We start from the raw sequence: 144,179 nt of genomic DNA on the forward strand, positions 1-144,179 counted from the left end.
GGCTTCTGCAAATAAACATTCCAAAGCTGGTGGAGTAATTGAAGAGCATTGAGCATGGTTTTTTTTTGTTTTGTTTAAATGACCTTCTACTGGAAGCAGACTGCCTTTATAGAGAGCCATAGGATGCGTGAAATTTGCTCTAAAAGACATTTATTTGTAAGGTATATGATATTCATTGGAAAAAAAAAAAGTATTACGTTGGATAGAATTTTTGGAAATAAAATCTTGTATTTATCCAGAAAAGAACTTTTTGCACTTAACAGGTTTTGGAACTTAGCTTTTCAGTTGCTCAAAAGTACAGAAAGCCGAGTTTGCACAACACCCCCTCCCCTCCCCCTCCCCCAATTCCGTAGCGATGCTCTTTGCCAGCTCTGTAGACGAGCTGCACGGCAGCGATGTTTCCTGATGCGTGTGCTGTCCATTCGCTGAGAAGCCTGGAATGTTTTGATTCCCAATTTAGAATAGTTATCTTACGGCACTTTAAAGTTTCAAGTAGGCAGATTTACCCAGGTCCTTTTCATGTGGGAGAACATGTCATCATTCACTTTTAAAGATATGGCCTTGGTTTGCCCAGCTGCGTTGGCAGAATTCTGCCTTTGGTTTAGTAAAACTTGTATTCTAGGGAGGTTCTTCTCAGTCTTCAGTCCGGATCCCATTGCAAGCACCAACACTGGCATTTAAATTAATCTGCATGCTGCCATCACTAAAAATTGACACCTTGATAATCTCGGTGCCCATATTTTCAGTCATCTAGTCTGCGTAATGTTTAGAATACTACTATGAATTATTTCTTTAGCGCTACCAGACGTAAGACAGTCCCTGCTCAAAGAGCTTACTAGCACTTAAAAAAATATGTGTGCACATACCCACAAAAGTGACAGCCATATCCCACCCATATATATAGGCAAATCAAGGCCAGAATACAGAAAAAATGCAGCATGGGCTTTCAAGCTTGAGCCAATCAGTCTTTTATTGATGGACCTAACATGGGCCGTGTTTCGATGCAACCACTTGCATCAGGGGTCAGTGAACCAAATTCTTAAGGCTTAAATTGTGGCTGTTGATCAGAAGTTTGAATCTATCCAATCGGGTTCATTTAATGAACGACACATCTTGTTTGAAATTAAAACATTAAGAATTTGTTTCATTGACCCCTGACACAGGCAGGTCTGTGTTGGATCCGTCAATAAAAGGAAGACTGATTGCCTCAACCTTGAAGGTCCTTGGAGGGAAATTCTGTAAGGGTCGCCAAAAGTTAACTTAATTGGTTTAATCAGTTTTAAATGGTTTGATAATAAGGCACAGCTAGGCACCTCCTAGGACTGGCAGCTAACACCCGGGCTTAGTGATGCTGCATGCTGAAGCAGGTGTGTTTAGGGGCAGAGTTGGTCTTGGGTAGGATTACCATATTTTGAAAAAGAAAGCATCGGACACATAATCCTGCCCCATTTCACCTCCACGCCCCGTCCCATTCTGCCTCTGGCCCCACCCTCAGTCCCGCTCTGCCAAGTCTCCTCTCTTCTACAACCAGCTCCAGCCGCATCTGGAGGGCCTGGAGCATGCGCAGATGTGTGTGATGTCATCCACTCTAGATGCAGCCAGAACTGGTAAGGGCTTTCCAAAACCCAGACAAATGCTGGGTTTTGGAAAGTCTATCCAGGAGCCCGGACAGTCCTGGACATCTGGTAACTGGTAATTGTGATAGGCCATGCCTCAAATTTCAAGAAATCAGGGTGGTTTACAAAAGTAATGACACAATCCCCCCATAATTACAATATTATAAGGAAAAAACCTAGACGCATACGTGTTACATTTTAACTGGGGTCTCACTTTAACTCTTCACCCCTGACTCCAGTCCATAAATTAATGGAAAAAAACAGTTTTCCGTAGCCTTTTGGAATCTATGAAAACAAGACTCCTGATAAATATTTAGTGGGAAAGAGTTCCACATCTGAGGATCTAGGTCTTCCAAAGCAGTCAGTAACAAGTGTTAAGAATCCCTTGCCCCCAAAAGAGTGTGTTCTGAGTTCTGACTTCCAGCCTAGTCTGGACTGTACCATGTCCTCAGCAGGGGGGGAGGGGGGGTCTAGCTGTCCAAACACAGTATTTCCCTGTAGGTGGTAACAACCTTCTTTCACATTTATCAATGTTCAACACGGATAGCGTAGCTGGTTTTGAGAAAGATTTGGACAATTTCCTGGAGGAAAAGTCCATAGTCTGTTATTGAGAAAGACATGGTGGAAACCACTGCTTGCCCTGGATCGGTAGCATGGAATTAGAGAATGACATGGGGACCGTTTACCGCGGTAAACCATGGTCACCGCAGTAAATCGGCAGGAATGGAGGCATTTGCAACTGGTTTACCCCAGAAATGAGGACAAGACCATTCACTACCCCGCGAGAATGGGGGACAAGACCTTTGACCGCCCCATGGGAGCAGTGGAAAGTCTTGCTCCTGTGGTAAAAAAAAATTGCGCCCGTATCAGACTCGGCATCTCCTCCCCAGCTCCTCTTGCGCCTATTTTACCTTCAGGAGCCAGCCATGCCACGATGAAGACAGAAGAAACCCAAAACCAAAGCCTGAGCCCAATGTGATTTGAAGAATAAAATTACCAAACAGCAAAAAGAAAAGAAATAAATTTATTTTATATTTCAGATTTGAAATATATATCCTGCTAGAGCTGGTATTAGACATAACTGGGAACCGCAAAGCCCAGGCTGTGCTTCTTTAACTTCCAGCTGATGTAGGTCTCTCTCTCTGACCAGGGGGCAGTTGCCCTAGTTGCTCTCCCCTAACACTATTCCTGCCGTGTGTGACTAAAGTATTCTGTTAGCTTGATATTTCTATGTAGCATTCTGTAGTTTGTCCCCGTGTCATCCTCTACTTATCATCCTGCTACTGTCCTTTTTTCCTTGGGAAGCCGTGCAGAATTCCTTCATTTATCTTCTGCCTGGCAGTGCAGAAGTGCGTGATGATTCCCTGAGAGTGCTGTGGCATCTTTTTTTGGCGTTAGGCCGTTTTCTTGGTATATCGTGAAAGAGTTTGGGCCATGGCGAAATATCACGTGCTTTCCTATCTCAGCAATGAGCTGACCTGAGCATCAATACAGGGGGGCAAGAAAAAGGAAATATTTGTGCTAAACATACCGTACTCACAAATGAGCTATAATGCGGGTTATTATTTTTGGGTAATAAGTTTAAGTTTAAGTTTATTAGGATTTTATATACCGCCTATCAAGGTTTTCTAAGCGGTTTTACAATCAGGTACTCAAGCATTTTCCCTATCTGTCCCGGTGGGCTCACAATCTATCTAACGTACCTGGGACTATGGAGGATTAAGTGACTTGCCCAGGGTCACAAGGAGCAGCGCAGGGTTTGAACCCACAACCCCAGGGTGCTAAGGCTGTAGCTTCAACCACCGCGCCACACACCCGCAATTTTTTTTTTTTTTTTTTTTACACCACTTGCTTTACTTCAGACGACGGCTGCTCGAGTTCTGCAAAAGTCTTCTCATTCCGATGACACCTTAACACATCACATTCCCCTGATGCCAATTTCCATTAGATTGAAGAGGAAGCCATTATGAAAGCGCAGAACTTGAAGCCGTGACGGCAGAGTGGCATTATGGAGTGGATTTGATACATTTCATTCTGTCCTTTTGAAGGACACGATGCAATGAGAGAGAAACTTCAAGAATAATGAAGACAAATAGACCGAGGCCCTGCTGAAAAGAAATATGGTGTTATTTTAAAAAATGTCGTCTCTTTCGCTCTCCTGTTCACTCCTCATCCCAGAGCTTCATTCTGGAAGATCTAAAAGGCCTTGAGAAGCCAGCCGACCCCTTTTAGATCTGGGATGTGTGATAGAGCCGGCTTGCTGTAGGGCAGTCACGGACACGTTGACCTGTTCCCTTGGATCTGGAGGAATTTTGGAGATGTTCTGCTCTCCTCCTTAAGAACTGCCAAACAGGGACAGTAGCCAAACCAAGCTCCTAGCTAGATCCCAAGTAGTAAAACAGACTTTATGCTGCTTCTCCTAGGAATAAGCAGTGGATTTCTCCAAGCCATCTCAATAATGGCCTATGGACTTCTCTTCTACGAAATTATCCAAACCTTTTTTTTTTTTTTTTTTTAAACCCTGCTAATCTAACTGATTTTACCACATAGAGGAGTGTGGCGCAATGGTTGGATCTACAGCCTCGGCACCCTGGGGTTGTGGGTTCAAACTCCACGCTGCTCCTTTTGACCCTGGGCAAGTCACTTAACCCTCCATAGCCCCAGGTACGTTAGATAGATTGTAAGCCCACCAGGACAGGGAGGGAAAATGCTTGAGTACTTGATTGTAAAAACCGCTTAGATAATCTTGATAGGCGGTATATATAAAATCCTAATAAACTTGAAACGTTCTCCAGCAATGAATTCCAGAGTTTAATTATACACTGTGTGAACAAATACTTGCTCCGGTCTGTTCTAAATCTAGCTTCATCACATGCCCCTCCCTTTTCTACAGCACTAAATCTGTGACCAATCCAGGTTACTAGTGCCTGGCTAAAACCCAAGGTGTAGCAATATTCCATGCTACCGATACAGGGCAAGCAGTGTCTTCCTCAATAACAGCCTATGGACTTTTCCTCCAGGAATTTGTCTAAACCTTTTTTAGAACCAGCTACGCTATCCGCTCTTTCCACAACCTCTGGCAATGCGTTCCAGAGCTTAACTATTCCCTGAGTGAAAAAAATTTCCTCCTATTGGTTTTAAAATTTTTCCCTGTAACTTCATCGAGTGTCCTCTAGTCTGTAATTTTTGATGGAGTGAAAAATCGATCCACTTGTACCCGTTCTACTCCACTCAGGAATTTGTAGACTTCAATCCTATCTCCCCTCAGCCTTCTCTTTTCCAAGCTGAAGAGCCCTAACCGTTTTTTGTTGTTTTTTTTAAATTATCTTTATCTTTCCTCATGCAATACAGCTATTCTTATGCTCTTATGATGGGACCATTGGTCTGACCCAGTAAAGCTATTCTTATGCATTCGGTGTGTAGCATAACTTCTTCATCTTCCCCCTACTGAAAAGCCTTGAGCTATCGATATCGCTTAGGAGAAGAAACTTTAGCACTGGCAAAGGATAACATTGAAGAGGAGAAACATCCTCACGGGAATTCTCAAAGTCATCTTGAGCCTTGTTATCAAGCCGCAGGAGTGCACCAAAGACGGCTGCTGGGTAAGGGTGGGGAGGCGGAAGAGAGAGCGTGGAGGAGAGGAGCTGCGGTAGAACTAATCCATATTACTTTCTCCAGTAAGAAAATAATCTGATTATAGGCCCATTTTTGAGAAGAGCAATACCCTGCCTCTAATCCATTTCTGACAAAGCTATTTACTGTAATTACAAGCTACCGGTTCTGCGTGGAATAAAGCATTGCGGCTGGGGCAGAAGCAGAGGTCGCTGGTGTCCTTGTGTGTTCGGGCAGCATTGTTTATTGTTTATTCAAATTTTTGATTAAACGCTTTATCGATACTACAAAGCGTTGTACAAGGTTTAAAACAACATTTAAACAAATTTAACAATTAAGACATATCTTTATACAAAAATTTGTAGACTGACGACAATTACATACAGGGTAATTACAGACCCGAAGGCCCCTAAACACAAATGGGAAGGAGGGGAGAAATACAATTAATATAGAAAATGTGAGAAACACTTAAGGGACTGGGAAATAGCATGTAAAAACGAGAGTAGATTAATCTCTAAGTTTCAGATAATCAATTAAAAGCATCTTTAAAAAGAAAGCCCTTTAAATCACTTTTAAAATTTTTTTCTTTTTTTAAATCTAAAGGAAGAGTATTCCACATCGTAGGGGCTGTCACAGAGAAAATGGAAGTGCGACGAGTACCGATTATTTTTAAAAGATGGAATATTGAGATTGCATTGAGAAATAGATCTTAAAGCTCTCGGCGGGTCATAAGGGATCAAAACTCTGTCTATGAATGCTGGTGTGTTGGTCTGTAACGTTTTGAATGTCAATAGGGTGATTTTATAAGTTACCCTGTGTGAGACAGGCAACCAGTGGGCTTTTTGAAGCAAAGGGGTGACATGATCAAATTTCTTTGCGCCAGAGATTATCTTAATGGCTGTGTTTTGGATGAGCTGCAAGCGTTTTAAGTCTTTTAATAATGAGTTGCAATAATCAATTTTTGATATTACAAGAGCGTGGATCAAAATATTCAGGGAACTAACATCAAGTAGCGGGGCCAATGATCGAATCATCCTTAATTTATAAAAACAATTTTTAACCAATGCACTAATTTGTGGACGAAGTGTTAATTTGTGGTCTATAAAGGACACCTAATATTTTAGTAATTGCGATTAGAGGAAGTGAGATATTTTCAATGGTGACTGGAGAAATTAATTGTGCTCCTTCTTTACCAGAGAAGAGGAGGGTGCTAGTTTTTGAAATGTTTAAAGACAGTTTGTTAGAATTTAACCCAGGGGTGTCAAAGTCCCTCCTCAAGGGCCGCAATCCAGTCGGGTTTTCAGGATTTCCTCAATGAATACGCATGAGATCTATTTGCATGCACTGCTTTCATTGTATGCTAAAAGATCTCCTGCATATTCATTGGGGAAATCCTGAAAACCCGACTGGATTGCGGCCCTCCAGGAGGGACTTTGACACCCCTGATTTAACCAGTCATGAACTTTACTTAATTTATGATTAATTGAGTGAATCTCTGTTTGGCTATTAGGATCAATAGGGTGGAATAATTGTAGGTCATCAGCATCATTCTTGTAGGATTCTGCATTCGTTAGAACACTTAGTGTACGTTGAAAATGTAACGGTGGATACACAGCCAAACATGGAGAGCGCTGTTTTAACTGCCACTGGCATTATTCACGCATAATCAATTCCAGCCATATTCGAGCACCGTCACGTAATATCCGGGTTGATCTGGCTACTTATCTCTTATGCAGGTAGGTTTGATATTCAACCTCCTAAGCAACACCACATAAAGATAGAACTCGGTTTCATAGAGTAGAATTTGTCCATTGGGCAACTCCGCCCTCCCCCCCCCCCACTCCCTGGATAGGGTTAGCAGATTTTACGTTAGTAAAATCCAGACCCCCTTGATTTGCCCCAGGCCTGCTCAGTTCCGCCCAGCCCCGCCCTCCCAGCTGCCTGTTCGTTGGGCAGGAAGGCATCCGCGCGGATGCCCCCTCCCGACACGATTTCTTTTCAAAACCCGGACAAAGTGGGTTTTGAAAAGCCATCTGGACCCCCGGGGAGGGGGGGGAGGGTAATCCAGAGGTCTGATAACCCTACCCCCGGACCACCCACAAAATAGTGAACTTTCATTTTAGTGATATTCAGTGGTATTAACTCTCTCCTGTCTGGTTAAATCACTTAGAATATTGACAGCATAGTGAATTTAATACATATTAATCTATAAATAAACATAAATTAAGTTAGCTGGCAAACATTAAAAACTTTATTGAATGCATGAAATTAAATTGTAAAAACTCCCCAAAAGGGGGGAACCAAGCTCATATTGAAAACATATTGAAAAAAATTTGAACCAGATTGTAACCCTTTAAATATATTTTTCCTAATGTTTTATGACTGTAAGTTTTTGTAATTATGTAATATTATCTGTTTTTTTAATAATTACCCAAGTTTTTATTTATTCGTTATTGTTTGTACATCGCCTAGAATGTAGATTAGGCGATTAATCAAATCACATAATAAACTTGAAAACTTGAAACTTGAAGTGGAAACTCTTTGCCCTGTCGACATGTCTCATCCTCGGTGCCCTCTGAACTGACAAGGTGAAAGGGGCACGGCTCTTGAAAACATCTCACAAACAGCTGCGGTTACTGCTTGTTTTCTTGTGTTCCGGGTTGTATTACCTCATAATGAAATTTGTTATGACATCAAGAGCAGTGATATTTCTGCAAAGCGAAGATGTCACAGGGGCATCAACCCACTTTGCAATCTCGGTCTGAAACTCAGCTCCCAGAGTTACTGGAACATCTACTGCAGTTTGGGGGGGTCGGAGTGTGTGTGTGTGTGTCTGGCAGTCACTTCAGAGAGATTTATTTTTTTCTGTGTGCCATAGAAAATTCTGGCTGCTCCAGCCACCGAGTGTTGATAGAATGAAAGGGAAGCTTGAAGAGCCCAAAAAACTCTGGAAAGATAATCAGACAAAGTCATCTCCGCCAGAGGTATTCACTGACCAAATATAGAGACAAAAGCAGGGAACTCTTATTCCTTCACTGCCTCTCTGTCATGTCTCTCACTCACCCTGGAGCACACTCTTCCTTTCACAAACGCACACACATGCAAACATGTGGACACCTATGTATACTTGCACCAATGCTCCAGACTATTGATTTGCAGGATAAACTAAACTAAACCTTAGGTTTGTATATCGCACCATCTCCATGGTTGTGGAGCTCGGCACGGTTTACAGGAATTGTAATGAGAAGGAACTACAAGGAAGGGCTAGATGAAGATCAGAGGAAAGAAGACTGTTAGGGGGCTAGGATGACAGATGAGTAGGGGGTGTTAGATTCTTGAGAAAAGCCAGGTTTTCAGATGTTTACGGAAGGGTTGGAGAGCACTCGGGTTCCGAAGAGGGGAGGTAAGGTTGTTCCAGAGCTCAGTGAATCTGAAGGGGAGGGAAGTCCCCAGTTTTCCTGGGTGGGAGATGCCTTTTAATGAGGGGAAGGATAATTTCGATTTTTGGGTAGGTCTGGTGGTATTAGGATTCGAGGAGTTCCAAACAAGTGGATAAAACTCCGGGAGTGTTGGTGTCACGGCCCTGAAGCAGTGGCTTAAACGCCACAAAACGATCGTCGGCCTGGCTCTTTCCTAACTAGCTTGTTTTTTTCTAGTTAGTTCTGACTATTTTCAGGCTCCCACCTGCCAGTAATACGTTATATGCAAAAGATTTTTGCCGGTGATGCTTGGGTGGAAGAGAGTGGGAATACCGCTCCGTGTCTGAGGCTTTTCTTTCGCCTTCAAATATTTTTTCTGGCGTTTGTGTGAACTGATCAAATGGAAGGATTTGTTTTCTAGAAAACTGTATATTTTCCCTCCATTCCTCTTGTTTTCATACTTGCATACATATGTATGCAGATGCGTACATATGTGCACAGGTGCAAAAATGTACCACACACGCAAAACCAGTGCAACCATATGCATACACATATACTGTAGTTTATTCATTTGTATCCCGCATTGTACAAAGCGGATCACAACAAATGCATATACAACAGAAGGCTCAATTCCCATATGTCATCTTACAAAATAAGTACCTCTTCAATAATCTCTTAAAATTATGCAGATTTCCCTGCTAGTATAAGTACATCAGAATCTCATTCCATTCTCAAGAGACTATACAGGAAAACATACTTGGCCAAGACACTTTCAACCTCAATTGTTGACCGGTGAAATATTCAGATCCACACAATTCATAGAACACAAATATGTGTGCACACACAAGTACACACATTCATGTACATGTGCACACTCAGATATACACACACATACATATGCGCACATGGATACTCATGTATGTACACACATATCTACATGTTCATGTACACACATACATATACTGTGTACATGTGCATACATAATAATAATAATAATAATAATTTTATTTCTTATATACCGCTGTACCGTGTGTCCACATGTGCACTCACACATATGCACACACATATATGTGAACACATACACCCACACATGGAAGGACAGTACACCCACATACATACATGCACAAATATGCGTACACAGATGCAAATGTGTGTGCACATACATGCGTACAGACTTGTGCATGTACATTCATACTCGTGCATGTGCGCATGCATTCATACACTTGCATGTGTGCACATGCAAATGTACACACATGCACACACATATATGTGTGCACATGCACCCAAACATGCAAAAACAATGCACCCACATGCATACACATATGTTTAACAGTGCCCTTTTTAAATGATTGAAATCAGGGCTCCAAATCAAAGGCCGTGTCACTAGAGTCAGCTTTAAATCCACAGCTCTAGAGCTATTCTCCTTTTTTAGCAAAGCATGTTAACCTTAATTTGTTTGGCTTTTTCCTCCTTTCCCGCTTGTAAAATTATCTCACCCTCTGGCTTTAGTTCACTAACAGTCCTTTCACATTCCTTCTTTCTTTCTGGTGCACACGATACTGAAGCGGTGGCACTCTGTCATTATCTTTTATGCTTTGTAAAGCCACGGTTGTGTGTCTCTGTGTGTGTATCTGTTGTGCGTTTGTGTGTGGTTTGGTTGTTTTGGTTTTTTTTTTACTTTAATGAGCCGATTTTCAAAGTGCTAAGAGATGCTCTTTTCCGGGCCCCGAGGGAATACTCAGCAGCACTTAACTGGACAATGCCAGTGAATATCTTCTCTAATGACTAAAGACAAAACCAGCTATTGTGTGGGAGGTTTGGGAGTCAGCACTTCACCAGAGAAGTGCGAAATATTCAGCCCTTAACCAGTTACATTAACCAGGCAAATAGGACTACATAAATAGCAGTCCTGTCTTTGACCATTTAACCCATCCGGTTAGGGTCTGATTCGGTGTATATCTGGTAAAGTGCCAGCCAGTTGCACATACCCTGCTGGTACCTGGGCATGACCCTGGCAAAGAAATTTGGCCATAACTTCAGTGGTCCTGAATAGCACCCCCCTAAGTCGTCAATGATGTAGGTAGAAAAAGATGTTTCTATCAAGACCCATATATTCAGTGTTAATGGAGGAAGTGAAATTTGAACCCTGAACCACAGTGTACTGGGGAAAATCATTGCTTGCCCTGGAATGGAATGTTGCTACTCTGGGGGTTCCGGAATCTTGCTACTCTTTGTGGATTCTGCATGGAATGTTGCTCCTATTTGGGGTTCCGGAATCTTGCTAATCTTTGAGATTTTGGAATGTTGCTACTCTGGGGATTCCAGAATTTTGCTACTCTTTGGGAATTCTGCGTGGAATGTTGTTCCTATTTGGGGTTCAAGAATCTTGCCAATCTTTGAGATTTTGGAATGTTGCTACTCTGGGGATTCTTGAATCTTGCTACTCTTTGGGGATTCTGCATGGAATGTTGTTCCTATTTGGGGTTCCGGAATCTTGCTACTCTTTGGGGATTCTATATGGAATGTTGCTCCTATTTTGGGTTCCGGAATCATGCTACTCTTTGGGGGTTCTGGAATGTTGCTACTCCTTGCATTTTGGCCAGGTACAAGTGATCTGGATTGGCCACCTTGAAAATGGGCTACTGGGCTTGATGGACCATTGGTCTGACCCAGTGAGGCTATTCTTATGTTCTTATGGTTATAGTTTTTAGTTATAGTTTTTATTTATAGTCCAAATTCATACTCTTAAATGTACCTGCCTAATATTCAAGATCCTACATGGTATTCATCCTCCCCTAATTCTACTATCCTGGAATTCTTCGAGACCTGACACTACCAGATCCTTCCACATTCTCAAACTATCTTTCCCCTCGTTAAAAGGCATCGTGTATGCAGGTAAATTAGGGAAATCCCTGTTCTTCAAATTCACTGAGCTTTGGAACAACCTCCCTGCCCCGCTGCGGAACCCAGGTTCATTCCAATTATTCCAAAAGCATCTGAAAGCCTGGCTTTTCTCCAGAAACGTAAAGCTATCTATTTAAAATGTAAAGCTAGCTCTCCTCTTCATAACCTCTAATTTCTTATTATGTCCTTCCCTCATTTATTGAATTTACCTGTAAACCGTGCCGAGCTCTATCTTTATGGAGATGATGCGGTATACAAACTTAAGATTTCATTTCGTTTCTCTTCCTCTCTCTTTTTTTCCTCTCTCCCTCCCCTTTTTTTTTCTCTCTCTCCTTTTTGTTTCTCTCTCTCTTCCTCTCTCTCTTCTTTCTCCCTCTCTCTCTTTGTCTCTCTTTTTTTCTCCCTCTCTCTCTCTCTTTTCTCTCTCTCTCTCTTCTTCTCTTTTTTTTCTCTCTTTCTCTTTCTCATTAAAATGTGTCATGTATGCAGGTAAATTAGGGAAATCCCTTTTCTTCAAATTCACTGAGCTTTGGAACAACCTCCCTGCCCCGCTGCGGAACCCAGGTTCATTCCAAAAGCATCTGAAAGCCTGGCTTTTCTCCAGAAACGTAAAGCTATCTATTTAAAATGTAAAGCTAGCTCTCCTCTTCATAACCTCTAGTTTCTTATGATGTCCTTCTCTCATTTATTGAATTTACCTGTAAACCGTGCCGAGCTCTATCTTTATGGAGATGATGCGGTATGCAAACTTAAGGTTTAGTTTAGTTTAGAACCAAATTGTTACACAAAATCCTTAAATACCTTTCCAATAAATACGGCAAAGCAGACACCATTGCGCCTTCCTCTTTAAAGCATAACTTCAACACCCATACTTCATTTGACAAAATAGGTGGCTTTTAAACATATTTCAAGTCCCTTGCTGCCGTATAGACATCGGAAGTCTGTTCCATTCTGCTGGACCCGCTCTTCACAGTCTGTAACCTTAATTCCTTTCTTGTTGGTATTGATAAGTCCCAGTGTTCATAAATCCAATGCTGATCCGTGATAATAGTGAAATTTGACATAGCATTGGTGACATACTGTCAGTCACTAAGGCCCTGATTCTATAAACGGCATCTTAACTCCTAGATGTTCAGTGCAGTTGTCAAATCATCTGCTAGGATTTATGGAATAGCGCCTAGTTGCGTCTAAGCATTCTTAGGTACCATTTAGGTCAAGGCCTAAGTCAATCCATGCCCAAACTCTGCCCTGAATCCGCCCCCTAACCACGCCTACTTGCCGATAGCTGCCTCAGTGTACATACCCACCTCAAAGTGGTAGACGCTTACTTGCTAATTAATTTATTTTAATGTTTTTTAAATTGATTTTTATCAGCGCTGATTAAGCCAATAAAAAAAATTAAGTTAAGCACCTCGATTGCCTAGTTTATAGGATCTGGGCCTAAATCCAAACCCACCCATGCCTGGGTCACATGAACACAATGATATCCACTGGGCAAACCATCCACCCCAGAGGTGGCTGTAGGAATGGTTTTGAATCCATGCTTGACAATGTAACTTACAGGACCTTCACAATCGGGATCATGACATCATAGTCTAAAATCTTTGCCCACTTTTCCACTTACATAGTAACATAGTAGATGACGGCAGATAAAGACCCGAATGGTCCATCCAGTCTGCCCAACCTGATTCAATTTAATTTTTTTTTTTTTTTTTCTTCTTAGCTATTTCTGGGCGAGAATCCAAAGCTCTACCCGGAGCTTTACACTTAATGTTACTGTCACCTTATCCCTATGTTCCTGCACTCTGTACCAAAGGAATCTGTGCTATAAAGATACCAGGGTGCATAAGGAGAAGTATGGCCAGTAGGATAAAGGTGGTATTGATGCTCCTGTATTAGACTCTGGTGAGGCCTCGTTTAGAACATTGTAATTCTGGAGACCCCCCACCTTCAAAAATATATAAATAGGATGGAATTGGCCCATACGTCATAAGGCGTATGGGGACAGACGTAAAGATCTCAATCTGTATACTTTAGAGGAAAGGCGGGAGAGGGAAGATATGATACAGAGGTTTAAATATCTCCGTAGCGTAAATGCGCATGTCGAGTCTCTTTCATTTGAACGGAAAGCTCTAGAATGAGAGGGCATAGGATGAAGTTAAGAGGTGATAGGCTCCGGAGTAATCTAAGGAAATACTTTTTTACAGAAAGGGTGGTGGATGCGTGGAACAGTCTCTCGGAAGAGCTGGTGGAGACAGAGATTGTGTCTGAATTCAGAAAAGCATGGGACAGGCACACGGGATCTCTTAGGGCAGGGGTGTCCAATGTCGGTCCTCGAGGGCCGCAATCCAGTCGGGTTTTCAGGATTTCCCCAATGAATATGTATGAGATCTATTAGCATACAATGAAAGCAGTGCATGCAAATAGATCTCATGCATATTCATTGGGGGAAATCCTGAAAACCCGACTGGATTGCGGCCCTCGAGGACCGACATTGGACACCCCTGTCTTAGGGTGAGGAGGAGATAGTGGATGCTTTGGATGGGCAGACTGGATGGGCCTTTTGGCCTTTATCTGTCATCGTGTTTCGATGTGCTACCATTGCCTGGGATTCAGTGTTACTCTTATATTATCATAATTACTCTTGGGATTAAATCCTTTAAAGCTTGCAAATTGCAAACTCATAACATTGGTTCTAAAAGTGCTGGTTCGGCATTTGTACAGGTATCTAAAGATGCATTTAATATTACTGTCCATTTATACAGCGCTGCCCGTCAGTAGTTGGACTGAGCAGCTGCCATCCCATGTGAAACCCCGAAAAATAAAACGATCTATCACCAGCCAGAGCAATAAAAGGGAAGGGGCCAGGAGGGAGAGGCCTTTTACAGCCCTAAATAACATTAGCTCTAAGCCAGGACTCGTAGAAATAGGTAAGACCCAGACTATCTAAAGCAGTGGTTCTCAACCCTCCCCCCCAGCCAGTCGGGTTTTCAAGATATCCCTAATGAATATGCATGAGAGAGATTTGCATATAATGGAAGTGACAGGTATGCAAATCTCTCTCATGCATATTCATTAGGGATATCTTGAAAACCCGACTGGCTGGGGGTTGAGGGTTGAGAACCACTGATCTAAAGAGTGAGCAGGAGAGATTCCCCCCCTCCCTCCCCATACACCCAAATAACACAACACTGAAATAAGACAAAGTTAATCTAAGAAGCCTCTTTTCATCCATCTCTGAGGCGACCTCTCCACGTGGCCCTTCCAGTCCCTCCAGCCCTTTCTAAACTCGAATCAGACATTGATTTGTTAAATTGCTCTTTGTTGACTTCTCGCTACCGAACACTCCCCTTCCTTCTGTTCCTGGTATGTTCTGCAGTGTCTCAAGCCCACTCCTGGAACGATCCTCCCCGCATCTTTCTGTCTGCTCTCATCAGAAGCTTTGTAGATTGGATACTTAAAGTTGATTTCTCTGCTCATCAGAAAAAATGATGCAGCTGTCATTCCCTGGGTTGGTTCGTTTTTTTTTTTTAATACTTTGTCTTGGGTGCTCTGTCTATTTGCTGATCTTTGGCCTGTAATCCCAGCAGAAAAGGTCTTTCTGCTGACAGGTGCCCGGCCTGTCTCGGAGCATATACAGAGCCTTCCATACAGAGCATGCCGGCCAAGAATAGCAGCCATCTATTTGATCTTCTGTAGAAATCAAAACACAAAGTTTCCCTTGCAAAGGGAATCGCAGAAAACTAGGGAGGTACCTGTATATTCATTAGATCATGTTTGATTCATTAGCAGCTCTTTAAAATGCTTTAGCGCGTGCAAAAGTGACTTAATGCATGATATCCTATGAATGAATGCACATGGGGCCCATCCAACATCCTGAATTAACATGGCATGCCACACAATGCACTGCCAAGTAAGAACACACACTAAAAGATATTTGTATTTTGGGAGGAGGGGCGTGGAAGAGGGCAGAGACTGAGCATTCCCTATTAGCACAGAGGAGGATAAGCTTAGCGGGCAACTGGGTTAATTCCTCACTGCAGCTCCATGTGACTCTGGGCATGTCACGTAATACTTCATTGCCACTGGAATGAGCAGTGGAACGTTGTTTGGTTTGAGGGAGGGGGGGGGTGGCCCAGGAGCTCCGCCTTACCTGGAAAATCCGGACCCCCCCTAGACCCGCCCCCTAGTCCCGCACCACTGTCGCCAAATGATTTGAGTTCTTATAGTACCATGGGCTGTATACCATCCGGTCCTGGCGATTTATCACTTTTTAACTTGTCGATTTGGCTCAGTCCATCTTCCAGATTCACCGAGATTTCTTTCCGTTCTTCCGCATCATCACCCTTGAAAACCATTTCCGGTTACATCTTCCTCCGTAAAGACCGAAGCAAAGAATTCATTCAGACTTTCCGCTATGGCTTTATCCTCCCTGAGCATCCCTTTTGCTCCTTCTTCATCCAGCGGTCCCACGGATTCCCTCACAGGTTTTCTGCTTCAGATGTTCCTAAAAAAAATATTTATGAGTTTTTGCTTCTTTTGCAAGCTTCTCTTCATATTCTTTCTTAGCTGTCTTTATCAATGCTTTGCATCTAACTTGCCGCTGCTTGTGTTTCTCCTTATTTTCTTCATTGATGTTGGGGGGAGGGGGTTGATCAATTCCGGACCGTTGTACTCGTCTCTCGTCTGGTGGCAACATTAAGAAGTACAAGTCACACACTTTCAAACGTATATATTAGATTTCCAGGGTTGGCGCATTTTTGAGAGGAAAACTACAGTTGCCATGACTTATGAATCAACCCTCGTATGTAAACTGCTTTGATTGTAACCACCGAAAAGGCGACACATCAAGTCCCATTCTCATTCCAAAACCGGTTAGATCAGAAATACCACATGAGTTTTTATTGCCTACAAAGCGCTGGTGATAACTGCTCAAGCGCTACGTTTTTTTTTAAGGGCCACGCGTTCATAGCCACATCAGGGAATGCCCGTTAATATATTGTAATAAATAGAAAATCAGTCTTTTTATGGCTGCGGTAAAAATGGCCTGAGCATGTGGGAAAGCTCAAGCAAGGACACGCTAAGGTCACTCTTCCTATTACCAGCATCCTTGTACAAAAGCAGCATTTATTTGAAATGGAAGGATTAATTAGATGTGATTTCAAAGGAGTGTCCATAGGGACCCGTGAGCAATGAAATATAGTGATTGCATGATAGATTTATATGAAAAAATGCCCAAATAAGTCTCATTCGGAATCAAATATAGTTTGATTAATAATAATAACTTTATTTTTTCTATACCGCCATAATCTTGCGACTTCTAGGCGGTTCACAGTGAAGAGGGCTGTACAATCAACGAATTACAGGGTGAAAATTAGGTAAGAAGTCACTGATCAGTCAGTGATTACGGGGTACAAATGCTTACAGAAATAATCTTAACAAGTTACATCGAAACGGCTGGAAAGTCAGCGATTTACAGAATACAGAAGGTGAGGAAGACATCGAGTTGTCTGTGAACATAAGAAGGTGCCTCCGCTGGGTCAGACCAGAGGTCCGCTCCCGCGGCGGCCCATCAGGCCTATCACCTGTGCAGTGTTCCCTGACTATTCCTATAACCTACCTCTACTCCTATCTGTACCCCTCAATTCCCTTATCCTCTAGGAACCTATCCAAACCTTCTTTGAAGCCTTGTGAAAAAAACAGAAAAACGTTAGCAATGGTTCGTAGTATCAGCATGACGAGTGAGGTCTTAAAAAAGGGGGAGTTGACTGGCTAGGAAATACATCTATTGAACAGAGCGGTCTTGATTTCTTTCCGAAAGGCGCCGTAGGTCAACCTGGCTTGATCAATGAAGTTGCCCAACCAGGTCTGCTGTCTGCCGGCTTGAAACTTAAAAGATCTATCCAGGAAGGTTCTGAATTTGCAACCTGTGATCTTCGGGTAGGCAAAGAGGTTGCGATTTCTGGTTGGCTTTGTGGGGGGTGTAAAGCTCAAAATGAGGTAATAGATAGTTTGGGGCCATGTCTTCTCCCCAGGTTTTACAAAGGTTTGGGGAATTCAATTTTTCAAGACATTTGTAATATTGGGACTCTGTTACGTGTAGGTGTACATCGGAGGAGATTTGTAGAGTACGGAATTTAAATTTTTTGGAGCCAAGTAAAAAATTGTGGCTTATGTATTTTACAAGTTTGAACTTCAAAGAAAGTTCTCCAGTTTTTCATTACAGGATCTATAACAGAGCTAATATCCCAAATATTATGTTTTTTGCCAATGAGGCAAAAAAAAAAAAAAAAAGTTTCTTGTCTATTAAAAGCACTGGTTTGTTCCATAAGGATATGGAAAACAATTTATATATTGGGATGCTTAAAACAGAAAAGGTGGGTGAAACATGTCGGTATACTTGTCCCTTACCACCACCACCGTAAGTTAAGTACAGTAGCAATTATGCTTTATTAACTTTACTTGTCTTATAGCCCGTTACATTAACGGGTGCTAGAATATGTGTGTGTCGGTCTTTATTTTTTTTCTCTCTCCTTAGCCGCTTTCTGTATTTCTGTCTTTCTTTCTTTTTTTTTTTTTCCTTGGCTGTCCACTACCACCCCTTGCCTGCTCCCCCTGTCCTTTCTCCCTTCCTTTTACCTCCCCTGTGTCCTCCACCACCCCATCACTGCTCACCTTATCCAGCAGAAGCCCTTCTCCCTTTGTTTTACCTCCCCCTGTCCGTCTTCACCTCCTTCCTGTTCCCCCTGTCTTCATTTTTCTGCCCCCTCCCTGTTCATCAGCGCCTGTTCCCCTGTCCATCAACCCCTTTTCTGCCCCTCCATTTCCATGTGTTGCAGTATTTCCCTCCCACCCCACTTCCCTGTGCAGTATTTTCCTCCCCCCCCCATACCTTCCTGCTGAACTCCATGCCCTACTTATGTTAACGGCCTGCAGCCGCCGACAGCCGCGGTGGCCGACATCCGACTCGGGTCGCCACGGTCGACATCCGCCTGGGGAGGGAGGAAGAGAGAAAGCGAGCGACATCCGCCTCGGGCCGCCAGAGAGAGAGCGAGCTTCGGGCGGCCAGCAGCCGCCGCGTCCGACATCCGCCTGGGGGGGGGGGAGGAAGAGAGAGAGAGAGCTTCGGGCGGCCAGCAGCCGCCGCGGTCGACATCCGCCTGGGGAGGGGGGGGGGGAGGAAGAGAGAGAGAGAGCTTCGGGCGGCCAACATCAACTTGTCTTGCCTTGTGAGGCCAGACCGTAGGCCGCGCATGCGCACTTCCTATGTGTGCTACAGCTCACGGAAAATGGACGCACGCATAGGATGTGTGCATGCGCGGCTTACCGTTTTATTATATTAGATAACTTTATTAACTTTATATATAAAAGTTATATATAAAAAAAACACACATAAAAAATAATAATAGGAGTGACCCAGTGAGGATTCAATGTGTAAATCCAGGTGTTATGAAAAGATATTGAACACGTGGTGGCATTTCTGAGGGTCTGTACAAAAACATTTCTTGATAGAAGGTGTTTTAAGGGTGTCCAGAAGGAGGTCATCCTTTACCTTCTATATCAACATCGATCTTTAAACCAAGTCATCAATTTTACGAAACAACGGCATCAAATGGAGCATTGTTGGGGTTAAGTTTCCATCTGCCGCTCACCTGGCCACCTACAGTACAGGGTGCTTTTCATATACTGTAAGTCTGTGGTTAGCTCTGCCAAAAGGGAATATTTTCCCCCTCCCCTTGCTCAACAGGTCACCACCCTCTCCAGCTATTTTGGTTGCTCAAACGTGTGTATAATCATGGAAGCAGAGAAAAGTGAAGGTAGGTTATCAGCGGTTTTAGCGGCGTCTCGCAAATGTTTTGAAGCGGGGCTGCGTCTGCAGGGCTTTCAGACCAGGCGCGGATGTCAACATGACGTCCGCACATGCGTGCAGGCCCTCCAGATGGGGCCCTGAGCGTGACAATCCTGGGAGGAGAGGCGCTGGCATTGGCGTCCTGTAGGTAGTCAGCTGGCACTGGCGTCTCTCCTCGCCGGTGACTTATAGTGCACCCTGAATCTTGCTGTCGCCGTACCTTAAGGACATGGCGTTACTCAAGAGGGTTCAGAGGAGAGCGACGCGTCCGATAAAGGGGATGGAAAACTTTTCATACGCTGAGAGATTGGAGAAACTGGGACTCTTTTCCCTGGAGAAGAGGAGACTTAGAGGGGATATGATAGAGACTTATAAGATCATGAAGGGCATAGATAGAGTAGAGAGGGACAGATTCTTTAAACTTTCAGAAAATAAAAGAACAAGAGGGCATTCGGAAAAGTTGAAAGGGGACAGATTCAAAACGAATGCTAGGAAGTTTTTCTTTACCCAGCGTGTGGTGGACACCTGGAATGCGCTTCCAGAGAGCGTAATAGGGCAGAGTACGGTACTTGGGTTCAAGAAAGGATTGGACAATTTCCTGCTGGAAAAGGGGATAGGAGGGTATTAATAGAGGATTACTGCCCAGCTCCTGGACCTGTTGGGCCGCCGCGTGAGCGGATTGCTGGGCACGATGGACCTCAGGTCTGACCCAGCAGAGGCATTGCTTATGTTCTTAAGTCCAGGACAAATATCAGGAAGTTCTGCTTCACGCAATGAGTGGTGGACACCTGGAATGTTCTCCCAGAGGAGGTTACTGCGGAATCCACCGTTCTAGGATTTAAAAGCAAACTAGATGCGCATCTCCTTACGAGAGGCATAGAGGGATATGGGTGACTAAAATTACGCCAGGTGTACACCTGGCTGGGCCTCCGTGTGTGCGGATCGCCGGACTCGATGGACCATGGGTCTGATCCGGAGATGGCAGTTCTTATGTTCTTATGAATAGCAAGATTCCGGAATCCCAGAGAGTAACAAAAGATTCTAGAACCCCAAACAGTATCAAGATTCCAGGCAGAATCTCAAAGAATAGCAAGATTCCAGAACCCTAAAGAGTAGCAACATTCCAGAGCTGAGATTGTGACACGGACAAGAGGACATGGACTGAAGCTAAGGGGGGGACAAGTCCAGGACAAATATCAGGAAGTTCTGCTTCACGCAACGAGTGTTGGACACCTGGAATGTTCTCCCAGAGGAGGTTATTGCGGAATCCACCGTTCTAGGATTTAAAAGCAAACTAGATGCACATCTCCTTACGAGAGGCATAGAGGGATGTGGGTGACTAAAATTGCGCCAGGTGTACACCTGGCTGGGCCGCCGCGTGAGCGGACTGCTGGGCACGATGGACCTCAGGTCTGACCCAGCGGAGGCATTGCTTATGTTCTTATGTTCGCACAGTTTGCAAAACACTGGGTTATAGCAATTAGCTGGCACCTTGCTGTTCCCCTGCCTCTCACCCACCAACGCTCCTTCTAATCTTGGGCAAGTTATTTTTCTTCCATTGCCCCGCAGATAATAATAATAGTTATTTATTTATAACCTTAACAGTTCAGAGCGGTTTACAACCAAGAGAATCTGCCAGGCGCAGATGAAGTACAAATGGAATTATATAACTTGCAGGTTTCTTTAGCCAACATTGTCGTACGAAAAAGATTTCACGGGTTTCCTTAAACACTGAGTAAGGGAAAGAATTCACAAATAGAGGTTTCTCAAGCAAATTTGTCATACAAATAAGATTGCAGGCTCTTGGGGTCAGGGACCTATATCTGAGAATGCTGTACGCCACTTTGCCCTTTATTTGGGAAAGCAAGCTGAAAGTGTAGCCATTACTTTTGAAATAAAATCAGGTTGCATTGCGATGTTAAAGTCTCTCCTTCCCTTCGAGGTAACGGCGCTCTCGCCCTGTCTCTCCCCACCCTCTTGCTCTCCTTCCACATCAGTCCACTGCTGATATGCTCCTCCCACAGTTTCATCCAGAGAATTATGGGAAGAAGAGGTGTTGAGACATCACAGGCCCCTTTTCAGATGTGAAGGAAGGGAGCGGAAGCGTAACACATACTTGGGCGGTTTTTAAACATCCTTTTTTTCCCATCTGGAAGCCCAGTTGAAATGGGCCGTGCAAATGAACTATTAGACGGTATCGACTCTGACCCGGCTACAGAGCTCCCCAGGCTTGCCTCCTTCCCTTAAAATGAATCTATCCAATTAAGAGAAAGATAAAAAGGGAAACTAGACCAGGCTTATTTATTTTTTACAAATTCCTTGGGAGAGAAAGAAGGAAGAAGTGGGAATTCACTTTATGAGATACAGAAACCAAGATAGATGAATTGCGGCTTTCAGCCAAGCTAAAACTGAAGCATAAATCTTGCACCTTTAAAGCGCATCTTCCCTAGAAGACTTTTCCAGCTGCCTGACAGCGTTTCCCTTGAGGTCTTTTTGTGTGCGTTGTGGTATGCGGACTATGCCTGCTAGGAATGTCCCTAGAGCAGTGCACAAGTCAAGTTCAGGCTCCACACAATTACCCCCTTTTAAAGCACAATTTCAGTCATTGAATGAATTTCCTTCTGTGTCCTGTAGAGGGAGCAGGAGAGAAGAACTGCAGGATTCCCATCCCCCACGGAAGCCTAGAGTGATTAACAGGAAATCACTTCCTCCTGAGGGTTTGGGGCAGGGCTGCAGACTCCTTAATCTGAGAACCCAGTGCCTTGAGGGTCAGAAGCAGCAGGAACTTGGAGAGGACAGGTCACAGCGCTCAGGGCTGAGAGCTCTGAATGTCAGCCAAACTCCAGAGTCTATGGAGCTAATAGAGGCTGGTGAGGACATGCCTCTTGGTCTGTTGGAGGAGCCACAGGATATGGAGCTGGAAGCCAATGCTGAGACAATTACTGAATTGCCTAGTGAAGCCCAGCCCATGGAAATATGCTGTGTAAGAGGCAAGTGACTGACTTTACTATTGAATGATTTTTGAAAGTTTGTTTTGCTAATTGCTTGCCTGTGCTGGCTATTTTTAAGCCAGCTGAAGAGCAAAAGAAGTTGGCTTTTGAACTTTGCAAAGAACTGTATTTTTGGAACTTGTTTTTCCTTTTTGGAAGTTTATGGTTCTTTCTCTGGTGGGGGAAAGTGAACTGTTCCCAGTCCCAGACAGTGGGGTTAGCCCCGTGTTCATAGTGGTGGGATAGAGGGTCAATTTTATGGCAGATTAACACCACACGGTGCACACTGTCTGGCCAGCACTCTGCTGCTGAAGAAGCCAGTGTAATTGCACTGACTTGTATCGAATTGATACAGCTCTGAAGCTTGTGTGTTTTGAGTTTTTTTCTTTTCTCTTGGGATACTTGCTGATGGACTATAAATTAATGTGGACTTTAGCAACTTATTTAGTTTTTGCCATATGGACATTGAGTCTCAGTTATAAGCAGAAACATCCTGACAAAGCTTTATGTTTATTTTTACTTTGAGGAATAAAACTCAAGCTTATTTTGAAAAAGAACTTACCTGGTGCAATGGTGTCCTTAACTAATGCTTTATTATTTTTCCTTATGCTGCCCGCAGCGGCTCACAAGAGGTTTTTCTTGTACCGGTGGCCCAAGACACTTTGCCCTGAGGCTGCCGGTTACAGCGTGCACGCTTTGGGAGGGGAATCCCAGGCGTAAATGTCGGTCCTCACAGGGTTGTTGTGTTTTGGAGGATTACTGAGGCAAAAGAAAGGAGTTTTCAGGCTGCCACCCCTCCCTGGCAACAAAGCTGTAGGAAATGTCATCCCACTGAGCTGCCGCCACTAACAGCCCTGCCACTAGACACAATCTGGCTTTTCTTAGGTTCTGCTCCGGAGCATTTAAGGAGGAAAGACAAATGAAGAACCGGGACCCAATGTTCAGCCCAGCCATGTCTAGGAACCGTGATTGAATTTCCAGGGTTGTGGAGCCAGCTATGACATACTAATGTTGCTTATCATTTCTATAGTGCTGGCAGACAGACACAGTGCTGAGGGTTAAACATGTAAGAGACAACCCCCGCTCGATAGACTGTGTCTGCCTTCAAGAAAGTGTGGGAGAGGTACGTGGGATCTCTTAGGGAGAGGAGGAGAGAGTGGATGCTGCGGATTGGCCATTTGGCCTCTATCTACTCTCATGTTTCTATGATGTCACAATGCAGGTACTTTAGTTAGATTGTGAGCCTTCGGGACAGTAAGGGAATTTTTCAAGTACCTTTCTTATTTCTAATCTTAATGTATATTTTCTGTAAACCGCTTAGAACCTAACGGATGTAGCGGTATATAAGAAATAAATTACATTACATTACATTACATAAAGAGTCTTAGCTAATAGGGAGAGGAGGAGATAGTGGATGCTGCAGAGGGGCACCCTGGATGGGCCATTTGGCCTTTATCTGCTACCATGTTTCTATAACCAGAAAGTTCTATGACCTCACAATGCAGATGTAAAGAGCCTTAGCCTATAGGATGAGGAGATGCAAATGTTAAGAGCCTTAGCCAATAGGGAGAGGAGGAGAGAGTGGATGCTGCGGATGGGCCATTTGGCCTTTATCTGCCATCAGGTTTCTATGACCTCACAATGCAGATGTAAAGAGCCTTAGCCAATAGAAAGAGGAGATGCAAATGTTAAGAGCCTTAGCCAATAGGGAGAGGAGGAGACGGTGGATGCTGCGGATGGGCCATTTGGCCTCTATCTACTCTCATGTTTCTTTTTCTGTTTCTAAATGTATATTCAGCATTTAATCCACTATGGGTTATTGCATAACAGTAGAACTGATTTTTATGTTATCCTATTTATACAGTTAATCTGGCCTGAATAGTGGCATTTAACTGGCTAAGTGCCAATTCTGCCCCTAGAACGCCAATTCTGCCCCTAGAAGTGCCAATTCTGCCCCTAAAACTAAATAAGTTTTCGGTTTTCGGTTCGGTGGTAACTAGTGACTTTCGGTGGTGGCGACTGGTTAAAGGCTGCTGAAAACTAGTGGTTAGCAATTTAACTGGCCGAGCCGTTTCTGGCCAGTTAAATCGGTTGGCATATCGACCCCTAGGAGGGCAATTGTAACCATGAAGAAGTGGAACTTGGGCAGAGTTCAGATTCAGTTCTGGCCACATTTCTGGGTAGATGGAGTTTAAACAAAAGCTGGCCACTGTCCCTCTGAAACTAGGGGCTCTTTTTACTAAGGTGCATTAGGGCCTTAACGCGTGGAATAGCGCATATAGGAAACAGAAACCTGAAGTACAGCTATACGATGGGAGGGCTATTATTGGGTGAAAGTACCCTAGGAAAGGACTTGGGGTAATAGTGGACAAGACAATGAAGCCGTCGGCACAGTGCGCAGCGGCCTCTAAGAAGGCGAATAGAATGCTAGGTATTAGAAAGGTATTACAGCCAGAATGAAAGAGGTTATCTTGCCGTTGCATCGGGCGATGGTGCATCTGGAGTACTGCGTCCAATATTGGTCGCTGTACCTTAAGAAGGATATGGCGATACTCGAGAGGGTTCAGAAAAGAGCGACACGATTGATAAAAGGTATGGAAAACCTTTCATATGCTGAAAGATTAGAGAACCTGGGGCTCTTTTCCCTGGAGAAGCGGAGACTTAGAGGGGATATGATAGAGACTTACAAGACCATGAAGGGCATAGAGAGAGTAGAGAGGGATAGAAAGAGAGAGAGAAAGGGAGACAGAGAGAAATAGAGAGAGAGAGAGAGAAAGAAAGAGAGAGAGAAAGGGAGACAGAGAGAAATAGAGAGAGATAGAAAGGGAGAGAGGCAGAAATAGAGAGAGATAGATAGAGAAAGATTGGAGAAACTGGGACTCTTTTCCCTGGAGAAACGGAGACTTAGAGGGGACATGATAGAGACTTACAAGATCATGAAGGGCATAGAGAGAATAGAGAGGAACAGAGAGAGAGAGAGAAAGGGAGAGAGAGAGACAGAAATAGAGAGAGATAGATAGAGAAAGATTGGAGAAACTGGGACTCTTTTCCCTGGAGAAGAGGAGACTTAGAGGGGACATGATAGAGACTTACAAGATCATGAAGGGCATAGAGAGAGTAGAGAGGGATAGAAAGAGAGAGAGAAAGGGAGACAGAGAGAAATAGAGAGAGATAGAAAGGGAGAGAGAAAGGGAGAGAGACAGAAATAGAGAGAGATAGATAGAGAAAGATTGGAGAAACTGGGGCTCTTTTCCCTGGAGAAACGGAGACTTAGAGGGGACATGATAGAGACTTACAAGATCATGAAGGGCATAGAGAGAATAGAGAGGAACAGAAAGAGAGAGAGAAAGGGAGACAGAGAGAAATAGAGAGAGAGAGAGAGAGAAAGGGAGAGAGAGAGACAGAAACAGAGAGAGATAGATAGAGAAAGATTGGAGGAACTGGGACTCTTTTCCCTGGAGAAGAGGAGACTTAGAGGGGATATGATAGAGACTTACAAGATCATGAAGGGCATAGAGAAAGTGGAGAGGGACAGATTCTTCAAACGTTTGAAAACTACAAGAACGAGAGGGCATTCGGAAAAATTAAGAGGGGACAGATTCAGAACCAATGCTAGGAAGTTCTTCTTCACCCAAAGGGTGGTGGACGCCTGGAATGTGCTTCTGGAGGGTGTGATAGGACAGAGTACGGTATTGGGGTTCAAGAAGGGATTAGATGATTTCCTGAAGGAAAAAGGGATAGAAGGGTATAGATAGAGGATTACTATACAGGTCCTGGACCTGATGGGCCGCCGCGTGAGCGGACTGCTGGGCATGATGGACCTCTGGTCTGACCCAGCAGAGGCATTACTTATGTTCTTATGTACATTATAACTACATGATAATATGAAAATCAATAATATATATTATGTTCTTTAAATAAGTGGGTTTTAAGATCTTTTCGAAATTGATAGTAAGAAATGGAGAAACGAGAAGATTCAGAGATGAATTCATTAATCCTGCTTGGAATGCGAAGGTCCTATCCCAAAACTTTTTGTAACGACATGCATTTGCTGAAGGAAAATAAAACCAACCAGATCTACGAATATATCAGGCTCCGTCTCTGGCAGTCTTCAAATCCAGACTCCAAGACCCCCCCCCCCCCTGAATTCCAAACTCCAACCCGCCTTCTAAGCATCAATATCTATCTTATTCCCTCTGTAATTCCCCCACCTGGGCACTGTGCTTTGATGCACCTTCTTCTCCAGTTTGTCTGCCTTGACTCGATTGTAAGCTCTTTGGAGCAGGGACTGTCTCTTCTGTGTTTTGATGTACAGTGATGCGTGTGTGTAATAGCAGAAATAGGAGTAAAGCGTGTGTATGGATTTACTGGGACTGAATTTCAAACTTGAGTTTCTGTGACACAGTTACTCTAATGTGACTTTTTCCGCAGTTGATGAAATAAAGGCAGTCACTCTTAGTTTGGTGGAAAGCTGCAGTGGGAGATATGATGCCAGAAATCTAGGTCGCAGTTCTGCCTTCAACGCTGCTCCATTCCTCGGCAGTCATTATCTCGAATCCTGTGGGCGAGCGGAGTGGAGTCCTTGCCTAACAGGGAGCCAATTTCCAAGCTAATGACGGCTAAATCCTCTAAAGATTCTGCTTCAGCGGTCCCTGTCCCATGGTAGGGCAGCATGTGTGTGTGCTGGAGGTGACAGATGTACGGACACGTTCTGGTTTGCCTTTTGCTCTTTGGATCATTACTACAGTCCTGCAGCCTTTGACAGAATTCGTCTGATTCTATTCTGATCTTTTTTTTTTCCCCCCCAACAGAGAAGGAAACTCTCATTTCACTCTGTACCTTTATGACAGAAAATGCTTTTCGGTGTGGTTACAATCAAGGTGGTTTACATATTTCAGGCAGTTACCATATTTTTCGCTCTATAAGACGCATCCAACCATTAGACGCCTCCACATGTAGAGAAGGAAAACCCAAGGAAAAAAATTCCCACTGCCCTGCACCCCCTCTGGTGGTCTCATGGTAGGCCGAGACGGGGTCTTATAGAGTGAAAAACTCATAGGCAGTATAGGCACCCCCCCCCCCCCCGTAGGCAGCACAAGCACCCCCTGAGCCAATCAGGATCCTTCTCTAGTCACGCCTTGATTATTGCAATATTGTGGTGTTAGGTTTTCCCGCTACTGTGTTTCACGCTTTGCAAAATTCCATCGTTAGGGTGTTGTTCAGAGTGCCAACAGGGGGACATGTATCTGATTACTATATTAGCTTAAGATCGATTTCAGAGTCTGAGAAATTACTGCTGTTGGGATATTGAGGCCTTTATAGTTTGGCCCCCAAATACCTAAGAGATTGTCTTTTGTACTATGCTGCGCTTCCTCGGGATCAAAATGCAAACGATGTTTTCCCGTGTTGGTCCTGAGGCACGGAATAAGCTTTCGCAGTATATACGGCAGCAAGGGGATTGAATTAAAATTTAAAAAATTGCTAAAGCCTCACCTTTTCTGTGCGATGAATATGGTTGAAGGTGCAGTGTGCCTGATTCTTTGGGTTTTGCTGTATGGGACATTATTTTATGCTTAATATTTTATTGTTTGATCTATTTTGCTGTTTGTATGTTAAAATTTATTATGCATGTCAGTCTGTGATTTGCTTTGTATAAGGCAAATACGACTTCTACTATGAATTATTTCTACAGCGCTTTCCAGACGCACGCAGCGCTGTACAGAGTCACAAAGAGTAAGAAAACAGTCCCTGATCGAAAGAGCTTACAATCTAAACAGGCAAGACAGACAACCAGGATGTCATGGATCCAGTTAAGGGAAAGGGTTAATCCGTGAGCTGGGTTGGGAGGGCAGAGGAGTAGGGGTTAAGGATTGAAGGCTACATAGAAAAGATGGGGTTTCAGTCTGCTTTTAAACAAGGGAAGGGGCTTGGCGGACAAACTCGGGTCATTTATTCTAGGCATAGGGGGCAGCGAGATGAAAGGAACAAAGTCTGGAATTGGCAGTGGAGGAGAAGGGTAACGCTAAGAGCGGCTTATCTGAGGAACGGAGTTCTCTGGGAGGGGTCTAAGGAGAGAGAAGCGAGGAGAGATATTGAGGGGCAGCAATAAGATCTTGAACTGTATACGATGGCAGATAGGGAGCCAGTGAAGTGACTTAAGGAGAGGGGTGACATGAGCGTAGCGAGGTTGGTAGAAGATGAATTGCCCAGCAGAGTTTTGCATAGATTGTAAGGGGAGAGGCGACACTGATGGATACCAGTTAGGAGTAGATTGCAGTAATCTAAGCGTGAAGTTACGAGAGCGTGGACAAAACCAAGCAATATAAATACTCATAATTGACAGAAACTTGTTCAGTTAGAGAAGAGCCTTCTGGGGACTTGGGAACCAATGAGACGAGTTTGAAAGGGCATTTCTTATTTCAAGTACTCGCATACTTCCCAGGTACATCCAATACGGGTTTTTTTCTTTGTGAACTTTTTCGTGCATTCACAAGTGATGTAGTGGCCATTTTCTGCTCTGGTTGCACGAGCTGTCAGTTTTGCTTGAGACGCAGGTGAGTTAACTGGAATCTCAAGTGGAGAAGGCACTGAAACGCCGGCCAAATGTAGAACTTATGGGCTGATGACGAACAAAAGAGAGGGAACAGAAACCCCACGTAAAATTGAACAAGAGAGTAGGATAGACCATGTCAACCTTGAGAGAGACAATATTTCTTTTGGTGTATAGACTGTAGACGCAACATATAATACATATAGAACCCCATCAATAAATAAAGATGTGTCCTATGTTGGAGAGATCCAGTGGATGACCCGACACGGTCCGTGTTTCGGCCTCCGGGGTGTGGTTATGGGTCCACTAGGTGTCGCTCCAGTGCTGGGAATACAGACTTTAAAAACGAAGCATCTTCTAGGCTCTAAAATTTTTCAAGTTTCAAATTTTTATTGATATTTGATGAATCGCTTATTCAATTTGCTAAGCGATGTACAACTTTCTAAAAAAACATAGTTATAAAAACCAACAAAATAACATCAGACTTACAAGTAAAATAAACAAGAGTCAGGGAGGAGAGGAGGGAAAAGTTACAATTTTTTCTTAGAGAGAATAAACAAAACGGGAAAGACGAAAGGGAGGGTAAAGAGTTAAAGACCTAAAGTATTTGGTCGTATGATTAAAATTTAACTGTTGAAAGCGTCTTTAAAAAGATAGGTTTTTAATGATTTTTTAAAAGAAGATTCTTTTCTTCTCTAATATATTGAGGTAATGAGTTCCACAATTGAGGAGTCATTACCGAAGAGACTTGAAACATCTACAGGCCTCGTACAGAGGTCCAAACCAGGGTATGCAAAGCTTTTCTTTATGAGCTGAGAATGCTGCTCACTTGATCCGTAGGTACAGTTTGCCTGCTTATTTTGGGTGGGCAAAGAGTATGTTCTTAGCAACTACATAGTGTATACCGTATATATGTTCTAATTCACCTTCTGCTCTTATTCAGGTCTTATTCAGTTGAAGTCAGAAAATATTTTAATTGACTTCTTATTTAAACATTTCATTAGTCTCAAATATTCAGTTCAGGCTCCCTACCGGCATGAAGTCACATTTCGCTCTGATGTTAGAACAGTGCAAAAAAAAAAAAAGGCCAGTTGATATCTGAGAATTTCTGTCATCTTGTATTTTCCTGGAAACCCCAAAATTTCTTAACTTCTAAAAAAGACAATTCATAACTCATTAAAAAAAAAAATGGTGACAGTATTTTTCCTCCATATACTTTTTTCCAGAAGTCGGCTGTTCTCAATTACCCAATCAAATATACTACTGCTATTACCACTTATCATTTCTATAGCGCTGAAAAGCGTACGCAGCGCTGTGCATTTAAAATTCATTAGATGGTCCCTGCTCAGAAGAGCTTACAATCTAACTTGAGCAGACAGACAGAACATCGCAGGGTTGGGCAGATTCTGGAAGAAGAAATGATACAATGGGTTTAGATATCTGACAGTGCGTGGGAGTTAACAGTTGAAAGCAGTTTCAAAAAAGTGCGCTTTTAGCTTGGAATTGAAGACTGCTAGAGATGGAGCATGACATATGGATTCAGGCAGCCTGTTCCAGGCATACGGCGTGGCAAGAAAGTAGGGACGGAGTCTGGAGTTGACAGTGGAGGAGAAGGGTACAGATAAGAGGGACTTACCCAATGACTGGAGGAGATAAGTGAATAGGGGGAGATAAGTGAAGTGAGATATTTGAGGCTACAGAGTGAATGATCAGTAAATCAGTAAGAGGAGTTTGAGCTGTATTTGCATAATATTAGTTATAATAGGTATTGCATACACTCAAACCCGTGGAAAATAATAACCACAACCAGAGGGCCACTGCTGGACACGATGGACCATTGGTCTGACCCAGCAGCGGCAATTCTTATGTTCAAGGATTTATGTAACTATTAGAGTAGAGCTTTTCAAGTTTAATTGAGGTTCATTTTCTAAGGCTGGCTGTGTCTGATTGTTGTGTGACAAGTAAATTTCGACTCCTGTGGATCACGGAAAATAACGGGACAGTGGGAGCCCCTCGATGTGGGCCTGCAAGCATTTCACCCCATTAAAGAAAATGAATGGTATGCTTCCAGTATTTGTACTCGCACAGCTGACTTTCCGGGGACAAACTATTCACATATTCAAAACTGTAATTAATGCTTGATTGAAAATGAAAATCAGTTGATTGAGTGTGTTAGAAAATCAGCACAGTTTTCTTGGGGTGTTTTGTTCAAAGGTTACGTAATTGACAGAGAACATGACCGTATTACGACTGTACAGACATTCCAAGATAATAAATTGGGGGAAAAAAGGTTTATCTTTCATTTATTTAGAGGACTTTTTATTCACTGAAATCACTGATGTGCCCAGAGCGACACAGGAAGACTCATTGGAAAGAGGACATGAAAAGGAATTCAGTTTTTTAGGTTGGGATCTGCCCAATTGTCCCTGTATTTTGCACATTTTCAGAGATGGACAACAGAAATGCAAGGAAATATTTGCAGGGCCCATCCAGAGGGAGGAACAAAGTTTTTTTTAAAAAAGATGCAGACGGGACAAAAAAGTGTGTGGAAGTAGATTTTATTAAATCATTGCTCTCGCCCCTTGAACTCTCAACTTGACGCAAGTAACTGATCTCTCTGAATCCCCTCCAACCAATAAAAATCCCCCAAGCAGTTAAGAGAATAATAATAATAACTTTATTCTTCTCTACCGCCACAATCTTGCGACTTCTAGGCGGTTTACAATCAGGAGTGCTGGACATTCAGCGAAATACAATAAGTAGATATTCAGAGGAAATACAGAGATCAGAGACCTCAGGAGACAATAGTATAGAAATAAAATTTGCTGAGCGGAAATGTAATATGTACATTTTAGTAGGTAATGTAGATCTTCTCTTTGAACCCCCACACTAGTCAAGAAAGACCTCCCTACCAGTCAAGACTCTCTCAAACCCCCCTCCTCAGTTCTACCCCCAACATCTGCAATGGGCTTTGCTTGGCGGTCTACTGGGGATTCCTAATCGTTTCTGCTCTTTACGGAGCTCAGGTTCAAAATGACACCTCTGAGCCCTGTCACTGGCTTCATGCCTGGATACTGTGATGTCATTAGGTGTGAGGTCGCTCGATTGGCCACATTTCACTTGTTCGGGGCTTGCTTTGAGGGAGCTGCAGCAGAAGAAAACAATGCCGGATTCTCTGACCCGGTCCGGGATTTTCCAACATCCGTTTAGCTGGAACAAGAGTCCGTTCTGTCAGCAAACAAGGGGGGGAAAAAACCCTTCCCCGTCTCTGCGTCTTTAATCTCAGACCAGGCAAAGAGCTATATAGGATAAGGTGCCAGGGTTTCAAAGTTCCTTACAGCCCAGGGTTCAGAGTTCCTTCCAACCCCACTTCCGCAGGAGTTGTTTAAATTAACATAGAAACATAGAAATAGATGGCAGATAAGGGCCACGGCCCATCCAGTCTGCCCACCTTAATGACCCTCCCCTACCTTTCTCTGTGAAGAGAACCCACGTGACGATCCCATTTTGTCTTAAAATCGGGCACGCTGCTGGCCTCAATCACCTGAAGTGGAAGACCATTCCTGCGATCTACCACTCTCTCGGTGAAAAAGTACTTTCTGGTGTCACCGTGCAGCTTCCCTCCCCTGATTTTCCACGGATGCCCTCTTGTAGCCGTGGGACCTTTGAAAAAGAAGATATCTTCCTCCACCTTGATACGGCCCGTGAGATATTTGAACGTCTCGATCATGTCTCCCCTCTCTCTGCGTTCCTCGAGTGAGTATAGCCGCAACTTATCCAGCCGTTCCTCGTACGGGAGGTCCTTGAGTCCTGAGACCATCCGGGTGGCCATTCGCCATTTCTACCAGAGAGTGGTAGAAATCTGGAACGCTCTTCCAGAGGCTGTTATAGGGGAAAGCACACGCCAGGGATTCAAGAAAAGGTTGGATAGGTTCCTGCTGAACCAGAACGTACGCAGGTTTAGGGTACTGGTCTTTGACCTAAGGGCCGCTGCGTGAGCGGACCGCTGGTCTGACCCAGCAGCGGCAATTCTTAGGTTCTGACCATGCAGCGATTCTTCCACAGTAAGGTTTGAAAGTTCTTTCCAAAGATGCATTAGTAGCGTTACCAGATTTACGAAGGGAAAAAAGAAGGGGGTGCGCTTCTGCCCTGTTTCGCCCCCGCCCTGCCGCGTTCTGCCACCCAACCTCGGCCCTACACAAACCTCATCTCTTCGGACCCACGTCCGGAGGGCATATGCGCGCGCATGGACGTGAGACGATGCTGTCACATGTGTGCATGTGATGTCACCGTGCCACATCTGTGCATGCGCAGATGGCCTCCAGACGCGGCCCCAGTCTCAAAACCCAATTTCCCCAAATCCCCCGTCTCAAAACCTGGACAAAGTGCCATCCGGATGCCTGGACCGTCCTCTAAAAAGAGGATTTGTCCGGGTAAATCCGGACTTCTGGTAACCCTATGCGTTAGCGATGGGGTTTAAAGTTCCTTGCAGCGGCGCATAAAAACCCCAAACAGCACCGAACACAAAACAAACGGATGCTTTTCACGGTTAGGACTCGACCCAAAAGCTGGGGCTGAATCCTTAGCCCTCCATCCACACACTTCAGGTCCTGCACCAACCTGAAAACCTCCCCAGGGCTGTGTGTTGTAGTTCGTTAGCAAATCAAGATAATAATAATAATAATAACTTTATTCTTCTATACCGCCATAGTCGTGAGACTTCTAGGCAGTTCACACTGAAGAGAGCTGGACAGTAGAGAGTTGCGCGGGGACAGAAATCCCACCCGTCCCCACCAGGATCCTCTCCGTCCCCACCCGGATCCTCTCCGTCCCCACCCGGATCCTCTCCATCCCCACCATCCCCGTCAGGATCCTCTCCATCTCCACCCATCCCCGTCGGGATCATCTCCGTCCCTGTCAGGATCCTCTCCATCTCCACCCGTCCCCGTCAGGATCCTCTCCTTCCCCACCTGTCCCTGTCAGGATCCTCTCCTTCCCCACCTGTCCCTGTCAGGATCTTCTCCATCCCCACCTGTCACCGTCAGGATCCTCTCCGTCCCCACCCGTCCCCGTCAGGATCCTCTCCGTCCCCACCCATCCCCGCCAGGATCCTCTCCATCTCCACCCATCCCCGTCAGGATCATCTCCGTCCCTGTCAGGATCCTCTCCATCTCCACCCGTCCCCGTCAGGATCCTCTCCCTCCCCACCTGTCCCTGTCAGGATCTTTTCCATCCCCACCTGTCCCCGTCAGGATCCTCTCCGTCTACACCCATCCCCGTCAGGATCCTCTCCATCCCCACCTGTCACCGTCAGGATCCTCTCCGTCCACACCCGTCCCCGTCAGGATCCTCTCCGTCCCCACCTGTCCCCGTCAGGATCCTCTCCGTCCACACCTGTCCCTGTCAGGATCCTCTCCGTCCCCACCTGTCCCTGTCAGGATCCTCTCCGTCCACACCCGTCCCCATCAGGATTCTCTCCGTCCCCACCCATCCCCACAAGGAATTACCTCCATCCCCGCCCGTCCCCATAAAAAGCAGCAATTACTTCTGACAGGATCATCAATTCCACAGTTTCTTTTGCTGTTTTCCTTGTGGAATCTCTTTGGTGGAACCCTGTTTTTGTTTTCTGTTCAGGTAATTAACTTATAAACCCCCTCTTTTACTAAGGCTGACGTGTCCATTATATTATAAGGACGAACCCTGCTTCCAAAGCCTTCCATCCCCGCGGGAGTCCCGTTGGCTAGAGGGGGGTCCCCGTGGGAGTCCCGTGGGTTAGGGGGGATTCCCGTGGGAACCCCGCGGGACCTGCAGGATTCCCGTGATCCCCGTTCCCATGCAGACCTCTACTGGACAGTCAGCGAGTTACAATATGTTGAAGTCCGGGATACAGTACTGTATATAGAATCTTACAAAAGGCAGCAGAATATAATGTTAGACATTTCAGACTTAAAAGCAGGAGTGGACACATGTAGTGTTAGGTGTAGATATTTTTTTAGGTGATAATTTTGTTGAATAAGGCAATTTTTATGGCTTTTCTAAAGGTATTATATGTCAGTCTTGCTCCATTTATGTAGCTGTCTAACCAGTGTTGTTGTTTGTTTGCTTGTGGATGAAATTTCCATGGCTTCTTCCCCCTTGCTCTGGAAACACTTCACCAGCTTCCATAGCATCCTTTCCCATTCGTTCAGGAAGTTCCTCCTCCTTTTGGTTCTCCAGGGGTTGTGTAAGGCTCAGACCCCTTCCCTTCTCTCCCCAAAAACCCTCAGGCTTAAGGGCATATTGCTTTGTAACCCAGGGGAACTGAGAAGGATCTAAAGTCCCCCTACCTCCCTTAGAGAGATACCGCTTTCAGGCTTACAAAGGTTCCTTCCCTGAATCTGGGCTGGGCCTTTACCCTTCCCAAAGGCTCTATCCCTGGCATGTGGAAAAATAGAGCTCCTCCCCCGGCCACGCCCCCTTTTGAGATTTACACATTAGAATTTATGAATACCAATTTATAGAATACACTTAGAAAGTTGTGTGCATAACTTCTAATCAGTTCCAATTAGTACCAATTATTACTTGCTAATTGCCAATTCTAGGTGCTGATTAACTTGTTAAGCGATTAAGTTACACACTCAGATCGGCAGTGTGCACCAATTTGCACTTGTAACCTTGGTTGCACTATGTAGAATTTTGGTGTTAGTGCTGAAAATTGGTGCTAAGCTGCTAACTTTTTTCCGTGCCCTAAATCCGTCCTTATTGACACCTCTGCCTTTTTGCTAAATTTAGGTGTCCAGTGAAATTTTGAGTATAAATTTTGGCATTCAGCTATAAGCATAACGCTCAAAGTTAGGAGCGTGCCTATGGCTCCCTTATTTTTTCGGGGGTTAAATTGGTAGTTGATACCAAGCGTGGGCGCAGTCCAGCCCGGGTTTTGGAAGTTGGGGGTGGGGGGGTGGAGCGGTCATGGGGCCATAGTCCAGATGTGCGCAGCCATTGGCTCTGCCACGTCCCCTCTGTTGTCAACTTCCTGTTCCGTGGCAGGGATCTGGCAGAGGACCCACGGCCTCGTGAGTGCTGCACGTCCCTCTCCTCCCACTGCCTGGAGGAGAGCATGCCCTGTCCGAGGCAGGTATTTCACCGGTTGGCTACAGAAGGTTGAGTCATCTAAAACTGATGATGAGGAAGCTAGAATGAAAATCTGCTATGAAAGCAAGACAAATGGTTTTCATTAACCTACTTGCTCATTTTCTTATCTGCCTGTCTTCTTCCTGTTTCACGGGGCTTCAAGAGATCATAATTACAAAGCACTTCACTTGTAAAGCCCTTGTTTCTCATTTTAGTTTTTTTATTTCTAAGAAAAATATTCATAGATCTGGTTGGTTTTATTTTCCTTCAGCAAATGCATGTCGTTACAAAAAATTTTGGGATAGGACCTTCGCATTCCAAGCAGGATTAATGAATTCATGTTTGAATCTTCTCGCTTCTCCATTTCTTACTTACTATCAATTTCGAAAAGATCTTAAAACCCACTTATTTAAAGAATATGTAATGTAATGTAATTTATTTCTTATATACCGCTACATCCGTTAGGTTCTAAGCGGTTTACAGAAAATATACATTAAGATTAGAAATAAGAAAGGTACTTGAAAAATTCCCTTACTGTCCCGAAGGCTCACAATCTAACTAAAGTACCTGGAGGGTAATAGAGAAGTGAAAAGTAGAGTTAGAGGAAAAATAAAAATAAAATAAACATTTTAACAAGACAGCATTGATCTAAATACTTTGGAAGGTAGAAGAGAGGAGAGAAAGGAATAGAAGCATGATGTAGTGATGAAGTGGAGCAAGTAAGTTTAGGAGGAGCGATTGACGTTTCCAGAAAGGGCTTCTTCAGGGAAGAGACTTGGCCGACAGTCCCAGGATGCCTATGTCTCCTCCCCTGAGATGATTTTATAATATAATATAATATAATATAATAAAATGCTAAGCCGCGCATTCGCACTCCCATCGCGTGTTCCGTTTTCCATGCACTGTAGGGCAACGCAGAGAGAGTGCACATGCGCGCGAAACACTCTATCTCCTCCCCCGAGGTGGATGTCGGCTGCGGCGCCTGTTGTTGGTTGCAGGCCGCGCGAAGCTCTCTCTCTCCCTCCCTGGATTTTGGCCGCGGCGGCTGTTGGTGGTGGCAGGCTGCGCGAAGCTCTCTCTCTCCCTTCCCCGAGGCAGATGTCAGTGGTTGCAGACCGCGGGAGCCCGGACGCCATTTAAAAAAAAAACCAGGCAAGTTTTTAAAGTCATTAAAAGCTTTCGGCATACTTCACGGCTGATAGCTTTTCAACCCCCCCTCCCCCCCGCATCGCCGCCGCTGTAGCTTTTAAAACCCTCCAGCTTTGTGGTTAAGGCCTGGCTTCTTCGGGCAGCAGCAGCGTTTAAAATTCGCTGCTGTTGCCGGCTTCAGGCCTTCCTCTCTGGTGGGTCCTGCCTACTTCATGTTTTCATGAAGACAGGACCCGCCAGAGAGGAAGACCTGAAGCTGGCAACAGCAATTAATTATAAATGCTGCTGCCCTATGAAGTTGAAGGAGGAAAGGGAGCAGAGGGGGAGAGAATGGTAGGGCATGGAGGTAAGGAGGAAGGTTTGGGGGGGGGGAGGAAAATGCTGCAGCACAGGGAAATGGAGGGGCAGAAAAAGGAAGGGAGGCGTACTGCTGGGCAGGGGGAGCAGGAAAAAGGGACAGGGGAAGAGGAGCTGATGGACAGGGGGGGCAGAAAAATGAAGACAGGCCTACTGCTGGACAGGGGGAGCAGGAAGGAGGTGATGATGGACAGGGGGGAGGTAAAAAAAAGGGAGAAGGGCTGCTGCTGGATAAGGTGAGCAGTGATGGGGTGGTGGAGGGCACAGGGGAGGTAAAAGGAAGGGAGAATGGACAGGGGGGAGCAGACAAGAAAAAAAAAAAAAAAAAGAAATACAAAAAGCGGCTAAGGAGAGAGAGAGAGAAAAAAAAAGACAGACACACACACATATATTCTAGCTCCCGTTAATGTAACGGGCTATAAGACTAGTGTAGTTATAATGTACATAAGAACATAAGAGTTGCCGCTGCTGGGTCAGACCAGTGGTCCATCATGCCCAGCAGTCCGCTCACGCGGTGGCCCTCCAGTCAAAGACCAGCGCCCTACTGAGATTAGCCCTACCTGCGTATGCTCTTTTTTAGCAGGAACTTCTCTAACTTTGCCTTGAATCCCTGGAGGGAGTTTTCCCCTATGACAGACTCCGGAAGAGCGTTCCAGTCTTTTTAGCTATACTTATTTTAGTTTATATTGTGGTTTTTTTTATTCATTAGTTTTAATGCTTGTATTAGTTACTTAGAATTTTATTATGTATGATGTTATTATTATACTAGACTTATAGCCCGTTACATTAACGGGTGCTAGAATATGTGTATGTGTGTCTGTCTTTATTTCTTTCTCTCTCTCTCTCCTTAGCCGCTTTCTTTCTTTTTCCTTGGCTGTCCACCACCACCCCTTGCTTGCTCCCCTGTCTATTCTCCCTTTCTTTTACCTCCCCTGTGTCCACCACCACCCCTTCACTGCTCTCCTTATCCAGCAGCAGACCTTCTCCCTTTGTTTTACCTCCCCACTGCTAGAATATATGTCTGTCTGTCTTTCCCCCTGCCCCCTATGCAGCAGCATTTCTCTCCCCCCCTGCAGCTTTAAAAAGGTCTTACTTCACCACCCTGGCACCAAGGTAGGGAACCTGGCAGCCTCACCTCCATGGTAGAAACAGTGCTAGGGCAAGGGCAGAGTTTAAAGGTTGTCGGCTTTATTTATTTATTTTTTTTATTGGCTTTAGCCGTGCTCTTCGCCACTTTCTTGACTTTAACCGCTTTCGCCTTTTGGGGGCTCTTGGCTGTTTTCTTGATGGCGCTTCTTGGCCCTCTTCGGACTCTTTTTCACTCCGGCCCCTGGCGCCTTTTTCGCTTTCTTCACTGCCGCTTTCTTGCTTTTTGGAGGGCTCTTCTACTTCGCCTCCGGCTGCTTCCAGAACCTTCTTCAGGGCAGCCAAGGACATGCCGATCAGCTCGGAGACGCTGGGGGCCCGATGCCTTGCGCGCTTTCGCTGCTCCCGCCGGCTTCTTAGCCCTCTGCCGACAGGCCTCTTCCCGGCAGCCGCCACTCCGCGTGTCCTGGAGTCCTGGCGACATAGCAAGCGCGCATGCGCACTCTTGCCTGCACAGCGCGACAGAACAGGGATTAGGGAAGCACGCAGTGAGAGTGCGCATGTGTGCTTAGCGTTTTATTATTATAGATTGTATGCTGAGTACCTATTGTGTAAACCGCTATGAACTGCGGGTTAGGGCTTCCAAGCTGCCGCACATACCCCTGCAACCTCCATTATACCTAGCCTTAGTACGTTGCCTGCACCCCAGGACAAAAGTCTTTCACGGTACAGCGTAGCACGGAAAAGAAAGCACGCAGCCTGGAAGTGCAGCTTTTATTAATAGCTCCCTCGTTGGCTTCACTACATCCCTATTGGAAATGATAAAGTAAACAGAGATAAAGCATACTTCAGGCTACCGGAAAGAGCAATTTCCCTGCAACGCAGCCATAGATGGCACAACAGCTTGGCGAAAGTGATTTACTGTAAACATCCGTTTTCATGTTTTAAAGAAGGCAGCTCACAGTTTATTTTTCTGACAAGTAGGTTTCTCCCCCCCCTCCCTCCCCCCCACCGGAATGAATCAAAGCACAATAAATAAATGCATGAAATCACTAAGCGTGTGCATGCCTTGTGCCCAGTTCCCGTGGCTAGTGGTGGTGAGTGTGTGAGCTTATCTACAGGGACAGGGCTGCCATCGGTCTTGGTGCTTGTCAACCTTTGGGCTAATGAGCTGCGAGTCGTCAATGCTGCTCATTCTTTGACGTGAACCGGCTTTGATGCATTCAGCTGCTTGGCTGGAAAGAAGGCAAACTCCACACAATGGGTTTCTGGAAGGTTCCTGAAATCTACCACCGGAATTCCTTGGTCATGTCCTCCATCCTATTAAGTGGAATTTCTATCAATTATGGGGTGCTAATTTAAAATTATTAGAGCCAAATAAGCCTTTGCAGGCGTATAGGATGCATTTTTTCCCCCTTCAAAATAGGCTTAAAATATAGGGCACGTCTTATGTGCCGGTAATCAGAATTATGAGTTGAAATTTCAGTCAGTCTAAAACTTCTGGTTTATATTAATATACTGGCACGTTGTTTCTGCTCTCGGACGCTGCGAAGTCTCACAAGGACGCACTTTACATGTAAGTCACGTTGTTTCTGCTCTCGGACGCTGCGAAGTCTCACAAGTACGCACTTTACATGTAAGTCACGTTGTTTCTGCTCTCGGACGCTGCGAAGTCTCACAAGTACGCACTTTACATGTAAGTCACGTTGTTTCTGCTCTCGGACGCTGCGAAGTCTCACAAGTACGCACTTTACATGTAAGTCACGTTGTTTCTGCTCTCGGACGCTGCGAAGTCTCACAAGTACGCACTTTACATGTAAGTCACGTTGTTTCTGCTCTTGGACGCTGCGAAGTCTCACAAGTACGCACTTTACATGTAAGTCACGTTGTTTCTGCTCTCGGACGCTGCGAAGTCTCACAAGTACGCACTTTACATGTAAGTCACGTTGTTTCTGCTCTCGGACGCTGCGAAGTCTCACAAGTACGCACTTTACATGTAAGTCACGTTGTTTCTGCTCTCGGACGCTGCGAAGTCTCACAAGTACGCACTTACATGTAAGTCACGTTGTTTCTGCTCTCGGACGCTGCGAAGTCTCACAAGTACGCACTTTACATGTAAGTCACGTTGTTTCTGCTCTCGGACGCTGCGAAGTCTCACAAGTACGCACTTTACATGTAAGTCACGTTGTTTCTGCTCTCGGACGCTGCGAGGTCTCACAAGGATGCACTGTACACACGTGTCATGTTGTTTTTGGGTGTTGAGGATGAAGATTATAAGGTACCTAACTACTGCATTCCCTAGTTGCCTTGGAGAGGGTGAACAACCTGTCTTTATCTACTAAGTCTACTCCCTTCAGTATCTTGAATGTCTCGATCATGTCCCCTCTGTCTCCTCTTTTCAAGGGAGAAGAGGCCCAACTTCTCCAATCTCTCACTGTAAAATTAGTAGAGTAAATCATTATGGAAATTCAAGAAAAAATGTAGAAAATTATTTTTTTTCTTATAAATGTGCATTACAGAAGGGGGCGTGGTCTTCTTAAGGGCACGGCACTCCTCCTCCTCCCCTTGCTACGCTCACACGTCTCTTGCCTTCCCCTGTATCCTTTTTACCTCCTCGGCGCGAGGTTGCTGTCCGTGTTGGCATCGGCGTGCGCTCTGATTTCACATCCGGGACTTGCGCCTAGTTTAAAAGGTATGGGGAAAGGTCAATCACGTGGCGGGGTGGCAGGGGAAGGGCACCATTACTACGCCACGGCCTAGGCTCCTTGGAAGTGGCGCCCGTCGGAGATTGACACGCGGCAGGTTTTCTAGAAACCTGTCATGGAAGGTGCTGCTTACAGAAACTGAGGTCTCAATGTTTTGCTGACTGCCGCCGGGGTTAAACCTGGAAATTCAATGCCAGGCCACGTCCGGCTTTCGCTACTGAATTCCAGTTTGTGGAACTGCCTACACCACATTATAACTTGTTAAGTGCCATTTTCAGCATTTAACCAGCTATGGAGCACCCTATAACGATAGCAGTGACTTTTATGTGGTTGGTTAAGTGCCGACTATGGACGACTCTGCCCCCAGAACACCCCTAAAATAGCCAGTTATGAGTTTGGTGCATTTAAAAGTGTAGTTACTTACCTGTAACGTAGGTTCTCCGTGGATAGCAGGATAGTCAGCCACATATTTGTTCCCTGTTCATGAGTCTGTTTGTGCTGTTTTGCAAATGCTGATAACTCGGCAGAATGAATTTCAGAAAATCAGTAGACTGCAGTGGTTTCAAATCCGCGGCCCGCCAGGCACTATTTTGAGACCCTCGGTAGGTTATCGTTGTTTTGGAACGTTGCCCGCCTCACTGCTGTAACCTCACACAAGCGCTTTCCCGCGTCTGTACGCGATTGTGAGGGGGACTGGGGAGGACAGTCGCTGGTGGCAGCAGTGAGGCGGGCAACGTTCCAGAACAACAGTAACCGTCGGAGGCAGTGCGGCTTGTGCGGGTGAACTCTCACGAAATTTGGCACCTCTCCTGGCGGTGGCTGCTTGATGTAAGATGGCGGTTGTGTCCGGTGCTGGAGGAAGTGAGAGCTGAAGGCACCAGACACTTAAGGCACAAGTTTTTCAGGCACAAGTCGGATATTGATTCTCCCTTCTCCAAAAAAGCCTGGAGCAGTGGTTCCCAACCCTGTCCTGGAGGACCAGCAGGCCAATCGGGTTTTCAGGCTAGCCCTAATGAATATGCATGAGAGAGATTTCCATATAATGGAAGTGACAGGCATGCAAATCTGCTCCATGCATATTCATTAGAGTTAATCCTGAAAACCTGATTGGCCTGGTGGCCCTCCAGGACAGGGTTGAGAACCACTGGCCTAGAGGGTTACACCAAAATCTTTTCTCTTGCAGTTGATACTTTAGAATCTAAATCACAATTAAGCATGAGGTAAAACTCGTTATAGTTCACTTCACCTTCTGCATGTTGCACTGCTTTCAGCTGTATATCGCTGAAATTATCAGAAGCAATTAAGGAAAGATTTATAAACTATAACGAGTTTTATCTCGTGCAAAGTTATCATTTCTTTAATAAGACATGAACTATTTTTTTCTACCTACAAATCCAAAGGGTTTGAGTTTGAGACCGCTGGTATACCGTATGTTACTTGCAAGCTCAATCTCGGCTCTCGGCTCATGTTTTGGTGCCCCAGAAGCCTAACTGACATTCCTAGAGCATGAAATCCACGAAGTAAATCTGTCAACATTGAAATAAAACCCCCTCTTTCCCTTAGCCAGCCAAATTACCTTCACTTGACTATCAGGCACCTCCTTCGTGCCAGCTCTGTGAGGACGCCCCTTGTCAGCAGCTCCGTCTACTTCACACTGAATTCATTTGACCGATTTGGCAGCTCTGCTGCTTTGGCATGGACACCGAATCGTCTATAAATCCGGTGCCTGTGCCCCATTGACCTACGAGCGGCGTGAGTCAGGTTTCAAAGAAACATTATAAATAACCTAGTTTTTTTAAAGGGTGTTCCTTTGGGTTTGGTGGAGAATTGCACTGCTCCGCACTTGAAGCATTCTGCTTTTGATATTAGAAGACTTTTCTCAGAAAGAGGCAGTGGAAATTTATCTGGCTACAATTATGGATTTTTTTTTGGGGGGGGCTGGGAGCCTCAAGATTTATAACTGCGTCCAGAATGGAGGAGGGCCTGGCCACGGTAGAAACAATGATATTCTACCTAAAAGTCTCAGCTGGCATTTATTCTAAACTGCGCTGTTTGTTGTTCTAATTGCCTCTTGATTGGATATAAGAGCATGACGCGCCATGAAAATTTGTCTCAGCGTTTACCTTCTAGGAGTTTCCATGAAAATGCAAGAAACCTTTGTTTGTCAATAACAAATTGAAAGCAACAGATAGTTCCAACCAGGTTAAAATCATGATTTGCTCAGTTTTAGGCAGGACGTGCCGGAATATTCCCCCTGCTGACAATGAATTTTATTCATATATTTTTTGGTTTATGCATTTAACTTAAGTAGCATTATAAAAAATATGCATGTGTCGGTTATGTCAGATGCTGGCTAGCATGCAACCATTCCCGCATCTGAGCACAAAGGCCCTGATTCTATAAATGGCGCCTAAATCACGCCTAATGCTGAGCGTGACTTAGGCGTCCAAACTAAGTGGATAATGAGCCATGTAAGAGCCTTGACGAGCGATAATTGGAACTCAGGCGTCCGAAGGATGTGGATGTCACTTTGTAGACGCGTTCATAATTTCGTGGACGCCCATTGTAAAACTAGCGCCTAGCTCGATAGGCGTGGGTGTGGAATGGGCGTGGTTTGGGCCAGGCTTCAATATAGACGTCCTTTGATTAATTTACATAACGCTGAGCGACCTAGGGCGTCCATAGTATGCCTATATTGTAGGCGAATGAAAACCAGGTCTACTTTTGAGCTTAGTTTGGGCTTCAGATAGCGCGATTCTACAAAGAACACCTATCTTAGATGTCTAAACGGTGCCTAACTTTAGACGCGTTTTGCAGAATCAGGGCCAAAATGTACATTTATCCTATGGCCTAGCAACAGAAAGTTGGACTGAAATCAGCAAAGACACACCATACCTTGCAGTGATTTATAGAATCCATAGACATCATTTACCTTGACTTCCAAAAAGCCTTCGACAAGGTACCCCACGAACGGCTGCTTAAGAAGCTGTGGAACCACAGGGTGCAAGGGGATGTCCACCGATGGATCAAAAACTGGCTGGCAGGCAGGAAACAGAGGGTTGGAGTAAAGGGTCAATACTCAGACTGGCAATGGGTCACGAGCGGAGTTCCACAGGGGTCGGTGCTGGGACCTCTCCTGTTTAATATATTTATAAACGACCTGGAAACGGGGACAAAATGTGAGGTTATCAAATTTGCTGATGACACCAAACTCTGCAGCAGGGTTAGAAGCACAGAAGACTGTGAAGACCTGCAAAGGGACCTAACGAGACTGGAAGAATGGTCAAAAAGTGGCAAATGAGTTTTAACGTAGAGAAATGCAAGGTCATGCATGTAGGGAAAAAGAACCCGATGTTCAGCTACAAAATGGGGGGATCAGTGCTAGGGGTGAGCAACCTTGAAAGAGACCTGGGGGTGATGGTGGACTCAACATTGAAAACATCGGCACAGTGTGCGACAGCCTCGAAGAAAGCAAACAGAATGTTGGGTATCATTAAAAAGGGTATCACAACCAGGACGAAGGAAGTCATCATGCCGCTGTATCGTGCAATGGTGCGCCCACATCTGGAGTACTGTGTCCAGTACTGGTCGCCGCACCTCAAGAAGGACATGGCAGTACTTGAAGGGGTCTAGAGAAGAGCGACTAAACTGATAAAAGGTATGGAAAATTATTCATACGCTGACAGGTTGAAAATGCTGGGATTGTTCTCCCTGGAAAAGCGGAGACTTAGAGGAGACATGATAGAAACCTTCAAAATCCTAAAGGGCATAGAAAGGGTAGACAGGGACAGATTCTTCAGGCTGTGGGAACCACAAGTACTAGGGGTCACTCGGAGAAATTGAAAGGGGACAGGTTTAGAACAAATGCTAGGAAGTTCTTTTTTACCCAGAGGGTGGTGGACACATGGAACGCGCTTCCGGAAGGTGTGATAGGCCAGAGCACACTACAGGGGTTCAAGGAAGGTTTGGATAGGTTCCTGGAGGATAAGGGGATTGAGGGGGTACAGATAGAACTAGAGGTAGGTTATAGAAGTGGTCAGAAACCACTTCACAGGTCACAGACCTGATGGGCTGCCGCGGGAGCAGACCGCTGGGCGCGATGGACCTCTGGTCTGACCCAGTGGAGGCAACTTCTTATGTTCTTAGTTATCTTTAAAATCCAGCATCGTACCGGAACACTGGAGGGCAGCCAACATAACATAATAATCCACTTATATACTGCTATGCCTTTCAGTTCTAAGCGGTTTACAAGGGTCAAGAAACTGTATATAAACAGTGAATACAAGCATACATATTGAAAATTATCAACTAGAGAGGTCTTCTATATTTTTCTATAAACTTGATAAGAACTAGAACCTGGTTCCAACTTACTGAAGCTCATATCTCAGCACGCCGCTCGATAGTCTAAGACTCTCTGAAAATAACGCTTGTAAGTACAACCTTTCACTGTGAGAAAGGAAAATATAATATATATATATATTTTTTTTTTGCAAAGATGGTTTTCTTTCTGCAAAATTGAAAAGGGTTCCAGAAGTGATCTGGGAAATTATAGACCGGTGAGTCCGATGTTGGTGCCGGACAAAATGGTAGAGACTATTATTATAAAGAAGAAAATTACAGAACATATATGTAAGCATGGATGAATGAGAGGAAGCCAATGTGGATTTAGTCAAGGGAAATCTTGCCTCATTGAAGGGGTGAACGAACATGTGGATGAAGGTGAGATGGTCGATATTGTGTTTTTGGATTTTCAAAAGGCATTTGACAAAGTATCTCATGAAAGACTTCTGAGGAAATTAGAAAGACATGGGGTAGGAGGTAAGAACTGGTTGAAAGACAGAAAACAGAGAGTAGGTTTAAATGGTCAATATTCTCAATGGAGCTCCCCAGAGGTCTGTGCTGGGACCGCTGGTTTTTTTAAAAAAACATATTTATCAACGATCTAGGGATACAACTAACTAGTGAGATAATTGAATTTGCTGATGCCACAAAGTTGTTCAAAGTTGTTAAATCGCAAGAGGATTGTGAAAAATTGCCAGCGGACCTTGTGGGACTGGAAGACTGGGCATCAAAATGGCAGATGATGTTATAAGGAAGCAACTCTTATACAGACACCCACCTCCAACTCTTTCTGACATAAACATGCAGACGCATACACACTCCTCCCTTGTCTCCCACACCTAAACCCAACACATTCTCTTTTCTCACACACATATCAACACACAAAAACATACAATAATCTCACTATTTTATGTAACAGGCTTTGAGCCAGATAAGATAGTACCAGGCCATAGTTTGGGCAGAACTGTGATGGAAGCACATGCTATATAACTAAGGCCAATTGAGTACTTTTTGGATGGAAAGACCCTACCCACAGGCTCCTTAGTTGCTGATAGTGTGTTGGGCAAAATAAGGCCCAGGCCATAGCTCCGGTGACTGATTTCATTGTGCTGGCTATAGTATTAACATCTAGATAAAACACATGCATTTCCATCTTCAAAGCGGGTTTGTCTGTGTAAGAGAACGCTGATAGGGATAGTTCTGGAAGCCTATTCAGTATTAGAACATAAGAATAGGCTTTTTGGGTCAGATCAATGGTCTATCACGTCCAATAGCTCATTCTCACGGTGGCCAATCCAGGTCACTAGTACCTGGCCAGAACCCATGGAGTAGCAACGTTCCAGAATCTCAAAGATTAGCAAGATTCCGGAATCCCAAATAGGAGCAACATTCCATGCAGAATCCCCAAAGAGTAGCAAGAAAACAGAACCCCAAATAGGAGCAACATTCCATGCAGAATCCCCCAAAGAGTAGCAAGATTCCGGAACCCCAAATAGGAGCAACATTCCATGCAGAATCCCCCAAAGAGTAGCAAGATTCCATGCAGAATCCTCAAAGAATAGCAAGATTTCGGAACCCCCAAATAGGAGCAATATTCCATGCAGAATCCCCAAAAGAGTAGCAAGATTCTGGAACCCCAAATAGGAGCAACATTCCATGCAGAATCCCCCAAAGAGTAGCAAGATTTCGGAACCCCAAATAGGAGCAACATTCCATGCAGAATCCCCCAAAGAGTAGCAAGATTCAGGAACCCCAAATAGGAGCAACATTCCATGCAGAATCCCCAAAAGAGTAGCAAGATTCCGGAACCCCAAATAGGAGCAACATTCCATGCAGAATCCCCCAAAGAGTAGCAAGATTCCGGAACCCCAAATAGGAGCAACATTCCATGCAGAATCCCCCAAAGAGTAGCAAGATTCCGGAACCCCAAATAGGAGCAACATTGCATGCAGAATCCCCCAAAGAGTAGCAAGATTCTAGAACCCCAAATAGGAGCAACATTCCATGCAGAATCCCCCAAAGAGTAGCAAGATTCCAGAATCCCCAGAGTAGCAACATTCCATGCTACCGATCCAGGGCAAGCAGTGACTTTTTTTGACAGTTCATACATACCCCCTGCTATGAAATTATGTCTTTTTTGCTCTCCATGGAGTAACACTTTCCAATCCTGTTAAAAAAAAAAAAAAAAAAAAAAATTAAACAAGCAGTTTCCAGTTCTGTTGTAGAGGGTCCGGAGGAACAGGTGTTAGTACATCAGCATTTTCCACAAGGCATGACTTGCAACCCATAATGGCAAGAGACACCTCGATAGCCCATCAAAGCCACTGAGCTGCAAGATCCTTGGGGTTCCTTTTACAAAGCCGCGCTAAATTGCCACTTGCGCTAGCCGCTACTGCCTCCTTTTGAGCAGGTGGTAGATTTTTGGCTAGCGCACGCTAATCCAGTGCCTGCTGTAAAACCTCTAGCACGCCTTCCTAAAAGGAGCCCTTGATCACTTCACTGCAAAAAACGAGAAGATATCATTTGAACCTGAGGTATCGAAGCATTAATGCTTAAGTTTAAAACGAGAGAGAGAGAAGGTATTGTGATAGTTGAAAGTCATTGTGAGGCCAAGGCCTGCAGGGATGTCTGCGGTCCGTTGCACGGTGTTCTTCAGGGGATTTCCCGGTGACAGTACCTCTGCCTCCTAGCCATAATTCAAATAGCGAAAGGTGTGCAGGGACCACTTATAAATAACAAGATTTAGGCTCAACACATGCTACGAGGAACAGAGACAATTTGTCTGTAAACTCCAGACAAAGCATGCTACTATTTGGAGGGGGAGAGGAACAGCAGAAGGTGAAAAGACCATCCATCACTAGAAAACTGGGTCTTAACAGATACCATGTTTTATGTCTTCATTTGTTTCAAGCACTTATTACACCTCTTGCAGCTAGGCGGTTTATAATAAAAATATTACATTAGTGATTTCTATTCCGCCAAAACCTTGCGGCTCAAGACGGATTACATAAAAATTTACAGGAATAGCATAAGAGATCTCATAAGAGTTACATATGAATTACCAAAGAGTTGTCAAGATCTTAAGGTGGTAAGTGATGGGTAATAGAGGCATTTTAGCATTAGTTGGGTAATTAGAAGTGGGGTTGAGGTAGGAACTAGTTGTGTTAGATAGGTTTTATATCCACATTTACAGTACATTAAAAACAGTATACTGTACATTGTTTTCCCAAAAATACGCACTAGTGCGTTTTTTTGGACCCAAAATTAATATGACACTGACTTATTTCCGGGGATGTCTTATTTTTTTCATGTACAACGATTATCTCTCCATTGCTCTCCTCCACCCCAATTTTTCCTCTTTTCTTTCTCCCTCCCCCCATGTGCAGTATCTTTCCTCCCCTCTCTCCCATCTCCTTCTACAGCATCTTTTCCTCCCTCCCTTCCATCCACCTGAGCAGCAGAACCCCGCCGACCCACCATGAGGCCGAAATACCTCCGCTCCAAACAGCAGTGGCAGCACTCTGAAAAGGCTGCTTCACGGCCTTCCCCGCTGGGGACTTCCTTGTGCCACGTCACTGATGAGATCATCAGAGGGAAGGCCCCGGCGGGGAAAGCCACGAAGCAGCCTGTTCAGAGTGCTGCCACTGCTGTTTGGAGTGAAGGTATGTCAGTCTCGCGGTGGGAGGGTCGACGGGGTTATGCTGTGCGTTGGGGGGGGGGGTGACGGAGGGATGAAAAGATGTTGCACAAGGGGGGGGGGGAGAAAGCGCTGCTTCTGGCGAATTGGGTTATCTAGTAACTGGGCACAAGTATAGGGAAACTAAGCCATTGTGACATCACCGATGAGGTTGGCTCTTAGGCATTAGTGGAATGAGGCATTATGACATCACAATAGGAGGGGCCACTGAAAATTCTCAGCCCAGCTAAGAAGAGAGTGTTGTGGAGCCAGGAAACTTACAAATTATTCCATATTTTTCTTGACACTTTGTTTCAATGAGGCAAATGCATCTAATAAATGGCCAAAAGTATAGGGAAACCGAGCCATTGTGACATCACCGATGAGGCTGGCTCTTAGGCGTAATTTGGGATGTGGACAGATCAGAACAGGGTGGTGCCATATGTCCTCTTATTTAAAAAAATAAAAAATCTGTTAACCCTTTATTAAAGTAATAGTCTGATTAAAGATTTTAGGGGGGGGGGAAGGAGGAGGGCTCAGAATATTACCACAGCACCCAATGCAGATGGCAGGAGAAAGACCTTTATGGTGCAAATTCAAGAAATTGCCATTCTAGGTGCTAGAAGATTCTGCTTTAGGCGACAATAGCTCGTCAACAAGACTTTGTTGATTTTAACAATGTGCTCCCACTCAGGCTGATTTCAGATACGTGTCGCATTTGAAAGGGCAACATCTGTTGGCTTATTTAAGAGTGTGTTAAGGAAACATAACAGCAATTTTTAATGTCTTCCAAGATCGCATGCAATGGGGCAAGAACAGTAAATTAGCTTCCAAACGCAGCTCTGCAATGCAAAGCATTTTCCCCTTCATTTCCGATGTTGAGAAGGCGTCGTCGGATGCAATCAAAGTTATGTTGGGTGGAATGTTTTGTTAATTAGAGGCCGGGACGCACCAGAGCAGGATTATCCAACATCGGTCCAGTCGGGTTTGAATGAGATCTAATTGCATGCACTGCTTCCATTGTATGAAAATAAATCTCATGCATAGCCATTGGGGAAATCCTGAAAACCCGACCTGGAGAGGGCAGAGCTTGGAAATCCCTGCACAAGGGGAATGGAATACAGAGTGCCAGTCTATAAATTTTCTGGTACAAAGCTGGTCTGTTAAAAGACGTGACAGACCTGAATGATTCAAACCTTGCGCGTAACCTAGCGAAGGGGAAGATAGGAAGACGGGAGCCAATGCTGGTTGGTATAACTTTTAAAGGTACAAGAAGAGAGATGGAGCTTCAGAGACCACAAAGACCCCTTCAGGGGTCCCATGTTTAAAGAAGAACCCTTGTGATCTCCAAAGCTCATCCACTATAATTGGGTTTTCTTTTTCTTTTGCTGGTCTAGAGAATGACACGGGGGAAAAAAATCTGTCCCCGTCACCGCCCCGTCCCTGTGCCCGCTGTCCCACTTCACCACTCCGTCCCCGTCCCCGCAGCATCCACCCTTCCCTCTTGCGACCTCACCGCCCTTTGGCACCCCTCGCGCGGTCCGTGCATCGCCCTCCCTCCCCCTTACCTTCTCGGCGCATTTTAAGGTTTCACACTTGTTAAAAGCCGCCGGAGTGCTCGTGCAGTCGTGTGCGAGTGTGGGCGGAAGCTTCTCCTCTGACGCAACCAGACAGGAAAATGAGTTTCCGCAGGGGCAAGGAAAAATTTGTCCCCGTGTCATTCTGTAGTTCCGAGTTTCTCAGATTTATTTTCGGTTCTTCTCAGCTGTTCTTTATGAAAAGATTCACCTAAGGCAGAGTAAAAAAAAAAAAAAAGATGATAAGAATTTTTGCTCATGACCGACCAGGGCATAAACTTTCCATGAAGGTTTAAACCCATGCTGATGATTGAAAGGTCATTAAATAATCATCATAAGTCTAACTAGCTATTGGTTATTAGAGCACTTCATCCGGCGATGTGAATCATCTTGCAGTCTCAGTTGCACGAGTCTCGTAATCCACTAATAAGTCTCAGATCACTGTGTCCTCAAATGTCAGCAACACGTCCTCTCCTCAGCGGAGGAATTCCGGCAGACCACTTCAGAGATGTGGCCCAGCTGAGCCGCAGCAACCCAGAAAATCATAGGCCTTCCCAAGCCGTAGAACCACGGGGGAAGAATTTGTTTATCAAATTAAAGAAGCTGAATAGACTGGTGATAGAAGGACGCATTAATTTGATGAAAAGACGGGCAGTACTGCTATTTGCTCCCATTTGTAAAGAAAAGAATATTCTAGCCTTATCGAAATCAATTATACAGCAAGGAACTTGCTGTGCCTAGGAATTTATTCATGTTAAGATTGAAAGAGCCAATGAGACAAACGGTATAATATTAACATGTTATCCGCAGCTGAGTATTTGCACAAGGTGGCCATATTTAGGGAAAGAAGTCTTTTCTTTTTCAGAGTACAGTATTGTACTGCCTTGACTGGGCAGGAACTGCGTGTAATGAATGGCATATCGTTTTTTGAATTATGGCTGCTACAATCATAGTGGTTATTTAGAAGCTCTGTTCATGATTTATACATCAATACCAGTATTTACACTTGTATCTTGGATGCATATGGAAGCAGGAGAATGCAGGCATACTGCAAGGTGATATCGTGCATGCCAGAACTTTCCTCCTTGGGATCTGGTCAGATACTTGTGGCCTAGGTTGGCCACTGTTGGAAACAGGATGATGGGCTTCATGGACCTTCGGTCTGTCCCAGTATGTCAACTCTTTATGTTCTTATGTCTTACTAGCTGATGCCCCGGCGTTGCACGGGTATTTAATGATAGCAATAACACTGTAAATGGATTGAAATAAAGATACTTTATAGTGGTGAATGAAATTATTTTTTTACAGCTTTATAAAAAGTACAATATTCAAATTAGAATGTGAAATATTTGACAAAATGAATACAATACAACTAACACAAAACTTGATTAGAAACAACATTTTTAGTTTCACCTCCAGGAGCAAGAACATATAAATTCTTGGGTGAACCCACCCTTGAGCAAGCAACATAGAGTTGACCATGGGAAAAACAGGGGGATCTTAAATCCACTCCACAGTATGTAATAGTCTGTCCCTGTGATTTGTTGATTGTGATAGAGAATGCAAGTCTCACTGGAATTTGCAATCTCTTAAACTGAAAAGGAAGATCTGTTGGAATAAGTGGCATCCAAAAGTTTCAGTATTGATTTAAACATCTCAATATGTGGAAACTCAGGTTGAAAAGAAACTCCATGCAGTTTTTTCCCGGTTCAGAATGGAACCTGTGTTCCTAGTTCAGCATATGTGAGTACTCATGTAATGTAATAACATTATGAACTGGGGTGCATGAAGGAAACAGTTACAAACACAGTTAGAACATACAAACTCTTTATGTATGGTGTCCGTGGTAGAATAGAAACGATGTCCCTAGTGGTTATAGTGTCATAGAAAGTGTTTTATAGTTGGAATTACTGTGAGAATGGCAGCTTTTTACATTTTTTCCATTGACATGAATGGGTGAAATAAGATTTTCTGTTTGTAGCTCCACCCACGTGTGCAGGTGGGCCGCGAGACCCCCAGAACATATCACCCCAGGTAGTGAGGGATCTGCATACCAAGTTTCGTTCAAATCGGTCAAGCCGTTTTTGAATTACTGTGAGAATGGCAGCTTTTTACATTTTTTCCATTGACATGAATGGGTGAAATCTGATTTTCTGTTTGTAGCTCCGCCCACGCGTGCAGGTGGGCTGCGAGACCCCCAGAACATATCACCCCAGGTAGTGAGGGATCTGCATACCAAGTTTCGTTCAAATCGGTCAAGCCGTTTTTGCGTGATCGCGGCACATACACACACACATACATACCTCCGATTTTATATATATATATATATATATATATAGAAGATTCCATTTTCCAGTCTGCCTGTTTCTTTGCCTGCCCGGGCACGGATGAGGAAGGAAAGAGTCAGACCAGGGGGATTGGGTGGGGTTAGCAGTACAGTGGATCACCAGGGCCTGTAGCAGTTGGGGGTTGAACACCTTGCCTAGCCAGGTCAGAATGGAACAGGACAGGAGGGGGGGAGGGAAGTCAGGTTGGATTGCCTGTCCAGCAGAGCATGATGGTTGGGTTGGTGGTTGAGATGAGGTGCCCTTAGACACCTTTTCTCTTAACCAACCCTCAATGCTGCTCAAGACTAGGCATTCATTTTCCAGCATTAAAAGTGCCGGACATCCCTCCCCCCCCCTTTAAAAAAAAAAAAGAATATGGCGAGTTAACTAATGGTTAGATCAGTGGTATTCAACCTAGTCCTCAGGGACTGCCTGACTAGTTGGGTTTTCAGGATATCCACAATGAATATGAATGAGGATATCTTGAAAACCCGGACGGGCCAGGTGGTCCCTGAGGACTGGGTTGAATACCACTGGTTTAGATCATTCTGCGCACCCTAATGCTGGCGCTATTCCTACACTAATTGCCTCTTGCCCCAGTGTTAGGTTTTGAGCATCGACCCTCTAGGGCTAGATTCAAGGCATTAAAGCAGGGGTGTCCAAGCTTTTGGCTTCCCTGGGCCGCATTGGCCGGAAAAAAGTTTCTGGGGCCGCACAAATGCAGCAAGGACGGTAAACACCCGGTGGCAGCAGAGGAAAACACTGCATCACCCTCGACCGGGGCCACACAAAATACTTCACGGGGCCACAAGCGGCCCTCGGGCCGCAGGTTGGACACCCCTGCATTAAAGCTTCACAGGTCAGATTGATAGAAAGGCCTAATCATCCGATCTGATTACCTGATTTAGTCTTTCGACATGGGGGGTGGGGGGGGGGCACAGTCTCCCTGTCCATCTGATTCCTGGAAAGATAAGTGTCGTATTCCACGTCTAACTATAAACAGCTTAGCCTTAGGGAAGGGTAAAGAACTGAAATTCACGGGCATTCGAGACTTATTGAGCTGTTTTGCCTGACAGACGAGAAATTCTATCAGCAAACTGTGGCAAGATCTCTCCCAGGACCAGCATTTTTAAATAAGTGACTGGTTACTAAGCAACCATTGTGCGAAGCGAGAGAATTTATGGTGCAATTTCAAAGCGCTGATCTTAAGCAAGCTGTTATTAACTGGGGGTGATATTTATTTCATATTGATACAATGTGCCTCGTTCTTGTGCAAACGCTACCAAAATTGAGTTGACGAATGCCAGGACCAGCTCCAGGGAGGGAGCCAGCTTGCTTTTGGTTTTTGTTTCGGTCTTGGATTTTTTATTTTTTTTTTATCTTCTCCCTCCTCTAACGTTTATGACAAGGAAATTTGCTTCACTAAGAACAGATGGAGTTCTTGTAAGTGATTTGAAACAAGGCCAAGTGCAGTTAGCTCTGGGTTTTGTTTTTCACCCAGGTTAAATTCTGCAACAGTCAAATGCAATCTTGCCTTGTACCCAGTTGATGTAGGCTTGTATGACGTGCCTGGAAGCAGTTCAGCTTGTGTTTCTGATTATTTTAATTGATGCTGGGGTACCTTGGCTGCTCGGATAACCGAGGCCTGCAGTCCTGCAGAGCTAGGCAGGAATTTTTCATCCTTGCCTTGAAAGGAGAAGCGAAGCACGGCCAGCCACAGAGCATAAGAGTTGCTACACTGGGACAGATCAAAAGTTCATCAAGCCCAGTATCTGGCAGGTCCCAAGTACCTGGCAGAAACCCAAAGAGTAGCAACATTCCAGAGCAGAGATTGTGATGTCATAATGCCTCTTTCCACCAATGCCTAAGAGCCAACCTCAGCAGTGATGTCACAATGGCTCGATTGTCCTATACTTGGCTCACATAAGAATTTCTGTAGTGGGACAGACTGAAGGTCAATCAAGCCCAGTATCCTGTTTCCACCAGTGGTCAACCCAGGTCCCAAGTACCTGGCAGAAACCCAAAGAGTATCAACATTCCAGGGCAGAGATTGTGATGTCATAATGCCTCATTCCACCAATGCCTAAGAGCCAACCTCATCAGTGATGTCACAATGGCTCGATTGTCCTATACATGGCTCACATAAGAACATAAGAGCTGTCATACTGGGACAGACTGAAGGTCCATGAAGCCCAGTATCCTGTTTCCAACAGTGGTCAACCGAGGTCCCAAGTACCTGGCAGAAACCCAAAGAGTAGCAACATTCCAGGGCTGAGATTGTGATGTCATAATGCCTCATTCCACCAATGCCTAATAAAAGGACCCCTAAATGGATGAAGTTTAAAAGAAGGCATCTATGAACAGAGGACAAGAAGGCTCCAATATGGGCCCCAATTTACCACATCCTGGAGCACTAAATGCTTCAACGCTCAGGAGCGTCAGAGCATTTAGCAATATGGGCCGCGGTAGAAACCTCTACCATGGGTTATAAAGAAAAATAGGCGTTTGTGGTCTTCACAAAATATCCGTGTCAGTATTTCTCATCTCTTTCCCACAAATAATAGCATTTTCCTCTCTATATACCAGTCCTGTGCACATCCCCTGGCAGAGTTCATGCCATCGTGTCATGGCGTGGCTCTTTTGTTGACCCATCTGCACATAAATGAATAAAGTACCCCAAAGTGGGTGCAGACAATACCACTTAAAGTAGGCACCCCCTTATAGAATTACACTTCCCTGGTCCACACCTGCCGGCCTATTGCTCTGCCCACCCTAGGGTTACCAGATTATTCCCAAAGGAAAATCCGGACCTATGGCCACGCCCAGTCCTGCATCAAACCTTGTTCTGGCCCCAGATGGCATCCACACCTGCGCGGACATGGTACGATGATGTTCCTGCCTTGCATGCTCGTATACCCCCCCTCACGACGCGATTTTTACTGGAAGCTTTTCAAAACCCGGACAAAGTGCCGAGGTTTGAAAAGCTTATCGCATCCTCCGGTAGCGCGTTCCATGTATCCACCACCCTCTGAGTGAAAAAGAACTTCCTGGCGTTTGTTCTAAACCTTTCCCCTTTCAATTTCTCCGAATGCCCCCTTGTACTTGTGGTTCCCCCGTAATTTGAAAAATCTGTCCCTGTCTACTCTTTCTATGCCCTTCATGAAACCTTCAAGATCCTGAAGGGCATAGAAAAAGTAGACAGGGACAGATTTTTCAAATTACGGGGGAACCACAATTACAAGGGGGCACTCGGAGAAATTGAAAGGGGAAAGGTTTAGAACAAACGCCAGGAAGTTCTTTTTCACTCAGAGGGTGGTGGATACATGGAATGCGCTACCGGAGGATGCGATAAGCAGGAGCACGCTACAGGGCTTCAAAGAGGGTCTGGACAGGTACCTGGAGGACAAAGGGATTGAGGGGTACAGATAGGAGTAGAGGTAGGTAATAGGGAGAGGATTAGAGGCAGTTACAAAATTAGTCAGGGACACTGTTCAGGCGAGAGCGGACCGCTGGGCAGGATGGACCTCTGGTCTGACTCAGCGGAGGCAACTTCTTATGTTCTTATGACCCCCAGACTTGTCCTCGGAAAGGAGGATATGTCTGGCAACCCTAGCCCGCCCCGTCCACTGCTGCGCCTGCAAGACAAAAGGAGTGGCCTACCTTCCCCAAGGCAGCAGGTAAACACTTTCACGAGATGTATTCTGCTGTGCAGGAGGAGTGGCGGCAGATGTTTTCCGGAGGCGTTTCCTGCTGCCGCGGCACGGGCAGCCACTCAGCAGGAGATCGCTGCTCTTTGGCAGGAATGAGGGAGAAGACCCGCAAAAGCAGGAGTCTCCCGTTGACATGGCAACGGTAGTTTACCCTGTCTCTCAGTTGTTTATAATGATATACCACAGGGGTAGGGCACTCTGGTCCTCGAGAGCCGTATTCCAGTCGGGTTTTCAAGATTTCCCCAATGAATATGCATGAGATCTATTTGCATGCACTGCTTTCAATGCATATTCATTGAGGAAATCCTGAAAACCCGACTGGAATACGGCTCTCGAGGACCGGAGTTCCCTACCCCTGATATACCATCTCACATTTAACCCCTTTTCTACGAAACTGCGCTAGCGTTTTTTAGCGCAGAGCTGCGCTGAACGGCCCGCACTGCTCCCGATGCTCATTGAGTTCCTATGAGCGTCGGAAGCAGCGCGGGCCATTCAGCGCGGCTCTCTGCGCTAAAATCTGCTCTTGCGGTTTCTTAGAAGAGGGGGTTAATTTTCAAAGCATCGCTCCTCATCCTGAGATCCCGGATCCAGTCCTGGTGTTTTTTTCTCCCATCTCAGTGCAGTGTGGCCATCTTAATTCTGTAAAGTGTGTTGGTATGGAAGAGCATAACCTAGGGACCCTCCCCAAAAGAACCCCCCCACACACACACACACCCCTTCTCTAATCTCTCTGACAAAATGGATTCTTGTTTTCGAAAGCTCCTTCTATAAAATTTAGTTAAGGTGACAACTCCTTCTGTCATGTTTGCTACCCCAGATTAATACGACCAATCCCTAAGAAAGTTTTTCTTTCTAGTAAACATTGTTGAAATTAGCAGTACTTAAAAAAATAAAAAATGAATGGGTCATTTTTGATCACGCAGGTAAGGAAAGAGCTGGTATTCATTTTGTACAGGTTAATTCAGAGTCCTCTGTGCTTTGTAAAGAGAAAAGATCTGACCTGTTTCTTCATTTTTCAAAGCATCATCTCTTGACCAAAGCCAAATGAATATTTAATGCATCTTTCTGTACTCTTGATTCCCCCCTTACACACACGTTTTTGACTTGAAAAAAAAGAAGAGAAACACATTAATGCTTCAAGGTAGAGAGTAACTGATTAGAAATTAAACAGCAAGTGCTACAGCTGAGAATATGCTGAAAATTAATGATCTCGAAACACCCAAATTGCAGCGTCTATGTAATAGTTAATGGATTTTAGTGTACAACAGCTTGCTGTCATCATGAAATCAGTGCTAGCCAGCTGGTACCTTGCAATAGGAGGAGTCGTGGCAGGGTGAGGTTGAAAGTTGCACCAGGGCAATGTTCTCCCTCCCTTCCGAGGGATGGATGATCACTGGTTTCTTGGTGTAAAGAAACTACATGTCCTTAGCTGTCTCCAGCTAAAAGCTCACTTCTTTGAAGCCGCTTTCAACTCTTAATTCTCACTCACTGTCGGATATCTTTACCCATTGTAACATTCCTTCTACCAGAAACTTCCCAGCCCTGAGATTTCTGGTCTGTCTGTCCAAATTAGATTATAAGCTCTTCTGAGCGGGGACCGTCTATTGAACACCTTTCAGCACTATAGAAATGATAAATAGTAGTAGCTGAATTCAATGGCAGTGGAAGAATTTGTAATGAAACTAGATGGCTAAAAGATTGAAGAGAGGATGACATCAATGGCTCGATTGTCCTAGAATAAGAACATAAGAATTGCTGTACTGGGACTGACCGAAGGTCCATCAAACCCTCAGTATTCTGATTCCAACAGTGGCCAACCCAGGTCACAAGTAGAAACCCAAAGAGTAGCAACATTCCAGAGCTGAGATTGTGATGTCATAATGCCTCATTCCACCAATGCCTTAGAGCCAACCTCATTAGTGATGTCACAGTGGCTTGATTGTCTTATACTTGGCTCACATAAGAATGACCATACTGGGACAGACCGAAGGTCCATTAAGCCCAGTATCCTGTTTCCAACAGTGGCCAACCCAGGTCACAAGTACCTGGCAGAAACCCAAAGAGTAGTAACATTCCAGAGCTGAGATTGTGATTTCATAATGCCTCATTCCACCAATACCTAAGAACCAACCTCAGCAGTGATGTCACAATGGCTCGATTGTCCTAGACTTGGCTCACATAAGAATGACCATACTGGGACAGACCGAAGGTCCATCACGCCCAGTATCCTGTTTCCAGCAGTGGCCAACCCAGGTCCCAAGTACCTGGCAGAAACCCAAAGAGTAGCAACATTCTGAGATTGTGATGTCATAATGCCTCATTTCACCAATGCCAGTGATGTCATAATGGCTCCATTGTCCTATACTTGGCTCACTGGGACAGACTGAAGGTCCAACAAGCCCAGTATCCTGTTTCTAAGTACCTAGCTAGATCCCAAGTAGCAAAACAGATTCTATGCTCCTTATCCTAGGAATAAGCAATAGATTTCCCCTGGCGAAGAGCTAGAGGTAAGGTGGGGGAAATGAGAAGGAGCGAGGGATGGAGAGGTGGTACCTCCACCAAGACGGTGCCTGGGACAGAATGCCCCCCTTAATCTGCCACTGTGTACATTCCATGGATTTTGGCCTCTGTATTTAGTAAGGGCTGGACTCAATAAGTCCTCAATAAACAAAGACGAAAATTATAACCGGCGATAAGCAGCAAAGCAGACAAACAAGTGGGAATCACAAACAGGCACCCGTGGAGGTGACAAGGAGAAATGCAATGTGAAAAAGCTCTTTATCAACAGAAGCTGTGTTTCGGCAGAACGTCTTCGTCAGGAGTCCAAATCAGATCATTCAAAGACTCGCCCTTCATAAAATGTCAGTGCGCTTGAATCGGCGTTCATACTAAACTAAACTAAGCCTTAGGTTTATATACCACATCTTCTCCACGGAAGTGGAGCTCGACACGGTTTACAAAGTTTAAAAAATATGGGAAGAGAGAAGAAAAAGAGTTTACAAAGCATAAAAAGAGGGGATGTAATCAGGAGAAGAGATATTATATGCTAGAGAAAAGCCAGGTTTTCAGTTGTTTTCGGAATAGTTGGAGGGAGCCCAGGTTCCGCAGCGGGACAGTGAGATCGTTCCAGAGGCCCGTGATTTTGGAGAGGAGGGATCTACCCAGTTTACCTGCGTGGAGGAATAGGCAGAAAGAGAAAAAAAAAAGTCCTGCCCTGTTTTGCTGCATAAAAAGCCACCACGCGAATCAACCTCGAATCAGACAAATGTTGCATGTCCTGACCTATGACCCTGGAATGAATACAGACTTCGATCCCGTGTTTCAGCCGTCTTCTTTCATACAGCAGCACAGTATCAGCTGATGGACTGCTGGAGACTTTCCATTTTCTAAGCAGTAATAAATATCGATTTTTAGGGTCGGTTTGTTTCTTAAGATGAGTGAAATACTGTTGGAGGGAACAAATGTGTTATGTATTTCATGACTTTCTCCTACGATCAGTCGATTCGTGAGCCTGGGAAACAGAGGGAAATTACAGCGGGCTTTCTGGAAATCGACCCTGGCCATTGAGAGGCCCAGTTCAACCAATTGTCACGGGCCAGGCCATCTGTGTTACATGGACAGTGGCAGTTCGAGCCCGGTTTGCCAGCCAGGGACGCCCGAGATGAACTCAGAAAGCAGCTGAGTTGGAATAGACTGAACATCTCAGGAAGGGTCCGGCTTTCTGTTAAATCTCAACTGGATCATAACTTTAGACTAAACAGTTTGCAGACTCTCCCTCCCTTTCACCCTCTAACTTTAGCTTTCTCCAATTTTCCGGCATTTCTCCTTGTCTCAGTCAATTGACCTTTCAATAGAGTCTTTTTTGGCTATCATTTTCTCATTCATCTATCAAATCCCTCTCTTTTATCTGACAGATTCAATCAGGTTAAGCCTACTTGTCTCAACTTTTATTATTGTACGTATTAAATTTACTGCACCGAGCTTCTGCACTCAGTGGGATACAACAGATAAATGCAATACAGGCAGAACATCCAACATAGGTCACAATTAGTATCAAATACTGCAACTAGAGAATGACACAGGGACAAATTTTTCCCTGTCCCTGCGGAAACTCATTTTTCCATCCTGATCCTGCCCCATTCCTGTAAGCTCTGTCCTCATCTGCACAAGCCTCAAACATTTTAAAATCCTAAGTAGCAACATTCTAGAGCTGAGATTGTGATGTCATAATGCCTCATTCCACCAATGCCTAAGCTCCGTCCTCATGTGCACAAGCCTCAAATGCTTTAAAATCCTAAGTAGCAACATTCTAGAGCTCAGAGTGTGATGTCATAATGCCTCATTCCACCAATGCCTAAGCTCCGTCCTCATCCGCACAAGCCTCAAACCCTTTAAAATCCTAAGTAGCAACATTGTAGAGCTCAGATTGTGATGTCATAATGCCTCATTCCACCAATGCCTAAGCTCCGTCCTCATCTGCACAAGCCTCAAACACTTTACAATCCTAAGTAGCAACATTCTAGAGCTCAGATTGTGATGTCATAATGCCTCATTCCACCAATGCCTAAGCTCCGTCCGCATCTGCACAAGCCTCAAACCCTTTCAAATCCTAAGTAGCAACATTCTAGAGCTCAGATTGTGATGTCATAATGCCTCATTCCACCAATGCCTAAGCTCCGTCCTCATCTGCACAAGCCTCAAACACTTTACAATCCTAAGTAGCAACATTCTAGAGCTCAGATTGTGATGTCATAATGCCTCATTCCACCAATGCCTAAGCTCCGTCCTCATCTGCACAAGCCTCAAACACTTTACAATCCTAAGTAGCAACATTCTAGAGCTCAGATTGTGATGTCATAATGCCTCATTCCACCAATGCCTAAGCTCCGTCCACATCTGCACAAGCCTCAAACCCTTTCAAATCCTAAGTAGCAACATTCTAGAGCTGAGATTGTGATGTCATAATGCCTCATTCCACCAATGCCTAAGCTCCGTCCTCATCTGCACAAGCCTCAAACACTTTCAAATCTTGTGTTCAAGGCTTGTGCGGTTAAGGCAGATCTTGCAGGGATGGGATGGTGAAATCAAGTTCCGGCGGGGACGGGGGAAATTTGTCCACATGTCATTGTCTAACTTCATGATGGTAGAAGAGAAATCCCTGATTTCTTCTTACGTGGAATCCGATGCAAAATAAACCCATTTTTTAAAACGGGAATTCTACTGCTCTGAGGGCCTCTTTTATCAAGCTGCGCTTGAGGATTTTAGCGCAAGCCGGCACGGTAAATGCTCCGATGCTCATGGAATTCCTATGAGCGTCAAAGCACTTACCTCGCAGGCCTCAAGCGCAGTTTGATAACAGAGGGGGTTAGGCTGGTGTTCCATAGGTTAAATTCCAGGAAAAGAGTAAAGACATTTTTTATGCTTTAAAAGAGAGAGGAATATCCGACGCTCAGGTCGATCATAAGATTATCTCAGTCCCCCAAAAGACCCCGAATGAAGCCAACTGGTCGGAACATCAACCTCTTACATGCACTTCAGAAAGCTCCTCAAAACGCTCCTCTTCCCCAAACAGGACGACCCACCTTAAATTTTCCGTGAAAAGACTCCCGACCCACTGACTCTCTATTCCAGTGATTCCCAACCCTGTCCTGGAGGAACACCAGGCCAATCGGGTTTTCAGGCTAGCCCTAATGAATATGCATGAGAGAGATTTGCATATGATGGAAGTGAGAGGCATGCAAATTTGCTTCATGCATATTCATTAGGGCTAGCCTGAAAACCCGATTGGCCTGGGTTGGGAACCACTGCTCTATTCCACGTTGTTGCTCGAAGACTATGACGATCCTTGCCCATTTGTTTCTCTCCCTCCTTATAAAACCCTCCTGAACCTCCCTTTATGCAACCTATAAAATTTTCAGGCCTTTCTCCATTGCTGTAGCTCGCTGACTCTCCTCGGCCAATTTTCGTATAAACCGCCTCGAACCGAAAGGCTTTCGCGGTGTATAACTAAAGATTGATGTTATGCTATCCGAGTTATATGGTAAATTAGGAGAGGAAAACTTGTAAAGGTTGTAACCTTCTGATTTAAGAACACTGCACGTGTGTGTAAAGAAGTGTTTGTTTATTTAATGTGGGGAATAAAGGAGAGCCGACTGGTCCTATATGCTGGAGGAAGGAGTGGCATAGTGGTTAGAGCTACAGCCTCAGCACCCTGAGGTTGTGGGTTCAAATCCCACGCTGCTCCTTGTGACCCTGGGCAAGTCACTTAATTCCTCCAGTGCCCCAGGTATATTAGCTAGATTGTGAGCCCACCAGGACAGAGAGGGAAAATGCTTCAGTACTTTGATTGGGAACATAAGAATTGCCGCTGCTGGGTCAGACCAGTGGTCCATTGTGCCCACGCGGCGGCCCTTAGGTCAAAGACCAGCTGACACTAGCTTTACCTGCATACTTTCCAGTTGAGCAGAAACTTGTCCAACTTTATCTGGAATCCCTGGAGGGTGTTTTCCCCTATGGGAAGAGCGTTCCAGTTTTCCACCACTCTCTGGGTGAAGAAGAACCTCCTTACGTTCATACGGAATCTATCCCCTTTCAACTTTAGAGAGTGCCCTCTCTGTACCTTGGAGAGGGTGAACAAACTGCCTTTCTCTACTAAGTCTATTTCCTTCAGTATTTTGAACGTTTCGATCAAGTCCCCTCTCAGTCCCTCTGCTTAGATAACTTTGATAGGCAGTAGAGAATGACACGGTGGCGGTTTACCCGCGGCCACCGCATTTTAGCCGCGGGTCACCCGCCGAAAACGGGGAAGAAAACTAGCAGTCGCTGCGGCGACGGGGACAAGGCCATTCACCGCCCGCGGGGCGGTGAATGGGTCTTGTCCCCGCAGTGAGACATGAAGGATCGCGCGGTCCCCGCAGCTCACACCCGCCTGCCCAATCGATTCTAGTGTTTAGCCAGCTCTCTCCCTTCTCCTCACCTTAGTTTGTAGATTTTCTTTTTCGGCGACCCGCACACTATCAGAGAGCCGCGCACCCGCCGCTGCTCAGTTTCGATCTTCTGCTCTGACGCAACCGGAAACAGGAAGTTGCAGCAGAGCAGAAGATTGAACACTGAGCAGCCGCGCGTGCGCGGCTCTTTGGGAAAGCGTGCAGGTCGCCGAAAAAGAAAACCTATAAACTAAGGTGAGGAGAAGGGAGAGAGCTGGCTAAACACTAGGATCGATTGGGCAGGCAGGTAGTGGCTGCGGGGACCGTGCGATCGCTAGTGTTCCGGGCTCAAATTGGAAGGAGGGAGTGAAAGGGAAAAGGATTCTGGGCCAAGGGGATGAAGTCGGAAAGGCTTATATGGATGCAGCGGGGACGGTGACGGGGCGGTGAATGGGATGGCAGTGGCGGTGACGGGGCGGTGAAAGGGATGGCGGTGACGATGACGGGGCGGTGAAGGGAACGGCGGTGAAGGGGCGGTGCAGAGGATGGTGGGCCGGTGACGGGGACAGATTTTTTCCCCGTGTCATTCTCTAATAGGCAGTACATAAATAAATAAAATAGACTTTGGCCCCCTTTTACTAAGCCACAGTAGAAGTTTCTACCATGGCCCGGGGCGTTAAATGCTCCGACGCTGCTCCAGTGCTCATAGAAATTCTATGAGCATTGGAGCATTTAGCGCTCCGAGCCACATGGCGGGGCGGGTGCATGGCGCGGCGATGCCAGGCACTTCCGCCCCGAGCACCAACCTCTCTTGCTACACCACTGATGGTAACAATGAGAAAGAGGCGCAAGTCCATTTCTTAGCGCAGTTTAGAAAAAAAGCCGCAAAGTTAAGAATATAAATACCTTGAATATCAGGCCCAACATATCACTATTTCCAATTCCTTTAGGAAAGTGCAGGAACCGTGAGCCCAAGGATATAGTGGCCTAAAAACCGGTGACGGGACTAAAGCGCGCGGACAAATGAGCAGAGACAAATGCGCGCAGGACGTCAACACGCCGGATTAAAAGTTAAGTTTAAAGCGCTCCGAGTGTGTGTGTGGGGGGAGGGGAACCCCCCAACTTTACTTAGAAGTGTTGGCGCTGCCATGGGGGTGGGGCGGGGGAGCCCCTCCCCAACACACTTACAGAGGAAACTAATTTTTCCCTAAAACATGGAAAAATTACACTTTCCTCTGTAATGGGGTGGGGGTCACCCCCCCTTAACCCCCTAATGGTAGCGCCAACACTTCCAAGTAAACTGCGGGGGGTACCCCCCAAAACCCCCCTCGGAGTGCTTTAAATTTAACTTTTAATCCGCCGTGCTGACGCCCTGCGCGCATTGGTCTCCGCTCAATTTCATCTATGAACCCTAAAACCAGGGCTGTCTCGTTCTGACATGGAGTCATCTGAGCACGTTAATAACACAGCGTCACAGAAATGTGTGGAGCTGAATAGATTTTTTTGCTTTTAGTCTAGAAAGCACAAGAAGCTTTCTCAGTCCCCAGATTTCTTTGAATTTCTCTAATCTAAACGCAGTGTCCAATTCCATTATCAATACCAAGCTCTTCAGAGCACACGGCATCGATTCCCTTTATACAGTGGTTGAAAGAAAGGAAAACCCAGGGAAGATTGATTTTCCAGACAGCAGCACATGGCCAGATTAATACATCACGAGGCTTCTCGCAGCAGTAAGTCCAAATCAGGCAGTCCCCGGGTTACAGACATCCGAAATAAGTATGACTCGTACCTACAAACTCTGCCGTGGCTTCATTTGATTTCACTTCCACTGTGCTTTGGAAATGAAGTCAAGCCGATGGATGTTGCCGCCAATTAATGGATAAAGCTTATTTTATCAACTAGTGTTTAAGCCCGTTACATTAACGGGTGCTAGAGTAGATGTCTGTTTGTCTGGGTTTTTTTTTTTTCTTTGTCCCATCCTATGTCCTTAGTATGTCCTTAGTGCCCCCAGTGCCGCCTTCCATGTCCTTAGTGTCCCATTCTATGTCCTTAGTGCCCTCACTGCCCCTTCCTATGTCCTTAGTGCCCCCAGTGCCTCTTTCCAATGCCCCCCTCAATGCCTTTTAGACTTTGTTCCACCCACACCCTCCCCCCGAAGCCAGCCTGCCTGCCTCCCATCCCCCTGTGCAGTAGAACCTTTCATTTCTACCCCTCCCCCCATTCTCCCGTACAGTAGAATTTGGCATTTGCAGCATGTTTCTATCTACCCCCCCCAACCCACACCACTACCGCTGCCATGCAGCCGACCCCCCCCCCCCCATTGCGAGACAAACACAAACCTCCGGGCTGCAGCAGCTCCATAGCACTCTAAACATTCTGCTTCGCGACCTTGTACTGTCCTGATTTCCTCTGCCGCGTCTCTGATGGTAGGCTCAACGGGGGTTTGTGTGCGCTGGGGGGGGGGGGGAGAATGAACTGGCTTAAACATAGAAACATAGAAATAGACGGCAGATAAGGGCCATGGCCCATCTAGTCTGCCCACCGCAATGTCCCTCCCCCACCTAACTCAGTGAATAGATCCCGCATGTCTATCCCATTTGGCTTTAAAATCAGGCACGCTGCTGGCCTCAATAACCTGAAGTGGAAGACTATTCCAGCGGTCAACCACCCTTTCAGTGAAAAAGAATTTCCTGGTGTCCCCGTGCAGTTTCCCTCCCCTGATTTTCCACGGGTGCCCCCTGGTTGCCGTGGGACCCTTGAGAAGGAAGATATCTTCTTCCACTTCGATGCGGCCCGTGAGATACTTGAACGTCTCAACCATGTCTCCCCTCTCTCTGCGTTCCTCGAGTGAGTAGAGCTGTAACTTATCCAGCCTTTCCTCGTACGGGAGATCCTTGAGTGAATAAGGGGGGAGTTGCCGGCGTGTTGCCTGCCGCCGGTTTCTAAATTAGAATTCGGCCACCTTAGCTCGCGAAAGGCCATTATGGCCCGTCTCCCATTTTCCTTGCCCCTGAGCGCCAATTCGTTGCACGCGACGGCCGCTGTCAGCACCTGCCCGCTTCCCAACGACCTCCTCGCGGTGCAATGCAGCCAGCCATAGCGATGTTTCTCTGGCGACGGAGGAGTAGCGGCATGTTTCCTGCCACAGGTAAGCGCGCATGCGCACTCCTGTCTGCCACGGACACACGGAACACGCAGATAGGAGTGCGCATAAGCCGCTTAGGGTTTTATTATATAGATTGTTCACCCACTCTGTTTTGTAAATCTGTATCCTCTTTTCCCTCAACCATCAAGCACAGGAAGTGAGTTTAGACCGATCGCACGCTCTGTGACAAAGCTGTGAATTTTTATGCTGACAAGTGCAGATAAAGAAGGGGATCTACGCTGTATTTCCAGTGGCATAGGTTCCTACGCTTCCCCTGTGGCAGATTCAGGAATGATGCATTGCCACATTAATAGGGTTACCACACGTCCGGGAAAACCCAGACATGTTCTCCCAGGTGCCCGGAGGGATTTCCAAAACCCGGCAGTCTGTCAGGGTTTTGGAAGTCCCCAAGCTCGGGGCGCATGACATCCGTGCATGTGCAGAGGCCCTCAGGACTTCAGGGAAGGAGATAGGAGATTTGGCTGGGGATTTAACGGGGTGAAGCTGGAGGCAGAATAGAGTGGGTATATCTGGCAACCCTACACATTAAGAATAGTGTATGGCTGTGCATGCTGGACCGGGGTACCGCCTTGCCAATCAGATTTTCAGGATATCCACACTGAATATGCGTAAACTTGATTTTCAAACACTGCCTCCATTCTATGCAAATTTCTTTCATGCATATTCAGTGTGGATAACCTGAAAACCTGACTGACAAAGGGGTTGCTCCAGGACCGAGTTGAGAAACACTGCCTTAGAGGGAACACTGGTAGGGACATTTGGCCCTTTTGTCACCTGGGAGCAGAGGTTAGCAAAAATCTTAAAATCTACAAGTTCCGAGTTGCAAACAAATCTGACTTAAAAACAGCTTTATAAATGTAACTCGTTCTTAACCTGGGAACTGCCTGTAATAGAAAACCTATGCAGATTCCAAAGTATTGCTTCCTTCAGGTAGCGGGCACTAGAATTTGCCTTTTTCTTCGTAATCTGGCGATTCCCTGGTTCTCTTCTCCAGAGCTTCTGTCAACCAAAATGCTTCCAAGAAGGAAATCGTGTGAGAAAAACAGAGTCTTGACAAAGAGGCCAGTTTGCATCATCTTTGTGGGGGGAGTGGGAGAAGAGATGGGGGCATCCTGCAGACCTGGAGAGTGTTTATTCCAGTAGAAAAGGAGGTCAGGATTGGAATAATGATCTCAACGCTGGCAAGGCAGAGTCTGCTGAATTGAAGTCATTAACGCCCCTAGCCATAGGCACTAGAGCTGCAATTTTGACAGGTGAATATAGAACAAAATTTTAAATTAAATTTTTAGCAGTAGAATTACTGACTTTACTCCAGATAAGGGTTCTTGCAAAGACAGACCTACTGCACGCAGGCAGCATTGTACAGGAAAGAAAAACCGGTGACACGTTCTTTCAGAGCTTAATAATAGGAATCGGGACGCTACAAGAACAGAGAATCCCTTAATGATGAAAGAAATAAGAGAAAAGACAGGGAGGGAAGAGGATAACAGCAGGTAATGCCATTGTGGATCTTAAACCAGAGTTCTTACTCATCCAGGTGAGCAGCCCAGAGGGAGAATAATCCAAATCGTATTTACCTTATGCTAGTAACATAGTAGATGACGGCAGATAAAGCCCCGAATAGTCCATCCAGTCTGCCCAACCTGATTCAATTTAATTTAATTATTTTTTTTCTTCTTCTTAGCTATTTCTGGGCAAGAATCCAAAGCTCTGCCAGGTACTATGCTTAGGTTCCAACTCCTGAAGCCTCCGTCAAACTTCACTCCAGTCCATCTACACCTTCCCAGCCATTGAAGCCCTCCCCAGCCCATCCTCAACCAAAAGACCATATACAGACACAAGTCTGCCCAGTACTGGACTTAGTTCTTCAATTTTTACTATTATTTTCTGATTCTAGATCCTCTGTGTTCATCCCATGCTTTTTTGAACTCCATCACCGTTTTCCTCTCCACCACCTCTCTCGGGATCACATTCCAGGCTTCCACCACCCTCTCCGTAAAGTAGAATTTCCTAACATTGCTCTTGAATCTACCACCCCTCAACCTCAAATTATGTCCTCTGGTTTTACTATTTTCCTTTCTCTGTAAAAGATATTGTTCTACGTTAATATCTTTCAAGTACTTAAGCATCTGAATCATATCTCCCCTGTCCCTCCTTTCCTCTAGGGTATACATATTCAGGACTTCCACTCTCTCCTCATACGTCTTTTGGCACAAACCTCCTATCATTTTCGTCGCCCTCCTCTGGACCGCCTCAAGTCTTCTTACGTCTTTCGCCAGATACGGTCTCCAAAACTGAACACAATACTCCAAGTGGGGCCTCACCAACGACCTGTACAGGGGCATCAACACCTTCTTCCTTCCACTGGCTACGCCTGTCTTTATACAGCAGCCACTGCCTTGTTGCAATGTTTTTTCGCCTTTAGATCTTCGGACACTATCACCCCAAGGTCCATTTTCCCATCCGTGCATATTAAATGTTCCCTCTAAGCTGAGCAGGTGTCCTCCAGCTGCATTGCTACCACTAGGGGGTGGAATATTTTCAGTCGCTAAGGACAGGTATGTTCCCTGGAGTCCTGCAGAACTTGCCTGTCCCTCACAATTGAAAAATGTGACAGTAAAACAGCACCAGGTCCTCCCAGAATATACGGCTCCTTCCGATTATTAATCCCCAAATAAGTCTAGATTTACTCGGACGTGTCCGGGTATCCAGATGTCTTTTTAAACCCCCACACTCTGTCCGGGTTTTGAAAAGCTTCTTCCTTGAGACCGCGTTGGGAGGGCATGCACGGATGCAACGTGGTGATGTCACACACATGACCGTGGTGTCTTCGCAATTGCATTTGGGCATACGCGACTGCCCTCCCGACCATCGCGAATAGGTTGAAGGGGCGGGGCTTGGGCGTGATGTCCGGATTTTATTTAACTAAAATCCGGTATCCCTACCTTAGGAGTTTAGGCGTCCTTGTAGACGTTACGCCAAAATCTTCTGCTCAGTGTGTGACGGTGGCCAAAAAAGCAAACAGGATGCTAGCAATTATTAAGAAAGGGATAGAAACATAGAAATAGACAGCAGATAAGGGCCACGGCCCATCCAGTCTGCCCACCCCAAAGACCCTCCCCTTCTTTGTAAATAGATCCCACGTGTCTGTCCCATTTGACCTTAAAATCAGGCATTCTGCTGGCCTCAATAACCTGAAGTGGAAGACTATTCCAGCGATCAACCACCCTTTCAGTGAAAAATAATTTCCTGGTATCCCCATGCAGTTTTCCGCCCCTAATTTTCCACGGATGCCCCCTTGTTGCCGCTGGTCCCTTGAAGAAGAAGATATCTTCTTCCATCTTGATGTGGCCCGTGAGATACTTGAATGTCTCGATCATGTCACCCCTCTCTCTGCGCTCCTCGAGCGAGTATAGCTGTAATTTATCCAGCTGTTCTTTGTACGGGAGATCCTTGAGTCCCGAGACCATCCGGGTGGTCATTCTCTGGACCGATTCCAGTCTCAGCACATCCTTGCGATAATGCGGCCTCCAGAATTGCACACATTATTCCAAGTGGGGCCTCACCATTGATCTATACAATGGCATAATGACTTCCGGCTTACGGTTGACGAAACCCCTCCATATGCAACCTATGATTTGTCTTGCCTTGGATGAAGCTTATGCCACTTGATTGGCAGCTTTCATGTCCTCACTGACGATCACCCCTAAGTCTCGTTCTGCTACCGTTCTTGATAGGATCTAGCCATTAAGGGTGTAAGTCTTACATGGGTTATGGCTGCCCAGGTGCATAACTTTGCATTTTTTGCCAGTTCCTAGACCAGCGCTCCAGGAGGAGCAGGTCGTGCATCATGTTGTCAGGCATTGAATCTTCGTCCGTTGTGTTTATGCCCACATTACCCAGTTTGGTAAATAAAACAAGAATATTATAATGCCTTTGTATCACTCCATGGCGCAATCTCACCTGGCTGCCGCGTTCAGTTCTGGTTGCTGTATCTCAAAAAAGATATAGTGGAATTAGAAAAGGTTCAAAGAAAAGCGACCAAAGTGATAACGGGGGTGGAACGCCTCTTGTGCGAGGAAAGATTAAAGAGGTTGGGGGGTCTTCAGCTTTGCAAAGAGATGGCTGAGGGGGGATATGATAGAGATCTAGAAAATCCTGAGTGATGTAGAATGGGTAAAAGTGAATCCATTTTTTGCCCTTTCAAAAACTGCGAAGACCAGGGGGTGTACTCAATGAAATTACCTGAAAATACATTTAAAACAAATAGGAGGAAATATGATGTCACTCAAAAATTAGTTAAACTCGGAAATTCATCGCCAGAAAATATGGTAACAGCAGTTAGCAAAGGTTTAGACAAGTTCCTGGAGGAAAAGTCCATAGTCTGCTATTGAGACAGTAGCAGAATTCCATGCTACATGTCCCAGGACAAGCAGTTGCTTCCCCCATATCTATCTGGGATTTTGCCGGATACTTGTGACCTGGATTGGCCAGTTAGAAGCAGGACACTGGGCTGGATGGACCATATGACCCGGTGTGGCTATTCTTATGTCCCTCACCTTTTCAGCTGCTAGCTAAAGCTTCTGTCCATCGAAGAAGTTTAAGGAGCTGTATTCATTTGAGGCTGCACCTTTGACACAACCTGAGAGGTTTCTTTTGAGATTTATAAGATGTTTGATATCACTGGTAATTGCAGCCTTGAACGAATCCAGCGGTTGTAGCTTCATCGCAATAATTGATTTGGATCCGTTCCTGGTTTTCCATCTCTCATTTTAATCGCTATGATATATGTTTGTTTTATATAAATTCTAAACCCAGTGTATTCCTGCTCCTTGAAAACCAGAATATAGGAAGAGCGTGGTGAGCATGGGAGCTTGTCAGGACTCTGCAGGAAAACCCGGACTGGATTTCTGAACATGGCTTTACTTGTCCAGTCAGCGAGGACTGAGGATAATGCAGAGTGTTCACAGCACCTGGGGAAGGAGTCCCTACTAGAGAATGACACAGGGACAAAGTTTCCCCTGTCCTCGCAGGAACTCAATTTCCCCATTCCGACTCCGTGAGTTTTGCCGCTCTCCCTGTCCCCGCCCCATTCCTGTAAGCTCAGCCATAACCACACAAGCCTCAAACACTTATGATTTTAAAGTGTTTGAGGCTTGTGCGGATGAGGACGGAGCTTAGGCGTTGGTGGAATGAGGCATTATGACATCACAATCTGAGCTCTAGAATGTTGCTACTTAGGATTTTAAAGGGTTTGAGGCTTGTGCAGATGAGGACGGAGCTTAGGCATTGGTGGAATGAGGCATTATGACATCACAATCTGAGCTCTAGAATGTTGCTACTTAGGAGTTTAAAGCGTTTGAGGCTTGTGCAGATGAGGACGGAGCTTAGGTATTGGTGGAATGAGGCATTATGACATCACAATCTCAGCTCTAGAATGTGGCTACTTATGATTTTAAAGTGTTTGAGGCTTGTGCGGATGAGGACAGGAAAAGAACTCGACAGAACGGGAGAATTAGTTCCGGTGGGGACGGGGAAAAATTTGTCCCCGTGTCATTCTCTAGAGCAGTGGTTCCCAAACCCTGTCCTGGGGGGCCCCCAGCCAGTCGAGTTTTCAAGATATCCCTAATGAATATGCATGAGAGAGATTTGCATATAATGGAAGTGACAGGTATGCAAATCTCTCTCATGCATATTCATTAGGGATATCTTGAAAACCTGACTGGCAGGGTTTGGGAACCACTGCTCTAGACCCTACCATTCCTCAAGAGCTACCCCTAGTGGCTGGCTGCAGATGAAAGGATAAAGACCAACGATTTCCCACTCTTGTGAAAAAGTGCATACACAATACACTATATAGCTATTACTGGAAAGGCCTCAGTCACGGAGCCTACGCAAGTCATAGACACTGACTCCAAAAGTCCGTGTAGTTTTCCAGCTCCTTAGCTCCAATCATTGGCCATATTCCAGTCATTAAACTGTTTATTATAATCACTTATATTATTTTATCTTTTTTTTAGTTAGTGACCTTTTTAGAATAAGTTATTGATAGGGTTTAAAAAGAAAGAGAAAAAGAATAAAAGAAAAAAAGATAAAATAATATAAGTGATTATAATAAATAGTTTAATGACTGGAATATGGCCAATGATTGGAGCTAAGGAGCTGGAAAACTACGCGGACTTTTGGAGTCAGTGTCTATGACTTGCGTAGGCTCCGTGACTGAGGCCTTTCCAGTAATAGCTATATAGTGTATTGTGTATGCACTTTTTCACAAGAGTGGGAAATCGTTGGTCTTTATTATTTATAGTATCTTCCCACTAAGGGAGTTTAGTGTAGTGCAGATGAAAGGAGCCATGGCCTCTGGTGGAAGGAGGTGGAGGGGGAGAGAAGACAGCCCTTTTGTAAAAGCTGAATTTCTGCAGTAACTCTATAGAAATATGGAGCTGACCATTTAGCCAATCTGCGAGCATGCAACTCTGCCAAAAAACACAAAAGGCCTTCACGTCCAAGTCATCATTTTTGGATTATCCCATCTTCTCGGCAACCACTTTGCCAGCTTGTCACATCTGAGCCACACTTCTTTATTGCTAATTAAAATTGGATTATGTGTCGCTGACACTTCTTAGAAGAAGACCAGTGTATTCATTTGTTCGCTGCTTTCAATCCAGTTCTTTTCATGGCGTCGTCCCTCCAGTATCTAAGAGACTCGCGTTCAGAACTGGGCAACAGCTCTGACTGCAGAACCCTGCGACTGTTCCAGGCCACATTAAGACCAGAATGCACGTCTTTACCTATTGTGTGACATGTGAAAGACGCATTTACATAAGGACAAATTCCATTGGTTGGCATCAATACAAAAATTCTGCTGAGCTTGTTAATAAGTGAAGAGGGGTGTAAGGAATGAATTCAGCAGTCGCCTGGCACTATCTAGATTTTTTGGGGAAGGGGGGGAAAAGGATCAGTTATCTCCTTCAGGCTGAGTGAGAATGATGTGTAGGATCCCATCTCAAGAACTTTAATGTACACTTCTCCCCTCGTATTTGCGGTTTCTGCACACGCGGTTTCGCTTATTTTTCTCACGCTGACTCCTCCCCCAAATTACATCATCCATGAGTGCAAGGGGAGCTCGAGGCAGAGAAAGGGCTGGAATACCAAGCGTGCGGGGACTGAGAGCTGAACCAGGGGACAGGGAGCGGGCAGGGAGCCTTCCACTTGGACGCTGCAGCGGCTGCTCTCCTAAAAGCCAGGCATGGTGCGAGCAGTCGGAGCAGACCCAGAGCTTGGCGCTGCCGCTTCACTGTCCATCTCAGTTTGCCAGAAATGAGAGGAGGGGGAAGGGAGCTGAACCAGAGCTTGAGCTAGGAACGCCGCGCTGCCGCGAGACCAAGCCCGGCACGCAAGCACGGAACTTGGTCCTGCTCTAGAGCCCTGGACTTTTCGGCACGGTCGGTCGTTGGGGAAGTCTAACCCCTGCTCTGCGGAGGTTCTCTCCCGGTGTGCGCAAGGGAGATGTGTTGGAAGTTATTCGCGGTTTCATCATTTTCCAGAGGATTTGTAATAGAAAACCACAAATAACATGAAAAAGTTATTCACGGGTTTTCCATATTTGCGGGTCCGCTCCGCCCCTAACCCCCGCGAATACGGAGCTAGCCACTAGTAGGGTTACCAGTATAGATTCAGTGATACCTGTTAAAACATCAAACAGAAGGGTGAAGCAAACCATGCTAAACTAACAGCCTGATTCCTTGCTCCTCCAACCAGTTGAGAGACGTCTGATCTTAATAATCAACTCCTTCTTTCACGCAGCAAACATTTAGAGAATTTTGATGTGTGACATTTCAATGTATTACCTTCTTGTTTTGCAATCCACCAGAATAGAATTGCACGTGTCTGTCTGAGGAAAGGCATGCAAACCCGAAGGAAAACGGAGATTTTTAAGGCTGTAAGTTGCGGGTTATGTCCTGATACCCAAGCAGAGCAAGTTTCTCCTGCACAAGGTAGAGTTTTAATATTTCGGAAATGTGGCACCCCGCGTTGAAGTTGACTACTAAGCAATTGCTTTCATGTCTTGAAAGGTAGGAGAGGTAAATGTTTAGGAAGCTGGGGGTGGAGGAGTGGCCTAATAGGACCACTCCCCCAGCACCATGAAGTTGCAGAATCAATCCCAGTGCTCCTTGTGACCTTGGGCATGTCACTTAACCCACTATTGCCCCCAGGTACCATAGTTAAATTGTGAGCCTACTAGGCCAGGTAGGGAAAATACTTGGAGTACTTGATAGAAAAGAAACCTATATACTGCCCCGAACGTCTCCTCCAAGATTGGGTGTTATATCAACATAAGAATTGCCGCTGCTAGGTCAGAGCAGTGGTCCATCGTGTCCAGCAGTCCCCTCATGCGGCAGCCCTCTGGTCAAAGACCAGCGCCCTAATTGAGACTAGCCCTACCAGCGCACGTTCTTGTTCAGCAGGAACTTGTCTAACTTTGTCTTGAATCCCTGGAGGGTGTTTTCCCCTAGGACAGACTCTGGAAGAGCGTTCCAGTTTTCCACCACTCTCTGGGTGAAGAAGAACTTCCTTATGTTTGTACAGAATCTATCCCCTTTCAATTTTAGAGGGTGCCCTCTCGTTCTCCCTACCTTGGAGAGGGTGAACAACCTGTCCTTTTCCACCAAGTCTATTCCCTTCAGTACCTTGAATGTCTAAGTGGATGGTAGAAGTGACACCCTAATAGTTACACTCAATCCTCCACTGCCCCAGGTACATTAGACAGATGCTTGAGTACCTGAATGTAAACCACTTAGATGACTTTGAAAGGTGGTATATAAATACCTAATAATTAAAAAAATGCACCATGTAGTCAGGTCTCTCTTTGCCTTCCTTATTAGCGCCTTGCATTTGACGTGACATGCCTTGTATTTTTTACAATTATTTTCAGTCATATCCTTCTTCCACTTTCCGAATGATTCTCTTTTAGCTCTTAATAGCTTCGTTCACCTTGTTCATTAACTACATCGGCTGCCATCTCAATAAAGGCCTGCGGACTTCTCTTGTAGGAAATGATCCAAACCTTTTTTAAACCCTGCTAAGCTCCTCGTAACTGGTTTCACCACATTCTCCAGTAACAAATTCCAGAGTTTTTCTTGCAAGCCCTACTTCTCTAGAATCAGATTCCTACAGATTTATAAGATCAGCTCTTAAGGCCCATTTGGCGTCTAGAAGTGGGTTCCTGAGATTTTGGGAGTTGCTGTTGAGTTCTTAGCATTATTTTGCCTTGTCCCTGCTTGCTCTGTCTTCTGCCTCTGTTCCTGTCCTCTTATGCTGATGTGACTGTTAAATCCGACCTATCCTGCGCATTATGACTGTATACCATTTTGACCTGTGCACCAGATTAGGCGGGATATTAAATCTAAACAACCAGATGGAGAAATACCTGTGTTTTTTTTACCACTTACGATAGGAATAAAGCAGGGTTGTCCAACCTGTGGCCCGAGGGCCGAATGCGGCCCCGTGAAGTATTTTGTGCGGCCCCGGTCAAGGGCGATGCAGTGTTTTCCTCTGCTGCCTCCGGGTGTTTACCGTCTTTCTGGCTCCCTCCTCTGTCTTGCTGCAGCGTTTGCGCATTTGTGCGGTCCCAGAAACATTTTTTTTTTTGGCCAATGCGGCCCAGGGAAGGCAAAAGGTTGGACAGCTCTGGAATAAAGCTTTTCTAGCAGACAAGAACTTTTTCGAAGTCATTTCTCCATATAACATTCCTTACACAGAGAAAGACTTGTTATTGGAAAAGCTGATTGTGCAGATGGCTTCTTTAAATCACAACCTGAAGAATGCTGAATGTGTAATTACCTGCATAATTATCACTCTGTGAAAACATTGAAGCAGAGGTGATAAAAAAAAAAAAAAGTTCCCGCTATGTACTAGTATTTTTCATGCAGTAGTGCATGGAATAATTATTTCATCTTTGAAGATGTGACTCCGTAGCTGAGCTGTTTAAAGGCCAGGTGGAAATAATGATTAATAACAGGAATAATACACATTCAAATTACTAGCAGCTTCAGCCATGACATCTGTTCAGCACTGAGTTCAAATGGTTCATCCTACTAGTGATCCGTTTAATCATGGAGGGAAGGTGGGTTGCTGCCATAACACACTGAACTCCTTCAACACGAGTAAAGAGGCTGAACGTGATATACAGGGTACTTTGTGTTGAGATTCATGAGCTGTGTCGCGGGCTAAGTATGCAAAACAGCTCATTAACACGCAGATGCAGCAACCTGTTTGACTAACATTTGAACTGTGTTGTTGCATAAAAGTTAACTGCATTTCTGGAGACGTGGCCAACTCCTTCCTAGGATCATTAGCTGGTCTTTGTTAAAAATAAAAAGAAGACCTCCCTCCACACTGTTAGAATAAGAATCCCCTGGTGGCCTGGTGGTAAGCCACATGCAGCCAGGTATCCTACATACTTTGAAGAACTGGATGAGGGCTTAGGCAGGGAGACATGGAGTATACCAGTAAGCTACTAGGAATTTCAGAATTTAAGCTGTGGGAGGTGGAGGAGGGTGAGGGCTGCTTTCTTCTTATTGAGAAGCTTCAGAAGGGTTAGCAGGTCTGGATTTCATTGGCTAGCTAGCTCAAAGATGTTGTTATCTATCATGCATTTCATATCAATGAACTGCTTATGGAGTTGGACCCAATAAGCCAATGTGTTACAACTGCATTATCACAGCATAATGTGCATGTATTAGGGACCTTAACACACATTAAGAGGCATTTAGCATGGCGTGGGATAGGCACATTGGATCTCTTAGGGAAAGAAGGCGATAGTGGATGCTGTGGATGGGCAGACTGGGTGGGCCATTTGGCCTTCAGCTGCCATCATGTTTCTATTACCATAAAGTTCTATTACTTCATAATGCAGGTGTAAAGCTGCATTTTGTTAGCCTATAGGAAGAAGAGATGCAAATGTTAAGAGCCTTAGCCAATAGGGAGAGGAGGAGCTAGTGGATGCTGCAGACGGGCAGACTGGATGGGCCATTTGGCCTTTATCTGCCGTCATGTTTCTATGTAATGCAACTTTAATGTTCCAGTGACTATTAAATCTCCCTTCCTCCCTGTCACCATAAATACTGCAGAAAAGGTCTTGTCTTTGGTGGTATTTGATAATGATGCATTGCGTGGCGGATTTATACATTTTTGGCTGCTACCATTATTGCAGCTGGGTAGACATTCTGATGGACACACTTCCAACGCAGTTAGATACAGAGGGCATTAAAGCATTTTTCAGCGAGGCTGTATTAATATTAACTGCTTGAAGGAAGAGCAAGAACTTAAAGCCTGAAATTTTTAATCGGAGTCTTCAGTGCGACAGAATTTCAAGTTACTGACAACATTTAGCTGTGAGTTCCTTGATTTAAAAGATTAATGGGAATAGTTATGGGGGTTTCCATTAAGATGTGTATATTCTGTTACTAACTTGTGCAGTTTAAGCACAGATTTCATTTTATGCAACAAGACCTAGTTACTAAAACTGGGCTTAACAAATTCGTAATGTTCCCCCTTAAAGAAAAAAGAAATGTCTCTATATGCAACAAAAGTGAGGCAAGCGTAGGACAATCATGCCATTGTGACATCACTGATGAGGTTGGCTCTTATTGGTGGAATGCGGCATTATGACATCACCTTCACAATCTCAATGAAGTTACAGGGAAACACTTTTAAAACCAATAGGAAGAAATATTTTTTTCACTCAGAGATTAGTTAAGCTCTGGAACACGTTGCCAGAGGTTGTGGTAATAGCGGAAAGCGTAGCTGGTTTTAAGAAGGGCTTTGACTTGTTCCTGGAGGGAAATTCCATAGTCTATTATTGAGACAGACATGGGGGAAGCCACTGCTTGCCCTGGATCAGTAGCATGGAACGTTGCTACTCTGGGGATTCCGGAATCTTGCTACTCTTTGGGGCTTCTGTATGGAATGTTGCTCCTATTTGGGGTTCTGGAATCCTGCTACTCTTTGGGGATTCTGCATGGAACGTTGCTCCTATTTGGGGTTCCAGAATCCTGCTACTCTTTGGGGATTCTACATGGAATGTTGCTCCTATTTGGGGTTCCGGAATCCTGCTACTTTTGGGGGATTCTGCATGGAATGTTGCTCCTATTTGGGGTTCCGGAATCCTGCTACTCTTTGGGGATTTCTGCATGGAATGTTGCTCCTCTTTGGGGTTCCGGAATCCTGCTACTCTTTGGGGATTCTACATGGAATGTTGCTCCTATTTGGGATTCCGGAATCCTGCTACTTTGGGGGGATTCTGCATGGAATGTTGCTCCTATTTGGGGTTCCGGAATCCTGCTATTTTGGGGGGATTCTGCATGGAATGTTGCTCCTATTTGGGGTTCCGGAATCCTGCTACTCTTTGGGGATTCTACATGGAATGTTGCTCCTATTTGGGATTCCGGAATCCTGCTACTTTTGGGGGATTCTGCATGGAATGTTGCTCCTATTTGGGGTTCCGGAATCCTGCTATTTTGGGGGGATTCTGCATGGAATGTTGCTCCTATTTGGGGTTCTGGAATCCTGCTAATCTTTGAGATTCTGGAATGTTGCTACTCCTTGGATTTTGACCAGGTACTAGTGACCTGGATTGGCCACCATGAGAACAGGCTACTGGGCTTGATGGACCATTGGTCTGACCCAATAAGGCTAGTCTTATGTTCTTAGCTCTGGTTACCAGAGATTAAAACTCTTCACACTAAGGGGGACATTTATCAACATGGGTTACTGTCAAGTTGGGTTCTTTTACCATTAATTTGTACTATTTTAGCACAGATCCCATTTTATGTAATGAGACCTCCTTATTAATAACTGTGATTAACAGTAAAATAACTTATCTTAATGGCAGCCCACATTGATAACTTTCCCCATAACTCAGGCTCTTGAGGTTTCCAATGAATAGTGATAAGGCAAGAATCTGCCATGTCATCCACAATGAAATTATTATTGTTCTAAATGCCCCTGATGGGTGATATTAGATGCCGGATGGCAGCTGACAGCTCATTCCAAAGGACAACATCCTTGCCTGAGATCTCCAGCTGCATTCCACATATTTCTTCATTACTGTTCCTGAATTCTATTTAGAAACAGCACCGGCACACCTGGAATAGGGCATTGGGTGATATTAAACCGCGTAATGCTGTTTCCAAAACATCTCAGAGCTCTGCAACTGCTCCACTTAAGCTTTCTCATTGTCTGCCTTTTTGTATGGAATCAACAAAGCAAACTCTCATCGGCTGGACAAAAGAAGAAGAAGAAAAAAAAACCCTTTTGTTTCTGTTGATTCAATTGTCGAGTTACAGCATTAATCCTCCCGGGCAGCGGATTGGAAGGTGGATGAGGATAAAAATTAGTTGAGTCTATTACAATTGATGCCAAAACACTTTAATTAATGCTCTGTAAAATTACAGTTTGATGAGGGATAACTTTAAAGATATAATTATGGCGGGCACGGTAATTAAAGTCATCCTATCCTGTAGCAAATTCCTCAGGCGCACAGCCAATGGAAGTTTGCCTTGAGAGACGACATCACTCAAACCAGCGGAGATCATGTTCTGTTTATGTTCCATTAAAGAAGCTAAAAAGAGCCGGCTATGGAAATTTCGATGAAGCTGCATTTTGTTACGAGAATGACCTCAGTAAGGTGAAGCGGAGGGAAAGTGGCTATGAGTGAGCTTGGTGTGGCGTTTGATTCTCCCCCTGAAGGACCAGCCAGCACAATCTTCTCCTCCCAGACTGCCTAGACCAGTGGTCTCAAACTCCCGCCAAGTACTATTTTGAGGCCCTCGGTAAGTTTATCATCACAAAAGTAAAATCTCAAAGATTAGCAAGATTCCAGAACCCCAAATAGGAGCAACATTCCATGCAGAATCCCCAAAAAGTAGCAGGATTCCGGAACCCCAATAGGAGCAACATTCCATGCAGAATCCCCAAAGAGTAGCAGGATTCCGGAACCCCAATAGGAGCAACATTCCATGCAGAATCCCCAAAAAGTATCAGGATTCCGGAACCCCAATAGGAGCAACATTCCATGCAGAATCCCCAAAGAGTAGCAGGATTCCGGAACCCCAATAGGAGCAACATTCCATGCAGAATCCCCAAAAAGTATCAGGATTCCGGAACCCCAATAGGAGCAACATTCCATGCAGAATCCCCAAAAAGTATCAGGATTCCGGAACCCCAATAGGAGCAACATTCCATGCAGAATCCCCAAAAAGTATCAGGATTCCGGAACCCCAATAGGAGCAACATTCCATGCAGAATCCCCAAAGAGTAGCAAGATTCCGGAACCCCAAAGAGAAGCAACATTCCATGCAGAATCCCAAAAAGAGTAGTAGGATTCCGGAACCCCAAATAGGATCATATGTCTCTTTAGCTATAAATGGCAATATTATTATTAAAACTTAGCCAAAAGGAAAGATTTATAACAGTGTTCTTCAACCTTTTTACACCTATGGACCGGCGGAAATAAAATAATTATTTTGTGGACCGGCAAACTAATAAGACTGAAATTTTTTAAAACCCCATTGCCGCCCTGTCCCTGCGAGCTCGGTCCCGTTAACCATCTGATCCCATCCGCACAAGCCTCAAATAGTTATGATTTTATATTGAACATATTTTATTAAAGTATAAAAAGAAACAATATTCTGTACAATTGTCATTTTATAAATATAAATAATACAGGGCAAGGATCAACAAAACCCCCGTCTCCCCTCCCCTTCACATATATCCCCTCTACTATCAAGAAAACTGAATAAGCCAAATTATTACAGAATGCTACACAAATATCATGCTAACAGAATACCGCAGTCACACATGGCAGGAATGGTGTTAGGGGGATTGCAACTAGAGCAACTGCCTCCTGGTCAGAGAAAGCCCTAAGCCAGCTGGAAGCTAAAGACGCACTGCCTGGGCTTTGCACTCCCCAGTTATGTCTAACATCAGCTCTAGCAGGATACATATTTTAAATCTGATATATTCTAATCACAAGATAGAAATAAAATTATTTTTTTCTACCTTTTGTCGTCTCTGGTTTCTGCTTTCATCGTCTTTTCACTCTCTTCCATCCAGGGTCTGCCCTCTGTCTCTTCAATCCAGCATCTGCCTTTTCCATCCACTGTCTGCCCTCTACCCCTCCCCCTCCCATATGGTATCTGCGTTCTTTCTATGCCCCTCTCTCCTACACCAGATCTAGCATCTTTGTCCCTCTTTCCTTATTTTTCATCTGACCCCCCTTCCCAGCATCAATCTCTCTCTACCTTGTCATTCCTCTATCTCTCCCCTTTCCCTCATTTGATCTCTCCATTCCATTCTGACTCCTTCCCCTCCTCTGATCTCCCTGCCAGTTGTTTCCTTCCAATGTTCCTCCTCCCCTGTCCAGCAGTACCTTCTCCCTTTCTTCCTCCCCTTATCCAACAGTAACTCTCTTCTCTTCCCCTTCTCCCCTGTCAGCAGTAGCCCCTTCCCCTCCCTTGTCCAGGAGTACCCCTTCTCCCTTTCCTCCTCCCCTTATCCAACAGTAATTCTCATCCCTTCCCTTCCCCTTCTCCCCTGTCAGCAGTAGCTCCTTCCCCTCCCTTGTCAAGGAGTACCCCTTCTCCCTTCCCTCTCCAGTAAATGTTTCCTCTATGTAGGCTAGCGGCAGATCTGTATGCTTTTAACTTCGGCACACAGCTGCCCCTAAGCAGTATTTTAGCGCGGTTTCATTAGGCAGCCTCGGGGCCTTTGGTAAGCCGGCCTGCTTCGATGATGCGATGTGGGCCGGCCTACCAAAGGCCCCAAGGCTGCCTCATGAAACCGCGCTAAAATACTGCCTAGGGGCAGCTGTGTGCCGAAGTTAAAAGCACACAGGCCTGCCACTGCTTTTCTGGGGGTGCGGAGACATACGCGGCAGGAGTTGGTAGTGGCAGGCAGGAGTGCCGGCTTAGCGACGGCAACAGGAAGTTGCACGTCAGCTGACGCTGGCACCTTTTGCTGCGGCGGGGTCCTGAATTCTTCGCGGACTGGCAAGATTTTTTTGCGGACCGTGGACCGGTGGTTGAAGAACTGTGATTTATAAACCATAAAGAGTTTTCCTCCTGCAAAATTGGCATTTCTTTAATAAGACATTAACTATTTTTTTCTGAGGCCCTCCAAGTACCTACGAATCCAAAATCTGGCCCTGCAAAGGGTTTGAGTTTGAGACCACTGGGCTAGAACAAGGGTTCTCAAACCGGTCCTGGGGTCCACAGGCCAGTCGGATTTTCAGAATATATCTAATGAATATGCATGAGAGATTTGCATGTCTATCACTTCTATGATATGCAAATCTCTCTCATGTATGTGGACGTTTGTGCTCAGTTTACGGTGAACAGTGATACAAGGAATATGAAGAGAACGTCCATTGGAATAACATACTCATGAAGTGATAAGTTTTCACAATAGCAAGAACTTTTTTGGCCAGTATATGGACAGTGCTGCAACAGAGTAGTTTTGAAATGAACTTTTAGTGGGTTGGTTGCGTAGGTTGTTAAGGTTTTAGTAAGTTATTTCTGTGTATATTTATATGATATGAAGTATTAACACATGTGTGGGGTGTAAAAATTTTTTTTAAAAAAAAAGTTTAAAATAAAAGAAGTGATTAATGAATGTTTGGGAATTTTAGTTTATAAATTTGTAACAAATATAGCTCTTTGTGTTTATAAAAAATAATAATAATAACTTTATTTTTTCTATACCGCCAGGGCCGGATTTAGATGAAAAGAGGCCCTAGGCTATTCCACTTATGAGGCCCTTTCACCTCCCATTTTTAAGTTTGTAAATTACATGAGAGATAATAAAATACATCATTACTGTGATATATATCAATATGTTAAATGAAACATGTTGTTATTGGTACTAACCTTTATAAAAAAAATGTGACACGGATAACAAATAAAAAAAGTCGAGAACACTTATTTGGACATTTATTCTCAGCACCTTATATAGTACTTGTAACAATAACTAATCAAACATAACACACAACATTGCCCCTTCCTATGTCCATAGTGCCCCCAGTGCGTCCTTCCTCAACTCATCCCCCCTCCGATGCCCGCCTGCCTCCCATCCCCCTTCCATTGAACATCCCCCCATGCCATTCTGCCTGCCTGCCTTCCATTAAACCCCCCCACCCCCCTCCGATGCCAGCCTGCCTGCCTCCCATCCCCCTTCCACTGAAACCCCCCACCCCACCCCACCCCTGATGCCAGTCTGGGCCACCCTGTCCTGACGGATCCACGTTTTGCCTCTCTCCCTGCGGGGCTGGGCTTTGCCCAGCTGTTTCCGGACTGACGTCTTTCCCTCCCTGATCCTCCTCCCAGGGCGAGAAAAAGAAAGGGAGAAGCCGAGTCGGCGCCCCGTTGCGGCCGGAGCCGGTTCCGATCCCGAAGCGTAGAATTTCTCCTTATTTTCGGTTCAGTGTTTTAGTGTTCACTGTTTTTAGAATAGTGCAATTTTATTTTGCTAACAATTTGAATGTAGGCCCCTCTTGATCTTGAGGCCCTAGGCTGAAGCCTAGTTAGCCTATAGGAAAATCCGGCCCTGTATACCGCCCTAATCTTGAGACTTCTAGGCGGTTCACAGTGAAGAGAGCTGTGCAATCAGTGAATTACAGCGTACAAATAGGGAAGATGTCACTGAGCAGTCAGTGATTACAGAGTACAAATTAGTACGAAATATAATATTAACATGTTACAGTGAAGGGGGCTGGAAAGCCAGCGAATTTCAGAATACAAATGGTGAAGAAGTCACTGAACAGTATATTTATTAGGGATATCCTGGAAACCTGACTGATCTGTGGACCCCTTTCAGTACCACTGGCCTAGAATGACAGGATAAGACCTTAAAGTATCTGATAAGCAAAAACAGTAAAAAAAAAAAAATCACTTAGGGGCAAATTCTATGAACGGCGTCCCGATTTGAGGCAGCTTATCGCTGTCTATCAGCCAATCGGGATGCCTGTTTTTTAAAAAAATATCCTGAGGCATGCTGCCTACATTGTAGGCGCCTCCTTGAGCCTAGGAAGGCGCATAGGACCACCTAAGTTCGCCTAAGGCTAGGCGTGGGCATGGTTTTGCCTGGAAGTGGCCCTAGGCGAGCATAGGCAGCCCTAGGCCTGTGGTAGGTGCCTGAAATGTAGAGACGTTCAAATACGTTACTGGCCGCATTGAGGTGGAAGAAGATATCTTCTTCCTTACAGGCCCTACGGCGACAAGGGGGCATCCGCTGAAAATCAGAGGCGGGAGATTCCATGGTGACACTAGGAAGTACTTCTTCACCGAAAGGGTGGTCGACCGTTGGAATAATCTTCCACTTCAGGTAGTTGAGGCCAGTAACGTGACTGATTTTAAGATCAAATGGGATCAACACGTGGGCTCACTTCAAAGAGGAACTTAGAAGGGAGGGTTATTTGAGTGGGCAGACTTGTTGGGCCGTAGGCCCTTTTCTGCCGTCATATTCTATGTTTCTTGGTCACAAGGATCAGGGTGTTGAGGTTGTAGCTTTAACCACTGCGCCACACTCTTCCAAGTATTGACGGTTATAGGTCTGTTAATTCATTTGCGCATGCAATTCTGGGCTCCCTTTGTCGAATCCGGGGAGAATTGTAGAAGTCTGCTTACATTCTTGTTCTAGAATGACTGGTTGGAGACTGTGTTTTCACGATGGCATATTGGGCCAGATTCTGCAGAAAGGCGCCTTCATCAGTGTCAATCCCGCTACGAATCACGCCTATTGTTAAACAAAGGTGTCGTTAATATAGGCCAGGGGTTTGAAGGTCTACGTTCCTAATGCCTACGTTTGACAAAAATTGCGACTACAGAGGCGCTTGGCGGGATCTAAGGTCATTTCCAGCATAAACGATCGTAGGCCCCGTTAGATGCCTCTGTAGTTGCAATTATGGCATCCGTTTATAGAGGCACCTATGGGCACCTACATTTTTTAAAAATAATGTTTTAATCGGTTTTAAATAATGTGGTTAATTACCATGCCAATTAACGCCAATTAAAACTATTTAAGTTAGGCGGAAGTAGGGCACCTATTGCTGCCTAACTTAGGACACCGTTTAGAGAATTATAGTCAATGGTCCATCAATTCCAATAGCCCGTTCTCACAGTGGCCAATCCAGGTCACTAGTACCTGGCCAAAACCCAAGGATGGCAACATTACAGAATCTCAAAGATTAGCAAGATTCCAGAACCCCAAATAGGAGCAACATTCTATGCAGAATCCCCAAAGTGTAGCAAGATTCCGGAATCCCCAGAGTAGCAACATTCCATGCAGAATCCCCAAAGTGTAGCAAGATTCCGGAACCCCAAAAAGGAGCAACATTCCATGCAGAATCCCCAAAGAGTAGCAAGATTCCGGAACCTCAAATAGGAACAACATTCCATGCAGAATCCCCAAAGTGTAGCAAGATTCCGGAATCCCCGGAGTAGCAACATTCCATGCAGAATCCCCAAAGTGTAGCAAGATTCCGGAACCCCAAAAAGGAGCAACATTCCATGCAGAATCCCCAAAGAGTAGCAAGATTCCGGAACCCCAAATAGGAACAACATTCCATGCAGAATCCCCAATGAACAGCAAGATTCCGGAATCCCCAGAGTAGCAACATTCCATGCTACCGATCTAGGGCAAGCAGTGGCTTCCCCCCCCCCCCTGTCTTAATAACAGACTATGGACTTTTCCTCCAGGAACTTGTCCAAACCTTTCTTAAAACCAGCTACACTATCCGCTCTTACCACATCCTCTGGCAACGCGTTCCAGAGTTTAACTATTCTCTGAGTGAAAAAATATTTCCTCCTATTGGTTTTAAAAGTATTTCCCTGTAACTTCATTGAGTGTCCCCTAGTCTTTGTCATTTTTGACAGAGTGGAAAAATCAGTCCACTTGTTCCCGTTATTCGTCCTCCCCTGTCAAACTCATTTGATACTGCAGGTGGGAAACGAAGACTTTTAGAGATTAGGTAAATGGCAAACGTTACCATCTTTTGTTATCCCAAGGCTAATTCTTTGAAAAGGTGCTTATATGGAGCCTGTTGCATACAGAAAGTGTGCAGTGATTTTCCCTTGCAGAATAGCAGTGTAATCAGGTTTATATGTACAAGGTGCAACCATGCATACCAGCCATAAAACCGGCATTTAGAGGGTGAAGCAAAAAAAAAAAAAAAAGTAACCCCCTTACAGGTTTTTTTATTTTGCTGTTTTCTTAGCAACTGCTTTGAATTTTAATGAGAAACGTTATATACATGTTTAATCATCGTACTTATGAATTTCTATTAGGCAACATTTAATTATATTAAGTTTTGTTACTGTTGCTGACATTTTAGTGTTGCTACCTAGCAATTTTTGCACATTAAAAATGTTCCAGGTAAAAACATTCAAATGGTACAAATAATACTCCTGGCGGGATTCTGTTTTACTGTGCAATGCAGAATTTCCACAGAATTGCACATTTGGGCAGAATCTCAACCGTGTCAGCATCTTCGGGTCACTGTATCGGCAGCAGTTCCAATATGCTGCCAGTCACTAACCCGGAAGTCTCTCCACGATAGAGGGGAGGCTTCCGGGTTAGCACTAGGCATCATGTAACAGTCGCTGCCGACACAGTGACCCGAAGAAGCAAGCCTTAGAATACAGAGGAGGAAAGGAATGAGAGTTGATGGCACAGGGGGAGGGAAGGGGGATAGGAAGGAAAGTTGCTGGCATAGGGGGAGGGAAGGGTTGAGAGAAAGGAGAGTTTGTGGCACAGGGTGGAGGGAAGGGGGGAAAGGAAGGAAAGTTGCTGGCATGGGGGAGGGAAGGGGTGAGAGGAAGGAAAGTTGCTTGCATAGGGGAGGGAAGAGTTGAGAGAAGGGAGATTTGGTGGCACAGGGGAAGGGAAGGGGGAGGAAGGAGATTTGGTGGCACAATGGGAGGGAAGGGGGGGAGAGGAAGAAAAGTTGCTGGCATAGGGGGAAAGAAGGGTTGAGAGAAAGTAGAGTTGGTGGCATAGGGGGAGAGAAGGGGTGAGAGGAAGGAAAGTTCATGGCACAGGGAGGAAGGGGTGAGAGGAAGGGAATATGCTGGCACAGGGGGGGAAGGGGTGAGAGGAAGGAAAGTTGCTGGCATAGGGGGAGAGAAGGAAAGTTGCTGGCATAGGGGGAGGGAAGGGTGAGAGGAAGGAAAGTTGCTGGCATAGGGGGAGGGAAGGGGTGAGAGGAAGGAAAGTTTGTGGCACAGGGGGAGGGGAAGGTGAGAGGAAGGAAATATGCTGGCACAGGGGGAGGGAAGGGATGAGAGGAAGGAAAGTTTCTGGCATAGGGGGAGGGAAGGGGTGAAAGGAAGGAAAGTTTCTGGCATGAGGGAAGGGATGAGAGGAAGGAAAGTTCGTGGAACAGGAGGAAGGGAAGGTGAGAGGAAGGAAATATGCTGACACAGGGGTAGGAGAGGGAGACATGCATAGTGAGGGGAGAGGATGAAATTGCACACAGAAAGATTTGACACAGGGTACAAGGAAGGGGGAGAGAGAGGTGTTGGACATAGGGGTGGATGAGAGGGAGACAGAGATACACTGGAGGTGGAAGGGGAGAAGGAGGGAGATGTTGGATCCAGGAGCAGAATGGAGTGATGGAGAGATGCCTGGAAATGGGAGTAAGGGAAGAGAGTGGGAGAAATGCTGGACCATGGAGAGTGCAGCAGGGAAGAAGGAGATCAGGCTACAAGGGAAGGAAGAGAGAGCAGATGCTGGGTTATAAGGGTAGAGGAAGGAAGATACTGAGAATGGTAGAACCCTGAGGGGGAGGAGAGGATGGCAAGGAAATGGATAAGAAGATAGATATAACAGAGGGTGAAAATATGGTAATGGAGGTACATTAAAGATGAAAGGGAATGGAGGACTGAGGAAGGAATGAGACGGGGAATGGGAGAGAAGATGGATATTTGTTAGGTAGCTGTAAAGTGGAAAAAAGGAGAAGTGTAAGAGCGGTAGAAAAGAGCTAAACAGGAATGATCAATATGTCTGAGGCAGGTGTACTGAGGGAATAGACAAGAGAGAGTAGAAAAGACAAATAGAGAGCAGCCACTTGAAGGAGAATTAGCAGACAACAGGAAAGCAGAAAAGAGAAGCTGGAACCAACATGATGGAAAAATAAAACACCCAAACAACAAAGGAAGAAGAAAAACATTTTATTTTAAATGGAATATGGATAATAATTAGCACAAATATTGTTTTACATTTTGACAAATACATGTGCAGAATTTGCTAATTTTGTGCGTAGAATTTTGAAAGTTTTTGCGCAGGATTCTGTCAGGAACAAATTAACAACGTGACAGAATTATGCAGTCATGTCAATGTTCAAAGTGTCCACCCTCAGCTCTGACACAGGCCTTCGGTCACTTTGAGAAGTTCTTAGCCTCATTCATCGGAAACGGTGGCCAGATCAACTGCACCACTTCCTTCCGTTTGGCAATTATAAACATTTTTGGGTGGAGCTTGTGACAGGTCTCCAACATCGATCCCCAAACATGAGACCAAAGGGTTTAGGTCCAGCAAATTTTGAGGCCACTGGCCCTTTGTACATAAGTCTACATCACTGGGACAGTCACAGTAGCTGGTACCCCATTTTTATTTCAAATAACGATAGATTTACAGGCAAAAATTGCTGGATGGCCAGGCTAGAAAGTCTATAACTTCATCGTGTTTAAAGATAATCTCATTGCACTGGGCATATACCTCTCCAACCCCATGCCGGCTCTGTGCTGTAAACAAAATAAATAAAAAAGACTTTTCCTCTCTCTTTTAGGTCCTAGTTCACGCTTGCTCTCTAACACCAGCTCTCCTTCTTTCTTCTTCCCTTTCTTTTCTGGAGACTGAGGGATGGATTGAGCAGGGCCGGGCTCATTTCTTCTTCTGCTTGGCCCTTGCAGCAGAGTGTGTATAAGAGAGCTTCCCAGCACTGGGGATGAGAAGGGCAGTGGAAGATATTTCTGTGTCTGCTTGGGACCTGACTCTGCAGGTTCACGCCACATCATCTGTAGGTTCACGCGGCCTGCAGAGGATCGCTGGTCGGCAGTAGCAATCCTAGCAGGCCGCTGTAGCCTCAGCTGCACGTTCCCTGTGGCGCGGTTCCGCCCGCGGTCCCGTACGTCGGAGGAGGGGTGAGACCGCGCCAGAGGGAACGTGCGGCTGAGGCTACGGCGGTCTGCTAGGATCGTTACTGCCGACCAGCAATCCTCTGCAGGCCGCGTGAACCTACAGATGATGTGGCACTTGTAACGGTGGGCCAGCTTTGGGGGAAATTTGAAATTGGCTGACGGGCCAAATTTCGGTACCTGGCGGGTCGGATTTTGACATGTCTGCTGTAGACAGTTAAAAAAAAGACTCCACCCATTTGTATATCCACCTTCTAACTTCACACTATCGTATTTCGGCATTGGGTTATATGAATAATAGCGCATTGCCAGAATTTTGGCATTCATGCATATATGTGTACACTTCTGCACATGTATCCCTATATTCTAGATAATTACACGTGTTTCTGGTGCGTTCGCATTGGTCCCTTCTTTATAGAATTATCTCATGCGATTAGAAGTTGTTACATTATTAGACCAGCAATTTGCAGCCCAGTTCTCAGAGTCCAAAGGGGGAATACGAAGAGGGGCTGGCCAGGGAGGCGAAAAACTTCAAGGCATTCTTCAGTTACGTTAAGGGGAAGCGACCAGCGAGAGAGGAGGTGGGGCCGTTGGACGATGGGGATAGGAAGGGAGTGATTAAGGAGGATAAAGAGGTAGCTGAGAGGTTGAACACGTTCTTCTCGTCGGTTTTCACGAGCGAAGACACATCTAATATACCGGACTCAGAGGAGCTCATGAGTGGGGAACAGGCTGAAAAATTGGAACACATAGAGGTAAGTAAGGAGGATGTCCTCAAACAGATAGACAGGTTAAAATGCGGCAAATCGCCGGGCCCAGACGGGATCCACCCAAGGGTTCTAAAGGAGCTAAGACAAGAAATAGCGGGCACAATCCAGCATGTTTGCAACCTATCCTTGAAAACTGGAGAGGTACCAGAGGACTGGAAATTGGCGAATGTCACACCTATCTTCAAGAAGGGATCGAGGGGTGACCCCGGGAACTACAGGCCGGTGAGCCTGACTTCAATTATAGGGAAGATGGTGGAAGCTATGATCAAGGACGGCATTTGCGAGCACATCGAGATGAAAGGCCTACTGAGAACAAGCCAGCACGGATTCTGTAAGGGAAGGTCGTGCCTAACGAACCTTCTGTACTTCTTTGAGGGAATAAGCAGTCGGGTGGACAATGGGGAACCCATAGACATCATTTACCTCGATTTTCAAAAGGCTTTCGACAAGGTGCCTCATGAAAGGCTGTTTAAGAAGCTGTGGAACCACGGGGTGGGAGGGGATGTGCACAGATGGATCAAGCACTGGTTGTCAGGTAGACTGCAGAGGGTCGGAGTAAAGGGTCAATATTCTGACTGGCGGGGAGTCACAAGCGGTGTGCCACAGGGGTCGGTGCTGGGGCCGTTACTCTTTAACATATTTATCAATGACCTGGAAAAGGAGGCAAAGTGCGAGGTAATAAAATTTGCAGACGATACCAAACTGTGCGGCAGAGTTAGGACCAGGGAGGAGTGTGAGGATCTACAAAGAGACCTGGACAAGCTGGAAGACTGGGCAAACAAATGGCAAATGCGCTTTAATGTGGACAAATGCAAGGTCATGCATATAGGGAAAAAGAACCCGTTGTTCAACTACAAATTGGGGGGGGGTATTGTTGGGAGACAGCAGACTTGAGAGAGACCTGGGTGTGCTGGTGGATGCATCACTGAAGCCATCTGCACAGTGCGCAGCAGCCTCGAAAAAAGCCAACAGGATGCTGGGCATCATAAAGAGGGGCATAACAACCAGGACGCGGGAAGTCATCATGCCATTGTATCGAGCGATGGTGCGTCCACATCTGGAATACTGCGTTCAATATTGGTCGCCGTACCTCAAGAAGGACATGGCGGTACTTGAGAGAGTCCAAAGGAGAGCAACGAAACTGGTAAGAGGGCTGGAACACTGCCCACACGCCGAGAGGTTGGATAGGCTGGGGCTCTTCTCTCTGGAGAAGAGGAGGCTCAGGGGAGATATGATAGAGACCTTCAAGGTCATGAGGGGCATAGAGAGGGTGGATAGGGACAAATTCTTCAGACTGAAAGGGACAGCGAATACGAGGGGGCATTCGGAGAAACTGAAGGGAGATAGGTTCAAAACGAATGCAAGAAAGTTTTTCTTCACCCAAAGGGTCGTGGACACTTGGAATGCGCTACCGGAGGAAGTGATCAGGCAGAGTACGGTACAGGGATTCAAACAGGGATTGGACGGATTCCTGAGGGATAAAGGGATCGTGGGATACTGAGGGAGGAGCTGGGATGTAACACAAGTATAGAAAGCTAACCAAGTAATGAGTATAGAAACCAAACCAGGTCGTGCATGTGCAAGACCGGAAGGTTAGGACTTCGATAGGAAGACAGGACTTAAATGAGAAACCAAGGTGGCAAGGGAACCTCTTCTGGTGATACAGACAGGTCGTGACCAGTTTGGGCCGCCGCGGGAGCGGACTGCTGGGCAGGATGGACCTATGGTCTGACCCGGCGGAGGCACTGCTTATGTTCTTATGTCCACCTAGCCAATCAGGTTTTCAGGATATCCACAGCGAATATGCATGAGAGAGATTTGAATATGAACAAGGCAGTGCCAAAGTGCCGGGAGTGGGACTGCAGAAGAGAAACACCAATAGGGCTGGAGGTGTGGTAGACCCTGATCGATTTTCAAAGGATTACAGTACTCCCCCGAAATTTGTGGGGGGTTCTGTTCTAGTAACCCCCGCGAATTTCCAAAAACCACAAGTGCGGTTTTTCGCCTGTCAAAAGGCAGGGGAAGCAGGAGAGGGCAGCTGGAGCACTGGCGGGTGAAGAAAATCACTCGCGGTCTGCTCCGATCACCTCTTCCTGGAGTAAAGTTAGGCTACACCAATCAGGAGCTGCTTTGACTGCGAATTTGCGGGGTGAAGGTGTAGCTGGCTGACCTTTTCAATTCTTCTGTAGGGTCAGGAATGGTACCAGAGAATTGAAGAAGGGCGGGTGTGGTCCCTCTCCACAAAAGTGGAAGTACGGAAGAAGTAGGGAACTGCAAGTTGGTAAGTCTGACTTCTGTGGTAAGTAAATGAATGGAAATGCTTTTAAAACAGAGAATAGTGACATTTCTGGAATCCAGTGGATTAAAGGACCAGAGGTAACATGGATTCACTAGAAGCAGGTCTTGTAAGGCAAATCTGATCAATTTCTATGGCTGGGGGACCAGAGAATTGGATAGAGGGAGAACGCTAGATTCTAGCAAAACCTTTAACAGTGTTTCACACCGGCGTCTCATAAATAAACTGCCAACTCCAGACTCCGTCCCTTCTGTCTGGCTGCACCATATGCTTGGAATAAGCTGCCTGAAAGCCTACGGCAGACTCCGTCTCTGGCAGTGTTCAAGGCCCAGTTAAAAGCCCACCTTTTTGAGAGTGCTTTGGACTCCAAACTTCTCTCACCTTGGGCTCTGCATTCCCAACCCTATATGTCATGTCTGCCTGTCCAAATTAGATTGTAAGCTCTACCGAGCAGGGACCATCTATAAATGCCAAAATGTACAGTGTTGCGTACGCCTTTCAGCACTGTAATAATAATAATTTATTTTTATATACCGCCTAGCCATAAAAGTTCGAGGCGGATTACAATAAGAAGTTCCGGACAATCAGTAGAAAATTACAAATCGTCAGAAATACAATTAAGATGAAAATAAAACAGTAAACCCTTAAGGTGATGGGATGGGTCAGGAACTGGTTGAGTGGAAGGCGACAGAGGGTGGTGATCAATGGCGATCGCTCTGAGAAAAGGGAGGTCACCAGTGGTGTGCCTCAAGGTTCTGTTCTTGGGCCTGTTCTTTTTAACATTTTTATAAACGATATTGCTGAAGTGTGGTCGGGTAAGATTTACCTCTTTGCGGATGATAAGAAAATCTGCAATAGAGTAGACACCCCAGATGGTGTGAATAACATGAGGAAAGATCTGGCGAAGCTTGAAAAATGGTCTGAAATTTGGCCTTAAATGGAGTACACCGTTGCCTAAGATTGCTTAGTTGCCGCTAGATGTGATTCTAATATATAAATTGTGCCTAGTAGATGATTGACAACTGTGCTCAGTGGCGTCTACGGGTTAGGCACCGTTTATAGAATCATCACATTCTTGTTAGGTGCCATCGACTCATGCTCGAGTCCTAGTGATTTGATGAATTGCAGATCTAAAAAGAAATCGGTTTTGTACTAGTCCGGAAAGGTCCTCCAGCGTCATCCCCATGGTTGTTTTCAACGTGTCCAGCCATCTGATTACAGGTCGCCCTCTTCGCCTGGTTCTTTCGATCTTCCCAAACACGATGTCCTCCTCCAGTGACCTCTCAGATGTGGTCAGCACAGAGATGCTCATTCTCCACCCCTGACCCACACCCTCAAAAGATGGTCTCCGTACATGAAGAAGGACACGGTACTACTCGAAAGGGTCCTGAGAAGAGCGACTAAGATGGTTAAGGGGTTGGAGGAGCTGCCGTACAGCGAAAGATTTGAGAAACTGGGCCTCTTCTCCCTTGAACAGAGGAGACTGAGAGGGGACATAATCGAAACATTCAAGGTACTGAAGGGAATAGACTTGGTAGATAAGGACAGGTTGTTCACCCTCTCCAAGGTAGGGAGGGCACTCTCTAAAGTTGAAAGGGGATAGATTCCGTACAAACGTAAGGAAGTTCTTCTTCACCCAGAGAGTGGTAGAAAGCTGGAACGCTCTTCCGTAGTCTGTCATAGGGGAAAACACCCTCCAGGGACTCAAGACAATGTTAGACAAGTTTCTACTGAACAAGAGCGTACGCTGGTAGGGCTAGTTTAAGTTAGGACGCTGGTCTATGACCAGAGGGCTGCCACGTGAGCGGACTGCTGGCCATGATGGACCACTGATCGGACCTAGGAGCGGCAATTCTTATGTTCTTATGCTTTATCATGTGATTAGCATCTCAGATTGCACGGACCCTGCAGGACCCCCCCCCCCCCCTATCCAGCAAGTGTATCCTATCATCGAGGACACGGTTGCCGATACAGGTAATAACTTCTGCGGCTTTTATCTCAAGAAAGGACCGGGCATAATACCGAGATAGCAGTGAATTAAATAACAGGGCAAATAAACGGAGACAGGCTCTGACTGTCTGTGACAGCTGAGCAGTGAGATAGCAGGAGCGATCGGCAAGGTTGTTTCCAGATATTCACATCACCAAGGACTCTTCCAACCAATCAGCAGAAAATAACGTTGAAGCACCCTGCTCTGTTTTATTACAATTCATGTGTAAATGATAGCTTTGTGTTTGCAGACAGAGAACTGAACAGATGGCGATGGCTTAGTTAATGCTTTACCCGTGAAAATTACCTTTACCATTTTCTCCTGGATTGTTCTATACAGAAGGAAACGTATCCTCTTGGGCAAGATTTAGAAAGAGAATTCATTTGAATTGTTCTTTGTATAAGTATTTCTGTATTATTCTTATTGTTATCGCTTTTGCTGCTGTTTATAATCATGCGATTCTCCATGCATTTATTATGGTTATTACAATTATTAATAATTTGATATATCACACTTCCTAAGAACATAAGACAAGCCTTAGTGGGTCAGACCAATGGTCCATCAAGCCCAGTAGCCCGTTCTCACGGTGGCCAATCCAAGTCACTAGTACCTGGCCAAAACCCAAGGAGTAGCACCATTCCAGAACTCCAAATAGTGCAAAATTCCATGTGGAACCTCCAAAGAGTAGCACCATTCCAGAATCCTAAGAATAACAAGATTCTGGAACCCCAAATAGGAGCAACATTCCATACAGAATCCCCAAAGAGTAGCAAGATTCCGGAATCCCCACAGTAGCAACATTCAATGCTACTGATCCAGGGCATGTCTTAATAACAGGCTATGGAGTTTTCCTCCAGGAATTTGTCTAAACCTTTCTTAAAACCAGCTTCGCTATCTGGATAAATAAAACAGAACTATATGCATTAAAAAATAAAATATTAAAGAACGGAACTCAATTTAAAACATAGGGCAGAGAAGAATAGAAATAACGGATACAAGGGGAGAGAGGGAGAAAGAAAAAAACACAGTAGAAATTCTCCATCCCATAATGTCCATTAGTCACCATAAGCTTTTTTTCAAACACGTAGGATTTTAAAGCTGTCGGACATCTCATAAAAGATTGTTCTGTACGCAAAGCCAATGGAATGCAAGTCCAGGGACGCAGAACGGGATAAAAAGAATGGCGCTGTTACAGGTTGATTCAAGATGTGATTGACAAGGAAGGGGGTACGTGCGGGTGACCCTCTTGCAAGAAGTCAAAATTCATTGAGGCATATGTAGAATTATTGTAGATAACAGGTTAGGAGGGGTTGCTCGGAATAACATAACATAATTTTATTCTTCTATACCGCTACAATCGGACGATTTCTAGGCGGTTTACACTGAAGAGAGGTGGACAATCAGCAAAATACAAATAGCAAAAGTACAACATATTTCTTAAAAATAGTCAGAGTAAAATTATTGTAAATAGTATAGCTTCTCTGTAGGAAATGAGTCTATCAAACAATGCAGTCTTAATTTCTTTCCGAAATGCGCCATGGACCTGGCTCCATTGATGGAGGACTGCTGTTTACTTGCTTGAAACATAAAAGTCCTATCCAAAAAGGACCTATATCTGTATAGGCAAATAAATTACAATTTCGTGTTATCCTTGTATTGCTCTATAGCACGAAATGAGACAAAAAATAGGTAGGGACTAATCCCCAAACCAACTTGAAGCAAATGCAAGAGAACTTAAATATTACTCGTGCCTCCATCGGTAACCAGAACTTTAGGTGTTAATGGTAGGATGTTAAACTGGGAGCCACTGGTGCAATTTAAGGAGAGGAGTAATATGATTACGGCATCTAGCATTATATAGGGTGGGCCACGGAAAAGTAACCCGCCTCTAATACCGGTGCCAGAAAGATGGCGTTCTCCCTGGAACAGCGAATAATGATTGTGGAAGGCTACGTGCGAAGCGGATTGCTTAAGGAAACGCAAGAGGCCTTCACCAACAAAACCACCACCTAAATGTTGTATTCAGTCTGGTTCGGAAACGGCGTCAAACCGGCTCTGTCGCACACATGAAGAAATTGAGGCCTCCGAAGGTTCCAGGCAGGACACACTGGGCATCCCTCCTGCCGCATTTGTTCGGGGGGGAAGGGGGGAGATCCCTTGCCACGATAAGCTCAGCGGCCGCGTCTACTTATAATGTAGGCTTAGGAAGATGCATATGGCTATCTAGGTCCGCCTAAGCCTACTTTGGGGCCAAACCACGCCCGTGCCTAGCCTTAGGCGGGTTTGCGTGCTGCCCTAGGCTCCTGGAGGCACCTCCAATGTAGGCGACCTGCCTTGGGAGCTTTTTTTCTAAAAACATGTGTCCCAATTGGCAGGTTAGCCCGAGGTAAGACGCCTTCTGCTGCCTACAATGACACTTCTTAGTAGTACATTTAAAAATTGGGGAAAATATTTCATCACTTACGGTAAGTGTATATAAACTCTGGAATTCAGCGAGGCCAGAGAATTAGGCCTAGCAAGGTTTAAAAAAGGTTTGGTCTATAGGCCATTCTTATTCCTAGGATAGCAGCATAAAATCTGTTTTCATTTTTTGGGAACTTGCCAGGTACTTTGATCTGGATTGGCAACTGTTGGAAAGAGGATATTGGGCTTGATGAACATTTGGGGCTCCTTTTACAAAGGCGCACTGGCGGTTTAACACGTGTAATACCGCGCGCTAAACCGCTAGCCGCCACCGCCTCCTCTTGAGCAGGCGGTAGTTTAAGGCCAGCGCGGAGGTTAACGCGTAATGAAAAATCACACGCGTTAACCCTACTAGCATGGCTTGATAAAAGGAGCCCTTGGTCTGTCCCAGTATGGCAATGCTTTTTGTTCCTAGAAAATTGACCCATTGGTGTTTTAGTTACTTAAGCTGTTCAATTGTAGTATCCAGAGGTCACAAGGGAAGTTGAGTGTTATAAGTGCCACTATCCCTGGGATCTTATTGGTTACATGTAATCACAACCTAATCTGATGTCATTTCTTGTGGTATAATTCACAATAATCAAGTCACCACAACTTCCAGCACAAAACTATACAGTCGGTACATGAAAAATACTTCTTTGAAAATAAATAAATGGCAGCCCTTGGGTGTAATGAATAAGGAGCTTGGGTGTGATTGTAGGTGATGATCTTAAGGTGGCCAAACAGGTTGAAAAGGTGATGGCAAAAGCTAGAAGGATGCTAGGGAGAGGTATGGCCAGTAGGAAAAAGGAGGTATTGATGCCCCTGTATAAGACTCTGGTAAGACCTCATTTAGAATATTGTGGACAATTCTGGAGGCCTCACCTTCAAAAAGATGTAAAAAGGATGGAGTTGGTCCAGAGGAAGGCTACTAAAATGATAGGTGGTCTTCGTCATAAGGCGTATATGGAAAGACTTAAAGATCTCAATCTGTATACTTTGGAGGAAAGGCGGGAGAGGGGAGATATGATAGAGACGTTTAAATACCTACGTGATGTAAATGCGCATGAGTCGAGTCTCTTTCATTTGAAAGGAAAGCTCTGGAATGAGAGGGCATAGGATGAAGTTAAGAGGTGACAGGCTCCGGAGTAATCTAAGGAAATACTTTTTTTTACAAAAAGGGTGGTAGATATGTGGAATAGTCTCCTGGTAGAAGTGGTGGTGATCATGACTGTCTGAATTCAAGAAAGTATGGGACAGGTACGTGGAATCTCATAGAGAGAGGAAGAGATAGTGGATGTCATGGATGGGCGGACTGGATGGGCCATTTGTCCTATATCTGCCATCATGTTTCTATAACCATAAAGCTCTATGACCTCACAATGCAAGCGTTAAGAGCCTTAGCCTATAGGGAGAGGAGGAGATAGTGGGTTCTAAGGATGGGCAGACTGGATGGGCCATTTGTTCTTTATCTGCCTTCATGCTTCTCTGTTTCGAATAGCAAATGTATAAGAGGCTTTTTTTTTTCCTCGAATCTGCCGTAAAAGTTGGCCTTAGCGCGATCTTTCGTGTGCTTTCCCATGTACTAAGGCCATTTTTAACCACTCCAGAAAATGGACAACTTTCAAATCGTTCCATTAATGTCCATGCACTAATCTTGCCTTTAGCATGCAACCATTTTGTAGGTGGTGAGGGCTCATTCACTAAACCTGTGGAATGCCCACCCTTTGCCCCTCCAAGAAAAAAAACCTGTAAAACATTTTTAGCACATGGGCGGCGTGAGCCAATTGGGAACGTACCACAGGTCATCTGAGCGCATCCCACGGTAAGGCTTGTTGATCTGTGGTAAGTGTGCGTTAATGCTTACTGCAGTCTTGAAAGGGAACCTGTGACTGATTATAGCGGATTATTAATGCTGTTCAAACACTGCAGAATCCACAAGAGCACAATGAAATCTTTTGCTTCAGGGAGAAACTTCTAAAAGCCGCTTCACTGTCCCTAAAGCCTCCCTCCACATTTAAGAATATTAGAGTCAGCCCATAATCCTTGTGCGTGTACCGGCCATGCAATAAATCTTGTCAAATGAAAGTCTCTTTCCTTATTTCGGGATATTTCATCAAGAAAGCAGTCATATCTCAAATTGCCGTCCCAGAATGTAATATTCTTACATCAGCTAACGGTAGGCGAGTGTGATTTATAAAACCTGCAGGTTTAATATATTGATTTTTTTTTTAACTGGATCACCTTGCCTGACTCATCGCACCGAGGACAGTTTTCAAAAGACCCGCGGACGTACAGTCGATAGCTCCGGCAAACTAAACGGAGCAAATGTTTTTTTTCGTGGCACATAATTATTCAAATTAAAAAATTGCAAAACCAGCAGTTTCCAAAACATCGCCAGGAATGCGGTACCCAGATGACTAATTAAACGTGCAAAATATAATGCTTCAAGTTTCAAGTTTCTTGGCATTTGATGAATCGCTTATCTCAATATCTAAGCGATGTACATAGTAAAAGCCACCAGACGGTGGTTTAAGAACATAAGAACATAAGCAGTGCCTCTGCCGGTCAGACCATAGGTCCATCCTGCCCAGCAGTCCGCTCCCGCGGCGGCCCAAACAGGTCACGACCTGTCTGAATCACTAGAAGGGGCTCCCTTGCCACCTTGGTATCTCGTTTAAGTCCTGCCTTCCTATCGAAGTCCTAGCCCTCCAGTCTTGCACATGCACGACCTGGTTGGTTTATACTCATTACCTGGTTAACATTCTATACTTGTGTTACATCCCAGCTCCTCCCTCAGTATCCCACGATCCCTTTATCCGTCAGGAATCTGTCCAATCCCTGTTTGAATCCTTGGACCGTACTCTGCTTGATCACTTCCTCTGGTAGTGCATTCCAAGTGTCCACGACCCTCTGGGTGAAAAAAAACTTCCTTGCATTTGTTTTGAACCTATCTCCCTTCAGTTTCTCAGAATGCCCCCTTGTATTTGCTGTCCCCTTTAGTCTGAAGAATCTGTCCCTATCCACCCTCTCTATGCCCCTCATGATCTTGAAGGTCTCTATCATATCTCCCCTGAGCCTCCTTTTCTCCAGAGAGAAGAGCCCCAGCCTTTCCAGCCTCTCGGCGTATGAGCAGTGTTCCAGCCCTCTTACCATTCTCGTTGCTCTCCTTTGGACTCTCTCAAGTACCGCCATGTCTTTCTTGAGGTGTGGCGACCAATACTGAACGCAGTATTCCAGATGCGGACGCACCATCGCTCGATACAATGGCATGATGACTTCCCGTGTTCTGGTTGTTATGCCCTTCTTTATGATGCCCAGGTTAGACATAAAACAAACAGTTTACTAATAATATTATTAAAATTGACGAAAAAAGTCAAAGTAACTTAAATAAAGTTAAAAATTGTTAAAATCTAGACAGACATGAATTGGTAGGGAGGAAGGGGAAAAGTTACAATGTCGTTATTTGTTGAAATTTTACATAAAAGGGAAAAAAACAATAAGGAGGGAAGGGAAACCTCAAAGCAATTTTGCTAATAATAAGTAGTGCTTAAAACATATCATTACTCATGTCACACTGGAGTGGTCGATGTCACAAAGCACCTTTGAAGCTTGCATGGTAGCCCAATATTTTAGCATCCCTGAGGGCAAGTGAGAGAGGAGTTTGGCCTTCTATCAGGGTAAAGCTGTATACCGTAAAATTTGCTTCCATTCTTACGTCTTCCAGCATGCAAAATACCACTTTAAAACTCAGTGTCTCCTTCACGTTGCAATTTCTTTTATAGCCAGAATAAAATAATTTAAGTCCTCCTGATATCTGTGAGATTTGTTGGGAGGTTGAATTTTAGAGGGGAGGAGAAGATAAGCATATGAGAATAACCAATGGTCCATCCAGCCCAGTATCCCGTCTTCACGGAGGCCAATCCAAGTCACGACTACCTGGCAAAAACCCAGATGGTAGCAGCAACCCATGCCTCTGATCCAGGGCAAGCAGTGACTTCCCTCGTGTCTGTCTCAACAGTAGTTTATGGACTTTTCCTCCAGGAACTTGTCCCAATCTTTTTTAAAACCAGCTACGTTAAGTGCTCTTACCACAACCTTTGCCAACACATTCCAGAGCTTAGTGAGTGACAAAATATTTCATCCTATTGATTTTAAAAGTACCGTATTTCCCTGTAACTTCATCGAGTGTCCCCTAGTCTTTGTAATTTTTGACGGAGTGAAAAAAATCCATCCACTTGTACCTGTTCTACTCCACTCAGGATTTTGTAGACTTCAATCCTATCTCCCCTCAGCCGTTTCTTTTCCAAGCTGAAGAGCCCCAACCTCTTTAGTCTTTCCTCGTACGAGAGGCGTTCCATCCCCTTTACCATCCTGGTCGCTCTTCTTTGAACCTTTTCTAGTGCCGCTATATTTTTCTTGAGACGCCTGAGGTAGGAACATAAAAAGCAGAAAACATCCGAACAGTAAGTGAAACACTGGATGTCATTACTTACCTCATCCTAAATCTGTGCTTAAGGGAAATTCATATGTTCAGCTACAGGACGCATGTTCTTGTTTCCACAATGCTTACTTTTTTTTTTTCCCCCAATTATCTTTATTGAGAACTGCAAAGGAACACACAGCCATAAGTAAAACAATCGGAAAACATAGCAGCCAGAAACAGCACTGGATACCAGAACAACAAATGATCGCAGTACAAAAAAACCCCATGGGTGGGTCCCATCACAATTGACATTTTAAAATGTCAATTGTGATGGGATCCACAATGCTTACAATCACAGTTTCACCTGTGGCAATGGAGGGTCAAAGAGGTTACACGGAGCTTCATTGAGAGAAGTATTAATTAGTTATATTCCGCATATCCTACAATTCTATGTGAATTACGAATTATTCAGCTACTCAAGCATTTTCCCCCATCTGTCCTGGTGGGCTCACATTCTATCTAATGTACCTGGGGCAATGGGGGAGGGGGAGGGTTAAGTAATTTGCCCAGGAACACAAGGAGCAGTGTGGGTTTGAACTCGCAACCTCAGGGTGCAGAGGCTGTAGCTTTGACCATTGGACCACTCTAGGAATGAAAATGTAGTACAAGTGAACCAAGTCTAGTTCAATGAAGCCATTGTGACATCACTGATGAGGTTGGCTCTTATTGGTGGAATGAGGCATTATGATGTCACAGTACCAGCACTGCTTATCAGAGGCTGAAACTCTTTACACTATTTATTCAGTTTTCGGGGTGCTCAGAACAGTATATATTAATTTATTCATTTTCCCCTAACTGTCCCGATGGGCTCACACTCTATCTAATGTACCTGGGGCACTGGGGGATTAAGTGACTAGACCTCGGTCAAAAGGAGCAGTGTGGGATTTGAACCCACAGCCCCAGGGTAGCTCTAACCACTGCACCACACACTTGAACCCTGGCTTCCCTGCTGCCTTGCCCTTAGATCACTTGTCTCCTCCACGCTATACCTTCCTCAGCTCTTCAGTGGTCACTTATGTTCAGTTAAACTCAACTCTAGGCTCACAAGGTTTGACAGCCCTTGAGATTTTTTCCTAAAAGAAAGAATAAACCTGGAACCCCAGGTGGGTCATGCAGGAATCTTCTGCAAAAGCCAAATATATAGACGCGACTGAATGGTCAATAGATTGAACAGGAGAAACAGTTTTATTGCTAATTAACAGAAGACAGAGTTTGTAGCTTGGCTCCTCTTTCGACTGGTTCACATTTATTCAGAATCTTTTTCAAAAAATGAACTTGGTGCACAGCAGCTGCTGAGCCTCTGCACTTCTCTTTAATCGTATTGCTTCTGTCTCATCTGCCATTAATAAAAACTCATTTATTGACGTCCAAGGTATCAGTTCCAGTTTTTGAGATAATTGGCTTGGACGATAATCTTCTATCCCAATTTTATTGAAACAAAAATAGATTTTAGTCATGAAATTCAAAAGCACCCAAATCATGCCAAGAACTTTCAAACCAACAGTGGAAAACTCTGGAATTTTTTTTGCCAGAGAATGTGGTAAAATCAGTCAGCTTAGCGGGGTTTAAAAAAAAATGTTTGGATAAGTTCCTAAAAGAGAAGCCCATCGGCCATTATTGAGATGGCTTGGGGGAAATTCACTGCTTATTCCTAGGAGAAGCAGCATATAATCTGTTTTACTATTTGGGATCTAGCTGGGTTCTTGGGACCTCGGCTGGCTACTATTGAAACAGGATACTGGGCTTGATAGTCCTTCACTCTGTCCCAGTAAGGCAGTTATTATGTTCTTAGGTTCTCAGTGGCTAATGAACATCATTGTTAATACTTAAAATGATCTGCAAAAATTCTGCTTTCTCCAGACTTGATACGTTGCACAATGCATTATGTTCAGAAATGATCTGCAGAGGTTAAAATATGACAGACACAAAAAGGGGGCTATTAATTCAATAACTCATCATATATCCTACTCAGAATGATTAAATATTAGAATTAATTAATTTTTATTTATTTAAAAATGTACACACCGCATACAACTATGCGGTTTCCATATCAGATACATAAAATCTTGTTTCCCTCCGATTATCACATCTAACATAGACATGTCAAGAAAACATCGTTAATCGTCCCTGTTATAATGGGGATAGAGCCCAAATTCAATCAATTCAGAAGTACAAACAAGCTTTAAATCATACTTTGATGTCAGAAAAGTTCTAAAAGGCGATGATCAACTGAAATATCCCTTAGCATAAGAAGGCATTGGCAAATAGAGTTTTCAGCATTTTCTTAAAATTCATCCTCCCCATACAAAAGCGCCTCTTTGATTAAGGTTTACCAGCTAACTTATCCAATTATCCCTCATGTAGAACGGTATAGATCGGCTAAGCATACTCGATGCACAGATCCCAACAACCAAATCCTGTTGTTCCAAGAGGTTTCTTGACAAGACGTTTGCGTTTCAGGCAGGTGAAATGAACTCCTGGTTGACCAGGATTATTCCATCGGCACAGTCCTACTATTCTTTTAGGAAATTAACAAAAACTTACTTGCTTGATAAATTTATTACCTGATATATAATTCCTTCTATAAATTGTTTCAAGTTTCAAGTTTTATTATTTTTAATTTACCGACCGTCAACAAGTATCTAGCCGGTTTACAATGCTAGGATCAAAAAAGAATTAAATAATACTTATAAAAGAGGGAAGAGTGAACATTAAAGACGTGTTATGATTATTATTTATTCACTTTAACTGCATATCCAGAGAGATAACTGGTTAAGATGGCAGCCAGGACCTCTGATAAAGATTTTCTCAATTATTTCTTTAGCCCAGCTTATGAGACGACAAGATTCATGTCGTCTCATAAGTGCACCCCCCTCCCCCCCCCCCCACGCGCTTTTTGATCTGTCTTCTTGTAACTGGTTAACCTTTGGCTAGAGAGTGAGCCGTTAGTCAAAAGTCAACAGATCACAGAACCAAACATTTTGCATGACTATTTTTCTGAAGAAGAAGCCTTGGGATGAGAGGGCCCAGGTTCAAAACCCTTGTGGTCTGGGGCATTATCTTGGAACGGCCAAGAGCGGTGCTGGCAACCTCACCCCGTTTAGGGCCTGCCGTTTAAACTTGGTGCTTGTGTGGCGGACCAATAGGCCATCCATGGTTTGCTGCTTGTAGACAGCACCGAGAAGCGAGGTTTTAGTTGCAAAGTTGACCCTATAATCCTTTGAAAAGAGGGTCTATGTCCCACGAACTTAGAGGGGTTGGCACTGACCTGTCCATGCTCAAAATCTTCAACCCCCTCACTGGTCTAGAAAATATTGCTTCATTCCCGCTCTGCTTACTCGTGGCCCTTAGCCTCACTCTGGACACTCGTTCATTTGCTGCTCCTCCAGACTTTTAACCAGCGCCTCATCCAGAGCGTCCGTGCGTACGGCGTCAACTTTTCAACACTCTTGATAAGGACACAGACGCCAAAACACTGCCAGGGTCAAGTCTAGAAGCTTTTATAGCATATTTATCAATAAAGTGGTTCCAGAACACTATACCCGTGGCTGATTATTCGACACCTTATCCTCACGACTCCATTGTTGTGTGTGCTTACGTCGTCGTTGAGGCCTTTGGCTTCCTCTTCGGTATCTTGCTGCTTGTAGGCGGCACCGAGGAGAGAGGTTTAATTTGCAAAGTTTATCAGACAAATTGTTTGGAATATTGACCCTGTAACCCTTTGAAAAGAGGGGTTGGCGCTGACCTGTCCATGCTCAAAATCATCAACCCCTCACTAGCCTAGAAAATACGGCTTTAAAAAGTGTTAGACATTAGGTGAACTGCAGCTCCGGCTCTAACTTCGCCTTCTGTCATCGGTGATTACTGTCACTTTCCCGTTTCCTCCAGGAGGTAAAATCAGGCTGCATGCGCCTGAAAATCTTAATTATATTTCTGTGGTTATTTAGCTTTCTCTTTGGGCCCAGGTGTTAAGTGCCAGGGGGGGTGGGGGAAAAGCTGTAAGTAGCTTTTTCCTCGCCAAATTGGAAACAGAAGTAATATTTTAGCCTGCAGATCTTTTGCCATTAAAATACAATTTTCTATTAAAATTACATTTATTTGCCATTAAGAATAAAAGGCAGTTGATTCAAATGAACGTCCCTCGTGCTCATAGAAGTGATCCGAGAGAGGAGTTTCCTTGAGCGACTTTATAATACCAATTAAAGCGATAATGAAGCCCTAGCGAACGGAGTTGGCTTTATGAGCTATTAGGAATCAACTCTTATAGAAGACATCTTCAAAGCAAAAAGAGCTGGGGGGGGGGGGAGTCATTTCTGGCTATCAGAATGAGTAAAACATTTAAAAAAAAGTCTAATAAAAGTTATACAAGCCACACATTCTCATTGTTTTGTCAGCCTGGATACGTGCTCTAACCAATTCTACGAGGGTGGTTAGAAAAGTTTGTTTAATAATAAAAAATAACGTAGTCTCCATCGAGGGCTATATATTTAGGGTTCCTTTTACTAAGGCGCTAGTGTTTTTAGTGCACACAGGATTTCAGCGGGCGCTAAACCCCCGCTATGCTTCTAGAACTAATTCCAGCTCAATGCTGGCTACAAGGGCTATTGGGGTGGTAGACAGGTGGGTCTATTAGATTTGGGGGGTGTTTTGGGAGTTGTGGTGAGATGTTTATGTGGCACCCTTTTTGTGAAGTTCGCAGCTGTGCCCTGTAAGGTTGCCGCGTCTGGGTGGCCATCACTTTGCTGGCCCCTCCCACATACAAAAGCTTTTGCTCTAGGTGTTTTTGACTTGGACGAATTTTTGGGCGAGAATGGGGTATAAAGATAGACGACAGCGGTCTGGTACGATCAAACGGCTGGACGTAGAAGTAGACGATTCTTGAAAAAAATATATATATTTTTGACGTATTTTTCGAGAATGGACTTTTAGCATGTCCGACTTTGACGGACTCGGAGGTATTTTTTGATTATGCCCCTCTTTGGGCCTAAGCGTATAGCCCTTGATGGTGACTACATGGTTTGACTTGCTTTTTGACCAGACTTTTCAAACCACCCTCGTTCTTTCACTCTGCCGTTGCCCGACTGTCTTCTCTGCTCCTCTTTGGATATCCTCATGTCCAGCTGTGTTGCCAGTTTCCCACATCCCCCCTGCCTGCATCATGTCCTTCTCTGTGTCTTCACGAGCGCGAGTCTCGTCTTGGTTTCTGAACTGCCTGGAGTCACAATCCCCGCGCGGCTGCAGGATCCAGCGCCTTTTCTCCCGTGGATATCGAAGGCCAGTTTTCCCATCTGTGAAAAGTTCTGGACAACACTGTGGAAAAAAAAATAGGTAATATTACGCTGTTTCGAAGTACCGCTTTTCTGACGAATATCGGTTGCTACAAATGGAATTACGTCCTCAAAGTGCTAACTGTGCGATATATCAGAGTCTACTCTGATAAAATCTATTTCTATCCAATTTCTTCACTTGCAGACTGCTTTTGGTACTCCTTTGTCATAACAGAATTATATCAGGTAATTAATGTGTGCTTTGGAGAAGAGAATAGTGTGATAAGCTTTGTAAAATATGGATACATCCTTTCAACTGTACAGGCATGCACTTACACGTGCTTTGAGAATCCCTCTAGAGAACTGAATATCTTCCAGCTTTGTAGCACTCAAACATTTCTGGTTTAATTTAGGCAGACACAGCTGAATTTTGAAAAACATGCATATAAATGGAGATTTTTTTTCAGTTCTGCACCCAGGATCCCCTGCTTGCACCTCCTGGCAACTAAAATTCAATGCAAAGAAATGCAGAGTAATGCATTTGGGGATTAATAATAGGAAGGAACCGTATATGCTGGGAGGAGAGAAGCTGATATGTATGGACGGGGAGAGGGACCTTGGGGTGATAGTGTCCAAAGATCTAAAGGTGAAAAAACAGTGTGACGAGGCAGTGGCTGCTGCCAGAAGGATGCTGGGCTGTATAAAGAGAGGCGTAGTCAGTAGAAGGAAGAAGGTGTTGACTCCCCTGTACAGGTCATTGGTGAGGCCACACTTGGAGTATTGTGTTCAGTTTTGGAAACCGTATCTGGCGAAAGACGTAAGAAGACTTGAGGCGGTCCAGAGGAGGGCGACGAAAATGATAGGAGGCTTGCACCAGAAGACGTATGAGGAGAGACTGGAAGCCCTGAATATGTATACCCTAGAGGAAAGGAGAGACAGGGGAGATATGATTCAGACGTTCAAATACTTGAAGGGTATTAACGTAGAACAAAATCTTTTCCAGAGAAAGGAAAATGGTAAAACCAGAGGACATAATTTGAGGTTGAGAGATGGTAGATTCAGGGGCAATGTTAGGAAATTCTACTTTACGGAGAGGGTGGTGGATGCCTGGAATGCGCTCCCGAGAGAGGTGGTGGAGAGTAAAACTGTGACTGAGTTCAAAGAAGCGTGAGATAAACACAGATGATCTAGAATCAGAAAATAAGATTAAATATTGAATTAAGGCCAGTACTGGGCAGACTTGCACGGTCTGTGTCTGTGTATGGCTGTTTGGGGGAGGATGGGCTGGGGAGGGCTTCAATGGCTGGGAGGGTGTAGATGGGATGGAGTAAGTCTTAACAGAGATTTCGGCAGTGGGAACCCAAGCACAGTACAGGGTAAAGCTTTGGATTCTTGCCCAGAAATAGCTAAGAAGAAAAAAAAAAAATTTAAATTGAATCAGGTTGGGCAGACTGGATGGACCATTCGGGTCTTTATCTGCTGTCATCTACTATGTTACTATGTTATGGTTAAAAGACATAAGAACTAGAGAATGACATGGTGACAAAATTCATTACCGTTCCCGTCCCCGCGGATAACCGCGGTAAACCATCTTCATGTCATTCTTTAAGGAGAGAGGGAAGAATCAGAGTATGAATGGCCACAACCACTGACCCACAAGCTTTGCTTTGAAGAATGCTGGTGTAGAAGGACTGAGGTTGAAACAGACACTACAGAATGACAGTCTCTGGTATCCAGAGCAGATATTGTGATGTCATAATGCCTCATTCCACCAGTGCCTAAGAGCCAATCACATCAGTGATGTCACAATGGCTTCATTATCCTTGGCTCACATAAGAATCAGAGTATGAATGGCCACAACCACTGACCCACAAGCTTTGCTTTGAAGAATGCTGGTGTAGAAGGTCTGAGGTTGAAATAGACACTAGAAAATGACATGGGATTATTTCCCGCGGTTATCCACGGGGACGGGAATGGTGATGAATTTTGTCTCCGTGTCATTCTCTAATAAGAACATAAGCATTGCCTCTGCCGGGTCAGACCATGGGTCCATCATGTCCAGCAGTCCGCTCCCGCGGCAACCCCCCCAGGTCCATGACCTGTAAGTAATCTTTTACTTAAAACATGTTATTCCCTAACCGTTAAATATCCTGTATAGTAACCCTCTAACTATGCCCTTCAATCCCCTTTTCCTTCAGGAAATCATCTAATCCCATTTTGAAACCCATAATCGTACGCTGCCCTACCACCTCCTCTGGAAGCGCATTCCAGGTGTCCACCACCCTGCATTGCTTTATCTATAAAAATATTTTAGAGAATTTCCTTCCCTGTGTGCGTAATCCAGAGATGCAGCTAATGTAAAGGTTTCTGTGGATTTCTGATTATTCTGTTCTACGAGCCGTAGACTGGCTGGAAAAGGGCTGGGAAAAAAAGAATAGTGGCCTAATAGCATAGAAAGTGTTGGCAGATAATGACCTAAGGCTTATTCAGAAAGCACTTTAAGAACATAATGGACCAATGGTCCATCAAGCCCAGTAGCCCGTTCTCATGGTGGCCTATCCAGGTCACTAGTACCTGGCCAAAACATTCCAGAATCTCAAAGATTAGCAAGATTCCGGAACCCCAAATAAGAGCAACATTCCATGCAGATCCCCAAAGAGAGTAGCAAGATTCCAGAATCCCCAGAGTAGCAACATTCCATGCAGAATTTCCAAAGAGCAGCAAGATTCCGGAATCCCCAGAGTAGCAACATTCCATGCAGAATCCCCAAAGAGCAGCAAGATTCCAGAACCCCCAGACTAACAACATTTCATGCAGAATCCCCAAATAGTTGCAAGATTCTGGAACCCCAAATAGGAGCAACATTCCATGCAGAATCCCCAAAGAGTAGCAACATTCCAGAATCTCAAAGATTAGCAAGATTCCGGAACCCCAAACAGGAGCAACATTCCATGCAGAATCCCAAAGAGTAGCAAGATTCCAGAACCCCAAACAGGAGCAACATTCCATGCAGAATCCCCAAAGAGTAGCAAGATTCTGGAATCCCCAGAGTAGCAACCTTCCATGCTACCTAAGGAGCAGCCTAAGGAAAAAAATCTTTAATAAGGTACAATGGTCTCAATATTCAAATGCAAATGTCCAGATATTTGCGCTGGTCAGGATTATCTGAATAAAATATTATTCCCTAGATCTTGATTGGCTCCACTGTTCTAATTTTCCTCCCACCCCACCTCCTGTCCCTTGAAGTGTAAAACATCCTCCACCCAGCCAGATACCCCTTCCACTCCCTCCCCCACCCATGGGTGTACCTTGATGAATCCTAGTGGTCGTTCCAGCCATTTTGAAGCAGCCTCCAATGTGTGCAGGATAAGTGTATATTGCTCCTGCCTTTACTGCTGGATCATCGAGGATTCATCAAGGTAGACCTGGGGGGGGGGCAGCGGGGTTGACGGGCTGGGCCTACATTTATTTATTTATTTTTTTACACTTCTATTCTGCACTATCCAAAATCATAGGTGGATTACACTGTTGTATTTTCATGGGAAGAAGACAGAATTGGGCCAGGGGGAAATGTTTTACCTTCTAGGGAGATGGGAAAAGGGATTGAGATGGGGAGGGGGCGGTGGGGACAGCCAGAGCCACTACCCAGAAGGTAAACAGGCACTGGAAAATATTCAGGCTGGTGCTCAGTTATCTTCCTGATATAAAGTTAAGATAGTTTTTTCTTTCCTCTTAACTTTATATGGGCTCCTAATTCTAGACTGAATATCAATCTAACTTGGACAAACAAACACAACATATAGGGTTAGGGATGCAGAACCCAAGGTGAGAGGAGTTAGGAGTCGAAAGCTCTCTCAAAGAGGTGGGCTGGCATTTATAGACGGTCCCTGCTCTGAAGAGCTTACAATCCAACTTGGACAGACAGACATGACATATAGGGTTGGGGATGCAGAACCCAAGGTGAGAGGAGTTAGGAGTCGAAAGCACTCTCAAAGAGGTGGGCTGGCATTTATAGACGGTCCCTGCTCGGAAGAGCTTACAATCGAACTTGGACAGACAGACAGACATGACAAAGAGGGTTGGGGATGCAGAACCCAAGGTAAGAGGAGTTAGGAGTCGAAAGCACTCTCAAAGAGGTGGGCTGGCATTTATAGACGGTCCCTGCTCTGAAGAGCTTACAATCCAACTTGGACAGACAGACATGACATATAGGGTTGGGGATGCAGAACCCAAGGTGAGAGGAGTTAGGAGTCGAAAGCACTCTCAAAGAGGTGGGCTGGCATTTATAGACGGTCCCTGCTCTGAAGAGCTTACAATCCAACTTGGACAGACAGACATGACAAAGAGGGTTGGGGATGCAGAACCCAAGGTGAGAGGAGTTAGGAGTCGAAAGCACACTCGAAGAGGCGGGCTTTTAAACGGCCCTTGAACACTGCCAGAGACGGAGCCAACCATAGGGATTCGGGTAGCTTGTTCCAAGCATATGATGCAGCAAAGCAGAAGGGGCGGAGTTCACAGTTGAAGAGAAGGGCACAGATAGGAGGGTCTTACCAGCTGAGTGGAGCTCAGGGGGGGGGGAATCATAGGGAGAAAAAAGTGAAGAGAGATAGTGAGGGGCAGCTGAGTGAGTGCATTTGTAGGTCAGTAAGTCCCCTCTCTCTCCCTTTCTCCCTTCAGACTCACTTTTTGGACTAGTAAACCTCCCTTTTTAGGACGGTCTACTCTTGCCACGTCTACTGGAACCACAGATCAAGCACTATAGAAATGATAAATAGTAGCCGATCCCAGTGTACCACTTCCAAAATCAAAACATAGCTCCCCGTGGAGGTCCCTTTTCTCATGAAGGCCACCGACATTGCTTTAAGGTTGTTAGTAATATGCATTTTCCTGTTGGCGTTTGGGAGTGACATCTTGCAGGGGAGAATTAAGCCGGGCTTGCGAGTGGAAACCCTGTATACGAGGGAAGGCGGACCAGAAGTCACCTGAAGCCAGCTGCTGTCCCACTGGAGAACAATGAGAGCAATCAAGGCCTGGCTTAAGTGGAACAAACGTGAGGGGGGAGCAGGGACGCGAGGGACACAGAAACTCCTTTCTCCAGGCTAACCAAACTCCCCATCTCAAGCAGACTTGACAGAAGGGCTCCGAGGTAGAATAACATTATTCGCCGTTGACGCCAAACTGAGCAATGTAGTGAGCAAAAGCACAACAGACAAAAACTCAATGGCAGACGATATGATGCATGACCTACTTCTACTGGAGCGCTGGTCTAGGTCCTGGCAACTCAGTTTCAATGCCAAAAGATGCAAAGTCATGCACCTGAGAAGCCAAAATCCATGCAAGATTTACACCCTAAATGGCGAGATCCTGACAAGAACTGAAGCAGAAAGAGACTTAGGGGTGATCGTCAGTGAGAACATGAAGACTGCCAATCAAGTGGAGCAAGCTTCATCCAAGGCAAGGCATATCATAGGTTGCATCCGCAGGAGTTTCGTCAGCCGTAAACCTGAAGTCATTATGCCGTTGTATAGATCCATGGTGAGACCACACCTGGAGTACTGTGTGCAGTTCTGGAGGCCGCATTACCGCAAGGATGTGCCGAGACTGGAATCGGTCCAGAGAATGGCCACCAGGATGGTCTCGGGACTCAAGGATCTCCCATACAAGGAGCGGTTAGGGAAGTTGCAGCTCTACTCACTCAAGGAACGTAGAGAGAGGGGAGATATGATCGAGACATTCAAGTATCTCACGGGCCGCCTCGAGGTGGAGGAAGACATCTTCTTCTTCAAGGGTCCCGCGGCAACAAGGGGGCATTCGTGGAAAATCGGGGGCGGGAAACTGCACGGTGACACTAGGAAGTTCTTCTTCACTGAAAGGGTGGTTGATCGCTGGAATAGTCTTCCACTTCAGGTTATTGAGGCCAGCAGCGTGCCAGATTTTAAGGCCAGATGGGATAGACATGTGGGATCTATTCACAGAGAAAGGTAGGGGAGGGTCATTGGGGTGGGCAGACTAGATGGGCCGTGGCCCTTATCTGCCGTCTATTTCTATGTTTCTGTGTTTCTATTATTAAAAGGTCGTGCCGCTGCCCAATTATTCATCATTTGCCCGGGCATCTGAGACTCTAGTGCTGCGTTAGGAAATCGTCTGGTTGTGCTACGCTGGCTTTATTTTTGGGCGAGAGATGAAAGAAATTCGTATCTCTTTGAAAAGGCTTGAGGGGGTCTCTAAAACTCCTTGATCTGCTCAGTTCTCGGCAAACTCAGTGTGTCAGATTTGATGATACACTCACTGCATCCCTACAGTTCTCGCTATAATTTCAGGCTTTCAGATGTGCAGCTATGTCGTTACTTCTACCAGGACAAACCGGACCCCCTTTAGTTAAGTGTGGGGAATCGATCCACAGCACCCCTGAATTCTGAGGGATAATTCCTACAGCAGGAAATCCTTTCTGTACGCAATGGACGTTTAACCCTACAGATACTTAGAGGAAAAGTATCTTTGTTTGCCGACGACGCCAAACTATGCAACATAGTAGGCAAAAGCATTTTGCCTGACAGTATGATGCAGGACCTACTACTACTGGAACAGTGGTCATCGACTTGGCAGCTATGCTTTAATGCTAAAAAGTGTAAAGTAATGCACCTGGGTAAGGGAAATCTATGCAGAACTTACACACTAAATGGTGAGACCTTGGCTAGGACCACGGCGGAATGTGATTTAGGGATGATCATTAGTGATGACATGAAGGCTGCCAATCAAGTGGAAAAGGCTTCCTCCAAGGCAAGGCAAATGATGGGTTGTATCCGTAGGGGTTTGTCAGCAGGAGACCTGAAGTGATAATGCCACTGTACAGATCCATGGTGAGACCTCATTTGGAGTATTGTGTTCAATTCTGGAGACCACACTACCGGAAAGATATGCGGCGAATTGAGTCGGTTCAGCGAATGGCCACCAGGATGGTCTCGGGGCTCAGGGATCTCACGTATGAAGAAAGGCTAAATAAATTGCAGCTGTACTCACTAGAGGAACGAAGAGAGAGGGGGGACATGATTGAGACGTTCAAATATGTTATGGGCCGTATCGAGGTGGAAGATGATATCTTCTGTCCTATAGGTCCTTCGACCACCAGAGGGCATCCGCTGAAAATCAGGGGAGGGAAATTTCGTGGTGATTCCAGGAAATACTTCTTCACAGAAAGGGTGGTCGATCATTGGAACAGTCTACCTCTGCAGGTGATTGAGGCCAGCAGCGTGTCAGATTTTAAGAGAAAATGGGACATTCACGTGGGATCTCTAAGGGAGTAAAGTCAGGGGGGTGGGTCATTAGAGTGGGGAGACTTGATGGGCTATAGCCCTTTTCTGCCGTCATATTCTATGTTTCTATACTGTGATTACAAAATCCGACCTACTCTGCATTGGATGCGCGCTTATTCCCGCAACCCGCAGAGTCACGGAAAGAGGCTGGCTGCTAAGCAACTGGCCTGGATGTGAGGTGGAATCATTGCAAAACATTCTGGCTGCTTTCATAAACACCGTGCCGGCAACTTTTAAGACAGAATGAGTAAGTGACAAGTTGTATGCATAGGTCCGGGTAAATGCAAAACTTTACCTGCGCAGGACCTGGAAAATTGTTCTGTATATAAACATCAGCATTGCAAATATTTTAAGTGCAAGAATTTTTTTGCAATGCTGGTATTTATTTATTTTATATTCCGCTGTTTTAAAACATTTCTAGGCGTATTCCAAATCGGCATACACAGTTTTAAAGCCATACAACCTTTTATCTAAAAGCATTAGACAATATTCCATGAACTCAAAAGTAAAACAGATCTTCAAAAACTAAAAACAGACCTGCTTAAATAGATCCACACACTTCTTTAAACAGAAATGTTTAAATGTTTTAGAGAACTTTTAAAACTTTTCATATCTTGCAAAACTAATCTGTTCTGGAAGCTGGTTCCAGAGTTGAGGATTTCGAAGACTTCAATCCTATCTCCCCTCAGCTGTCTCTTTTCCAAGCTGAAGAGCCCTAACCGTTTTAGTCTTTCCTCATGCGAGAGGAGTTCTAACCTCTTTACCATCTTAGTCGCTCTTCTTTGAACCTTTTCTAGCGCCACTTTATCTTTCTTAAGATAAGCATAGAAACATAGAGAAACATAGAGTATGACAGCAGAAAAGGGCCACCGGCCCAACAAGTCTGCCCAGTTTAAGGACCCTCCCCCCTAAGCACTTCCTCGAAGTGAATCCACATGCTTATCCCATTTTTTCTTAAAATCGAGCACGCTGTTGGCCTCAACTACCTGAAGTGGAAGATCATCCCAACGATCAACCACCCTTTCGATGAAGAAATACTTCCTAATGTCACCATGAAATCTCCCACCCTTGATTTTTAACGGATGCCCTCTTGTCGCCGTAGGTCCTGTAACGAAAAAGAATTGAATGCAATACTCTAGATGAGGTCGCACCATGGATAAGACTAGAGAGGTGGTAAACGCGTACAATGTATGCCAGCAAAATGCAGGTCAACACTGTAAATAGACGCATTTTGCTGGCCTACATTGTAGGCGTTTACCGCTGGCCTAGGGAGACACGTACAGCCGCCTAGGCCAAGCCACACCCACGCCTAGCCTTAGCCGAGGTTAGGCGGGCTTGCGCGCCTCCCTAGTCTTCTGGAGGTGTCTTCAATTTAGACGGCCTGCCTCTGGAGTTTTTTGTTTTTTTTTAGAAAACGTACGTCCTGATTGGCTGGTCAGGCAGCAGTTGGCCGCCCACAATCGGGACGCCATTTCTAGAACCCAGGCCTAAGTGCCTGATTCTCTTTAGGACGCCGATTTTGTCGAACGCATAAGAGGCAGCCACCGATCATGTGTCCTATAGAGAATTGAGTCTCCATCAGTGAACAGACGCCTGAAATGTAGACCAGGATTTTTCAGGCCTACATTTAAGACATCTGTCTCGCGCCTAAGGATGCTTAAGCATGCCCAAGGCCACTTCCGGGCAAAACCATGCCCACGCTCCACCTTGGGCGTGGCTTAAGCGTTCGCCCTTGTTCATTTTTTTTTTTTTATGTGCCTCCCGATTGGCTGCCAGATGGCAGTAGGACACCCATTTTGAGAATCGGGCCCTAATTATATTACAAAGTGCTGGTTCTGTCCCCCATGGGGTGCTTTGCAAACTTTGAAGCTACTTTTCAATATTAACAGCAGAACGAGACTTGGGAGTGATCATCAGTGCAGACATGAAGACTGCTACTCAAGTGGAGAAGGCTTCATCTAAGGCACGGCAGATGATGGGTTGTATCAAGAGAAGTTTCGTCAACAGGAAGCCTGAGGTCATGATGCCATTATACAGAGCCATGGTGAGACCTCATCTGGAATACTGTGTGCAATTTTGGAGGCCACATTACCGTAAAGATGTGCTCAGAATTGAGTCGGTTCAGCGGATGGCCACCAGGATGGTCTCGGAGCTAAAGGGTCTCTCGTACGAAGAGAGACTGAACAAATTGCAGCTCTATACTCTCGAGGAGCGTAGGGAGAAGGGAGACATGATTGAGACATTTAAGTACATCACGGGATGGGTCGAGGTGGAAGATGATATCTTTCTTCTCAAAGGACCCTCGAACACAAGAGGACATCCGCTCAAACTCAGGGGAGGGAAGTTTCGTGGAGACGTCAGGAAGTACTTCTTCACGAAACGAGTGATAGAGCATTGGAACAAGCTTCCAGTACAGGTGATCGAGGCACGCAGTATCCCAGACTTCAAGAATAAATGGGATACCTATGTGGGATCACTGCAGGAGTCATACCAATAAATAGGGTCGCTAGGATATAGACTTAATAGAGCAGGTCAGTAGAGTTAAGGGGGCCAGTAGACTTAAAAGGGGGTCAATGGTATGGGCAGACTTGATGGGCTGTAGCCCTTATCTGCCGTCATCTTTCTATGTTTCTAAGGGGTGTAGTTAACATGTTATTTGACCACTATATCAAGCTGCTTAAGCAAGTAACTAAATAAACACATCAATGATAGCCCACGTTGATAACTTCCCCCTTAATGTGAAGACTTTCCATCTCTGGCAACCAGAGCTGAGATTGTGATGTCATAATGCCTCATTCCACCAATAAGAGCCAACCTAATCAGTGATGTCACAATGGCTTCATGGTCTTATACGTGACTCACTTTTATTACATATAGCAGTGATTTCAGTTTCTAGAGAGAGTTGGGTTGGGTTTTTTTTCCTTTAATTAAGGCATTAATGTTGATTATACTTAACATGTGCTACTTCATTGCTAACCTTGGTTATTAGTAATTAGGTCTCGATGCATAAGAACATAAGAATAGCCTTACTGGGTCAGACCAATAATAATAATAATAATAATTTTATTTCTTATATACCGCTATACCCTAAGTTCGAAGCGGTTTACAGTGAAGTCGTGTCTAGAGAGAGTACAGTGTTAACAGTAGGATACAGGATAATACAAAGTGAATAGGTACTGGGGTGATTACAATAGGTACGGGATATTAACACGAAAAACGGTTACAGTATGTTTACAATGAGGTACAGGGTACTGGTACAAGATATTAACAAGAGAACAGTTACAGGATGTTTACAATCAGATACAGGATGTTATACTAAGTTATAGGATGATACAGTATGAACAGTTACAAGGGATCAGTGCTGTTTACAGCTAGATATATATGATGAGCGTAAGAGAGGTACAGCATTAAACGTTGGGGGAGGACTTTCGAGGCGGTTTATAACTGGTAGGGGGAAGAGTTTAGGTGGTGTTGAAGAGGCGGGTCTTCAGAGATTTTCTGAAGTCCGCGTATGATGTGGCTTCGAGTATTGGTTTTGCTAGCCATGTGTTCAGTTGGGCTGCCTGGAAAGAAAGCATTCTGTTTAGGTACTTCTTATAGTGACATGATTTCAGGGATGGGTAAGTAAAGAGGTTTGGTTCTGCGGGAGGTCTTTTATGGGCAGTAGGTGAGGAATTGGGAAGCTAGGTAGGTTGGTAGCATCCCGAAGATCGCTTTGAAGCTGATGCTGGCAAACTTGAAAAGTATTCTGAATTCTACTGGTAACCAGTGGAGTTTTTAGAGGTATGGAGAGATATGTTCCCATTTCTTGAGTCCGAAGATGAGACGGATGGCAGTGTTTTGGATTAATCTTAGCTTTTGGAGGGACTTTTTGTATGCTCCCAAAAATATTATGTTGCAGTAGTCCAGAGTACTCAAGATGGAGGCTTGTACTAATAGACGAAAGGATGATTCATCGAATAATTTTTTGATGGTGCGAAGTTTCCATAGAAGAGCCATCAAGCCCAGTAGCCCATTCTCACGGTGGCCAATCCAGGTCACTAGTACCTGGCCCAAACCCAAGGAGTAGCAATATTCCATGCTACCAATCCAGGGCAAGCTGAGGCTTCCCCCATGTCTTAATAACAGGCTTTGGCCTTTTCCTCCAGGAGTTAAATGATAAACAATTACATCTTAACAGAAGCCAATGTTTTTAATGCCTCCCCTTAGTGCAGGGGTGTCAAAGTCCCTCCTTGAGGGCCGCAATCCAGTTGGGTTTTCAGGATTTCCCCAATGAATATGCAAGAGATCTATTAGCATACAATGAAAGCAGTGCCTGCAAATAGATCTCATGCATATTCATTGTAGAAATCCTGAAAACCCAACTGGATTGCAACCCTCGAGGAGGGACTTTGACACCCCTGTCTTAGTGTGAAGATTTTCCATCTCTGGCAACCAGAGCTGAGATTGTGATGTCATAATGCCTCATTCCACCAATAAGAGCCAACCTCTTCAATGATGTCACAATGGCTTGATTGTCCTGCACTTGGCTCACTTTTATTACAGATAAGAGGGATTTTGATTTCTAGAGACTTCTTTTTAATTGAGGGGAAAGTTTTTAATGTGAGCTACTGTTAAAATGTGCTATTTTACAGTAAATCCCAGTAACTGCCTATTTAAGCATCATGATGGAAACAGCCCAGGCAGCAGTAATGCAATTTCTCCCATCGCCCCGTGCTTACTGTAGAGCAGTGGTCTCAAACACGCGGCCCGGGGGCCACATGCGGCCCGCCAGGTACTATTTTGAGGCCCTCGGTATATGTATCATAATCACAAAAGTAAAATAAAACCGTTTCTTGGTCATATGTCTCTTTAGCTATAAATGACAATATTATGATTAAGACTTAGCCAAAAGGAAAGATTTATAAACTATAAAGAGTTTTACCTCATGCAAAATTGTCATTTCTTTAATAAGACAGTAACTATTTTTTCTGAGGCCCTCCAAGTACCAACAGATCCCAAAATGTGGCCCTGCAAAGGTTTTGAGTTTGAGACCACTGATCTAGAGAGATCACAGTAATATATAATACTTTAGCATCATCTGTTGAAAATCAAACACCATTTGCTGTTCTACACACTGTTTTATCTTTGTGGTTACAAATAATTATCATGCAAGATGCTTCTTCCTGCGTGCTATGAATTCTGCGAATGTCACTGACCCAAGCACCTCAACAACATCAAAAAAAAAAAAAAAAAAAGATCCCAAGAGAGATGAAATATCAGAGATAAAAAGCACAGGCATGAATTGAGCAGGGCAAATGGAAAGTGGACTATTCAGGTCCCTTGATCCTTGGATGAAACTGTTCCACCGCCTTTTATTGCATCACAGAATGTTCTTGGGCTTCAAACTTCCACGATTTAAAGCCCCGAGTTCTCGTTCAACCGGGGGCAGGCTTAACCCTTGCAGGCTACATTCTCCATCTCTGTTTCGTTAGATCTATAATATTGTGCGTTACATTTGCAGTGACAACAGGTGGTGATAACGCCATGGGCAATGTGGCAATGGGATTCATAACACTGAATCAATGCACATTGGAATACAGACACTGCTGAGATGTTTTTGGCAACGTGTTGTATGCAAATCTTGAATAAGCTGAACTAAGCTATGACTCTGGCTAAGATTTTCTATCAAAGGCAACCTGGGGGTTGACGCTTGAGTGACCACAGGGCTCAACGGGAAGAACAGGACTGGACCAGTAAAGCTGCATTGATTCTGCCCGACTGCATACAGAGGTGAAGCTTTCCTTTGAAAAATAGGATCCGAATTTCTCTGCATACGTCTTCCACCAGATCCTAGCCTTCTTATGAGGAGCTATCTAGACTCCCGAATTATGACTCGGTTGTCTTGTTCCATCAGTCTTTATGGGAGAACGGATGGGTATTTGGTATGGACCTTCCAAGTTGTAGGGTTATCATATGGCTCCAGAAAAATGAGGACAGATTGAGACATCCTGGTTTTACTTCCAGTGCTTTTAAAAAAATAATAATTTATATTCTGCACATCCTACAAATTATTCAGGTACTCAAGCATCTTTCCCTAACTAAACTGGCAGGCTCCCACTCTATCTAATGTACCTGGGGCATAGGACTGATGTGGGATTTGAACCCACAACCTCAGGGCGCTGAGACTGTAGCTCTAACCACTGCACCACACACTCTGACCTCCTTACTGCATTGCTTTCAGTGAAAGTAAAACCCGGATGTCTCAATCCTTCCTCCTTTTTCTGGAGCCATATGGTAGCCCTATCCAAGTCCAACCTGGGGATTTCATAGATACTTAGGTTCAAGGTATGCACGGAACTCAGTGCATGCAAATGTATCTCATGCATATTCATTATGAATTTTCTGAAAGCCCAACTTACTATGGGTCCCTAAGACAGATGTGGGAGACCCTGAACCGGAGCACAAGCACAGCGTTTGGCGAAATTTAAATTTTTTTGGAATAAATTTCCTTTAATTTATAACATTTTATTGAAGGATTCAAGTTTATTAGGATTTTATATACCGCCTATCAAGGTTATCTAAGTGGTTTTACAATCAGGTACTCAAGCATTTTCCCTGTCTGTCCCGGTGGGCTCACAATCTAGCTAACGTACCTGGGGCTATGGAGGACTGAGTGACTTGCCCAGGGCCACAAGGAGCAATGTGGGATTTGAACCTACAACCCTAGGGTGCTGAGGCTGTAACGTCAACCACTGCGCCACACACTCCTCAAATAAATATACAATAAGATAATACAATAAGATATTCATTACAATTATATTCACAATTCTAATTTTACCATACATATTTCTATCATTGCTCCAAAATAAATTTCCATATAACCTATTTCATACCTCTATACATTCCCTCTATTCCCATCTCCCTTCCTCATCCCCCTTTCCCTCTTCCCTACCCCCCTTTTCCTCCTTACCAAATCCCCCCCCCAATTGTTTTTATTTGCAATGATAACATTGTAATTAATGAATTAAGCAAATGTACAATTCAAGTATTTCCATACATATTACTATCATCCCTCCTATTCCCTCCCCTCCCCCCAAATGGAAAGTGACACAAATTACCAGGTGTTGAAATGCAATGAATGTTTCCAAAGCTTCAACATAAAACATTAAGAATCATACTTCGTGCTCTAGAGGAAAGATTTTGAATATATGGGTCCCAAATTTTCAAAAAGAGACGAGTTCGTCTAGGAAATGTACGAACCTCCCAAACCTCAAATAAAATTAAACGATGGAGTTGGTTCCTCCAATGCCAAAAACTAGGAGGATCTATCTGTAACCAATATTGCAAAATGCATTTATGGCCAATCATACTTGCTTTTTGAAATAATATGCTTCTTTCCTGTCCAAAAACCCCCACAAGCAGCGGCTTTACCAAATAACACCCCCCCCCCCCCCTCAATGTGAATAAAAATGTAAGGGTCGATATCTAGGCAGTTTAAGTGGGCAGGATGGCCAGAGATCTTCAGCAGTACTTAACGGAGCAGTGCCACGCATCACTGACTCTGACCGTTATGCCACAGGGCGGTCTGGGAGCGGAGCTTGGGCAGAGCCAGCTAGTTAGCAATGATATCCAGCCCACGAACCAGTTTAATAAGTGGATGGAGTTGGGGCAGCAAAAAGCCTGTTGTAATTTTATCAGGGAAGGCCTGAATATCCCAAGTACCTGGCAGAATCCCAAAGAGCAGCACGATGCCATGCTAGCAGTCCTAGAGGGTTCCGTAACTAAAGCGCGCCGGACATTGGCACGCTGACAAAGATGCGCCGACAATTGCACGCGCCGCCGGTCCCACCTCTTTAAACCAGTAACGTTACCGCTGTGAGGGGGGTATAGGGGGAAGCTCCCCAGTACATGTAGAAGTCCTTGTGCTCCTGTTGGGGGGTAGTTTGGAGGAGTGAACCCCCCCCAATACACTTAAAACTACCATTTTCAGAGTTCGGGAGTTTTTCAGTGTAGTGGGGGGTTCATCACCAACAACGGGAGCGCGAGGGCTCGTACATGTAGTGGGGGGGGGGTCCCCGCCAACACCCCCCTCACAGCGCTAATGTAACAGGTTTAAAGCGGTGGGACTGGCGGCGTGCATACGTCCTGCGCGCGATTGTCGGCGCATCTTTGTTGCAGCACTTTTGTCCTGCGCTGAGTTGATGGGTCACCATCCTAGAAATAAGCAGCGGCTTTCCTCATGTCTATCTTAATAGCAGATTTTGGACTTTTCCTCCAGGAACTTGTCCAAATCTTTTGAAAACTCAGATACATTAACCATTGTTACCACATCCTCCGGCAGCAAGTTCCAAAGCGTAACTATCCATTGCATGAAAAAAAAAAAAAAATTCTATTTCGTTTAAAAGTATCACCATGTGATTTCACGAAGTGTCCCCTAGTTAGGGTTAACAGACGTCCGGATTTCCCCGGACATGTACGTGGGTTCAGACGGCTTTTCAAAACCTGCCACTCTGTCCGGGTTTCGAAAAGCTTTTCTCCACACCACGTCGGGCAGGAGGACATGCGCGGATACTGGGGCAGGGATCGGTGGAACTGGGCGGGTCTAAGGGTCCGGATTTTCCAAACAGAAAATCTAGTAACCCTACTCCTAGTCTCTATACTTAGTCAGTGCCCAGTTTGCTTCTGGGTGACCACACTGACCCAGCTATTCAGTGTGTACCAGGACGTGGTCATCATCCTTTTCGCTCTGGCACCCAGTTTTGCGCTGCATTGTCGGTTCATAGCAAATATACACTTTTGTCTTTTATCGATTTATATTGTGGTTTATTGTTAACCTTACTCACCAGGGACCCCTGAAGAAGCTGTGTTTTCCAAAACACGGACCGTGTTGGGTCTGTTGGTTTGTAAAACGGTGATATTAGTTACCGCATTTAATACTGGGTAAAATAAACAAAGCCTCTTCTTATACACACTGTCTGCATTTTTGTTCTTGTTTTTGTTTGCTACCAGGACATGGGCCAGTACTGAATATCCAGGCTTAATTCGATCCGTGGCAATCAACAGTTTTTTTTAAAAAAAACCCACTGACCATTTTTCAAAAAAGAATGTAAGATAAGATATATTTTTTGAGGCTGTGCAGTTCCAATGTCATTGTACACTTCTCCCTCCGTATTCGCGGTGGGTACGTTTCAGCTATAGCCGCGAATATGGAAAAGCTGCGAATAACTATTGCATACGTTATTTGCGTTTTTTTGTAAAAGATAGCGGTTTTGTTATTAAAACCGCGAATAACGTATGCAATAGTTATTCGCGGTTTTGTGAACCAGCGATTTTCAGGGTGAAAGTTTTGACACTTCGATTTTGTAGGGAAAAGCATGGCAGCAGAGTGAATGTGGGTAAACGCTAAACTTTTTTTTTTTACAGTACAACAAAAGTAAAGGAACTTTAATCATGACGTAATTTATGGGGATGGAGCCACCCGACGAAAAATCGCGAATATGTGAAACCGCGAGTGCCGAAACTGCAAATACGGAGGGAGAAGTGTATTGTGTTTTTAAGCCAAAGGACAGGAACTTCCCCTCACTCACCCCCCCTGCATTTTTTTTTCCTGAAAAGTCTTCACGAAGAGTGGATGTGATATCCAATATTTAGTGATCAGTAGTGATGGGAAGCCATTTGCCCAAAGGGAGGCCACAATTCCCGCTTGTACTAGGATAATGTGGTCCACGGAGGTCCGAGTTATCTGCCGGTTTGTTGAAGATATAAACGGGGACAGATCACAAGTTGGTAGGCCGCTGGACAAACTAGCACAGTGGTTCCCAAACCTGTCCTGGGGGACCCAGGTTTTCAAGATATCCCTAATGAATATGCATGAGAGAGATTTGCATATAATGGAAGTGACAGGTATGCAAATCTCTCTCATGCATATTCATTAGGGATATCTTGAAAACCTGATTGGCTGGGGGTCCCCCAGGACAGGTTTGGGAACCACTGAACTAGCATATAGGGACCCCCCCTTCCTGGCCCAAGTACTTAGTTTTACCATTGGGCTCACTTAACCCCAAGTGCCGGGGCATGTGCAGGTCCTGGCATTGAATATCCGAACACACGTACTGGCCCGAAAGTGAACCAGGCAGCGGTGATATTCAGATCAGTGCCCAGGTAACTGGCCACATAATGTTAGGCAGCTGTTTTCCTCTCCTGTCGTTGCATGCTTGCCTACCTACCTAGATGCCTGAATATTGCTGCAAACTATCTAATTTGGCGCTCTGCCCTCCCCAACCCACCGAATCCTGTCACACTTGATTTCCTGGCCTATAGCAGCAGCTGGGTCCGAGGGAACCAGATCCGAGCTGGTTTCGCCGGAGGATGACGCCTCTTGCCAGATAACTGAGCAAAACCTCTGCAGGCAGATGCTAACCGAAATCGAAGCTACTGTAAATTGGAAAGGATTTGCAAAGGATGTTTTTTCTTTTTCATTGTTTGAATTAATTTGTAGTTCATCTGTCTTGTGGGTTTAGTTTGCCAACAGAATTTACATTCATTGGAAAGAAAAGCGTGTTGTAACCGAAGTTTATCTAATACAGACGATTCTAGCTGGATCTGTACCTGAGCGGTAGTTGATCACTGTTGGACTCTGTTTAAGTGACCACAATAAGACAAGCGGGTTCCATTCTGCTCACTGCATTAGGAAAATATGGGCAGAGGGATATATGGGGGGGGGGGGGGGAAGACAGCCCTGCTTGGAATCTAATTATTGAATGCCGAGAGAACGTTAAGTGTAGCCTGAGAGCTTGTCTCGACGGGCGTAAGGTAACATGGGGGCTGGGAGGCCCGTGTGTCGCCTGTTCAGACAAGTTTTTTTTTTGGGGGGGGGGAGTGTTGCTGGAGAGCGTTAGGTTAGGAAGGAGAGCAGGGAACTGGGCACGGGAGTGGCTCCTTCTAGGGTCCTCCAGGGTGACTTTTTTTCCCTGTCCGCCCACCCGTGTGTTTGGCTGGTCATTAGTAGCTCGGGAGGGCAGGTCTCCCGAGGTGCTGGGGAGCAGTGCCTTGGGGTCAGGTGACCCGGTTAAAGGGGCATGAGACCATGCCACTCCTCCGACTCTTGCTGGTTGTGGCGGGGTCGGGGGCAATATGTTGCGTAGCTCGGGAGGAGCTTTGCTGATGTTGTAAATTGATGTTTAATTTCTTAATGGATGTTAATTGATTTGGTATTGTTGATCAATAAATAGAGCTGCGGCTCTTTCCCGTAATTGAGTCTGTTGAATTTATGAGTTAGTGGGGGCAATGAGTGACAGGGTGGGGGGGGTGGATGAGGGCGACAAAAGGGACTATCCAGATCCAGCTGTTATCCAGAATAGTAAATGCCAGGGTCTTTGGGCATGTAGGGCAGAGCAACCGTACTTTGTCATAAACCTTGCATTGGTGTTGGAGCTCTTCATCTACTGCAAAAGCACTCAGCTTTACTCTACTTAGCTCTCTTTTGTAGATACATCGTCCTCGTCGCGCTTTACGATCTGAAGATAAGATCAGTCTTCAGGCTCCATCTGTTAAACAGATAAAGTTGGTTGGCATTCGGCAAGGCATAGTGTTGTGGAATGCTACCAGCTGACTTCAGTCCAGGAAATTAGTTAAAACTTTGCGTTTCCAGAAATGTTTTGGTGAATGATTGAGCAGGAATAATTTAAGTGAATATTTTTTAGTGTGTTGTGCATTTTTGTTTTGGAAAATCACAATATTGCATTACATTCCATTGACCCCACCATCACCAAACTAATGATCAACACAACAGACATCAAAGTGTTTCGAAAAGAAATCAAAACATTTCTATTCAAAAAACACGTCCTTACTAACTAGTCTCCTCCCCTTTCGCACAAGCTCTCCCTCTCCTGAATATCACATTAGTCAACTCCTAGAACCTTTCCCTCCAAAAATACTAAGATTCCTAAATAAGCATTTACCTCACAATACAACAAACTTCTTACGTCATTGTTAGGTAATTTCTCGTCTGTAACCCGCATATACTGATATTCTCCACTATATCCTGTAATCACTTGATTCTCTTAAATGTAATTCTTATAATTGAATGTAATTCTTATAATTGAATGTTATTCTTATAATTAAATCCTCTACCACACCATATAAAGTAAATGAATCACGGTTATCCAATATCTCTATATAATCTATTAAGTAATATCTCTAGATAATCTGTTATGTAATTTCTCTGGATAATCTTTGTTTTGCAATTCTCTCGGTAATGTCCAGATCTCTTATAATTTGTAATCCGCCTAGAACCGCAAGGCACAGGCGGAATAGAAATCACTAATGTAATGTAATGTAATGATGTCTTCTGTCCCGCCGATGCCTTTCACTTCTAGGCAGGTTTTCAAAAGAATTGGCCTGGGCAAGGTTGATAGCTGGAAAAACGCATTAGGATCTGGGGAGTCGGGAAGGTTTAGTTAGATGAATTGACAAATTTTTTGAATAGCTTTCAGTTCTTTCCTGAAGATTTGTAGTCGGGCGTTGCAGTCATCAGATAGGAGAGGTGGTGGTCTAGTCTTGCCGACTGGGTTGCTAATAGTCCATCATATAGTATCTGCTTTGTATGCCTTTGACCTGGGGGAGGGGTAAAGTGTGCCTTTGTTCTCCTCGGTCTGGATGTGGTGTTCCTGATTAGCCGGTTGTTTAGATCGCTTGGTCCGTCTCCATTCAGGGCTTTGTATAGGGTGCAGTTGAATTTGTATAGTTTGCGTGCTTGTACTGGGAGCCAGTGCGAGTCTTGGAACGTGGCGGTAATGCGGTTGTATTTCTTCAGCGACCATATCGGTCTGAGAGCTGTATTTTGTACTGTTTGTAGTTTTAATATGTTGGCAGGGCTAAAGGATGTTCCAGGAGTCCGAGGATTAGATCACGCTGAACATACTCTAGGGGATCCTCTTACAAAGGCGCGCTAGTGGTATAACGTGCGTAATAGTGCGCTAAACTGCCGAACGTGCTAGCCGCTACCGCCTCCTTTTGAGCAGGCGGTAGTTTTTGGCCAGCGTGGGGGTTAGCGCATAATAAAAAGTCACGTGCGTTAACCCCGCTAGTGCGCCTTTGTAAAAGGAGCCCTAAATCTCACTTGGGGATTCTCAGAACGCCACCCTGATATTATTGCCCACCAAATCGTGTGAATTTTTCAATTTCAATTTTATACTTTATCTCGATTCCTAATGTATACATTTTTTTTAGTTTTTTTCAATTGAATTTAATTCATCTCTTTATATGTAAATTCCATTTTATCTTCACAGCATTTAGTTCTCATAAAATATAATCAACTAGAACTTAGCTTGAAAATGTTCCTACTTGGAGCCCCAACAACGCGTTAATGCCGTAACAACTCCATAAGTGCAGAGCATTCAGCGTGCCAGCCGGCGCTAAAAAACCTCTTGCACACTTTTGTAAAAGGGAGAATTACATTAGGCATAGACCTGGCATAGTGGGTACGCCTATATGCGGCGCATTGAAACCAACTAATGCTGGTGGTAGATGCATGGAACAGTCTCCCAGAAGAGGTGGTGGAGACAGAGACTGTTTCTAAACTCAAGAGGGCCTGGGAAAGGCACATGGGAGAGAGAAAGAGATAATGGTTACTGCGGATGGGCAGACTAGATGGGCCATTTGGCCTTTATCTGCCATCATGTTTCTATAACCATAAAGCTCTATGACCTCACAATGCAGGTGTAAAGAGCCTTAGCCTATAGGAAGAGGAGATGCAAATGTTAAGAGCCTTAGCCAATAGGAAGAGGAGGAGAGAGTGGATGCTGCGGATGGGCCTTTTGGCCTTTATCTGCTGTCATGTTTCTATGTTTCTAAAATACAGCCATTACAGAATAACCACAAAACCCATGTAGAATGTGGCCTGGTATTGTAGTGGTTCAGTATTTTTAAGTGTTTTACTAATTCTATTGTCTTGTCTTGTGTGTTTATTTATTATTCGCCTTATACAAAGCGAAATACAAATCAACAAACCTAATAAATGTCATTACAGACATAAAACCACAATATAAAACCATAAAAACATACAGCGATAAACAGCAATTAAACATCAATGTTCATAGCCTTTCTTCTCATAGCCACAAGCATAGTCCCTCATTCTTCAACCATAGACTCCTCCCTCCGTATTCACGGTGCTTGGGGGGCGGAACATAACCACGAATATGGAAAAACCGCGAATAACTTTTTATATGTTATTTGTGTGGGGGGGGGGGGTTTGTAACAGCCACCGTTAATATATTGAAATCGCGAATATCACGCTGGGAAGCAGCGATTTTGAAAGCTGGGAACTAGCAATTTTTAGGGTGAAAGCTGGGAAGCACCAAACTTTTTATCGGTACAGTACTTTATTCATGATGTAATTTTTTTGGGGGGGAGGAAAATCACAAAATCACAAAAAAGCGAAACCGCAAGTGCTGAAACCGCGAACACGGAGGGAGAAGTGTATTTCATTTTGCAAAACAGATGACGTTATATCTATCTTTTAAATGTTTTCAAATTCCCCTGTCGCCGTGTATATTTCATGAAATTTGCTTTTTAATTGTTGATATTTTATGGATCTGTGTTGATTTTATTCTGTGTTTTTTGTCATTAGTTTGTGGGGGGTTTTTTTTTGCAGCTGTTCACTATGATCAGCTTTGCATATCTTATTTGAAGGAAAAGGCAGAATATAGGCTTTTAAAATCAAATTAATGCACATTCATGGTGCGTATCTTGACGTAGGGTTATTAGGCCAGGTTTGGGAAGCCCTGAATAGGGGTGATGGGGCTCTCTGAAATGATTGCTGGAATCAGTCACATTTCTGTGTGGTACAACTGTTTTTCTGTTTACCGTTGCGACAGTTCCTACCCACACATCCCCCATCTATTTAGAGGAGTTGGTGGCGAGGGGAGGGGGGGCGAATTAAGACTGAATTTGAAGTGCAGTTCCGTTTCGATGAATACTTTTCTGCTTTTGAAGTAAGGTCGGGAATAGCTGTTTCCATGAATAAACATATGGCATTATCCCCTCTCAACATCCTACAAGTAAGCTCGAATGCTTCCAAGGATGAGCCATTGCTTTCGACAAAAGCACTCGTTCCCGTGAAGCAGAAACCCATCTTGCGTGCTCAGAGTCTGTACAAAATTGGAACACACTTGTGTCCATGCCCCTGTAGTCAGACAGAAAGGTTAGTGGAGGGAAAAGTACAGTAGCGTGGAAATATTATGATGTTCTTTGGAGTCTTCACCTGGTCCCCGGTTTAGTCCTTGGGAGCGATACCTAGTGTCATGTTTGACAAATGTGCAAACCTGCACTTAGATTATGTTTAATTTTTGTTAAAATGTGTTGACATTTTTGATGAGGGAATAGTCACCCCTTCCACAAGAGGGAGGCAATTTTAAAAGCCATTTCCTTTGGTAACACGAGTAGCCCTTTCTGCTCTCTGTAGTAGGCATGTGCATACAGTTTGGAAGTGGGCCTTCGAGAGCTTAGTGCTTACGAAACTGATGCATTGAGAAGTTTGAACGTGCATGCAGATGTTGTTAGTGAAACGAACGAATGACAGGAATGCAAACCTAAAAATCCGAAAATCAGCAGAAAAGGACAGACAAAGCCAAGGCACAGATCAGTTTAGCAAGTGGGTGGGGAATTGCATTTACTGAAAATCATATACATAGTACGGCAATAATTATTAAATCATGGTGATGGTCAAAAATGCTTTCCACTATGGGCTGAAAATTGAAAGCAAATATTAATGTAAAAATGCATGTTACCCAATTATGAATTTAAGGATTGTTTTGGGAGGATTCATGTTGGGGTTTATATAGTACCATAATACCACTACTACTATGAATTATTTCTATAGCGCTACCAGACTTACGCAGCACTGTACAGAGTCACAAAGAATAGGAAACCAGTCCCTGCTCCAAAGAGCTTACATTCTAAACGGGCAAGACAGACAATCAAGATGTCATGGATACAGTTAAGGGGAAGGGTTAATCTGCTGGCTGGTTGGAGGGCAAAGGGGAGTTCAGAACAATCAAGCCATTGTGACATCACTGCTGAGGTTGGCTCTTATTGGTGGAATGAGGCATTATGACATCACAGTCTCAGCTCTGCTTCCCAAAGACTGAAACTCTTCACACTACTACTATGAATTATTTCTAGAGCGCTACCAAACGCACGCAGCGCTGTACAGAGTCACAAAGAAGAAGACAGTCCCTGCTCCAAAGAGCTTACAATCTAAACAGCTAAGACAGACAAACAGGATGTCATGGATACAGTTAAGGGAACGGTTAATCAGCTGGCTAGGTTGGAGGGCAGAGGAGTAGGGTTAAGGATTGAAGGCTATATCAAAAAGGTGGGTTTTCAGTCTGCTTTTAAACAAGGGAAGGGGCTTGGCGGACAAACTCAGGTAACTTATTCCAGGCATAGGGGGCAGCTTGATGAAAGGAGCGAAGTCTGGAATTGGCAGTGGAGGAGAAGGGTAATGCTAAGAGTAGCTTATCTGAGGAACGGAGCTTTCTGGGAGGTGTATAAGGAGAGATATGCATGTCCATTCAGTCTGCCCAGTAAGGTAATTAGATTTATACCTGCCACTCTAAGGAGGTTATATCCTTCTATACTGAGGTAATGGGGACTTGTATATCGCCTTTTTGTGGCTTTGGCATTCAAAGCGGTGGGCACTGGAGGATTAAGCGACTTGCCCAGGACCACAAGGAGCAGCATTGGGATTTGATCTCACAACCTCAGGGTGCAGAGACAGCAGCTCTACCACTGAACCACACCTTCCGCAACGATCGCTCGCTTTAGGGTTCTAGTTGCCACTTTGTACTTTAAACCTTTGCATGCCTTTGTTTAGGCTTCTACTTGCCACTCTGCGCTGGGGTATTTTTTTTTTTTTTTAGATTATGATGGTTGAGTTTAATTGTCAGAATCTAAAGAAGTTAAATATCCTTCCGTTGATACTTCTGTCCAAATGAGAAGTTCCAAGTTGGATGTATTATGTCTGAACTTATACACTAGGAATGTTTTGAGATTCGTTTTAGGTGAAAGACATAAATCAAAATTATTTTGATCAAGACAGCTACATTAATCTAACCAAGAAATAGGCCCTGATGTCGTCGCAAGTCCATTTTCAGCCTCTGCTCCTCTTTCATGTTTAAAATGATAAGCCTGCAGCTGCTCCAGTTTTCAGAGGGCAGGACAAGAGCAGCTTCAGTCTGGCCCTGTTGCTACGCCTGACGCAACAAATCCCTCCCCCCAATGAACACACACCTAAGTCCTTTAGAGAATCTCACCTAGTGGCATCTAAGGGCAAGATTCACTAAGCAAACCGATTGGTTTGTGACACGATTTCCCTCCGACCCAATTCACTAATCTCTGTCCTGATCATCCTCCGATCTGCGCATGCAAATGAGGGCGAATGGCATTGAAATGATGGCAGGCAGCGATTCAATAACAAAAACCCTGTAACACCGACTGGGCTGGCCGATCACAAACGTGCGACTGCTGGGGACGAGTCGTTCACTGCTTTCCGACTGCCATCTCTTGCTCTCTGCCCCAAGCACTGCCCTGGCCTTCCCCCGCAGTGTGAGCCCGTGGTTTTAACCCATGGGCTTGCTGGACTAAAGTTTTTTTAAAAGGTCGCTGCTCTTCGACACCTGCACAGACCATCTGCAGATGTTCTGCGCATGCGTCTGGATCGTTACAGAGTAATCCGGGCGCTTGGTTGGGGGGCGAATCAGCCCCCTGGACACAGATCGGATCCCTCACGGATTAGCCCTAAGTCCTTCACCACCCCCCCCCAAACATGCCTAGTTTGGAGTTAGGCGTTGTTAGGTGCCATGCGATAGGCACCTTTTCTTTTTTCTTTTTGCAGAATCGCACCTAAGAGTTTCCAAGTGTATTTCAAATTTGTTAATCTGCTTATCAGATTTCTCAGTGGGATACAAAGTAGAGAAGGGCACAGGGACAAATTTGTCCTCGTCCACGCAGGAACTCAAATTTCCCCGTCCCATCCCTGCGAGCTTTGTCACTGTCCCTATTCCATTCCAGTAAGCTCTTCCTTAACTGCACAAGCCTCAAACACTTACAATTTTAAAGTGTTTAAGGCTTGTGTAGGTGAGGACGGAGCTTAGGCATTGGAGGAATGAGGCATTATGACATCACAATCTGAGCTCTAGAATGTTGCTACTTAGGATCTGAAAGTGTTTGAGGCTTGTGCAGATGAGGACGGAGCTTAGGCATTGGTGGAATGAGGCATTATGACATCACAATCTGAGCTCTAGAATGTTGCTACTTAGGATCTGAAAGTGTTTGAGGCTTGTGCAGATGCGGACGGAGCTTAGGCATTGGTGGAATGAGGCATTATGACATCACAATCTCAGCTCTAGACTGTTGCTACTTAGGATTTTAAAGGGTTTGAGGCTTGTGTAGGTGAGGACGGAGCTTAGGCATTGGTGGAATGAGGCATTATGACATCACAATCTGAACTCTAGAATGTTGCTACTTAGGATCTGAAAGTGTTTGAGGCTTGTGCAGATGAGGACGGAGCTTAGGCATTGGTGGAATGAGGCATTATGACATCACAATCTGAACTCTAGAATGTTGCTACTTAGGATCTGAAAGTGTTTGAGGCTTGTGCAGATGAGGACGGAGCTTAGGCATTGGTGGAATGAGGCATTATGACATCACAATCTGAGCTCTAGAATGTTGCTACTTAGGATTTTAAAGGGTTTGAGGCTTGTGTAGGTGAGGACGGAGCTTAGGCATTGGTGGAATGAGGCATTATGACATCACAATCTCAGCTCTAGACTGTTGCTACTTAGGATTTTAAAGGGTTTGAGGCTTGTGTAGGTGAGGACGGAGCTTAGGCATTGGTGGAATGAGGCATTATGACATCACAATCTGAACTCTAGAATGTTGCTACTTAGGATCTGAAAGTGTTTGAGGCTTGTGCAGATGAGGACGGAGCTTAGGCATTGGTGGAATGAGGCATTATGACATCACAATCTGAGCTCTAGAATGTTGCTACTTAGGATTTTAAAGGGTTTGAGGCTTGTGCAGATGAGGACGGAGCTTAGGCATTGGTGGAATGAGGCATTATGACATCACAATCTGAACTCTAGAATGTTGCTACTTAAGATCTGAAAGTGTTTGAGGCTTGTGCAGATGAGGACGGAGCTTAGGCATTGGTGGAATGAGGCATTATGACATCACAATCTGAGCTCTAGAATGTTGCTACTTAGGATTTTAAAGGGTTTGAGGCTTGTGCAGATGAGGACGGAGCTTAGGCATTGGTGGAATGAGGCATTATGACATCACAATCTCAGCTCTAGACTGTTGCTACTTAGGATTTTAAAGGGTTTGAGGCTTGTGTAGGTGAGGACGGAGCTTAGGCATTGGTGGAATGAGGCATTATGACATCACAATCTGAACTCTAGAATGTTGCTACTTAGGATCTGAAAGTGTTTGAGGCTTGTGCAGATGAGGACGGAGCTTAGGCATTGGTGGAATGAGGCATTATGACATCACAATCTGAGCTCTAGAATGTTGCTACTTAGGATTTTAAAGGGTTTGAGGCTTGTGCAGATGAGGACGGAGCTTAGGCATTGGTGAAATGAGGCATTATGACATCACAATCTGAACTCTAGAATGTTGCTACTTAGGATCTGAAAGTGTTTGAGGCTTGTGCAGATGAGGACGGAGCTTAGGCATTGGTGGAATGAGGCATTATGACATCACAATCTGAGCTCTAGAATGTTGCTACTTAGGATTTTAAAGCGTTTGAGGCTTGTGCAGATGAGGACGGAGCTTACAGGTACGGGGCAGGGATAGGAAAAGAACCCGTGGGGACAGGAGTTCCCACAGGGATGGGGGAAAATTTGTTCCCGTGTTATTCTCTAATACAAAGTATTTAAAATTAGGGTATTATATAATCAATCAAACAGACATTCTAAAACAAACAAAAGGGAAAGGGGGGAGAAGTATATTCATTATAGGACAGGAGAACAATGAAGGTTAATACCTGAAGGAGGGGATAACCCATCTGTTAAACCAGTGTACTGCAAACTTTCTCGAACCGCGGCACACTAAACGTAGTGGCCGTGGCTTCAGGCATCTGGAAGTGCGCAGATGCTGCCATGATGATGTCACAACCATGCGTGATATCATCACATTGATGTCTGTGCACATGCAAAGGCCCTCCAGAAGGGTCCTGAGATGCCAGAAGGGGGTAAGAGCAGGGAAGAGGTCCAGAGAGAAGGAGAGGCTCTGGTGCTGGCTTATTGTCTACAGGACGCACCCCTCGTCCTCCCCAATGTGTCACGGCACACCTGGAATCTCAAGAGGCACATAGTTTGTGATACACTGTGTAAAACAGACTGACAAGAATGCAATAGAAGGCGAAAATGTCCAGTATCAAGAAGCTTTTTCATTTTGATTTGAATCAGTCTAAAGATGTTTCTTCCCGTACAGCAGAGGTGACAAAGTCCCTCCTCAAGGGCCACAATCCAGTCGGGTTTTCAGGATTTCCCCAATGAATATGCATGAGATCTATTAGCATACAATGAAAGCAGTGCATGTGTCTGTGTTTCTTTCTCTCTCTCTCTCTCTCTCTCTCCTTGGCCGCTGTCTGTCTGTCTTTCTTTCTTTCTCTCTCTTTCCTCGGCTGTCCACCATGACCCCTTGCCTGCTCCCCCTGTCCAGCAGCAGCCCTTCTCCCTTCCTTTTACCTCCCCCCTGTCCAGCAGCACCCTTTCCCAGCTCCCCCTATCCATCAATATCTGTCCAGCAGCAGCCTGTCTCTCCATGGCCCCCTTCTGTTCCCCCCCTCCCTCCCAGAGCAAAGCATGCCCCACGCACCTCAAATGGAATTCGGCATGGAGGCACACATCACAGCGGCAGGGATCATGGCCTCCTAAGTGCGCATGCGCGCTTAGGGTTTTATTATATAGAGGATAAGCAATCTTGTGTGCAAAGCATGAGTGAATGGTAGTAAATGGTTTAAGATTTTTTTTTCTCAAAACAAAGAGAAAAGCTTGCCTGAAGAATATAGTTAATTATATTTTTGAAGCATTGGCGGCCGGTATGTATGCATATATACCTATGTATTCTAGTTCCACGTTGTTGTCGCTTTTCTTTTCAGCACCATGGACAGCCACTTCTTGGCATTCCACTTGCATGCTTTGCCTACCTGCTCAGTCAAGAACCTTATTAAGCTTCCTACTCTTCTCCTAATGGGAAAAGTGTTTCTCAGAAGGATAAACGCAGTGAATAAAATTGTGAAACCGAGACACAGGGGTCCTTTTACTAAGGCACGGTAGTGCTAACACGTGCTAGCGTGTCCATTATATCCTATGGATGCGTTAGCATGCGTTAGCATTTAGCGCACGCTAAGATACACTAGCGTGCCTTAGCAAAAGGACCCCATAGTGGAGTCTTCCTAATTTCCCCTTAAATGTTTGAAATGAGCTTAAGTTATTCGAATGTAAGGAAAACTTAGACTTTCCCCAGGACTCCCAGGTGATAAGATTTCTCTGGATTGGTAAAATGGCTGCTTTTTCGTGTGTCGGATGCTTCCAATTACGTTACTGTTATTTTATTGTTTGTTATATAAAACCAATAAACATTTCGAACTTAAAAAAAAAAAAAAAAAAAATGGCCTGCTGCCTCGCAGTAGTTTTTAAATTACACCTGATTTTCTTTCCTGGGTCTCTGGTGAGTTGGTCATGATCTTTTCTAGAAAAGGCACTATTTTTCCTCCACCAATAAGGTCGCCTCTCTAATGGATTTGAGTCCTCAAAGCTTAGGCCACCATGATTCTGTTGGGCTTTTGGTGCCCCCCGTTCCCCTGTGTTGTTTTTATGTTCATGATCAACATGAGCCAAGAGAAGCTAATGCTAAAACTAAAGGTAATTCTATAACTACACATGTATAATCATTCATGCTCTTATGTGCATTCCCTCTTATGTGGTGGCCAAATTTGCGTGCACTCCTGAGATCTACGTGCAAATTAATTGAATAAATAGCTCAAATCGATAATTGCGTGCTAACATCCAATTAACGATGCTAATTGGCAGACTTTAAAATTTGTGCTTGCATCTGGCTGTGTGCCATTCTGTAAGGTCAAAAGTTAGTGGTCGAGATCGATGGCGTTATATGATCAGGGACCCAGCCTTGAAAAAGCGTTTTTTCGCGAAACATGTTGGCACAAGAAGTCCCGACAACGAGAGCACAAATAAAGCTAAGTCTTTTTGACGAAATATTTAATCATTTTTATTTCTTGTATACCGCTATACCGTGAGGTTCAAAGCGGTTTACAGTATAGATGCCATAAATATGCAATAAAAATTGAAATAAATGAAAAAAAGGTACTTAGAAATTCCCTAACTGTCCCGAAGGCTCACAATCTAGCTAAAGTACCTAAGAGAAATAATAATTATTATATTATATTTCTTTAAATGTTAGCGCTTTAGAACACTTGAACAGTTAACTTATATGTAGTTTATATAAAAACATTTAAAGTTACTATGAATTACAATATATTGATCCAGGGACGTTATGATAAAGTGGTGCATCTGAGGATCAATTAAGCACTTTTGGAGGCCTGGTTCTGAATTGAATCTGGCTTGGTTGTTATTCTATAAGGCGGGACATCGTCAAGCACAGCGGAGATCCAAAGCATTGTTGGCGTGCAGTTTTATTCCACAAATCACAAAGGGCTCCTTTTACTAAGGTGCCCTAGCATTTTTAGCGCATGCTAAACCCGCGCTAAGCTTCTAGAACTAACGCCAGCTCAGTGCTGGGCGTCAAGGTCTAGCAGACGTGGCAATGTAGCATGCGCCATTCCGCTTCTTAAGGCCCTAGCGCACCTTTGTAAAAGGAGCCCAAAGTCTTTGTGGAATAAATTTGCACTTTGGATCTCTGTGTTTGTTGGTTTCTTGACTTGATTATGGAGGTTTCTTTCCTGGGTTTTCTTGCTATTCTCTAAGGCAGGGCTCCGAACTTCCCGAGCAATTAACTCAAAATTGTGCCTGGCTACGGGAGAGGCAGGAAAGTTTTGAGGGCACACAAATCGGCTGAGTGCTCCAATCTAGGCATGTGGGATCTCTTAGAGAGAGGAAGAGATAATGTTACTGCGGATGGGCCGACTGGATGGGCCATTTGGCCTTTATCTGCCATCATGTTTCTATGTAATTTGCATGCGCAATTTAAGGCACCATGTACAGAATTTGGGGGTAACTGCATAGTGTTAGGTGATAGGAACTGGGTAGGTTATAGGTAGTCTCTAAAATACTGAGTGGCATGGAATGGGTAGATGTGTATCGCTCGTTTACTCTTTCCAAAAATACTAGGAATAGGGGGCATGCGATGAAGCTACTAAGTAGTAGATTTAAAACAAACTGGAGAGAATATTTCTTTACTCAACATGTAAATAAAATCTAGAATTTGTTGCCAGAGAATGAGGTGAAATCAGATAGCTTAGCAGGGCTTAAAAAAAGATTTGGATAATTTCCTAAAAGAGAAATCCACAAGCCGTATTTAAGATGGCTTGGAAAAATCCATTGCTTATTCCTAGGATAAGCAGCATAAAATCTCTTTTACTACTTGGGATCTAGCTAGGTACAGTAGGGCAGCTCTTACGTTCTTATATGAGCCAAGTCTAGGACAATCAAGCCATTGTGACATCACTGGTGAGGTTGGCTCTTAGGCATTGGTGGAAGGAGGCATTATGACATCACAATCTCAGCTCTGGAATGTTGCTACTCTTTGGGTTTCTGCCAGGTACTTGGGACCTGGGTTGGGATACTGGGCTTGATGGACCTTCAGTCTGTCCCAGTAGGGCAATTCTTATGTGAGCCAAGTCTAGGACAATTGAGCCTTTGTGACATCACTGCTGAGGTTGGCTCTTCGGCATTGGTGGAAGGAGGCATTATGACATCAGTCTCAGCTCTGGTATGTTGCTACTCTTTGGGTTTCTGGTGGGTACTTGGGACCTGGGTTGGCCACTGTTGGAAACAAGATACTGAGCTTGATGGATCTTCGGTCTGTCCCAGTAGGGCAACTCTTATGGTCTTAGATGGTGAATGGGCATGGACCGCCTATTATAGTAAATGCATACACATTGATCATGAAATGTCCTAATATAGTGACTGCAGAGGTCATTTCTCACACAGCCTTTGCACATAATGTGCATTAAATTTTGCTCTTATGCAAAACATACCCCACCTTAGCAAAAGTGCCCCTTTGTTCATGTTAATAATAGGCTTATGATATTAGTAGTCCTTCGGCATTGAAATTTTTCCATTTCATTTAATGTGTCAATGTACAATGAATTACTTCTACTACTGCTACTTAGCATTTCTATAGAGCTGCTAGACATACACAGCGCTGTACATTAACATGCAAAAAAGAATCCCTCTCATTAGAGCTTGCAATTTAATTAAAACAGACAAAAAGGACAAGTAAGGGTTAGGTGAATTTCTCACAGAGGGAGTGATATAATAGACCTGGGGACTTTACAAGTGAGTGGGAGATAGGAGTTAAATCTGCATTTAAAAAGTGGGATTTCAACTAGATTTGAATAGTGCCAGAAAAGGAGTTTGACCTACTGACTCAGGCAGTCTGTTCCAGGCATACAGTGCAGCAAGATAGAAGGGACGGAGTCTGGAGTTGGCAGTAGAGGAGACGGGTACAGAAAAGAGAGACTTACCAGATGGATGGAGTTCCTGGGGAGGAGTATAAGGAGAGATACCGAGGAGCAGTTTTCTCAAGACGGACGGCCACCAGCTAAAATAGACCCAAATATTCAATGCTGAGGCATCACCAGACACCAGCATTGAATATCCGGGTCTGTGGTAACACCCAGAAGTTATGAGGCCATGGCTGATATTCAGGGCCGAACCCACACGCCTAACCAGGCAAAGTTAGGGCTACTATATGCGTGGTCCATTTTGTGGTTAGGCATGTAGGCATCCGTGCTGAGTATCACTGATGTCCACATAACTTGTTCTTGTCTCTCCCTCTTATCCATTTTTATTCTTGGGGTTGGGAGGTTTTTGCTTCTTTTGTGATTTTTTTACCTCCCTTACTCTTTTTGGGTTTCACTATTGTTCACATAACTTCCTGGCCATCCCTCTTGGACCACCGTTAACCTGCCCAGAAAGCGCCACGGCGGTCTGAGGAGATATTCAGAGGCACGGCCCAGTTAAGAATTGCCGAATATCGGCAGGTTTTCGTGGGCATATTAATATAATCCTTCTGGCTCTAGATCAGTGTGCAAAAGTCTTAACTGTTCGCCGTAAGATCTAAAGTAAGAAATCGTCAAGCTAAATTTTTTAAAAACTGTTGCAGCGGGTGACTAATAAAAGCTTTCTTCACTCTCACATTCCATGGTTTCTGCAGTTCAAGACAAAAGGACTGGCATGAGTAAAATAAGAACCTATATTTACCTTTGCGTGATTTTGAAACAATAAAAAAACCACACACCCCAGTGATGAACCTTCCCCGTCATTAGCTCCGTTTATACACATTCTCCAGCTACAAATCCTTCCTGCTTGGTGTGGCAATTCCAGCTCAGTGAACAACATGTCTTCCAAGGTTATGTAACACCAGTTAAACAAAAGGGCATCAGTGCAAGTTGACTCAATTAGGTTGAGAGCTTAATTTCAGGGTGGAATAGGTCAGAACACAAACCGTTTGAGAGAAAGTCTCCAAAAATAAATGTAAACCACTCCCAGGTGCTGGTGAATGTTGAGGCAGCATAAATATGTTAGAATTCAGAATGTTGAAAGGGAAGCGAGATAAGACCATAGGGCAGGGTGTGTTGGGGGTTCCTCCTCATCCTGGTTCATAGAGGGCTACAAATCTGGCAGATGGTAGCCTAAGAGAGGACCTCAAAGTAGTCCAAAACTAATGCAGTACATGGAGAGGAAAAGATCATTTTAGGCTGCACACAATGGGGTTCCAGTTTCTTGCATTGCTGAGACTGGAGTCGGTCCAGAGAATGGCCACCAGGATGGTCTCGGGACTCAAGGAGCTCCCATACGAGGAGCGGTTAGGGAAGTTGCGGCTCTACTCACTCGAGGAACGTAGAGAGAGGAGAGATATGATCGAGACATTCAAGTATCTCACGGGCCGCATCAAGGTGGAAGAAGATATCTTCTTTTTCAAGGGTCCCGCGGCAACAAGGGGAATCAGTGGAAAATTAGGGGCGGGAAACTGCACGGTGACACTAGGAAGTTCTTCTTCACTGAAAGGGTGGTTGATCGCTGGAATAGTCTTCCACTTCAGGTGATTGAGGCCAGCAGTGTGCCAGATTTTAAGGCCAGATGGGACAGACACGTGGGATCTATCCGCAAAGATAAATAGGGAGGGTCATTAGAGTGGGCAGACTTGATGGGCCCTGGCCCTTATCTGCCGTCTATTTCTATGTTTCTATGATCTGAAAAGCTCTCCGTTTTACCACACCTTATCTTTTAAAATATTCAAAATGGTGCAAATCAGACTTAGCTTAAAGTTTATCCAAGTTTATCCAAGTTTATTAAATAGTTTGATTAATCGCCATATCAAAATTCAAGGCGATGTACAAAATAAAACACGTAGTTATAAAACATAGGTAAAATATTATATAAATAAATACTGTTACAAACACAAATCACAATGTTAAAATAAACATAGATTATTGGACATTGTTTAGAAACAAAAGGGAAGTTCATTAATGGTTACAATGCATATTAAAAAAAAAAAAAAAAAAAGGTAATAACATAGGGGGGGGAAAATTACTAAAAATATGATAGTAAAAGATCGTTAATCGCTAAAAGCATCATTAAAAAGGAAACTTTTAAGCTTACTCTTAAATTTGTCTAGATTCTTTTCTTCTCTTATATATGTTGGAAGATCATTCCAGGATTGAGGAGCTGTCACCGAGAAGATAGTAAGACGTCTAGTATTGATGATTTTTAAAGAAGGAATGGTTAATAAATGTTGGTCCTGTGATCTCAATGTTCTAATAGTGGAATATGGAATTAAGACTCTATGGATAAAAGCAGGAGTTTGAAAAATGAGAGTTTTAAATGTGAGTAGACATATCTTGAATAGAATACGGTGTGCTATAGGAAGCCAATGTGATTCTTTAAGTAAGGGAGTGACGTGGTCAAATTTTTTTGCTTTAAAGCTCGCCAGTTCAACAACTCCTGCAATGGTGAGCTTTAAGATAAATCTGATTTGCACCATTTTGAATATTTTAAAAGATAAGGTGTGATAAAACGGAGAGCTTTTCAGATCGATGCAAGAGGCTGGAACCCCATTGTGTGCAGCCTAAAATGATCGTTTCCCTCTCCATGTACTGCATTAGTTTTGGACTACTTTGACGTCTTTCGTTGTTGGTTGTTGGTTCATATGCAGACCTCAACATCCATTTGGTGATGATTTATAGACGATGAGAGGACTCTTATCTGGACATCCATGTTTCACCTTCCCTCATGTGGATTCCAGAACCCCCTTGAAGAGTGCGCAGAGTCTCTACTTTAGATGGGATCCTTCAGTCAGTGGCCAACGGGTTGAAGCCTCCTGCCAACTTTCCCTTTCGTTTCCACCTTTTGAAGGGCTTTGTCCATATTTCTGACCGCTTCCTCCTTCTGAATTGGCGGTCCGCAGACTCCGGTGATTATAAATGTATGTACTGACTCGGGCAGTCTGTTCCAGGCATATAGGGTGTGCTGACCTAGCGGGGAGCCACAGAGGAACAGTGAACCTGGGTACTGCTAGGGAATGTGACAATTTGCTTTGGAAAGCATGAAAGGAGAAAGGCAGCTTTTTAAAAAAAAATTTTTGATGGGGATGGGGGGTTGTCACTCTGGAGGAATGAGAACATAAGATTTGCCGCTGCTGGGTCAGACCAGTGGTCCATCATGCCTAGCAGTCCGCTCACGCGGCGGCCCTTAGGTCAAAGACCAGTGCCCTATTTGAGTCTAGCCTTACTTGTAAAGAGTAAGTCTGGCAGGGGGAGGAGCCCTAGTTCTTTGTAAGCAAAACCCGGGGAGGAGTTGGCAGGCCCTGAGAGGGTGTTACAGGGAGCCCTAATTAGTGACAAGGGAGAGCTTTGTGCCTGGACTGCAGGGAAGGAAAGGGCTCCAGGTGAGGCTAATAGGACAGACCTGGGAATGCATGGTAAGATGAAGCTGCTGAAAAGGAAAGGGACTTGTATACTGCCTTTTTGTGGCTTTGGAATTTCAAAGCAGTGGGCATTGGAGGACTGAGTGACTTGCCGAGGATCACAAGGGGCGGCACTGGGATTTGATCTCACAACCTCTGGGTACAGAGGCAGCAGCTCTACCAGCAAGCCACACCTTCAGTTTGTCCTAGTATGGCTATTCTTATGTTCTTATGTGAGCCGAGTATAGGACAATCGAGCCATTGTGACATCACTGCTGAGGTTGGCTCTTAGGCATTGGTGGAATGAGGCATTATGACATCACAAGCTCAGCTCTGGAATGTTGCTACTCTTTGGGTTTCTGCCTGGTAACATAGTACATGACAGCAGATAAAGACCTGAACGGTCCATCCAGTCTGCCCAGAAGTTATTCTCATTAAAAGTACATGATTCAATTCACTTTTTTCTCTTCTTTGATATTTCTGGGTCATCTAATCAAGCCATTGTGACATCACTGCTGAAGTTGGCTCTTAGGCATTGGTGGAATGAGGCATTATGACATCACAATCTCAGCCCTGGAATGTTGCTACTCTTTGGGTTTCTGCCATTGTGACATCACTGCTGAGGTTGGCTCTTAGGCATTGGTGGAATGAGGCATTATGACATCACAATCTCAGCTCTGGAATGTTGCTACTCTTTGGGTTTCTGCCATTGTGACATCACTGCTGAGGTTGGCTCTTAGGCATTGGTGGAATGAGGCTTTATGACATCACAGTCTCAGCCCTGGAATGTTGCTACTCTTTGGGTTTCTGCCAGGTACTTGGGACCTGGGTTGGCCACTGGTGGAAACAGGATACTGGGCCTTTTTGTGGCTTTGGCATTTCAAAGCAGTGGGCACTGGAGGACTGAGTGACTTGCCCAGGGTCACAAGGGGCGGCACTGGGATTTGATCTCGCAACCTCTGGGTGCCGAGGCGGCAGCTCTACCAGCGAGCCACACCTTCTCTTTTTATTTAAGGTCCTGCCTGCAGAGAGTTCACCCGTTCCAGGACCTGAATTAGGTACCTCTGTTCCTCATTTACTGTGTTCTGAACCGCAAGGTCCGGTCCGTGTACACCCTATGCATCCACCTTGGATGTGACACCTTATATAACAGAAATCCCTCAGATGTGCCATTATAACATGCCCACATTAAAAAACA

Source organism: Geotrypetes seraphini, chromosome 11 (assembly GCF_902459505.1).
Source record: "Geotrypetes seraphini chromosome 11, aGeoSer1.1, whole genome shotgun sequence".
In the NCBI taxonomy this organism is placed as follows: Eukaryota; Metazoa; Chordata; class Amphibia; order Gymnophiona; family Dermophiidae; genus Geotrypetes; species Geotrypetes seraphini.